Source organism: Pecten maximus, chromosome 19 (assembly GCF_902652985.1).
Source record: "Pecten maximus chromosome 19, xPecMax1.1, whole genome shotgun sequence".
Lineage (NCBI taxonomy): Eukaryota > Metazoa > Mollusca > Bivalvia > Pectinida > Pectinidae > Pecten > Pecten maximus.
In genome coordinates, this window is record NC_047033.1 from 8,460,230 (window position 1) to 8,567,610 (window position 107,381).

Consider the following 107,381-nt stretch of genomic DNA (forward strand, 5'->3'; position numbering starts at 1 on the left):
GACGTTAAACAAAAACAAACAAACAAATGTGTCATTAGATCGTGGCCTGTTTCAGTTTAATTTCTGTAAATCTGTCCTCAATTGTGTTTTGTTATTTTTTACTCTCTCGACTGGTTGTGTTTTTGTGATCTCGATTCCCTGTTGTAACCTAAGCTGGCTCTGTCGTGTTGTATGAGTGTAAAAGTTTCGCATTACTCAGCTCTGTGGGTCTCTCTCCTCGGGGTGTGTTCGATAAGGTAGTGTTTTCGCATTGAACAATGTATAATATCAACATTTTTCTGCAAAGAAAAGGCTACAACCTGAGATTACGCAGTGATATGTTTACAATAAAATACTGCACCTCTCAAGGAATTATGTTGCTATAGTTTATTTTAGATAAGAAAATGATGCTAATTGGGTGTTCTGGATAGGTTCAAGGGATACACTACACCTTGTAGTAGTTTATCACTCTTTTACTCAATGTAACTGAACTTAATGCCGGTAAGTTTATTGAAATTAACCTTATTTTTTTTCGTAAAACCTTTGTTTACCTGCATACTTTTCTTCCTCCCTTTGCCGACCTGCCATTTGCAACGGAACCTCCCCCCCCCCCCCCCCCCCCCCCCCCCTTAGTTGTGCCCTCAAATATCTTACCCGGATGCTGGGAGAGTGAGCAACTGAGAAAACACGATAGTTTTTATCTGAAATGTATTATTCCCGATTAACAATGGTATCCCAAGTTAAAAAATAAAGATTTTGACTAAATAAGAGGCCCATGGGGCCTGTATCGCTCACCTGGTTGGATTTTACCAAATGTCAAAATAATCAATTCGTAAAAACGTAGCTTTATTAATCAATCGCGAATTGTGTTTATCCCTTAACGTCTAGCGATGCTATACAAGGCTATGGGAGGGAGGGTCACAGCAACCCTTTGTGCAAAATCTGTTTTCCTTTCACCAATGATGCTTCTGACCAAATTTTGTTCAAATCCATCATAACTTTATGAGAAGTAGTGATTTAAAGGAATTACCTCTATTTTCCCTATAGGACCCGCCCCTTTAACCCCTTGGGGATCAGAGTCACCATTTATGCAAAATCTTATCCTGTTCCAGCAAGGATGTGTCTGGCCAAATTTGGTAAAAATCCAATAAGAACTTATTGACTAGTAGCGATTTGAAGCAAATGTTGACGGATGACGGACGGACGACGGACACCGCGTCATAACATAAGCTCACCGAAGCTTCGGTCTAGGTGAGCCAAAAAATAACTAGATTTAATCTACACCATATAAGATTGACTAATATTTCTTAACATTGTATATAGAGTGTTGATATATATATTCTGAAATAGGGCTTGTTTGTCAGGAAAATGTCAATGTTGATCCCAATTAATAAGTTGCTCATTTTAAACCTGTGTCCGCCGACTCTTGGCGACGACGGGTCATTTCTACAACAATATTAAGACATGTCATTGAGAAAAGAAAGCTGCATGTGTTTTACTTATATCTTTCCGCACTGACTCTTTAACGTATTCACCCATCGGACATGCTTGCAGAATTGTATATAGACATGGATTTTTTGGAACTAGTGACGATAAAAATACCTTAATCGAAATTATAACGAAAAGTTGATTTTGAAGAAAGAAGGTCCTATTTGCCCCAGTCTAAACCCAACAATAAGAGCACTGAGCACTTTAGCTTATTATTGGAAGTCAACTAGCATCCACGATATTCAAGCGGAAATACCTTTAATAACTACACTGTAGCTCTTTATAGTTTTCGAACTTGCTACGACTATATACCTAACAAATTATCGCGAATCCAAAACTAGAGGAAAATATGAATTTATGAAAGTATACGGGAAATTCCCAAAATTAAAAACTGGGTCCGACAGACCAAGTTTCTATGCGAAATAGTCCCATAATGCAACGGGAAGGTTATCAGTTAATACAAAATGGCGGAACGCCGAATGCGTGAGCCTGCAAAAACACAGACTGATTCTGCCAAAAAGAAACGTAAAAGGGACTGCTTGAAATCGGCAAAATCCGAGTAGTTCCTTACGAAAGGAAATGATTCACTAGAACTTGGCAAGGGAGTAGACTTGAATTCCGATTTTGCCGGTTAGCTTCTGCACATTGTCAACTTCATTGATCTAAAATTGTATCGATGTTTTGTTGTATGCATATTGCTACATTTTAAAATTAAGTATTTAGATGTATGTTTGTTTATTTTGTTCAGTTATTACGCGAATATTCTGTTAATATGTTTTAATGAAAATCTTATTAGGCAGAGTTCACGTATGTGTACAGTGCACGTTAACGTTATCTTGGCTCTGTGACAAATTTGGCCATAAAAAATGCTGCGAGTTATTTTTATACACTGATGTCTCAAGGATTCCTTCGGTCAAGCGTCCAGGCCAGTGGTCACTTCAATGCTAGGAGAGAGTGAATAAGCATCTTGGATTACTATTAATATCTGCCCTGCAGGTAGGGCGTACGAATTGTACCTGCTGCCCCCATTGCATGATCGTAAGAGGCGACCAAATTTGGGATCTTATCTTTTCTCTTCTTTCTTAACAACTTTAACAACTTTCTTCTTTCTAATGTCTCCCCTGACACTGCCTCACCTTTGGCCTTTAGTTGAGCGTTCGCCCCTGTGAGGAAGGCTTTGGGTTCTGTCCCCTGGCCGAGACATACCAGAGTTTTTAAAAATGGTAGTTGCTGCTCCTGCTTAGCGCTCAGCATATTACGAGTTGGACGACTGGTTCGTCCTTTGTCAGTATAATGTGACCGGGTGGGTGTCCTGATGGGTGTCTTCGGCAGTATGCTTCCGTGAGGTAGCACTATAAATCGGCAAACGTTCCGGCCTATCACAAGGAGACTTAACACAAACATACCGCAGCCTCCCAAAACACACGTACGTTCTTACCACACGCATGCATATCGCACGCACGGGAGGCCGTCCTTAAATGACCTTAGCTGTTGATAGGACGTTAAACTAATAAAACCAAACCAAAACAAACCAAATTACGATTAATACATTTTACATTTCTATTACTGCCCGGATCAATCTGGTATAAGGGAGACAACTCCAATCAGGTTTTCTACCTATTGCGCTGCAGTAAAGCAGCAAATATTTCAAGAACACTGAATTAATTTGATTTTTTGTTTTATGTTTTCTGTACCCACAGTTACAAAATTAAGACTTAATCGGTATGATGATTGGATATGTATTTACGAGTCTGGGCATTTTGACGTTTACTTTTAGGAAAAGCTTCATTTCGAAATGTGTGCAATATGATGTAAAAATATCGTCGTAGATAAGTAGATTAACATTCAAATGTATTGAAATAGCAATAGAAACACACGCTATCTTTCAGACCTTTTGGACACTATATAAGTTTAAAATTGTATTTTGTACTTTCAAGAAAGCATTGTTATCAAACAATGGTGTCCCCGAATCAGTTTCGTTCGTAAGTAACTATATATGATTATTTTCGGAAAAGGCTTATACATACACTCATTTGACATTAGACGGAGATAGAGTGAGGGGGTGTCTTTATATGAACATTTATGTTGATAGAGCGTTCACCAAACTTCAACCGACCTTAGCTGTTAATAGGACGTTAAAACATAAACCAAACCAAACTGAATGGAAATACAAAAACATCAAAGTATAGCCTCAACTTGTCGTCTGTTTCCTGTCCAGCGGACAATGGAGGACCCCGAATGTTTATCGTAGAAGACAAAGAAGAGAAGTGGGCCCCCTAGACGAATCCGGAATTTCCGTTCGTATCTTCTATTTAGGGGACATTTAAAAGACCACAATAAATAATCTGTCCCATTGTAATACTGTGTAACTTCAAACTTTCCTTTTGTCATTGCACTGTTATTCTGTACTTTGTTTTACAAGTATATTAAATAATATTTAGTCGTTTTCAAAAGCTGTAAATACTAACCTATAAATATAGTGTTTACTTGCCATATGAATATCAGCATGTAAAGAAACAGGGCGTATAGGAAAGAAAAATCTAGTAATTCAATGGGAACTGTATATAACAAAAGAAATGAAACTGTCAGTAAAATACGTAATGCAAAGAAAAAAACAGAAGTCACTAGCTAACAAATCTATGCCAGAAATGTGCTTAGTAAAAGTAACAAATCTACATCTTTCCCTCCACTGAAACACAACCCATTGATATTCAACATGAATTTGACAAACCTGAATGTCCAAATAAAACCTGTATATCAATATCTACTACTTATGAAAATACTGAACCTATACCTAGAATTACTAACGAGTATCTTTACTCTATTGATTGTATTATTATAACCCAACAGAATGTAAAAGATCAGATGTCTATCATGAATGCTGAACCAGATGGTATGATTAATAATCAAACAACTACACCCATCTACCATATTTCCTCTTACTCTTCTATTTAATAAAACACTCTGGTACAATTCTGACTAGCTTGAAGATAGCTAATATTAATGCTATTTATTACAATTTTACCAGTGAAATATAAAAAATGATTCATTCTTTAAAAGTGATATTTTTTATCATATTTTTCTTCACTAGTGAAAAATATCACTTTTGCTGATTTGACCAATCAAATTAATAATTAGAAAATACCAAAATAATTGACCAATCAGAAAGCCCGACATATATGTCAGCACCTGGACAGGGGGAACTACTTTTTTTTGTTTACAAATTATGCTGTAGGCCTAGTTAGCATACGGGGTAGGTTTTTCGTTGATAAAAAATGTAATAAACAGAATATCTAACAGTGTCTTCAGTAGTACCAAATATATTTCACGAGTGGGGCTAATATTTTGATATCTTTCACGAGTGCGCAGCACAAAATATTTTGATATTTTTCACGAGTGCGCAGCACTCGTGAAAAATATCAAAATATTAGCCCCACTCGTGAAATATATTTGGTATTACTGAAGACACTGTTAGATATCCTCTATTTATGAGGGTAAGGGATAAGTTAATAAGGTGTCGCATTGCAGACCTATCTCTGTCACTTCATGTTTAAGTAAATAGTTAGAAAAAAAACAAAACAATTTAGATAAGTTAATGATTACATAATTAAATATAAAATAATTACAAAACACAAACTTGACTTTACACCTTAAGATTAACTCTAAATCAAGCATTATCTATTTATAATACCATTGTTGATTGGCTAGATCAAAATAAAGACTTATATTATGTGACATAAGTAAGGCCTTTGATAAAGTTTGGCATAATGGACTACTTTACAAGCTGGAATCATGTGGTGTTGAAGGTAATATCTCAAAGTGGTTTCAAGTGTTTTTTATCAAATAGAACATAGAAAGTTTTAACTGAAGGTTTTACATCAACATTTGATTCTGTTAAAACAGGGTTCCTCAAGGTTCAGTCCTTGGCCCGTTATTGTCTTTAATACATACATATATATATGGTATCGTCGACTGTTACTATTAAAATTAAATTATTTGCAGACAACACCTCTCTCTGTGGTATATATGTTGATAATCCCATTGAATGGGCACACAATCTTTCAAAGAACTTGACTAATATTCAGCGTTGGTCCACTAAATGGGACATCAAATTTAAGTTATTTTCTCGAGGAAAGAATGTAAGAATCATCCTATCATTACTTTGTATGATGAACTAATACAGTAGCTGTAAGCAAAGCACATGCACATCCGGGTCTTACACTTAGTGACGATGCTAAATGGAACGGACACATATTAAGAATTCATGAAAAATAATTTAAAGGATTAAATATCTTAAGATTATCTAAAAAACAAAGTTGATAGAAAATACTTAGCTTCTAAATATACATCCTACATAAACACCTTTTTTGTTTCTATTTTATTACATGTTTCTCTACGAGTGTAAACATGTGACTGTGTAACAAATTTGCTCAAAGGTGTATACATTCAGCAATTCATAATGAAAATTTAATACATTTTTACAATTAAGTTGGTGTCGTAAAGATTTCTATTTCTGTTGAACACTCTACTTATACCGTATAGCCGATTATTTTCGCGACGATGATAGTTTTGCTATTTCGCAGTCAATTGATGTGGTCGTGAAAATTTGAGCCGTGAAATAATACGACATGGGTCAATACTATCCACTCCAATAATTCCAGGTTATTTTGACAATGGTTATTGTGTAGAATAGATTATATGCTATATAATTATCACATGTAAAATATAACATAGACGAGTATACTGCTAACATTTGGAACAAGTGTCTATTGATTCGCTATGCATAGATATCATCATGTAAACAGATCGCGAAATTCCTATTCGTTAATATTTAATTCTTTCGTTTTAGATGAAAATTACGATTTTTTCACTCGCGGAATTAATCGGCTATACGGTATATATGTAACATCTATGTGGCGGATTGTCAAATAAGCCTTGACTCATGTGAAGAGTGTTACGTCTTATATAACACCGCCGGTCATACGACTAGCCTGTGGTAGTTCATTCGGACATCATTAGGTATCAAGTGAGTGGCTTATTACCAGTATATGCATACGTTTGGTTTGATTTGTTTGTATTTAACGTCCTATTAACAGACAGGGTCATTTAAGGACGTGCCAGGTTTTGGAGGTGGAGGAAAGCCGGAGTACCCGGAGAAAAACCACCGGCCTACGGTCAGTACCTGGCAACCGCATACTCCATATCAGCTGTGTCGAAGTCATTAAATAACACGGGATAAATATAAATAGGTACAAAAACACATATAACGTGCCAAATGACATTTTGCAACAGAATTTGACATTTAACATTTTTAGGAATACTGAACGGGAATATACACAATCTGTTCAATTTTCCTTCAAATACATAGCATTACAACAAAGTATTGCTGTATTAAGTCAAGTATAGAATTAAGCTGCAGAGGTGTCTTCAATTTCCTATATGTAACTTAGATTTTACAAAAATGGAAAATGCCACCGCCTTTTCGTCTTGCATTGAATGGGATCAGGATAGTCAAGGAGGGGGAAAATTTGACTTTTGTGTGAACATCATGACCGACGTGTTTATTTTCTTTAGTCCAATATCAGTGGAATTCATGAAAGAAATGTTCAAATGGATATCAAAAGTTATCGAATTTTGTGAAAGAATGTCATCGAAAAATGTAACGACTGACTATACAAAATGTGCCCTTGAACACGGAAGAGCATTTGGATTATGTGAAAGTTTTTTTGAAAATACTACCTCTGCTGACTTTATGGATTGTTTTCAAATGGTAGAACGTTTGGAAGCCGCAAACCCAGGTAAAATTATGACTAAATGGAGAGTATTGGAGATGTTTTGTAGTAGGAGTGGTTTCTCTGACATTTGTGATGAATATCATTATATACGAGAATACGTTTTCAGTATAGAAACACAGTATATGGACACACAATGGAATGAGAACTATTATCGTTACATCGTACCAACTATGGGAATATTGACAATTATAACGAATGGATTCATATTGTTTATTCTGGCTGTGCACATGTCGACAAACTGTAATATCTTCTTATTGCGAATGAAGTCACTATTTGATGCATTAACAGTCATATTCCAACTGCCTGTGATATTTTATTTTATCACTTTTCAGGGGTATACCGATTTCATACCTTATGATATTTGTATCTTGATTATTTTTTCGTTAGAACTTTTACCTTTCATTTTCCATGGCCTTTCAGTTCTCATTATGTTAGGGATCTCTTTTCAGAAATATTTCATTATTTCTTTTCCGTTGAAGGCGCGCAGATACATGAACACTAAAAACGCTCGTAAGTACATCTTGCTTTGTGTATGTGTCGTTTTGACAACGTGTACGCCGGGTATTTTATTAGTTTGTAGTAGGGAATCCGTAAATGTCCAATCTAAGGAAACTTACAATAAAGACGTTAATGCCATGTTTACTGCTATGTATACGAGTAAAGATCAACCATGGATGATATTCTTCAATAAGTTCGGTTCTATTATAAGAACCATGCTTCTTCAGTGTTTACCATGCCTCACGGTGTTATTTTTAGAGATTTTTGGGATTTGTAGATATATGGGATACATCAAGATCAGGCAACGCCTACAGGAATCGAATCCATCGGCATCTGCATCTGCTAATTTAATCCAAGTGGTGCATATGTCACTAGCGAACGTTTGCATCTTTCTCTCGGCTGAATTGCCGAATACGATAATATTGCTTTACCGTTTACCATTTGAAATCGGACAATCGCAAAACATATCAGGAAAGAAAGATGCCGATTTGGTAGGTACGCTACTTGAGAGTCTCACCTGGATGTCGGCTTCAGGAACTTTATTTGCATGCCTTTTATATTGCACTGAATTTAAAAATGCATCTATTGATTTGTTTCGGAGCTGGAAGTGTAAAAGGTTATACACATGAAGCTGATGAGTTAATTATTTGATGTTCCCGGGCAACGTCAATATAAACTATTTTCCCGATGATATCCGAGGGACAATATTTTTGTTATATTTTGTATTTTCTCGATGCTCTGTGTGTAAAAGTCTACATACAAGATAAGTTGATAAGTTCATTATTTGAAGTTCCTTGGCTAGGCAATGATAATATGAAGTTTTTTTGACGATACTATCTGCAGGAATGGAGTGTGCAGGGAAATGTGTGATAGACGTTAAGAACACCCTGCTTTGTATTCTTCGGGAAGAGTAGTGAACTGTTCTTGATCATGAAGAAAAACATTAATGCTTGTGGTTGTAGTTGTCACGGAGGTATGACAGCTACTTAGCTAGGTACAATGCTCAAATGGTCGATATTTAGATTACTAAGAAGTTCAGCTATCCGAACGTGAAATGTTGGAATCAGTTTTTCGTTTAGAAGTGAAAATATTATCATATTTCGGATTGAAAGCTTGATCGCGTGTAGGATTGGTGGAATTAAATTTCAGTTGAGCTTCAAATTGTAATGAAAGAGTTGGTTTACGGTCCGCGATGGAGGGTCATTTGCTTACACATACACACTTTCAATTAGGGTTGTTTTGAAAGCTTCAAGCGCAAGATGTAGTCAATAATTGTGAATTAGGTTTAGCATTTTCAAATAAGACTTGAGTGTAGACGAATACACTGTATTACCTTATTCAAGTGACCGTCTATTCAGTGATTGATATATCCGCAAAAACATTTCCCATGATGCATCCGAATCCATGTGGGACAGACATCTTACAGTGTTAAGTGTCTTTGAATATTTATCTTTGGGCATTTTTATTCCGCTCTTGACAGATATGCGCGCAAACAAGTTTTAATTTCGAGAACCTGAAAACTTTTCATCGGGTAATGTCCGGAGTTTATTTAAGCACTGCTGTAACTGCCGCTCAATTATTTCGTGTTGTTTTATCCATCACAGTCTAACTTTAAAATCTGTCAAAATGTATGTTTTCTGAGTAATGTGCTAAAAGATAAAAATACGCCAAGTAGTATTTATGTATGTCACTAGTATAGTACGCCCTTGAGCGATTTTCATCTGCTGTCATTAAAATCGATTGTGACGTCATAATATGGACAATGACGTTTTAACTTAAAAGTCACGAATTAAGATGCTGCAGCAGAATGAGTGTCTCAGTTTGATTTGTTCCATCTTACTTCAACTTTAAAATCTGTCTAAATGTATGTGTTTTGTGTAATGTAATAAAAAGTATCTTAACTGAGTATTTATTGAATATGTGTTATGAATCTCGCTTTGAAGTTATATTGTTTCTGGCCAACGCTCACAAAAATACTAAACGTCTAACACACGTTGCATAAAATCTCATGAAATGAACACTCATTTAAGATTCTATATACATGTATATTTTGATAGAAGTACTGTATATATATTATATATTTGTATACTAAGTGTAGTTTAATTGGATATTTTAGTTTCCCGGCAAACATTTTTGTTCGTATTTTCTCCTGGTTTATTTCAGTTTTGAAATTAATTAATGAAATTGCAGTTTCTTTTTAATGGAGGTAATCCCCATTTTTTTATCAGGCATTAAAGACATGGTTCAAAAATAAAAAGTAATGAACCTATCGTTGAACCATAATAATATGATCATTTTGTTAGATTAACATACATCAGAAGAAATATTTTACCTACAAAAGAAAATGCCTCTTTGATCACTATTTTTTATTTATTTTTTTGTAAATATCACGATCTTTGAAAATTCAATTCCTATCTACTATGTTCTGTTAAGACAACAAATGTTGATAGCCATTTCCAGCTGAAAGAACACGGGGAAATTTAGATAAGGACACGATCATTGAATTACAAGAAAAATAAAGCAAGTGTCTTCAAAACTCAAGGAAGTTGTGGTGAAAGAAATATGGAACTATGAAATGGTCGGTAAAGAAACAGAAATAAAACATATGTTCTGGAAATATGTCTTCTGCTTCATTCACAACAAATACAAGAGAAAGTTCAATCATGTGGAACCATCAAAAACACACATAAATACAAAAAAATAAAAACGTACCGTCTCTTTCAGACGTTGTCGAATGAAAAACTACCATGGAGGCAACTAACTATATATCAGGATTAAATAAAACTACAAAGGTCTGTAAGGACATCTGAAATAGCTCCGGAAAAAAAAAGAAAAAGAAAAAAATACGACGGGGGGACGGACTTCCATCAAACATTGACGAATGTATCAAAAATGATATGATATATCATTATTACATGGAATTACATGTGTTATGATATGTATTCGCGATTAATATTACAACATCTGATGATATTTGAAAAAGGATATACAAATTTCGTGACAGTAATGTGATATAATTAATTTTTCTTTGTTTTCATGGTAAATACTTAAATGTGATTGGTCGAAAAATTCTTTTCATTTAAGCATTGAACGGCTTTCAGTTGGCATTCATAGTCAATATGAGTGCCAACTGGACAGAGGCAAATTCCATGAAGCGCGCGCTTCATGTTGAATTTGCCTCTGTCCAGTTGGCATTCATATTGGCTATGAATGCCAACTGAAAGCCGTTCAATGCTTATATTTACCATCTGCGATTTTTTATTTGTCGTGCGATTTTTGTTTTAAATTTTCAAATTCAAATTTCAGTTGGCAGTTCATAAGCTGGTGAACTCGCAACTGAATTCGTAGGGTTATATAGTGGCAGTGCCATACAATGGTAAATATTCTTCTATGAAAGAAATTCCGAGAATGGCGCGAAAAATGTGACGTCACAATACGACAATTGACGTGGCGTATTGATTTCAGAAAAAGAATCCCATTTAAAACCACTAAAATTGTACATAAAACATGTTTTAAATTAGAAAATCACAAATTTTGTTTGCAAACTTCTGTAAGAATCCGCTACGCGGATTCATACAGTTTGCAAACAAAAATTGTTTCATACCCCGATGAAACTAAAAAATAATTGACATCAACGCTTATAATTAATTTTTGAAAATGATTTTCTAATTTAAAACATCTTTTATGTACAACATAAAATTTAATTTTGCAAATTTTGTTTGCAAACTTCTGTAAGAATCCGCTACGCGGATTCATACAGTTTGCAAACAAAAATTGTTTCATACCCCGATGAAACTAAAAAAAATGACATCAATGCTTAAATTAAACCTCATGAGGCGAGCAGAGGGTCAGTTTTCTTAATAACAAGTTCAAGATGACCGAGTTATATGCTTGGCCAACGTGATTCTATTGTCCCTGACACAGGAAAAGTAGAGGACTCACCACGGCTAGATGTCAATTATATATTAGTTACGGTATGTTTAACGGTTGATATTAATTTGTGACACTGTTAAACTATCAACACACTTAAGCATTGATGTCATTTTTTTAGTTTCATCGGGGTATGAAACAAATTTTGTTTGCAAACTGTATGAATCCTGATCTCGCTCCATCAGACTTTCATCTATTTCCAAAAATGAAAACAGCTATTTCAGGCACCCACTTTCAGTTCGATTATGACGTCATACATGCAGTGGATATGACTTTCTGAAAAGCAAAGAAAAGGATTTCTATAAAAGTGGCATTGAGGCCCTTAAACACCGCTGGCAAAAGTGTATAGATACTGAAAGGGATTATGTTGAAAAATAATACATTATGTCCGGCAAAATTTAAAAAATTCAATATGAGGTTCACAAATAACATATCAATCAGCCCTCATAGGTAAAGCAGATATCCGTGAACAATATGTGCTAGTACAAAATGAGACAAAGAGCAACAATAGAAAAGATATGCATCTGTACATCTATATTTTCTGTTTAATTGGTAAATTTCACGGCGCTAATACTTCGTGCAACGCCTCCTTCTGAACATTCTGTAGTGAACATCTCTCGACCATAGTGTATAGATATCTAACAGTGTCTTCAGTAATACCAAATATATTTCACTCGTGTGGCTAATATTTTGATATTTTTCACGAGTGCGCAGTGAAAAATATCACTTTTATAGAATGAATAATTTTTGATATTTCACTGGTAAAAATGTAATAAATTATGTTCTATTAGTATTAATGTTCACGTTTTGCTCAATGACCGCAATTACATGTATAACAAATGTAAAGGTTACTTTTCTCTTAACTATAGTGTATTGTAAATTAGAATAAAAAAACTGTTTATGGTTTGCAGTCATTGAAACATATATTTGTCAAGCACGAAATGTCCACAGCATGTAAATACAATGTAGCTGAAAAACACGTGGGGACGCACGGAAATCTTTTTCTTAATGTAAGATATTGCGGATTGGTCGGTAGAATACACGCCCCATATGATTGGTCAATCGGGGCTGTAACAGCAATTAAGGGTCATGCTGACAGTTTCCCCGTGTTAGTCAATCAAAATGCGTACAGAGTTTATACCACGAGTAGTATAAACAGATTGTTAACCAACAGCTGTAATGATTAACTGATGGTCTGAGAGTTGAATAACACAGGGTATTGTGGTAGAAATATTTGTTACGGAATGTTTACTTAAGAAATAACTGTTATTTTTTGTTGTTCACTGGTGTATGAACGACATTTTTTGACAGATATTTTAAATGACGTCATGTTGAAACATCTGTCAAAAATGCCGTTCATACACCAGTGAACAACAAAAAATAACAATTATTTCTTATATTTACATTTCAAAACTATTTTTAAACGTAATCTTTGAAAAAAAAATGATAAAAAACAGTATTCTACGTTCGTTATACGTAGTGACGAAACAGCTGAATGATCGATGTAACAGCGTAACAGATAGTTCCAATTTGGCGGGAAAGGTAATCAAGTACACACGTACACAAAATATAGTTCCACACAAATTCATTATTTTAATCATCATGAAAGAAAAATATTGAAATGTTGTCTTCAATTTTACAATTATTAACAAGTTTTAAAGTTGATCAAACATTATTTCATGTGTAATCAAACGCGATTTTATATTCACACTTCTGAGGTCTACGTGGCACCGGCAACAATGTACTGTATGTATTCATACGCGGCAGGTTAATTGTTCACCTAGGAATGAACGCTAATTTTGTTAGTACCTTCATATAGAGAACACACAGTGGAAATGTAAATATTGGTTGATAATAATTTGTGACACTGTAAAACTATCAACACACAACAAGTTGAAAAAAACAACAACATAAAAATGAACAAAAACTAAAGATGTGTTTTCTGCTCCATTATTCCTAGTATATCATATTGATGAATCACTATTCCAGTCATTGTTTTAAAGGTAAATAAAAAAAAACCTGCCTATTCTTATGCAGCAGCATCGGATATGTTTGAGCCACTGTACTCTAAACCACCACAGAATTTATGAAAATGCATTCCAAACCTTATTGAATCTTGAAATTTACTTCCTTAGAATAATTCGTAAATAAAAGCACATTTCAATATAATTTGAGAGCTATGTTCTAAAAGATGTGATGATAATAAAACCTTTCCAGAATGAAGAATGAATAAAATAGCGAGAGCTGAACAAGTGGGAACTTTATCACAAGCACACAAAAACATACAGAAATAATAAAAAAGCATGAACTTTTCAAAATATTGACGGATGAAGACACTGCAATGAAATTTACAACCAACTGTCAGGATTATGAAACCTACAGAGATATAAGAGGACATCCGTAATAGCTCCAGAGAGACGTAAACGTGTTATTATGGAGGGACGGACTGACATGGAGACAGACGGACTGCCTTCAAATATTGACGAACGTAAGAAAACAGAGATGCATTGTATATCAGTATAGCAAAGGGCCAGTTTCTTTATTAACATGTTCAGGATGGACAACGTGATCCCACTGTCCCTGTAGTCGCCAGATACGTCTTTTCTAGACATTTAATCAGTAGGGGGCTACACAGAGATAGGGGCCAGATACACATAGCATTAGAAAGTCTTGAATGTTTACCCATTGATGTTTGTGACAAAGTAAAATTTTCAACACACACAACAAATAAATCAAAGAAAAATACCGACCTCGTTCGTTTCCCCCAGTTCATTAATAAACAATAAACAGTTCATTATATGCTTCTAAGCATAAATAAACCACCTGCTAGATTTATGAACCGCAATTTCCGTCGTTGTTTCATAGGTAAATGTAAGAATAAAATGTCCATGTTTCTTTCTATTTTAATAAAGCTGTGCTCTAAACAATCATATTTAAAACAAGATACATTTCAAACCTCACTGTATATTACTATTTACTTCTTTAGAAGGACTGTAGCAATGAAACTCGATATAGCACCTTTCATTATAGTTTGAGAGTTAGATACAATATAACAAAACTGTAATTGAATTTCAACATTAGAAATTTTTCGTTTGTAAACGAAGAATTCACTATTGCTATTAGCATTTGCAATGTGTATTCTTTATAAAGATAATGACAGGTTGAAATCAAGTTCATAAAAAGACCCTACGCTATAATTCGGTGTCTTATGCAACAACAACCAGGACGATATTTTTTAACATACAGTAACTGGTCTATTCTACGATGATATACGGCCCTATCATCAATAGCAAAAATAGGCATGTTAAGTCCTTGTAGCAAAGAAAACATTCCACTCGACCTGTATATTACTTTGCAAATTTCCACTTGTAGTCTCGTAAAATGATTTATATGATAATCGGAATCTTTTACTCGTAATTATGCAATATTGGATTATTAAACTGTTTGTGATTTTAGGGAACGAACAATCTTCTCTTTTTAAAGAATTGCAATCATTTAAATGTTTTAAATACGCCTGTATACATGTATAGCAACTGTTACAGTCACGCGTACGAAGGATGATTGATATATTGTGAGCCTCGTATTGAAGGAGGTACTCGAGGATGTTCTTTTTAAGTCCTACTATTCTCTGACTATATAGGGCCGTGTACCCAAGGACTGATTTCATTTGGTAAGTTTATATCGACGAGGTAGTACTCTAAAGTAAACAAGACAAGTGGCTTTTGGAAAATGGACAAAATCGGTGAAAGAGCAGTGATCCAATATTTGCATAAAAAAGGTAACACCTTAAGATATCCAAAATGATATGGTAGCAACACTAGGGAGAGATGCCCCTTCATATGCTACAGAAAAAAGGTGGGTGGCGGAATTTAAGCGCGGCCGACAGAACCAAACAACAACCGAAACAATAGAAGCACCCTGGTTCTCCCCCTGCCAAAGAGGGCAGACTGTTCCAGCAGATTGGGCAGTGTATGGCCTAGGTTTTATGGGATGCAGATTGCATTCTGCTGATAGATTATCTCCAAAAGGGACAAACAATCAGTGGCACATACTATGCTTCACTTCTGAGGCAGTTACGGGAAAGCTCACTGCATGAAGGTGTTTAATTCCAATGCTCCTGTTCACAAGTCTGCCATTGCCATTGCTGCCACTCATCCGCCTTATTCACCTGATCTCGCTCCTTCAGATTTTCATCTATTTCCAAAAATGAAAACAGCTATTTCAGGCATACATGCAGTGGATATGGCTTTCTGAAAAGCAAAGAAAAGGATTTCTATAAAAGTAGTATTGAGGCCCTTAAACACCGCTAGCAAAAGTGTATAGATACTGAAAGGAATTATGTTGAAAAATAATACATTATGTCCGGCAAAATTCAAATCCTTCAATATGAGGTTCACAATTAACATATCAATCAGCCCTCATAGGTAAAGCAGATATCCGTGAACAATTTTTGCTAGTACATAATGAGACAAAGAGCAACAATAAAAATGATATGCATCTGTACATATATATTTTCTTTTTAATTGGTAAATTTCACTGCGCTAACACTTCGTGCAACGCCTCCTTCTGAACATTCTGTAGTGAACATCTCTCGACCATAGTGTATAGATATCTAACAGTGTCTTCAGTAATACCAAATATATTTCACTCGTGAGGCTAATATTTTGATATTTTTCACGAGTGCCCAGTGAAAAATATCACTTTTATAGAATGAATAATTTTTGATATTTCACTGGTAAAAATGTAATAAATTATGTTCTATTAGTATTAATGTTCACGTTTTGCTCAATGACCGCAATTACATGTAAAACAAATTTAAAGGTTACTTTTCTCTTAATTATAGTGTATTGTAAATTAGAATAAAAAAAAATGTTTAGGGTTTGCAGTCATTGAAACATGTATTTGTCAAGCACGAAATGTCCACAGCATGTAAATACAGAATGTAGCTGAAAAACACGTGGGGACGCACGGAAATCTTTTTCTTAATGTAAGATATTGCGGTGCGTGGCAAGAATCCCAGCTGCATGGGCATCCATCGGATTGGTCGGTAGAATACACGCCCCATATGATTGGTCAATCGGGGCTGTAACAGCAATTAAGGGTCATGCTGACCCCAATGCACTGATCACGCGTGATGACTCCCTAAGGGATAAGGCATGCATGTCCAGAAACACGTACCAGGTCTCATAAAGTACAGCCAGTCTCTTATTAGTTAACCATACATCAACCTATTGTCATGAAAATTGATATGGATGATCTTTGATCTTTTAATTTTCTCGATATCTAGACTTTATTGGGGGTACAAACCATGCATTTAAAAAAAGAAAGAAAGAAAGAAAAAAGCATCCCACAATTTCAGGGGCTATTTCCCAAAACATGAAAATGACCACCATGATTTGTAGAAACGTTACTTTGTTATAAACCAAATCACAAAACCTTAATTTTCTTGCAGTGATAGATTATGACAAATCTTAGATGATTAATGAAACCTTACTATGGAAATGAAACAGGTCATCAATGTGTGATTTTCCTTTTTATTACATAAAAGTGAGTTATCTCATCTCTATACGATTATGGTTTATTTTCCTATATCTACATATAGTGAAAATAAAAAAAAAAAAATGAAGTGGGAGCCTGCGCCAATGTTAAATCTCCATAGACGTTGACCCCATCTTTGTCATTTACGTAATTAACCGATGGTCCACCTCGCCAGGTTTTCAATCATATTACTGTCACGACAATTACACATACCTGTCGTAATATGATTAGATGTAATTGTTATCCGCAGTTCTACTTCCCGTGTGAAACGCCTCGTTGATAATAATTAAGTGTGAGTTTTGTTGTAATATTTAATCTTTTTCTGTTATAGATCCAGTGATCATCGATCTTGACACCTTCTCTCGTCTCTAAATGATTAGCAATGACGTACGTGTATCCGTTAGGTAATGGTCTTTTCAACATGGCGGACCAAGACGATCAGAGAAAGTGGATGTGCACTTTATGCTACAAATTCAGTTATTTATATAAGTACACTCTGACAGATGCCCTGCAGGTAGGGCGTAAGAATTGTATTTGCTTGATCGTAAGAGGCGCCTAAATTTAGGATCTTTCTAAATTTTCTTCTTCCTAATGTATCCCTCGACAATGCTCCACTTTTGGCCTTAAGTTGAGCGTTCGCCCCAGTTGCTACTTCTGTTTAACTAGCGCTAAGCCTATTAGAGTGGGACGACTGGTTTGCCCGTTGTCAATACAGCATCGAGGCGTGATTTGACGTGAGTGTTTGCCCCAATTGAATATATGGTCTTAAAAATTAACAGCCTAGTGCTTATCTTAATTGCCCGAAAGGAAAGCGTTTTGGGTGAATTTACGGATCGGTCTTCCAACATTTATAAGTTCAACAGATAATGTTACGGATTGGTTCCAAAATATGGAACGCCGACAGGGTCAAAATTCGAACTGCTTATTTTCTTATACGTATAAATTTGCTTTTCTTCATTCCTAACCTATGTATTTCAATCTTATTTCTAATTTCTTACTTGCTATTCCTAATTCCTAATGCTTATATTTCATTCTAATTTATAGTTATTCAAACGTGATGTTTGTTGTTAGCGATATTACTTCATTGTATGTATCTACTTTGTATTCCCGTTTGCCCTAGTCCATACTTGCTTACGATATAACACTTCTTTCTTTGTTGCAATCTGAATATTCTAACTTCCAAATATCATTTGGTTGTTGTTCTTTTTCTGCATAATTAGCGTTTAACACAATGTTAACTATTTGATTACTGTTTCCGTTTTAACTGCAGTCGACAAGAAAATGTTGTTGTCGAGAAAACATGAATGAGAAATAGCACAAAGCCTAAGGAAAGTTACGGTATGAAGTTCCTTATTATGACAACAGGCGTCGCTGTATACATAGCAAAAAGATGGAGGTGAAAATGTGTATACCGAGCCGAGCCCGAGCTCGGGTCCCGAGTCTGCGCTTTAGTTACATGTATTTTCGTTTTTTTCTCCTCAACGGCTGAAATAATTAAAGTAATTTAATGACTATGTACAGAAAAAGAACAACAATCTAATGGCATTTGGAAGGAAGCGTTATGTCGTAAGCAAGTATGGACTAGGGCAAACTGAAATATAAAGTAGATACATACAATGAAGCAGTATCGCTAACAACAAACATCACGTTAGAATAACTATAAATTTGAATGAAATATAATCATTAGAAATAAAGAAAAGCAAATAATAATAAGAAAATAAGCAGTTCGAATTTTGACCCTGTCGGCGTTCCATACCCAAAAGTGATGCATTTTGGTTACGGTTTGGACTCCGATATCCATACCTACAGTTTGGAGTAAGCTAAAGTTGATATTTAGTACACTTTGTAGTGAACACATAGTGATCAATGTAGTACACTAGACTAAAGATTGTAGTGCACGGCACTACCGTGCACTACAATGTGAACTCCAGTGTACTACGATGTGAACTCCAGTGTACTACAATGTGAACTCCAGTGTACTACAATGTGAACTCCAGTGTACTACGATGTGAACTCCAGTGTACTACAATGTGAACTCCAGTGTACTACAATATGAACTCCAGTGTACTACAATGTGAACTCCAGTGTACTACAATATGAACTCCAGTGTACTACGATATGAACTCCAGTGTACTACAATATGAACTCCAGTGTACTACAATGTGAACTCCAATGTACTTCACTGTGAACTCCAGTGTACTACAATATGAACTCCAGTGCACTACAATATGAACTCCAGTGTACTACGATGTGAACTCCAGTGAATTACAATGTAAACTCCAGTGTACTACGATGTGAACTCCAGTGTACTACAATGTGAACACCAGTGTACTACAATGTGACCTCCGGTGTACTGCAATGTGAACTCCAGTGTACTACAATGTGAACTCCAGTGTACTACAATGTGAACTCCAGTGAACTTTGATATGAACTCCAGTGAACTTTAATGTGAACTCCAGTGTACTACGATGTGAACTCAAGTGAATTCACTGTGAACCCCAGTGTACTACAATGTAAACTCCGGTGAACTCCAGTGAACTGCAATGAGAACTCCAGTGCACTACAATGTGAACTCCAGTGCACTACAATGTGAACTCCAGTGTACTACAATGTGAACTCCAGTGTACTAAAATGTGAACTCCAGTGTACTACGATGTGAACTCAAGTGAATTCACTGTGAACCCCAGTGTACTACAATGTAAACTCCGGTGAACTCCAGTGAACTGCAATGAGAACTCCAGTGCACTACAATGTGAACTCCAGTGTACTACGATGTGAACTCCAGTGTACTACAATATGAACTCCAGTGTACTACAATATGAACTCCAGTGTACTACAATGTGAACCCCAGTGTACTACAATGTGAACTCCAGTGTACTACGATGTGAACCCCAGTGTACTACGATGTGAACTCAAGTGAATTCACTGTGAACCCCAGTGTACTACAATGTAAACTCCGGTGAACTCCAGTGAACTGCAATGAGAACTCCAGTGTACTACAATGTGAACTCCAGTGCACTACAATGTGAACTCCAGTGTACTACAATGTGAACTCCAGTGTACTACGATGTGAACTCCAGTGTACTACAATATGAACTCCAGTGTACTACAATATGAACTCCAGTGTACTACAATGTGAACCCCAGTGTACTACAATGTGAACTCCAGTGTACTACAATGTGAACTCCAGTGTACTACAATGTGAACTCCAGTGCACCACGTTCGGTGAACTACGATGTGAACTTGAGTTCACAAGCCTGATGGAAGATCTGTGTTGTACACGGTTAGTTTAATACAGATATAAATGGAATAATAATACCATACAATATGATTATTATATGAACGGTTTATGTATACGGTATATACATTGTATGTATCCATACTCCAGTATAAGACAACATTTTCAATAATCTCGATGTTTTGTACATATATAAATATATACATGAATCAGAGACATATAAAGATCCCCAAAAACCGGACATATATTTTTCACGTGAAGGATCCAAAGACTGAGTAAATTATCAAGAAATATATGTATCTGCATGAATGTTTGTATTCTGTTTAAAAACAAGCTAACTCCATGTCTGTATATTACAAAACACATATCAATTACTTGTATATCATCAAATGTTTTCTCTGGGACATTGACATGAGAATGCCACTATTCCTGATTGTTATGTGTACCGTGAGGATTTGAAAAAGAATAAAATGAAATTATCAAAGATATAGATGGTAATTTTGTTCTTTAATAGAGCTGTAGACATTGAAAACGTACGTTCATGTTTTTGTAAAAATATTCAACGAAAAGTACTTGTCATGATTTAGTGAACTACGATCATGATAGATCCCCCCCCCCCCCCCCCCCCATACCACAACTTCCGAGAAGAAACATACAGCGCATCCATACAATAAATATTACCAGATATATCGTTATTCTGACGTTGTATGTATCGTGTCAGACGCTCAATGAAAGCCATCAACTTCTTGCAAATAGCCTGATATACAACGAATATAAGTATAAAAAAATAAGCGTAAAAGGGTATGGTTTTTCAGTTTTATTCTTCAGGGTGAAATACGCTTTACCCCTTTCCGCAGCTTTTTCGAAACCCTGTGTTATATTCCCCCCTGTCAGCAGAAGTCGAATATCAATTAATGGCTACATGTTATACGTAGGCCAGTTATAATTAACAAGCATCTATTCGGAAATTATAGTCTGTTTTAAATAGCTTAATCATATATACATATATATATATATATATATATATAGTGAACTACGATCATGCATGATAGACCCCTCTCCCCCCCCCCCCCCCCCCCCCCAATACCACAACTTCTGAGAATATATATATATATAACTTGTCTAAATTGATTTTTCTTAAATTGTCATTTTATAGTCGTCCGAATACCCACCGCGTGGGGTTTTATATCACATTACTGTCACGATAATTACCTATACCTGTAGATATATGATTAGATGTAGTTGTAATAACAGATTTATTTAAAACAGTATACGCCGTTGATGTTGACTGTGAATTATGTTGTAATATTTAATCTTACTTTTATAGATCCAGTGATCATAATTCTTGACCCCCTAATTTCCACATCTCTAAAGACGAAAATTGTTAGCATGTCCCTGGCTATATTGTTGATATTTTAAGTTAAATTTTCCCCAATACAGTGTTATTATTATCAGTTAATTACATTAAATGGGCCCCAGTATTTGTTTCATTTTGTCAATTCACGTTTTCTCTCTCATTAAATCCGGATCTTTAAAGTGTATTTTTTTTCGATCCGGTAGTTAGTATTTCCATTTTGTAGCTCTTCATTGTCGGAGGTTGAAATATAACTAGAGGAGAAAACAACCGAACCAAGAAAATTAAATACGAGTATTTTAAGCCGTCGAAGAACTATCTGGTCACCAAGAATGGTAAATAACGGTTAAACAAGAAACGATATGCAAAACTTTGATATAATATACGCCTATCTGAAGCCTGAATGAATACATTACAGCACAGGCATTTTTTTCATACACCATACCATTCATTTATCAGCAACTCGCAGGTACTTGTGGACATGATTATGATGTTTTTAATTTAAATGTTACCTTATAGACGAGTAAATTATTGTATTACAATCACATGCTTAATTTGTAACTTGTCCACAAGTAGCTGTGCAGCAACTTGCAGAACTATTGCATCATTTTTAAAGAATCAAGATTTTTACGTCCAGTATCCTAGTATCCTCGACAGAAAAGGACCTGAATGGGTTTTGGAGGTATTTATCGCTTAAAACGTGTGTAAAAGTTCAAGGAGTAGTAGGGTGCAGCCAGCCGGGATCGAACCCTGCGACCCTCGGCTTACTGTTCCGCCGCTCTACTAAAGGGAAATCCCTCCTAGCCGGAAGCTAGAAGGCGACCATGCATACAACTATGTACAGTATTTACAATTAAAACCCGGCCTGCTACACGTGTAATATTTCTTCAGTGTTCTATGAAAGAAGGGGTTGCTATTAACACTGATTTTAAAACGTTACTGTACACATAATGCCATAAAAGTTACTTATAAAATTTTATTTATTACATTTTTACCAGTGAAATATCAAAAATTATTCATTCTATAAAAGTGATATTTTTCACTTTTGCTGATTTGACCAATCAGAAAGCCCGACATATATGTCGGCACCTGGACAGGGGGAACTACTTTTTTGTATGCAAACTTTCGCTGTAGTCCTAGTTAGCATACGGGGTAGGTTTTTCGTTCATAAAAAAAGTAATAAACAGAATATCTAGCAGTGTCTTCAGTAATACCAAATACATTTCACTCGTGTGGCTAATATTTTGATATTTTTCACTTGTGCTGCGCACTGCGCACTCGTGAAAAATATCAAAATATTAGCCCCACTTGTGAAATATATTTGGTTTTACTGAAGACACTGTTAGATATCCTCTATATATTCAATGAGATTATATTTAATAAACTGAAGTTCTAGATATGGAAATTCATACCTGCCAAGGGTCCAATATTGTCAAACTGGAGATCTCCAGTTTGAGGACTTTCAAATTGGTATATATACAAATGTGTGTATATAGCCTATACAACCCAATATACCAGACTTAAAACATATATACATTAAAAAACATATTCTGAATAACAGCATCATTTTGATCTTCACTAATATCCTGACTCATATAAACATAGTTTTTATCTTTAGTAATATGCTGACTTGCATAAAACAACGAAACATTACGTATGCATAAATTGGCGATAATTAAATACACCTATAAATACACTTTCACTCAATCATGCAGGTCCAACCAATTCGAATTTGTTTCAGGTCCACCTCGTTTGATGGTGCAATTATAATCGAGTTGTACCAAGCATGAAAATATGTTGTTTTTTTCTGTATAAAAACACCATTTTAAGTAATATATTTCCATGCGCTTCCATCAAACAGTAATATATATAAAACAGCAAACAACATATAGCTTAGTTCCTGTTCAGGTCCACTCAATCCACTTTATATCTGCCATGTTGTTTTTCAGTTCTATAATATAAGCAACCCGTATTATATATATTGAGCTTTAAATTATGTTATTGAAATTTATTTCTATGATTTGAAATGGTATATTAATGTGTTATACCGTGCATCCATTCATTCATAAAACACTGATATATTACACTAAAAGCGATAATATAACTACCCTTATAATTAAATCCCATTCAGGCCTTTATATTAAGAGGACCTGATTTTGATCGAGAGCCTCAAATTTTGTAATCTAATATAGGAGTTTGATTGGCAATCCCTTGCAGTTGGCCACTAGTCCTAAGCCAACAACAAAGGACTAGTGGGTAGTTTAAATGGTTTGGTGACGATCACATAAATTGTAGGAACATTGTATATACATGTATATGCAACTTCAATGTCTCAACAGATTATTATATAATATATATGTAATGAGGACTTATTATGAAATATAACTATAGTCTGAATTTATCTATTACATGTACTAGACTTCTAGTGCTATCTTTAATTCTAGTATTGTATATAAGGAGATTGAACTAAAGAGCATTAATTTATAATATGATACTTAGGAATTTAGAGATAATCTGTGTCCCCAGCTGCTGGGCTATACATACATGTATTGGTATTGTCCTCATGTCAGCAAATTTACAAAGTGATTTTGATTTTGAGACTCAAAGATGTGTTTTTTGAGGGGTACCTGCATGTAAAGTGCGAAACGAAAGCAAAACGAAATCAACGAAACGAAAAATTTAATTTAAAATTTTTTTTTTTAAAGTAAAGAAAATATTAGACTTTACGAAGGCCTAAGTGTCCATTCTCATCGGTGTAAAAAACATAGAAGCATGACGAATGCTAGCCCTCATGTATAGAGAACATATTTGTATCTGTATCTCCTTGAAAATAACAAAAAAAAAACAAAAAAAACTATTACAGCCTTGTGGCCTTTCAGCAAACGAGAATAGAAAGGAAATTGAGTAGAATGGGAACAGTATAGAATGAAAAAAGAAAGTTGGGTGGAAGAGAGTCGCCTGTCTAATTGATGGTGTGATAAATTTTTGAAAGCGATCCCAGGATTCGAATACCCTACCCAATGAATTTGGTTTATCAAGCTTTTTTTTAAGGTTTTTGATGTCAATCTAAACATCTAAAAATATTTCGAAATATTAAATATTGGCCTAAAAATACCCTGTCCTCTGGGCCGGCGTTATCACACCAAATGACCGCTGATGGATCTTTATCGTGCAAGTTAGATATTCTTAAACAGGACACCAATTTAAGACGTAAATGGTTAATTGAAGTACTAGTGCTTTATTTTTGTGTCCGCACTTGTAAGATTTCCTTCCATGTCTGATTCAGAATATATGATTAAATTCCATTATTCATACAAATTGCGTAGTATATTGTGTGTACAAAAATTGTGTATATTAAACATGCGATTCTACCAAATCACAAATACTGGTAAAAAATCTTCTTGTCAATTAATTTATAATCATAAATTAAACTATATTCACTATTTCTTACCCACCTGCTAATTAAAAATCACTGATAGCCAACTAGATTTACTTTCAAAATGACGGGAGGTTAACTCTTACAAGTTACAAGTTAACATAGTTCAATTTGCTAATTTTAAGCATTATTTCAAGCATCCAGATGAAAAGAACAAGTTGGTTTTACAAAAATCTCCGAGCAAAGCTGAAATAAAATAAAATATATTCCTTTTTCAACCATAGGAAATGCACTTAACTAATTACTAATTAATTAACAGAATTATTCACAGATCATCAAAGTTACAGAAATAGAGTCGTCCTCTGATGCTTCCATTCTTTCTACACTCCTGACACCAGCAATATGGGAACAGCGTGTTAATCCGGCGCTTTTATACGAATTGCGCCTTTCAAGTACAGCAATTTTCCCGGAACTCTGACTTTTCACGAAAAGATACACACCACGCTTTCCTACTATAAAAGGAGTTGCTTACAATCACCTGTGACATGATTTTAGATAGAGCTTGCACCAATACACTACACGATTTGCACGCCTATAAATCGTGGGCTAAGCATATAATCTAAATTAAGTTATTTTATATTTAAAAAACTGAGTGAATATTGTGATAAATTCATTCTTTCATGTGTGTTAAATTGTTTTAACACCGATGAGAATGGGACACTAAGGCATTTGTAAAGTCTAAATTTTTAATTCTTTCAATGTTTTCATTTTTCGTTTCATTTTGTTTGATTTTGTTTTGCTTTCGTTTTGTTTCGCTTTCGTTTCGCACTTTACAGGTACCCTTTTTTGAGTCCTGGACTCATATACTTTTCCTGTAGGACACTCAAATGTAGGGTACCCATTATAGATAACTCATAGTTATTTAGACTCAATAATGGGATACAGCGAGATCAACTGTTACCAGTAGTTCTCTTAATGTCAACATACTTGTCACATTTTGAAACTTTCAAGGGGGGGATGGCACTGGTTGAAAATTTCATTCCTTTGAAGAAAAAACACTTTTTTTTGCAAAACAATACCTTCAAACTAGATGATATTTTATGTTGTTCTATATTATTGTAGACTAATGTGATTTAGAAATATGCCCCCCCCCCCCCCCCATTCCTGGTACTGAAATTTAAGATTTTTCATTTGTTACTTAATTACCTATATGTCAAAATTTTGAGGCCGAACTAAGGATTTGAGTCTGCCACCTTAATAGGAAGGCCTGGGTTGGAAAGTAAATTCTACAGTGTATAGAAGTATAGAATAGTGATTGATGGAGCTTAATTTACTTTCCTTGTTCCTGTTTTAACCTAGAACAAATATTCACACCCTGCCTACACTGCTCTCCCGCAGGGATTCTGACAACGACCATCTGTAAGAAATTGTCCATCCTTCCTACATTATCACAGCTAGTTTTAACCCAGCATATATAGGACACCTTAGAATATCAGGTAAACAAGGGTTATAAATCTGTCCCCAGGGGTCAGCTGAATAGCTTCCTCATTGTATACATAGAACAGGGGCCTGACCTATACATTACAGGGTTACAGCATATTGCACATGTACTAACCTTGGACAGATTAAATAGTCATGCTGTTAAATGGAAATCAATAGGGTTTACCAGTATAGGCCAAACCACTTGCAAAACTGTTTCATGTCTTAGTCAATTAATTGCAAGGATAAATTATATTATGCAACCTATATATGTACATTCTTTGTCATGTCAGACATGTAATTATAAAATTATTTTGATTCTGTTATGTTCCTTATTTTTGAAGAAGAATATAACAACACAATATCTTAATATTTTATTACCTTGGTAATTGTTACGAGCTTAATTATATTTATACACATCAGATCTATACGTTTTGCATGAAATACATTGTAGGCAATATACTGTAAGATATTTTTTTCCCAAAAATAGATTTATATTCATGTTTTTAATTTATCACTTTCATTTAATAGAAAGAGCTGACTTAAGCAACATATTATTAATTAGACCTAAAAAAGTACATGTATATACCAAATCAAAGCTGAAGGTATATTAATCCTCGATCTGCATATATAGGGTATACCAGTTCTCATTCAGACATATCAAAAACAGACCGACAAAGAAACTATATACTGAAATAAAGATATAAGTATGAAATCAACATTGATTTTAAACAGATATAGTATTATAATCAACTTGGCAGGAAACATACTGCTGAAATTTCTGTTACTCAACAAATATATTTAATTTCCTCGGCCTGTGATTACACGATAATTACGTAACACAGTCCAGTGGTGGTAGTGTAGAATAATAATGGAACAGTACTAGTACATGTATAACCATTTATCAATATAATCAATCAAATACAAACCGGGGCAGACTTAAGATTTGGCAACTTCAGTCAGCTGCTGTGGAGTTTTATACGGAAATACAGAATATATATACATCTTAATTGGAAACATGAAGTACTCCAAGGTAATGTTATATATCGATCTTTTTAACATAAATATTTCTCAAATGATATACTGGAACTGCCATATACTTACATCCTTGCTGATATTAATTTTTTGCATCTGTCAGTAATTATAAACATGATAAATTATTGTTTACTTTATGGCAGATTGGTAATCTGTAAAGATCGAGACTGAAGCTCAATGTTTTGTTGCACATCATGAAAAAACAAGAGATTGAAACATGATGAATTATTATTAATTTGAAGAAAAGTCAAAACTCTTAATTGTTTTACATTATGACCTATCTAGAAATTGTAAGTGTGCACACATAATTAAAAAAAAATATAAGGGTACAGATGTTATTCGGGATCTATTTAATTATGGGATGCATGTTTAATGTATGTACTATTATTTTAACATGTACCAATGTGCTATGTACAATTTTGTTATATTTGTACATGTATTCACCATGAAACATAACCTGCAAAAGGAAAATGAAGTTGACAAGACTTATATACTTGTCTATGTGAAAATTACATTGAGATTCCAATGAAAATTGTGCTATTGATTTTGTTGTAAGTTTATATAAAATATTTCTGTGTGTCAAGTGATTTTCAAAAAACAGCTCATTGTTGATACCAGTAGATCATGATCACCTATAATGCTGATAACTTTTAGGTTTTAGTTTTACTTGTTAAACTGACAGGTAAGGCTGATTTTTGGAAACTTCTTATTCAGGTACCAGGTACATATATAACAATATGTTGATTAGTTTCGCTTTCACACAGTTTATGTTAAACTCTAGATCTGCTGTATTGCACTGATAAGATAAATATACGATACCAGCTAGTAAATAGTTGACTATAGCGAAGTTCAAGTATTATAAACATATATATATGTATGTCTAGACACATATTTATTATTTAGCTGTGTCACCTGTACATATGTACATGTTCATATCATCAGACTCGGATAATTAATTGGCGCCACCTATTGAGAAATGGATATTATTCCGACAATGGTATGCTTGCTGTACACTATATGTTTTCTTCTTGTTTTCAACTATCAAACTATATTTTATATAAAGGTGCTCAGCAACTGAGCAATATAATTAACATTAGACTATATTGTACTTTCTGTACTGCTACATTACACTTCAGTATTGAAGCCTATTGTAGAGAAGCAGAAAATACTAATATGAATTATATAGTTAATAAAAGGTAACAGGAAAATTAATTTGAGAGTTTCTCATGCCTAAACATACACTTAATTGTCAAATTGCCAATTAATATGGAATTAATTACTTACACCTGTTTAAAAAAATCCAATAATATACAATTGTACATTGTAACTATAATCACACTAATAGATAATCTATATATATGCATTGAATTTCACAAACTTGATATATACATGTACTACATGTATATAATATATCAAGTTTGTGCAATTCTATGCAGATATATATAAATGATCTATTACGTGTGATAGTTACAGTGTTTTATTGGTTCGAGTTCAAGTTCACATTTTAGAGTGCAAAATACTGATTTAGTTTAACTTGTTAAATATTTTCTATTGCAGATCGAGGAATTAAGGAATCAAAAGCATGTCCACATACGAGACTGGGATTTTGTTAAGAGTACCATAGAAAATATAGCAAAGGATGGACCTGAAAAACTTCAGGTAAGATAGGTGCATATTCAAAGAGATAATTCTCACATTTGATTTAGTCTATCAAGTCAGATGTACTTCAAAAAAAAAAAAAAAAAAAATGCACTCTGAATAAACTGTGAAGTAGCTTTTTATAGTTTGTGTAAGATTGCAGTGCACTTCTATTTTTGGTCTGTACATTGATAGACCAATTATTTTTTCTTGTTCAGTCCTTGAAATTTAATTTCAAAGCTAAAAATAGAAAAGCGTTAAATGAAAATATATTTACCAGTGTTATTTACGGCAGCAGGATGATTTAGTTATATAATGAGTCTGATGTATTAATTACACTGCTTTATCTGCTCAACCTCGCCCCATTTTCAATATACATTGTATTGTATATTTTACTCTAATGCATGGAAAAACTTGCTACATCAATTGACACAATGCAAAAATAACTACACAAAAAATTGTATGTCTAGAAAACTTCATGGGTGTGACAGAGGATGATTTTTTTCTTTCAGGTTGTGGCTGATTTTGACAGAACACTTACAAAACATATGAACAAAGGAACTGTCTGTGCAACATGCCATAGTAAGTGCTAATTACCATCACATCATTGTCTTATGCAAGTTATGGTTAATTATGTATATATAATTATGTATATGTGCTAGAGTGTTAATTAGTTTATAATATGATAGCCTGGTGTTAGGTGTATACAAAATACCATGTATACCATGTATGTACATGTATGTATGTATGTCACATATTTTGTTGTATAGGAAATTATTATGTTGTTATAGCTACATGTGACATATCGAAGGCATTTATTAAAGCATATTGCTGTTTATCGTAAATAATATAAAAACATCTGTATTTAATATAATCTTTAGTATGTAGTTTTTTATGTTAAAAAAAATAACTGGCATTTATTAGAGCTTATTGCTATATATTGTAAATAATAAAACATCTGTACTAATAATATAATCTTTAATTTATTATATATGTATTATGTAGTTTCTAATCAGGGGCTGACACTAACTTAATCACCTTGACAGACAGCCGGGCTGCCAGGTTTTGGAATGAGGCAGCCCGGGCTGCCAAAGGTGATGCCCCTCTTGGGGGATTAGGGGGCATTATCCCTCCAGCCCTTACTCCAACACTGAGGAAAAAATTGAATATTCTAGATGCAGTTTCCTGCATTCTAGTTCATTCTGAGCATAAGATATAAGACCTTACATCAAACGTTTTCATTAAAGAATTTCTGAAAATAAAATTATTGAAGTCAATGAAGAAAACTTTAGTTTATCATTATACATTTCACTGAAATGTTGGCAGCCCACAGGGCTGCTGGTCTGGACATTCTAGCAGCCCAACCAGATTCCAGGCAGCCCAGGGCTGCCGGGCTACTGTTAGTGTCGATCGCTGCTAATGGTAAAACAAAACTTTTACTGGCAATATTTGTTCATAAACACTACAAATGTCTTGCCTGACCCACAGGGATATGACAACTCTAAACCCAGTATCACAGTCTATTTACATGAACTCCTATAATAGACTTATAATTACAGGCTGTGAGGTTGGAAATGTTTTCCCAAGTCCCTGTGCTCTGGTCACTATATTGTTCCTCCTGCATACTCAGAAATTTAAAGATACTTATACAATATTACATTTCAAGCATATTTCCATTTCTAGGTGTACATATCAAACAATTTCATTCAAAGTCTGAGCACTTGCATATAACACCCAACCCAATTGAAAATATTGTTGGTATCACTCCCGTGAAACAATGGGTGAATTGCATGGTGTCTTATGTGTAAATCTGAAAAAAATATTCAGATAACTGAATCACATACATTTTTCTTAATGATTGGAATGTGACTATAAAACAATTAATGATCAAAGTGTAGATATCTTTTTGCGATGGATTAATGCTGGTATCTATTCAAATATGTTCACTGATTAGATCTAGGGTTTATTATGAAATAACATGAGGTCAACATGGTGTTATACTGACCTGGTAGAATCAAATATGGACCAAGGGCGAAGCCCGAAGTCTCTATTTTAGATTCTACCAGGTCAGTATAACACCATATTGACTTAATCACAGGTCCTTGATTTATATATTAGATATGAAACTTGTTTACAAGTGGATTTGCATTATATTTATCTTGATAACAGGAAATTTACACTAGGAAATCTGGGAGGTGAATTGTGATGTCATTATGGTAATGACATAAACTCAATATTGACTCGGTGTTTCTAAACATATAGAAACATCATATCAGGTTAATATCCCAAAACTGACCTCCATGTGACCCTGTCTTAATTAGCCAATCAGAATTGAGGAAAATAAATTGGATCTATGTTTAATTAATCAATGTTTTATACCATCAAATCAATCATCAAAAAGGTGAATTGTAATTATTACAAACCTATTTCATATCCATTTTTTTTTCTTTTCAGGAGTACTTGAAGAAGGTGATCATCTACCTGAATTCTTTAGAATAAAGGTAATAAAAAGAACATTAATGTTTTTGGCAGTTCAATAAGTCAATACATGTTTAGTGAAAACTATCACAAACCTGAAGATACATTTATAAATGATTAAATCTCAGTCTGGTATATAAAGCTACTCTAGGGAACATAGGCAATTAAGTAACCTTTGTATGTCAATATATGATGAGACAATATAGAATTAACGTAGTATTGCATTTGAATCCAAATACGGTAGGTGACAATTCAGTCTATAAACATTTTTGATTTATATATAAGTGGCTTTAACCTAAAGTTCACCTGTATTTGAATTAAAGATATCTTGGAAATTAACATGATGGACATATAAGTTGCACTTTTTTTTGTATGTACAGTATAATTATAACTGTCTGCATCCATGTTCCTATTTTTTGTTAATTCAACTTTGAACAAAATTTTGTTGTCATTATGTATATACATTATACTTTGTTCAGGCTACAGAGCTACGTGACATCTACTTCCCGTTAGAAATGAACCCCAACGTTCCTGTGAGTGAGAAGATTCCACTGATGATAGAGTGGTAAGTACTGGTATATTGAGAGTACCCCTGTTCATGTAAACGTCTTACCTCCACGGTACATTGATTGGCACAAAATCGTAAATTAATATGATTTCACCCGTCATCTGCAATATTGTCACCGTTGAAATCTTAATTGAATAAATGACGTATTGGATTGAATATTATAATCCAAGATGGCAGCCAAACTTTTGCCCATTTTCAGTGCACTGGCCGCGGTGGCTACAGTGGCCGAGTGGTTCAGGTGTCCCGACACTTTATCACTAGCCCTTCAGCCTCTGCGTTGCGAGTTCGAAACCTAGGTGGGGCAGTTGCCAGGTACTGACCGTAGGCCGGTGGTTTTTCTCTGGGTACTCCAGGCTTTCCTCCACCTCGAAACCTGACACGTCCTTAAATGACCCTGGCTGTTAATAGGACGTTAAACAAAATAATCCAAACAAGCACTGGCCATATGGGCTTATACCCCGTAAAATATAATACTCTTCCTCATGGTGACTTTGATAGACTTTACGTTAAACTCCATTTGTCCCCTCAGTCCATAGGTTTCATTTGTTTGTTGCTGGTTTTATCACCTATGCACAGCCAGGGTCATTTTGAGGAGGGGTCTCATTGTAGTAGTTGGTGACTACCTCACTGAAAGACATATGGGAGGCCCGTCTCATGCTATCCAGAGCATTTATGGTAAAGGACAGCCACAACAGCAGACTGGCCCGTTTCTCAATTTCTCGAGAAACATAAACAACACATGGCTGGTAGGAAGCATTGTACCACACCTCTGATCTGAGCTATTGCGCCCGCAGTCAACATGTCGTCCCGATTCATAATTCATAATGTTGATAAACATCATAGGAACGAACCCTGTCCCACTATAGGCGAGTTTGAGTTTTGAAGCAGTGTAAAAGCGTTGTATTAATTTACAGGTGGACTAAAGCCCATGACCTATTGGCTACTTGTGGTATCACTAAACAGTCCATCAGGAAAATGGTAGAAACATCAACAGTCATGCTCAGGTGAGTTGGTTACTTGGTATGTTGTGAGTCTGATATGTTTTTTTTTTGTGGTTTTGCTGAATTGTACTTTGATTCACTCTTTCGAATGAAAATGTCCTTAAAAGGTTTAAGCTTACCATCCTACCTTTTTCTCTTTTTCACATGAATCTTAATCTGTTAAAAGAGAATAAATGATAATACATTTTGTAATTATGTGTGTGTGTTCTTCATTTTCTGCATTCTATTCGAAAAAAAGCAGCTGAACATGTGTGTCTATGTGGAGAATGTTAACTTAATTGCAAACAGATTCCTTTATTCCTGGGAGATTGGCAGAAGTGGTACATGTACATGTACCTGTACATTTAAGTGGTGGTGGGGGACACAGGGACTTCACACAGCTTCCCAACACACGGTCCATATATTTGTATTATTAATAATAATACTTTAATACATATATTGGCCATGGGTTTGGAATTCTTGTCAAGTCCCTGTGTTGGGGGAGGGAGGGGGGGGGGGGGGGGGGGGGGGGGGTTGTTGTTGTTTGTGGAAAAAAATGGTTATAAGCTATAATACATCCCCCAATCCTTATTGACATCAAATTATTTGACAACCAGATAATTTGATCCTCTGTTAAGTTACTAAAATTTGAGCCTTGTTGTTTCAGAGATGGCTGTGTATGGCTGTTTGATCACTTACATGCTCTTGATATTCCCTTGCTGATTTTCTCTGCCGGTATTGGAGACGTTTTGGAGGAGGTGATTCGTATCCAAGCAACTCACCATAGCAACATGAAGGTGGTGTCAAATTACATGACTTTTGATGAATGTGTAAGTTTTCAGGTGATATGTATAAGTTGGATTCATTTTGGATTTTGAATATTTTAATCGTGACATGTAACAAGCATTTTCATTGGATAAAAATCTATGTTGTCAGCTCATAATGAAGAAAATGATGTTGCCAGATGTAGCATTGCTTTTGATTGGCTGATACAGTGGCATAATTATTTCAAAGAGAAACGAGTCCATCAATGAAATTGGATTTCCACTGGGATTGTGTATAGTAAATAAAATTGTAAGGATTCACTTGATTGTAAAATGTAAAATAAAAAAAAGGTATATTAGAAAATATGACAGTTACAGTAAGCTCTTATATGTAATATGGTAAGATGATAGAATTGTTAATTGTCCTCAAAGTGTATGTTAGTATTTTTCCTAGTTATAAATAGGTGACAATTTTGCAATAAAAGATCAATAATTCTTGCACAAAAATAGAGTTGTAAATCATTCTTCACCCTATATTGCTCTGGATGGCATGCAACAGGCCTCCCATTTGTTGTTCAGTGAAGTAGTCACCAACTACTACAAGGACACTCCTCCTCAAATGACACCGACTTCGCACAGGGTGATAAACCCAGAAAACCATTAGATAAACAAAATGAACCATGTTTCCGATTGTTAATATGTATCACATACTGTTATTTATCGTTGTAGGACCGTATGGTTGGATTTCAAGGGGAGATGATTCATGTGTACAACAAGAATGAGAATGCCATCCACAATTCCGATTACTTTTCCAACTTAGAGAAGCGATCTAACATTCTGCTCCTTGGAGATGGAATTGGTGACTTACGAATGGCTGATGGGGCCACAAACATGACAAACAAACTCACAATAGGGTTTTTAAATGTGAAGGTAGGTAGTTTTGGAATAAATGATCGTGGTATAAATTGTAATAGCTATAGGATATTGATGCCAGATACAACAAAAAAATTGGATTCTCTCAGTTTGTCTTTAGATTAGTGAAGGCAAAGGAATTTAACTTCTAGGTGTTGTTTAAAGGGACATTCCTTTGTGTGAATCAATTTTAAGTTGTCAAAATTTAACCTACTGGAAATTATATATTTTCCAAGTAGTAAAAGTTACAATCTTTACATTAGTAAGGCAGTTTTACTCTATAGTAAATGAAGGCAGTTTTACTCTCAAGAAAACAAGTTCTTCAAGTATTAAGTCCTGAAAATTCTTAATTCGCCCTGAAGTATCACTAATTACCACAAAGACATACAGTATTTGTATAGTTATGTTGTTAACCTGTACATTTCGTCGTTAATATCATTATTTGTAGGCACAAAAAAATTCATATAATCATCGGTCGGACATAGATTTCATCGATACAAATTGTGCATGTTTCCGATGTCCAAATGAAGGAATGCCCCTTTAAATACTTTCTAGTACCTGTTGAAAAGTTTTCGACAGGTATCCCATGGAACAGACAAATTGATATAGTCTTTGTTAGATTTTGATCAAATATTTTGCTGCGAAGGCACTATTAATCGATTATAATGGTAGAAAATTATGTCAAAGGATTTCGACACATTCAACATTTCTAAACACCATGTAAGATTATAAAGCTTTCATAAGGTACATGTGAACCAATCTGATAATTAAACATTTATTAATTATTAAAGCTGCACTTATATGTGCATTTTTTAGATATTTATGATAGGAATATTTTGAAAACTGCACTGGTTTTGCTTTCCATTGTAGATTTCAATTCATTACCAGGTATTAGGTCCAATTTTTATTTTATTTTTTAAAACAGAAAAAAATAACCAATTTCTTTGTATTTTCCTGATTGCTTTGACTAATTGCTGTTGTTTATCTTTACAGATAGAGGAGAGTTTGGAGTTATATATGAGTAAATACGACATTGTGATATGTGCTGATGAAAGTATGGATGTGGTGAACTCAATTATGAAGATAGTGACAGCCCAGTAGATTGTCAGCCCTATCAACAGATTTTTTTGCCATATGTGTTTTATATGCAGTTGACTTTCTCCTCTACACAGCAAAGGGTGAATTTTTACCACTTTGCAAACATAATTTTTTTACCCTTTAGAGAAATAAAGCTTAATATGTTATTTTTATCTTGAGTAATGCTGGTTATAATGTTTTGAATATGTTTTAAACCAATGAAAACACTAATAACAAATTTAAAGCAAATTGGAAAATTTAGATCTTATAGAACAATTTTCTATGATAATAAAAGTAACTATCAGTCTGGAATATAATTGGTATCATCTAGATCTATTTAAAGTTCATTATTTCATCTTACAAATTGTTGCATCATTAGCATGAAACATTTTCACTTTAAAAAAAAAAAAATTGTCTATTTTCTATTGATTTTTTTTTTCAATCGGTCAAAATCATATAATTTTTGAAACCTTGAATATTAGGTGGAAAATGCATTTTGTTTTGTGTATTTTGAATACCAGTAGGTAAAGATTATGAGTCGACTGAAAATGATCATCAATATCTGCTAAATCACTGTGAAAACAAAACATTGTAAGGTTATTTTTTAATTGCATTAATTCACCTTGATAGTCATTCTCTCTGAAAACTTACATTTACCTTTTGTGGATCCTTGACTTTAACTCAGATCTTTTACCTAAATCTAATAATTTTTTTGATATGGAATTTTTTTTCTTATGTTCAGAAAATTAATGAAACTGAGGCATGCATATTTTTTCTGGTAAAGTTGATATTTGAATTCTTTTAATGGCATAAGAAGAAAAACTGTTTTTGTTTAAAGTCTCATTTCTTTGTTATATATCAGGCTGAAGTGTTGTTGTTGCCGTATTTAACCCTTGGGTAATAAAGCTTATAGATTTGTATTGATAAATGTATGCTGTATGTTGCATATCTCGCCATGTCTGCAAGGTTATACTGCCATATATGCAATTTATGTTTAGATCTGACAGAATGAAAGTGTGAAAATGACTGTTTGATATCTTTTTTATATTTTGTTAAAATAAACATTACAAATACCACTTTTCATGAAATCATAAAAGAAATAGTCTATCAAAGTTTTGTTTTGTTTTTAAGGTTACCTGAACCAAAGGTGACCTATTGCATCACCTTATGTCCGTCGTCATGCATCTGAAGTTAGCTTTCTCTTGTGAACACAATAACTTCTATAAATATGAACAGATTTTGATTGAACTTGATATGCAGCCTTATATCAATTAGATCTCGTACGAGTTCAAAATTGGGTCAATTCAATTGTAACTTACAGAGTTATTTCCCTTCACAGTTTTACTACCATTTGCCATTGGGAATGTGATAACTCGAGTAAATCAGAACAGATTTCGATGAAGCTTGGTATACAGGGCTTATACTGATAAGACCTAAGACAATTTTACAATAACTCTAGATCTGATTCAAACAGTTTAGGCCAGTTGGTGATATGGGGCTGGTAGTTAAATCTTAGTTTGAAATCAAAATTCAACTATCAGACTGAGTAAACACATCAGAATTCAAGTTCATGGGCCTCTTCTTCTTTTTCATGTTTTTTTCTTCTTTTTCATGCTTTGTAAATGCCTTTTGAAGGTTTAGATTGTGTTTCTGTAATTTATTATTAAATGATTTATTAAACATACCATCAACATGTTGTCAACTTAAGATTAGGCTATCAGTGACTATTATAAATCAGTATTCTCCCCTGGGCTGGTAAGTACAATTTAAATCAGTGTGAAAAGCATAATATCAATATTACTCAATTTCTAGTTTTGAGTTACTTCCCTTCTCAAGGAATGTATCTCCAATTTTGATGTTATCCTCAATACCAGTTTATTTCTTCGATATGATCATTGGTTAAATGTAAGAAATTGATGGCGACAAGTTTGGTCCATTTAAGGGGCATCTAAACAGCAAATCCAGTCAAAACATTGACATTTTAAAGGCCTATAAATCCCTATTATGGTGCAATGTCATAGAAGTAACATGATGAACTTTTAGTATGTATCATGGCAAACCCTGAGTCTTGCTGTTGATATGTAATTTGTTAAGCTGTTTGTAAATTTCAACAAAACGTAAGAAAAATGCATGTTTCAGGGGGACATAATTAACTCATTTGTATCCCATATATTACACAAACTTGCCATGTCGTTTTGCTCACAAGTGTCTAAAGCACAAAATAGGAGCATTGGTTTGACCAGCTTTGACGTTATTATATGTATAAACGCTGTTTTTATTTTGAACTTGAATTGCAAATGGCGGTCGTGAACGATATCACACAAATATGGCATATAAGGAGGTATTTAAAACATCAAAAATGCTCTTATTAGACAATATAAAGTATTCTTGAAGTGGCAAGAAGACTGCTTTTATGAAAAAATGTTCAACCGTTGAGTTTGGGGTAAAATATGCCTATTTCTGAAAAAGGCTGCAAACTCACCATTTTAACAAATTGACATTCAAATGTTCATGTTACTATGATGAGATGTCTTAAAAGTACGATATAGGAGTTTTGTTATTAACTGAAATGCCTCATTTAAGCCATATTTGTGTAATATTATTCTCAGCTGCCATTTGCATTTCAAGGTCAAAACAAAATAAGTGTTTATACGTACATACAGTAAAATCCGGTCAAACAAATGCTCCTACCCTGTGCTATAGACACTTGTGAACATAACAGCATGGCTATTTTTCAGGTTTGATCATTTGCGTGACTTAGAATTATTCCATGCCAAATCTTACCACAAAGTTACTCTACAGAAGAAACTGGTAGCATCTATAGCATATCATTGGTGATTGTAAGAAGCTACATGTCCAAACAAACATTTTGGTATACATGTATTACATGACATTTTTTGTGCAAATCTTAAGGTATTTATTCGTGTTTGAAATTCAGCACTATTCTGCTATATAGATGACCCTTAAGCTTTTCTTTATTTTCATATTTTTTGCTTTTGAATTATTAAAGTTTTGAAGCATTGTTAGATAATCTATATGGGTATGCTTTAATAGAAAATACAAATATTTAATGTCTGTGAAAACATGTAATAACATATTTTTAGCTTTGAAATTTCCTTGTGCATAAAAATTTGTATTTGAAAAAGTTTAAGTAAGATTTTGCATCAGTTTAATCTGTAAACCAACTGTCCACCCAAAATCATTATAACAATCAGAACTGATCGCACATTACAAGTTAGTATAAACTTCATTTAAAATACAATTGCAAAACAAGTTTTATTGCATTTTTGCCAGTGAAATATAAAAATTTATCAAACTAATAAAACTTATATTTTCACTGCAGCGATGAGCAGTGAAAATATAAGATTTTGCAGTGAAAATATAAGTTTTCCGTTTTTGACCAATCAGAGCGGACCTTTGTATTCACCTTGTTGAAACTTGCCGATTTTCCCAATCGAAGCAAAGATAGATAAATTGGTTATTTTGCTGTATTTCTGAAATTTTCAGACTAGTTTTTGACAAAATACCCACTTGACGTTAGCTATTCATGCACAGATTCTCCTATAACAGCAGACAACACTTAAATATTGCCTTGATCAGTCCTTTCAAAATGGCGTCAAGTTGACGTGGAGTAACGTCACAAAGAGATGACGTCATTACTGATTCCCACACTTTTTGACGGTATTAATTTTTTGATGTTTTTAATTTTGTTTTTAAGTTTATGAAATGCAATAAAAAGAAAATTGAATGGTTTCCCGTTAAACATAACACATATTTCACTCGTATGACAGAATATTTCGATATTTTCCAATCGTGCTTCGCACTCGTGAAAATATCGATATTCTGTCATACTCGTGAAATATATGTTATATTAAACGGGAAACCATTCAATATCCTCTATATATCAACTTATACTCATCACTCTTGGTGGCCCAGATGCATGAGGATTGGGGGAAACTGAATACCTCTTACTCAGATGGTCATGCAGGTGACCTGAGGTCTTTCCCATCTGATCAGAGATGGTCATGCAGGTGACCTGAGGTCTTTCCCATCTGATCGGGGATTCCAATCCTGATTTTTTAGGTAAAAGTTGAGTGGTTACAGCTACATTGTATATGGCACAAGACCACCGAACTCGGTGACATGTTGATACATGTAGTAATGCAGTAGAGGTGTGTGTCACACTTATTATCATGGAAAATGTCCAGTATTTGGTAATATTTTCCCCCATAGCAAAACTAGCAGTTTCTGTATTTCAGGAATTACAATGTAGACACTTTCACTTATGTGTTATGCCATGTGTGAGATGTCTGGATTATATTCTTAAAAAAATGAAAACATATTACAGCAAAGCAAATTTTGGTATGCATGTATACATTTGTAATATAACTTAACATCAAATACAAAAGTTCCCTTAGGCTAGTACATTCAAAATTGCAACAAAATTTTAGATATTCCTTTGAGTGAAGATAATGATACAATAAACCTTCTGTCAGTTTGAACAAAATTAAATCAATATTGACGAACCTGTTCGATTTTTACGAAATTATGATATTAAAGTGTTTTCGATAGTTCAGAATTGTTTTACTATTATACCACTTTTCATTTTGTAATAACTATCATGACATTTACCTAATTATGCAAAATGTTGTACGTATAATGTAAACAGATTGTACTTGTGTGTGGCCGGGTGTTGTATGGAAGTATGTGACTGTTATGACATGAACATTGATATTATAATTTGCCTAGATTTTGTACCATAATCCTGTGATAAACTTTAATCTGTAAGTATGATTGAAAGATGTCTATATTTGTAGGAATCCCATGATAACTTACGTTAATCATACAATGTACTACACACTATTTTTATCCCATTACACCTAAAATGAAAAACTAGACCTTGATAAAAAAAATCTCAGAAATTTATAAAGACAAATTTCTCCAATGATTTATGCTTGATATTTTTCAAAATAATAGAAAGTGAAGAATTTGAAAAAGAATGCATATCCCTTCTCACTAACAGATAGGGTTGTTGAAGAATTGATAAAAATGAGGTTGCTTGAAGTAAATGACTGATAATTAATCTAATGTCACATTTTCAATAATCCATTTGTTTCATTTTCTGATAAAATTTGGTTGTTTTTGTGCTTCTCAAAACGTTACTGTCTGCTGAGTTTCTGTAGATTTGTTTACAGCTTAATTTCAACATTGGAAAATGTTATTATATCATCTAAAACTGGGATCATTTCATTCATTGTGGCATTGTTGGTCCATCAAAACCGACCGTGCCTGGAGTGTATATGGTGATGGAGTAGTATTAGTTCCAGAGACAAGTTGATCACATTTCTAGTCAAACTTGTATTCCGTAAATGTACATGTTTTAGCAATAATATATTTAGAGCTTTTTGCACTGATGGATTTGGGCTTTTCTAAGACACAATGAGGGACTGTTTTCAAAGTCAAGTATTGTCCATATGCTGGTTTATCCTTGTGCTAATCTGTTTAAACACGCAGATACGAACTGATTAGCTGATTAAAGCCTTTTTGACTCTCAGAAAATAGCTAATAATGTATATATTTGCCACAAGAAAAGTTAATTTCGGCCTTTCCCAAGATTTTCTGTTGTCATTTCTGATTCGGTTATGTGCTAGAATTTGAGGGTGGCAAACTTAAAGTATGTCTTCAGTGATTTGATTAAACTTCGCAACTATTTCCTGTATCATTTGTAACATTTGATGTTAACTAAAATGCACAAACTGATGTTTCCTATCGAAAACGTTACGTTGATGATTCTCCTTATATGAACCTTACCGCGAGTGTAGCTAGATTAATGCTTTGTTACATGCATGTGATATAGCTTGTTGGCTGAAGTGCAATCATTATGACTATGCCCCGATTAGCTATGCCTTGTTGAATGTTTTGAAAGGTCAATGCTTATTGTATATTTTAGAAAACTGTTGTTGTTATTGGGAATGTCTTTTTATACTTGGTATATTATTTTGAGTGTTTATTAAAGCATTTGAGGGTTGATGAAATGTTTGCCTTGTTGGAAATGCATTACTTTGACCTAAGACAAAATTTCAGGCCTTCTAGTGAGTCTTCGAGTAATTTTGAACTAAAAATGATACAGTGAATGACTTTGACTTCAGGCAAAACTTCTTGCTTTCTAGTTCGTCTTACTCCGAGTAATTTTGAACTAAATTAAGATACAACAAAAAGTTACAGCGACCTCTCTTCTGGATTTTCACATTTTTGCTCCCTAACACTTCTGAACGAGTTGCATTTTGGATTTTCACACTCTTCAGTCCCTAAAAACTCTGAATGACTTCCATCTGTATTTTTCACATTTTCACGTTATATAAATTTACAAGATTTACAAAATGTTTTATCCATGTCCGTCCCGTCTGCAGTATAACTACCTATTCTCAGGGGCTGCTGATGTGATCCTCATCAAACTGTGTTTCGGGATGTCAAGTTGGAGTGGGGGAATTTATGTTCATTACAGGCATTTTTAGCTCATCTGCCCGAAGGTGTGGCGTCTGTGTCCATCTGTCCGGCGTCAACTTTTTCATTTAAAGAACTTCTTCTCAATAACCAAGAGGCTCAAGGACTTGATATTAGGCCCGTAGCATCTTGGGGTGAATGGCTACCAAGTTTGTTCAAATGAATGACCTTGACCTTCACTCAAGGTCACATGGGTCAAATAGGCTATGGTCTTCAAACTACTTCTCAATAACCAAAAGGTCCAGGGACTTGATATTGGGCCTGTAGCATGCTAGAGTGAAGGGATACCATTTTTTTCAAATAAATGACCTTGAAATTCATTCAAGGTCACATTGGTCAAATAGCCTATAATCTTCAAACAACTTCTTTTCAATAACCAAGGGGCCCAGGGACTTGATATTGGGCCTGTGGCATGCTGGGTTTAATGGCTACCAAGTGTGTTCAAATGAATGACTTTGACCTTCATTCAAGGTCAAATAGGCTTAAATCTTCAAAAAAACTTCTCAATAACCAAGGGGTCCAGGGACTTGATATTGGGCCTGTAGCATGCTAGGGTGAACGGCTACGATGTATTTTTATATAAATGACATTGACCGTCATTCAAGATCACATGGGTCAAATAGGCTAAATCTTCAAACGACTTCTTCTCAATAACAAAGATGCCCAGGGACTTGATATTGGGCCTGTGGCATGCTTGGGTGAATGGCTACCAAGTTTGTTCAAATGAATGACCTTCACCTTCATTTAAGGTCACATGGGTAAAGTAGGCTAACATCTTCAAAACAACTTCTCAATAACCAAGGGGCCGAAGGACTTGATATTGGGCCTATGGCATGCTGGGGTGAAGGGCTACCAAGTTTGGTTAAATGAATGACCTTCACCTTCATTCAAGGTTACATGGGCTAAATAAGCTTAAATCTTCAAAAACAAATCTTCTCAATAACCAAGATGCACAGGGACTTGATATTGTGCCTGTATCATGCTAGGGTGAAGGGCTACAAAGTTTGTTTAAATGAATCACCTTGACCTTCACTAAAGGTCATATAGGCTATAATCTTCAACCGACTTCTTAATAACCAAGATGCCCAGGGACTTGATATTGGGCCTATAGCATATACTATGATGAAGTGCTTCCAAGTTTGTTCAAATGAATGACCTTTAACTTCATTCAAGGCCACATGGGTCAAATAGGCTTAGATATTTGAATAACTTCTCAATAACCAAGATGCCCAAGGACTTGATGTTGGGCATGTCTGTAGCATGCTGGGGTGAAGGGCTACCAAGTTTGTTCAAATGAATTACCTTGACCTACATTCACGGTCACGGGTGAAATGGGCTTACATTTTTAAACAATGATTTTGCGATAGCCAAGAGTCTACCGAGACCTGCTATTAAGCCAATAGTATGCTGGAATGACGGACTAGAACATTCATTGACATGGATAAACCTAGCCTACTCTGATATTTGAATACAGTGATAATCAGCATATTATCTGCAGAAATGACCTCAATCAGCAACAAAGTTGCTGTAGAGCCAGGTGAGCGATACAGGCCCATTGGGAATCTTGTATCGTTTAAATTATTTAACATGGTATGAAAAAGAAATTTAATTTTAACCTACACATCGATTTAGATTGAATAAAATATTTAAGAAGGGTCTACATTTCGCACTCTGCAATATCTATCACTCGTGAGGCTGACATATGGAACGAAGTTATTGTGCCAGTCATGTCAACATTTTTTTCGGAAACGATATTCTGAAAGTTTCAAAATTTCTAGCTGTTATGTCCTATAAATCTTTCTTATAGATTTTTAAAACCATTGTCAGCATCGAAGTAACTTCCCTGTGATAAGGTCGGACACTGAGTGGAATTGACGGAAATAACGTTAACCAGGCCAGTATGAAATTAGAATCTATAGTGAAAAAAGGAACTGAACGCTTACTCATTGGATCATAGATTCTATGCAACTTAACACTACTAATCATGAACCAGTAACACTGAGCAAATTTCAACCAGATTCGGTGTGGAACAATAACACTTTGCTTCTTATATTGTTTTGGTCGCACCGATCGTATTTACAATTGTATAAGCTCGTCTTCTCTACACTAAAATGTGCCTTTAACATAAAACAAAAAACGCAGATATCCATTTGCCGTCTAGCCCGCCGTTTAAATAGCGGTCGGCGTTTAATGTCAGACATGAAAAAACAGTGATTATACAAGTGATAAGGACAAAGAAGGCCACTACTATAATACGATTACATTTTTCAGGAGTAAAAAAATCCCCTTCACCGAGATCAACCTGCTCGCTCAGGAAAAACCGGATACATTTCCGGAAACCTGCGTCCAATGGCAAGGGAGAGTTCAGACTAACTACTTCCCACTGCAAGTTATCCTCAGGGGTAACATTGGAACCTATGTTAGATCCTCCTGTGCAATACAGACACACAGACACTGGCCGTTATGAACCTACAATTAGCCAAAACAAAAAACAAAAAATGGTATGACCGCTCAGTGCGGGACGACGGCTAGAAATGACCCCAACCCGCATTTACTGCGAAACGCAATAGCACACAGCACGTGCTACACTAGCCAGTACGTGTCGAACAAGACAAACTATTCCCGCTTTACTACGAAACGCGGGAATATTTTAATATGTACTTCATTCCCTGAGATTTGCAAACTTCATTGGTGTTCTTTTTCTTCAACTTTTAGGCCTGATGATATCTTACTAAATCATCTTATGAATTTCCATATGTTAAGGTCCCTAGCATTACTGCAGGTTCTTAGAAAGACAAAACCACTATACAATACCATGTTATTGATTAGTTGGCATATTTTGCATTTATGTTTCAATTAACATTTTGAAATACTACCCATCCATGTCTTTAAACAATCATCCAATTAATACTACTCTACTTAAAACGTTTGACCTTATAATAAGACAAAAATACTGATTCATTCAATTTCTGAATACATAATTTGGTTATTTACAAAGCGTAAACTATGTAGCTGTTGTTGTGAGGTAATGTTCACGATCCATTCTAATTATATCAATATCACGTCGAGCTTCAGACACATGTTTATGGAAAACCTTTCCCATGTCTACTACCGGTACCTATGTATTCCGGTTTATATCTCCGAACCCCTTCTCAGGAAAAACAGAAGCCGAAATAACAAATAATGGACGAAACTAGTGAATAGATTGCATAGGGTTACTGACATTTCGTTACGAATCTGATTATTAAGCCTAGGGTGGACCTATTTAATAAATGGGCCAGTGCTTTGTTCATACATAAATTGTACCTTTCGGGTAATCGTAAAATAAATAGCACACTTACCTACTAGTATTTAACTTGCAACAAGACGTCTCAAATTTCCACACTTATATCCCCCCGTTAAGACCTCAGTTGCTTTACCCTTGATAATATTTTGTACGAAAAATAACTACCATGTTTTATGAATATTTAGTACAGGATTTATATCAACAACAAATAGCATACATACAATTGTACATCTGAAAGTCATCAGGTAAATAAGACACCGAGAAATTGAAATAAGGAATAGCATTGAAAGGACTGCTCCCCAACAAAAGGATAATGGAACATAATTTACATAACAAATTTGAATAACTACCAACAATTCGTTCACATTCGCTAAAATGTACCAGTATAACATAATCCTTATCTATATTATACATTTTTTATATAAGTAACGACTTGATCACGCGATAACGGCCAGAGAGCAATCAAAAATTCATTCACATAACTGTTTAACATCTCGGTCACGTATACAGAGATAACATTGGAATGGGAACCAGTATGTCATTGTTTGGCGATAAGACAAGCATGGCACTCCCATATTGCAGGTAGGTGACATTTTAACAGTTGGTGTTTGGAATTTTCACATTGCTCCACCATAATGGGAATATAATATTGTATCTTTATAATAATATCTATTGATTCATATTTACTTCCGGTGTTGAATTCTAAAGAAATTAATTAATTTCAATAATTATTTGACAATGAGAAGGCATGTGGATGTTGACAACAGTACATAATATATATGTACAATTGTACAAGTCAAATTGTATACAAATGATTTTATTCTCCAATATAGAAGTTCATATTTTGATAAGTATCTTTGACAATCATTATATTATGTTGAAGGTACCAAACGAAATATGATTATGAAAAACAAAAATGTTAAATAAGTTTTTTTCTAAGCATTCTACATTATATAAAATGCAACAGCTGTGTTTTTATAGAAATCGCTACAACCAAATCACTTGTACACCAGAATTGGCAGAATTAAGAAATACTTTCAAACTCTCCTCTCCTCTCTTCATCACGGAAACCCGATGTGCAAATTGATGTCAAATTAATATAATGTCACGTTCTCAAAATGAGTGCATTATTGTTCCCATAGTTTTGATAATCATTTTCCAACAGTTACATTTCCATTGTTAGATAGTATCATCACTGCTTGCCCTCTCTCTTTTTGTCACCATCGCCCCTAGTTTTTGTATCTCTTGACAATTGTTTTCCAATTAAATATCTTCCATTTCTAGATAATATCTAGATAAATAGGTGTTTGCCCATTTACGTTTTCCTTCCCTCTCCCCAAAGTTTCCATATTTCTTGACAATCGTTTTCAAAGTGTTAATTTTCCATTTCTAGATAGTAACACAAATGCTTGCCCTGTTTACATATTTAACCCATATCTCCTAGTAATTCCCCTAACTTTTCACATTTTTTTTTATTTCTGGAGAGCAGCATCCCTGCTACTTGCCCTATCTACTTCTTTGTACGGCGTTTACATGTCCCATTTTATTCGATGATTTAGGACCTATTCCTATTATACTGATCTTGGTGAAAGATGTTGACTACTGACAGATATTAATTCAATGTTTTCAGAGATGCAGCTGTTTGAAGACCCTGATAATCGTTTATGGTCTACATAATGATCTCATTAGAAACTATTTTATTTCCTTTTGTGATTTGAACTACACATCGAGGTATAATCCAAGCCAAAACAGGTTCTCAAAATGAGTAGTATGGTGAAAAAGCAAAAATCCAATAGATGAAGAAGTTTATCTTTCCGGAACCCATTACATTATTCGGTTTTGATATTTTCAAATATCTATGCAAATGTACAGTGCCTCCTCGTTTTATAATATTTTGAGTTGCGGTTTCATGTGTCCCATGTTGTTTTCATATCTTATTAGAAAATGAATACGTCGTTAACAACATTGAAATTATATACATTTATAATCAAAACATTTTAAGTGTAATTCAATAATATTTTTAATACCAATAACAGTTTGATAATGAATCATAAAGTAATATTGAGATGTCAAGCATATCCTATATCAATTCACAGAATGTTGCTCCTAGTACACATTGGTTTCTCAGCGATCATGATTGGACAATTAAATGCCGATAGAAGGACGTCATGTACATTTGATGAACTGAAACCTGATATTTCAATTGGATATCGCCCTTTTGACAACACCCAATCGAATTCTTCGTCACTTCTTGATAAAATGATCAGGATCATTCTGTTGCGAATGAACTGTGAAAAACGCTACCAGCTAATCATCCATAGGAAATTACACGATCACCATGGAAACACTCGGGTAAACCACCTCCCGGCAGCATATGAAGAAGTGAGTCTTGAATTTTTTATCCGGAGTCTATCTAACTATTTCCCCTATTAAGTTGGAACATGACATTCTTAGATACAGTTAAATATCTTTACAGTATAAAATGTTATGATATTTATGTGTCCAGTTTTGTAAATGCCCGAAGATATTAAATTCGTCACAACCATCTCTGAATCAGCATGAAGTGAAATGGTTATTGTTTTTCATCTACTTAATGAATGATCGTCATTTCGATGAATGCTTAACTTATTATTATCATCTAATAAACAAATTGATTTAGAAATAAAAAGTAATACCTAAGACCACCATGTTATACATTATGTCAATTTAATGCATTAATCTCTTTTTCGACTTTTCCATTCAGTATTTAAGCCAATCACATGTTAAGAATTTCGTCACGAGAATCGGCAGATCAAATGAAGTTTCCAAAGAAAATTTCCATGTGATGGCGTCCACAATTTTGGTTGTTGCCATTAACTTTGAATGTTTTGTAAGCTATACATGTACTATGTCTGAACAACCTGGCGATGTCCAAGTTGACGTTCTGCTAGAACATAAGTTGGAACACAATCTGAAGATGATAAGGCAGCACTATGTTCATCATAATAGTGGTGACAAAATGGACAGACTGATTTATACAAATCGACTGCAGGTATGTCATCATTAATGCATGCCGTAAACAACACATGTATTATGGATAAAGGGGAAGAAAATACATATCTTAACGTTTAATGCGTAGTGGTAATGCACTCGCCTTTCATCTGGTCGACAGGGGATCAATTACCCTATCGGGCGTGATGAGGTACGGGGGTCACCTGCACCAATAAGTGAGTTTCCTGCGGAAAATGCGGTTTCCCGATATTAAGACGTTTCAATCTGGTCCAACAATAGAGATAATACTTCTTTCACAATGTTTAGGTCATCTGACCCAAAGGGTATGAAACATCATTGGGGAAGGGAAATCCCTAATTGATATAAATGAGGCTTGTCAGACCCATTGGGACAGAGGGACTTGCCCCAAAAATGGGAAATGGGAATGCTTTAAGATGCTGCTCCTCCTTTAAGCCAAAAAGGATAAAAACCAGATTTGATCTAAAACATAACTGCCTGCATATAAATAATTTATGGTAATGATGCTGGATTGAGGGGTGTGTCCCCACTATAAGTGTTTGTCAGATGGCCGTTAAGGCACATGGGCCTCTTGTTTAAAAATAACTGATTTCTAGATAGTTTATTCTTTCTATTGCTATCCCTTTAAGCTCTTATTGACAGATTGATTGAGTGACATGATTATACATACGTTTTCATGACTATATCGATATGATGTTTTTACAATATACAATATATTTATATTGATCAATGTTACAGTGTCTGAACATCAAAACAGTATTAATGGAAATACAAAACGAATTGAAGTCTCATGGTCATGGCAATGATATTCACCATGGTGGGAACCATTACCACGCTATCGGCCCGCCTCCGCCTCATGGAGATCCACCACCTTCACATCATGGCGACCCACTTCCCTCCCATCATGGCGACCCACTTCCCTCACATCATGGCGACACACAACCTTTACATCATGGCGACCAACCATCTTCACATCATGGCGACCCACCACCCTCACATCATGGCGACACACAACCTTTACATCATGGCGACCAACCATCTTCACATCATGGCGATCAACCACCTTCACATCATGGCCATCCGCCGTCTTCACAAAATCATGTTAACCCGCTAGAGAAAAGGACAAAGCCTGATCTGACTGTGGATCCGGTACCGATAGACTTATACCCAGATCACGAATTCAGATCACGAAACTTAAACGAAAAAGAAAATGTCTCTACAACCACAGACACACCGGTATATGAAACTACTATTTTGTCAAATAGTATTCCTCAAATTGGACATCTTACAAATAAAGCGAGTGACATGAACAGCAAAGAGGCAACATCTAGTATGAACCCTTCGAGAAATTTCATAAATATTGGAGGAGGTCAGAACGTGTATAGCGCCAACGGAAATAGCCATGAAATGAAAAATAAATATGAAAATGAGGTTCACAATATCAGTACGGCTGATAGAGACAATGGCATACCCACGCATCACAGACACCACAAGCCAACACTTTCCTCAAACCAGTTTGCTACACAGTCGCCTTCTGGACATCAAAAAAATCACCACGCGCACCATCACTCAATACGGCCACATAATCAAAGAAAACCATCAACTCGTCAATCATCTCTGCCAACAAGAAGATCGTCGACACCACTTCTAACATCAATGCCGACTCAGCATCCATCACGAACATCACAAATAGTAGACATCCATCGAATACCACCAGCCCATCAACAGACACCAGACGAACGAATACCACCTGATCACCATTCAAAATGTCTTATCACAGACGAGAAAAGGTCAAACGCAAGACGTCTCCACACGACACAGAGAGAACATATTCAAAGTTCCTTCACAGCAATAGCAGTTGCAGTGATCAAAGGTATCGATTCCGCTTTAATTAGTTGTTTTTGATAAATTCAAATCTATTCTTTGCGGGGATTTGTTTGTTTGTTGGGTTTACCGCTCCGTGAACAGTCAAGGTTATTTTAGACGGGTTATCCTTGTAGTAGATGGTGACTACCTTTATGAACAACATACGGGAGTCCGGTAATATACCATCCAGCACAATGGAGGTGTCTTGCCCAATGACACAGCCACGAGATCACAGGCCGGTTCGTTTCTCATTTTCCTGAGGAAACGCAAACCAAACTTAACATATGAAATCCCATTAACAGTTCAGATATAACTTTTTATATCAAGTTTGGTAAATAAAGTGTTGCCTTTCCGCCGATGGAAAGTGTCATTGCATTAAGTATTAATATATTAACAAGAATTTAATTTGTTTGATTACATTCTTATGCGTAATTCATATTACCAGGGTTTGTCCTTAATCATGATAACAATATTTTAGCGCTGAAGAGCTTCCGCAAAATCATTATTTCGTTTTTTATTACATTTTGTAATGCATATGAATATTAGCACGGGTATGATTTATGGATAAGATAATCTGACAAAAGGTTATATGATATGCATCATTATATAAACAGGCTATTGAATCATTGTTCCTGCGTTATCTAAATTACGTTTTATCTAACATGCATGTAAATAATGTATATTTCAGGCTATAAACTACAGGAACACGACATGCCCTGCCCTGTATCATTTTTGCATGATATATTCGATAAGTATGGAGAGAAGGGTGTGATGCACTCAGATGGTAAGGAATAGAATATATATCAATTGCATTGTACTTAAACCACCAAAGAAGGCTATTTTCAGTCAGTCCAAGAAAAAAATCAATTTGACTAAAAAAAAACCATTACGCTCACGGAATTCAATAAATGCTTTAATTTTGCATTATGATATATGTTATTGATACGTCATCCTAGATATTCGTAATACTGTAAAGACCAGTAATTATCAGTATCTATGATAATTTCTTTTCAGGGTTAAAGCGACTTATGGAGGGTAAAAAGCCAGTTTCAGGCCACGATCACGTTCATAGTAATCACAAACACGACCACCATAGCAAAGTTATGCATACTCATGGTAAAGATTCTCAAATGAACATGACATGCGAGGCGAAGAGAAGACGTACCCTAGAGGCATATCAACATTATGTTAACGTAGAATCATCAACGTGGAAAGCCATGGTAACTATTTTGCGTTATCAAGTTATCTTAACATACACGATTTTTATTTTTTTTCACTCTATCACTCCTTCTTGACCCATTTATATAAATAGGACGGACAATCCAAAATTAATTCCGATAGACATTTGAGTGTTCAAATAACAGTTTGCAGATAGCAAGGGGATTTCATATTACCACGTCGACGTCAGCTCCACTCTTTGTTTTAGAGATGTAAAACTCAGATTGATAAGTGGGTTTTCTTTATTGGTATGTAGCCTAATTATCTATAATACTTACTTTGCAGTACTCACATCATGAGATATATGTTTATTAAATGACAACTAACTGTAAAAAACCCTACAGTGAAGAATACTCACAGAGTAGCCGAATAGACTAGCGCACTATTTATCACTTTCGTGTATATATTTTTATAGTGTAAACGAAACGACCTGTCGATCCTAAATTTGATACTACAATATCGTGCAGTAACACCTCAATGTACATATACTTTACTGGTCATTTGTAATTTACAATCTTTTAAACTGTGTTAAATTTGTTTTTCAAATGTTTTATTTTAATAACTTTACCATACAGCCATGTTTACGTAAGGAGGATATGCGAAGTATGTTCCGTCTAAGAGAGGACATCACTATGACAGCATTTCTGGATATGTGTCCGGTCATACTTCAGCAGCTGGCAAGCGGCCCATGTGTGAACGAGTCTGGAGTACAGCAACACACGACACCAATTGAAAGTAGGTCATTTCATTCAAACAAACATAAAGACAGGTTACTTAAATGGTAAAATGAAAATGCATTATATAAACTTCGTTATATCGAATTGTTATAACTCGAACACCCATATTGATTTGAATATTTAGCTCTGACAGAAAAAATGGTCTACAAAATATATCAGGTTACCTAAAATACTCGTGATATCTTGAATTTCATTAATCCACTTTTTTCAAGGTAATTATTTGTAGAGTACAAATTTAGGAACAATACATTTTTCACATTGTTATAGAATTGACAGCGCCCCAAATACATGTACGTTGATTCTCTTGAACAAACAACAACTGATACAATATCAAAGTCATTAATCTCCCGTCAGACATATTCAAAATATTTTTAGATTAATAACGTTTAACTGCAATTAGAATATACAATTTGATACATTAACAATGTGGAAATACATATTATAGACAATCTACAGTATATAATAATAATATAAATATAAATATAATATTATATTCGTCGTTATAAATCTGAAGCACTGTAACATACGCTTTGTCCACATCCACATCCAGCTGTGATAAATAAAAACTACAAGAAAGATTTAATATCAAATAAATTCTGAACTTAGGCAGAAAGAATGACTTCTGACATTTGTAGATATTATGAAAGTGTACATTTTACTTGTCTTCACAGAATACGGATTAAGCACACTATGTGTTTTTATCATCAGCCTGTGCTCTTTGGCCGGGGCGTTATTCGTCAAGTGTGCTCACAGTATAAACCGGATGTACGTCATGTCAGGTCTGTTAGCTCTTTCGGTTGGCTGTCTCCTTGGCGACGCTATCATCCATCTTTTACCCCACGTAGGTGAAGCATAGCTTTCTATACAGTTCCTGCATTGTGTCGTCAACGTGGACACTTCTAGACACCAATTTATCATATACTGTTGAAACGTGTTTATTAAAATCGAAAAATGGATTTTTGTTCATTTGGTCGATTTTTATTTATTATATACCGCAGTAGGTATGTGGTAAGATATACAGAGTAACAAACAGCCTTCATTTGAATACCACTTATATCCGTATATCCTATTAGTACTAGTTGCTGACCTCTATAACAACAAACAACAGGCAATACGGACATGGTAATGAAACCTAACGAATTCTAACTCAAAATCGTCAAAACGAGGAGCAATATATGAACAAAATATAGAGGTTTGCATGGCGACTCTTAAACAGGTACAATCATAATAAGATAGAACAGGAGTTCCGAAAGGGCACGCGTCTTCACCTTTATCGACGACACCCACCGTAATTGCATATATTGTATGATGTTGTAATATAATTTGCATTCATGGAAACCGATAGCTTGACAGATTCTTTGATTATAATCGATCGAAAATGATGTTTTATTTGCAGCATTGGTAAAACTAATGACAGTTACTATAATTCTGCCTCTTCACTATAGGTCCTTGCACAGGGTCACCATTCGGGACACGATGGATCCCATGGTGACGGAGATAACTTGTACAAGGTATGCGGTGCCTTGGTTAGTGTGTACTGTTTCTTCCTACTGGAACTGTTCTTCAAGCATTCACATAATCACAAAAACGACGCTGAAATGGACATTGAGGTACGATGCCATGTTTTAATGTATGATTCAATTTTGTGAACGGTGAAACTATCGTTCCTTGATGTTTGTTGTTATATTTTACCTTATTGATAATCTGATATAAATACCATCTTCATGTTTTACTTCAGATATTTTTTCTCATATAAATCTTGACATTATTAAACTGCCCATTTCATTATACACAAAATGTTGTCCATACATCAATCAAATTAAGCCCATCAGGATATACCAAATGAACAAGAAATGAGTGTGACGAAAAAAATAATAAAGAAACAACAAAAATAAGAACAGAAAAATATGTTGAACATACCAGATTATTGTTTGATTATGTAGGGTTTTCTGAGAGTCATAAAATCTACGATATTCATATGAATATATATTTCAGGAAGCGACTCTTATGGTAATAAATAACTTTAAAATACTTCTCAATGTTTTGTTTCCACGGTCATAGTCGAAGGCAAGGATATAATGACAATTGCTTTCAGTCATCTCATTATTAATGGCGGATAATGATTCCCTACTGATTACCAACATACAAAAATCGCATTTCCCGCGTTATATTCAGGGAAAAGACATTTAGCTTTTCTGTTTTTTCTTTCTTCATTTATGGCAAATTATATTGTTATATTGTATCAATGAAAAGAGACCTATGTATTTTTGAGGAAATATTGTAGATCCTATGTAGATATACATTGATTAATGACTAATTATTATTTATGATATAAACATAATCATCTAAACTTATTTAGACAAATTGCATAAGAATTCAAATTAACATATAACACATATGAAATCAAGAGAACGCCTACTCTCATAAAATCTTCCGCAAATGGTACTAGTGAACACCGGACCAAGGACAAAGAAACACACGCCAAACTGATCAGACGTACAGATTATGTAATTGCCAATACAAAACACACTATAGAGTAACCACGCAACGACATACTGCTCGATGAACACAACGTGATATACAACATTACCACTGTTCACCTAAAATCACAATAAGGGATGCAATTCGCTGGCACGATATTTAGACGTGTACGGTGCAAACAAACAGTCGGCGGATTACGACAGAACTTATGAATACACAGAACTTCATCACTTCTACAAATCCGCGACAGAAAGTTGTCATTTCATATCTTAACAGATCATCTGCTTTTAAAATGATATTATTGTGTTTGTCCATACGGAATAAGCATTTAACTGAAGTGTTGCTGCTTCTATCGAAACTATAATGTAGGATGGCACATTTTTCTCTCCAAGGTCCCAGTAATTTGGCATTTATATAGATCAGTTTTATCAGGAATTGATAGATGAAAAAGACTCTATTGTATTCAATCAATTACCTGAGATGCATCTTTGGTGCAAGACAAATTATAACGTGTCTATATGATAATTTATAGATATCTAGAGACACCAGGGATACACAGTCTTGTACGTCGGCAACGTCAGCAGTAAGTGACATACAGCTAATAGACCTTACAAAGAACAACTTGAGGACGCCGAAGACAGAGGTGAGACGCTGTCTTATTACCTTACTAACTATTGTACAGAGTCTAGATTCTACTGGGGCCTTAATAGCTCAGTCGTTTACAGCACCGGCCACGTAATCTCAGGTGATTATCAGAGTTGCGTAGTTCGACGCTCCTATAATTACCCATGTCGGTTTTCTGTTTCTCGGGAAGATAAAAATCGGGCCGGTCTCTGCTGTTGTGATTTTGTCCTTGGGCAAAACACTTTACCCTATTTGCTCTGCATTACATGCATTATGCCTCCTATATGTTGTTCAGTGAGATGGTCACCAACTACTAATTAATATAAGTACAAACGGACATACATATTGCACCAATTGTACTGTAAGGTTGTGTTGTAAATCGTATCTATATTTAATCGGATGTAAGCAGTTAGTTGTTTAACCATTGAAAAAAAAGCGTATAACTTGATTGATGTCGATCAATTAATGGCATACATTACAATAAACATTTCATATTACACTGTAATGATCGGTTATACATGCTATCGTTGTCGCAAAACCTTACATTGCGGAAATGCATTAGATAAATTGTACATAATATTGTCAATATTGTGAGGCAGCTACAGTTGAGCAAGGCAATATTAATATATATGTATGTATTGAAATATCCTCACCTGTGTTTGCGCGATCTTACAGGGCGGCGATCTTACAAGGCGAAGAACACTTTAAAGGTTCCGTGGTCTCAGTGGAAGGTTCAGTATTAAATTAATTGAAATGAAATCTTTTGTTGAAGAACAAAAACCGTCTCTGGCAGAAGGTGTCAACAAACAGTGCAGAAGCCCAGCCAGAAGAGGAACCAAAACAGCGAAGTAAAGTCATTTTACTGATCATGTTGTACGATACGAACTGTTTCTTGATTATCAAATCCGTCGTTATGATAAGGATGTACATAATTATATACAAGGAATTAAGTTGATATTCTATATCAATATTTCTTTTGGTTCTAATGTGCTTGAAACTAACCCTGGAGATAACTGATTGCAAATTCCTTAATGTATGGCGTTTGTTGACAACGCAATGTGTGTATAGTAGGCACAACAAATGGTTACTAATTTCAAATCAATTACTTTGTCGACGAAACATCCGCATCCCCTACTAGATCGTTCATTGCAAACGCTAACGAGTTTTTAAATACGTTTTGTTATCCCTGTTTTCACGATATTTTAATTATCTATTGTTAGTTTTGTTGTTTTTATTTAACGTCCTATTAACAACCAGGGTCATTAAAGGACCCTGGCTGTTAATAGGACGTTAAACAAAAACAATGTTCAGTGTATGATACTGGTAGATTATGGACAATGTTGCTTGTACATAAACATAGATAATTTTTGGCTTTTAGATAAGATTTAATGATTGCAAAAACAATATTTATCTATTACAGTGTACGTTTTTTTAGTTTGGGGTATATCTTGATTGGAAAAAAAATGGTTGGAAAGATTTTTTTTCTCTTTTAAACATTGTGGCGATTCCGTTTTAATGTATATGTTGCTAAGTTGTGCTTATAATTTTACTCATGTCTTTTTATGCGATTCACATCCAGTATATGTTTTATTTTAGAATGAAATTAAATGTAGTAAGTTTCAAAGATAAAAGAAGATATTACATAAAATGATAACACGTTTGTCGTACTCTTCAAAAAGTTCGTTGCATTGCTTTCAAATTGAAATATAAATGATATCATCAAAGTGCTGTGTAAATGACATTAATGTCAATTTCAATTGCAGTAGTTGTCAATTAATATTGATTTAATTGTGCCCAGAATCTGGTTCCTTGAAGTGGATGGTCCTGATAGGTGAGATGGTACATAATTTCGCTGACGGCATGGCTATAGGTGCGTCGTTCGCAGAGAGTTTAACAGAAGGTCTGTCGACATCTCTCGCCGTATTTTGTCATGAACTTCCACATGAATTAGGTAATATGGAACTTCTGTTTTGTCAATAATTTATTTCATCACACAGCTCCCGTAATAACTCTTTTTCTCCGCTTGACACGTATTGCTTTAATAAAATAAACCTCTGTATGGAATATCGGTTTGTCATGATTGCTATTTCTCTGGCAAGGAATGCAGGAAATCGTCATGTCAACTTTCGGCAAATATGAATAATTGTTTAACAATGTCAAGAAAATAAGAGGATTGTTAGGCAACAGTTCCACGTGTGTTTCCTGAATGCTAAAAAAACATTTCATTCTCAAATTTCCGAAAGGGCTTTATTCTTTATACCCTGGTAAATTTTTGTGGTCGTGCAAAAGTCCCAGTGTTTTTAATTTTAGTTGAAATTTGATTTGGGAATGAGGAATAATGCACAGTCCTATAATAGTATTACCTCTTTATCTCCCAATTGTCTCGACGGGGTTCCACAAGGAAACATGACTTAAAATCAGAAAAGAAGTGTTTCAATTTTTATTTAATGATCGAAATTACAATCCTTTCTCTAACTCCATAGTTATGGCATGTATCTGTGACGAAAGTATGCTGACCTAGATTTGGTCTCACTCTCCATTTGATTTGTCTCAGTCTCCGTCTCGTGTTAGTCTGTCTCTCCGTCAAGAGAGCCTCCTATTCATCATACCAAATGTGTACGTGGCGACTGCACGTGCTACTATAACAATGTTTGACTTAAGAAAATCCAGCTCATCACAAATCTGTCAACACGTTCCAATTTTACCTCTAAAACCAGAGTTACTTTTCAGGCTTTGATATCTGCAATATCTTATTATTTTACCAATAACTTAACGCGACTATAATGTTAATACTCTCCAGGGAAAAAATATAAAACGTAAGAGTATTTTCACAAACCTAACACTTTCTATGTACTGCTAAAACTAAAAGTGACTGCAACAATTCTTGGTTGATATCTACAACATATAAACAAAGGTTGTCGAAATGATACATACGACTTTCAAAATAGTATGAAGCTGTTGTACATTCGGTCAAAACACACTGGCGAGACTATAAAAGAGTGCCGATGTCTTATTCTAATTTCACCTGACAACTGATGCAAACAATGATATTATGCTGACATTAAAATTGTGCAAACTTCATCATATATAGTATACATGATATATGTACCTATGTATACACAGTGGCATTTCAGGTGTTCAATAGATACACAGCCTAATGATAATAATTCGAACTCTTATAATTAATTTTAAGTTCTGTCGTCTAATTTCAGGGATAACTTGATTACGTGAAGTCGCAATGTACATTCATTCACAAAACAAGTTTATAAAGTTGCGCTTTTTTTACAATGGTCTTTTGAGACTAGGTTTTAATAATTTCATTAGCTGGTCCTCTTTTTCCTCCAATAAAAAAGTATCAGATGAATGTAGTTGATATAAAGTTACTACATTGAATTGGTCACCAGCACAGTCATGGATATGCTTATTGACATATAAATTCAAATTGTCCTTTCAAAAAAAAAAAAAATTCCTGACGAGCAACAAAAGCTGTGAAAGTGCTAGGAAGTTTGTCGTTAAATTTTGTTTGCTTTTTTTTTATATATCCAAATCTACATGGACACGAACTTTTTTCTCGATATTTATATAATGGGTAATACCCGCAACGTTTGTCTTTGTTACGCACTTTAGATATTAGATTGGACTTATATTAGAGAAAAAAAGTTTATCAATCAGGCTAATTGGTAAACAATTATTTCACCAGGAGACTTCGCAGTTCTATTGTCAACAGGAATGTCGGTAAAGAAGGCCCTCTTTCTAAACTTCGTCTCCAGCCTCACAGCTTTCATTGGACTATACATTGGTGTGTCCATAGGATCAAACGAGGAGGCACGCTTATGGATCCTATCGTTCGGGGCTGGCATGTTTATGTATGTCGCTCTCTCTACTTTGGTAGGTATCCATGACATATCGTTATATACTGTACGTTCAAAGTAAGATTTTTCCGTCAGCAACTGGTCTACATCTATGTGTCATCGGTTACCACATAAACTGCACCTTAAAAAAGCATACAGATCGTTGCATTGTGTAGAAATGCATATTATTCGAAATTCGTAGAATACATTGATCACTTAGATTTATAGTATCTGTAATATACACGTTACGACTCTAAATATCAAATGATATAAACATTACTGTCGAAAAAAAAAGAAAATATATTTTGTTTATCTTATAATACTATATCAGATCAGTGATCTCAGAAACCATTTGGATGTTATCCAATAATATGTATGAGGGAAATGTGCTTTTTCAGATGCCAGAGTTGGTCAGCTATTTCAATTGTTATACAAACATCAAAATGTTTTTCTCCCTAAACATTGGACTACTTCTGGGATTTATTCTGATGTTGCTCTTAGCAGTCTTTGAGGATGACATAAAACTGATCCTGTAAGATGTGCCCTAATTCATGGAGAAGTGACTGTTTTAAATGAAACATTAATGGTGGGTCGTTTGCACCTCCACATCCGGTCCTGGTATTTCTTTTGATTTTGATCGCCTCCTATTATCAACACTCTAGGCCTTCATTTACAAAACATCACTGACGGGCCCTAGAAGGACGAAGCAGCTGATTGATGTTGTTAAATTAATATCGCTTCTACAGTATCTAAATCTGAACTCGTTTTGAAAGGTGTTAATATCATGTGTCTTCTGTGCAAACCTTTACTTGCGTTATTGTATATTTCTCTACTACATAATATGTATATAGCATGTTTCTTTCACATTGAAATTGCAGCTTCAAATGCAATACTCGTTTCGCAAATAGATGAAACCATTAGTAATCATTTCATATGCATTTTCAAAACACATTTATGTATATCTGAAATCTATACTAGCAATTATATTCGAGTCATATTATTTTTGTCTCAACCGTTTTAGCTTAGATGTTTTTATGTCTGATATATGAATTAACACAAATAAATATAAGCACGTTATTTCGCATTATACAACAGATATTGGTCACGTCTGTAGGGTTTACGACCTTTTGCTCTTATCTCTTGTGACGTCAATAGACATCAATTCATCGATTACCTTGAATAAAAGCCGTGATGTTATCTAGCAGGATATTAAGTAATACGTTACGTACTGAATCAGTTTCATATGTAACGATGTAATTTATGAATATATTTATAAACATAGTCGTATTAATTAGCGGTATATTAACCTGCTTCTTAATAAAAATTATGTCCATATCAGTTTCTCAGGTAGGTAAATTAGCAGTAAATTAAAAATGTAGGGTGCCAATTTAGCACTTTTGTGACTATCATCGATATGTTTCATTTTTTTGTATACAAATATTCTGCAGTTAGATGGTCATGATATGACACGAGATTAAGGTCAATTCAGATACCATTTCGAGTAATGTTGAGGTAAAGTGGAGGATCCATTTCCAGATTGGCCCAATTTTGACGAAATTTAATAATTTTTCTTCAATGATGCATTGCTATGTTGAAAATAAAACCAATTGAAAAAAATAACCAATAGCCAAAAATAGGTCACATTATCTAATCATTCTGATTTTTACTTTATAAATTAGATGATATTGTATGATAATCTTATATATAACATATGTGCTTACATTCTTGTGTAATGCGTATAGGATTAATATTCGTTGTATGGTTACACAAATAAGATTGTGATTGTAAAGCGGAAGCAGGTTTACATTGGATATACAGTCTTACCTCGTAATCATGATGTCAAAAACCTGAGATAACTCGAGGTGACTAAGTATATCATATAAATGTGCATATTATTTTTATTGAAACTGTTGTTTTACATCCAGTTTACCGGTATTATGTTGATTATGCTGAGCTTTTAAACCATTGCCAGATATTGTTAAATTAAGCATATATTCAAAGGCGGTAAATATTGATAGATCGATTTAATAAAATTTGAACGGAAATATAAAGCAATTTAAATGTAAATAAAACCAGTTTGCTTGATTTGCTTGATTTCATTCTTTCCTTTTATTTGTTTCATACATGTAATTAGATTGATTTTATGATTCAGCTTTACGGTAGTTAACCAACTAAGTAAAGATGTGATTGACGCGTAACAGCAAAAAAAAGTACACGTGAATATATAAAAACAAAAGAAATCTAGATTATACGCACACCAAAATCGTTATTCTAATTCATGGTCAATAAATCATTGCAAAATTGAACATGTAGACTATGAAAACAAACTAGGTTGAATAAGAACGGGCTTGTCGTCTATTTCATTTGCGACCCTTTGCAAGTTAAGCTAGCTCAAATGCGGGTAATGTCCTCGATATAAGAACCGGTGCTGTGACAACGGGACACAAGAAGTGAAACCATCAAGTAATGAATAGTCCAACTTCATATCGTATGAGGAAATACATTATTTTCGAATGCGCTCCTGATATCTTAATCCATTGACAAATGCAGATGTAAGTGGTCACACATGTACATGTATCGGGAATACTTCACTAGCTAAACCAAGTCACTTTCTTCATAAATGAATATACTTGACAATGTGTATTCGCCTGCCCTTGCACGAAACCCAGAGGTGTCCTTCACCGTCAATACCCATCCCCAGAGGTTGTTCTAACCCATGAGACGCGTCTAGCAGACATCGTAGTCCCTTACCGTCTATTGGTAGAATATACACCTTGTTTGCATCACGTGATGAAACAATAAGCGAACCATGTGAGTCTGATATTAAACAAGACGGAAGAAAGTCTTCCTCGCTATCGAAGCTGTTTCCTGTCCACGTGTACAGGTGTGTACCTTTGATGTCTATGGCAACGACTTTTGTTGCACCATCTCGAATGAACATCTTACCATTGCTGGTACTTACTACACTGTAGGGGTCCATAAACAAAGGCGTATTATCCTGGTGCGTGTCGAAGTATTGTAAAACATCTCCATTTACATTTATAGTTACTAACCGCGCAGGGCCCTTAGTTCCCACCAAAGGCCGGATGCAAATAAGGATGTCGCCGTCCGGCATTACACAAATACCGTACGGCTGGTATCCAGGAAAGTTCCCAGCTAGACTAAGCTCCCCATTGGAAAATATTGCATGGATATGAGCACTATGATCGACTGTGAGCAGCATCCGCCCTTTACTGTTGATAACGAAGTCCCATATCCTATGGTTAAAGTCGGGCGTAGCATTTAGTCGTTCCCCTTTCTTGTTGATAAGAGTGAGATGCGTATCTCCATAGGAATTCACCCAAGCCCTGTCGCCTGATATTGGCCAAATTTTGGAAATTTCACCGAGTTTCCTGGAGGTTTTGAAAGACGCAATGATGTTTGCTTGTCCATAGTAAGGTACTTTGCCAAACGATTTCGGTTTTTCCTCTTTCTTGGTATGGCCCTGATCTTTAAACAAATAATCATAGTTGATTCTATTCAGGCGGACTTTCCCATTGTCTGTTATTACGACAGTTGGGTCAATTTCCTTAGGCTTACGAACCTTTCCTTTTCTTCCAAAAATAGTATCGTAATGTAAATCGTCTATTTTAGTCTTTCCATGGTCTGTAATGTTTGGCTGTTTCCATGCGACTTTTCAACAGGGGGATACTTAGTATTATAGGATTTTGACGGCTTTGGTGGCATTATGATTCTCAGTGCCGTACTATTACTAACAGTTTTAGCTCTGCTGAAGTCCCACATGGCTCGCTATTCAAACCTTACGAATATAAAAAGAAACAAAACTTATTAACAAACCAACATATTAAGGATATTAAATGTATGTTATATTAAACGGGAAACCATTCAATTTTCTTTTTATTGTATTTTATATACTTACAAACAAAATTAAAAACATCGCAAAATTCATGACGTCATCTCTTTGTGACGTTACTCCGCGTCAACTTGACGGCGCCATTTTAAATGGACTGATCAACGCGTTTTCTGCTGTTATCGGAGAATCTGCATGAATAGCTAACTTTAAATGAGTATTTTGTCAAAAACAAGTCTGAATATTTCAGGAATACATCAAAATAGCTGATTTATCTCTTCGCTTCGATTGTACAATCGGCAAGTTTTAATGAGGTGAAAACAAGGGTTCGTTCTGATTGGTCGAAAACGAAAAAAAATGCTAAACTGATACTTTCATGGCAAACTATTATATATCATATATGTTAACTGCTCATCGATGCAGTGAAAATATAAGTTTTATCAATTTGATAAATTTCTATATTTCACTGGCAAAATGCAATAAATCTGCTCTAAAGATATTATCAACGTATACGTGTGGTCATTCACTCCTGCATAAGTCCTATTATCTTTCAGCTCGAATGTTGTCTGTATTTTAACCTTAAAACAATGATGATGAAGTGTTTTCATTATTCGGATATTGTGGTGGTGTAAAATTACCCCCTTTACGAATTTTAATATTTTGTTAAGCTTACTCTTCTGACTTCCTTTATGGTTTTTCACATTATTGGCATTATCATCACTGGCAACCAAAAAGGACCAAACCCAAACATAACTGTGGAGTCTAAGAATTCAAACATTTGTATGATGTCCCTAAAATAACTGTAGAGTCTTAGAATACAAACATTTTTATGATGTCATTAAAATAAATGTAGAGTCTTAAAATACAAACATTTGTATGATGTCCCTAATATAACTAAAGAGTCCTAAAACACAAACAGCTGTATGATGTCCCTAAAATAACTGTAGAGTCTTAAAATACAAACATTTTTATGATGTCATTAAAATAAGTCTTAAAATATAAACATTTGTATGATGTCCCTAACATAAATGTAAAGTCTTGAAATACAAACATTTGTATGATGTCCCTAACAAAACTAAAGAGTCCTAAAACACAAACAGCTGTATGATGTCCCTAACATAACTTTATAGTCTTAAAATACAAACATTTGTATGATGTCCCTAACATAACTAAAGAGTTCTAAAACACAATTGTAAACAGCTGTATGATGTCCCTAACATATCTGAAGAGTCCTAAAACACAAAAAGCTGTATGCTGTCCCTAACATATAACTGTACTCTTAAAGTACAAACAGCTGTATATTGTCACTTACATCAGTGACGAGTCCTAAAAGAAATAAATAGCTGTATAATGTTCCTAACATCACCGGCGAGGCCTTAAAACCAAACTGCTGTAGGATGTTTCTGATATCACCGACAAGTCATAAAATAACCAAATAGCTGTATGATGTTCCTAACATCATCAACGAGTCCTAAAAGAACCACAGTTTTATGATGTTTCTAACATCACTGACTGTCCTTATAGAGCTATACGATATTCCTAACCTCACCGATGAAACCCAGAAGAACCAAACAGCAGTATGATGTATGTATATATTATATATTGATATTAAAATTTCAAAATTTCATCTCTAAATGTTAACAGAAAATCTTTAGGTATTTCCCAGCCGTCGCATTGTTATCCAAGTCATTTTCTTGCTATGACGTCAGGTTTAGCACCAGTATTATCAGAATTGGACAAACGATACACCAGATACTTTTATGAGCAACGTCTTAAACAAATACCAAGTTGGATACGACAGAGCTATTATGAATTTAGCGGCATCATACACTCCTTTGTCATTCAAGAACTTGTCTGTGATGCTATACGGGACTAAATTACCTAAGAGACGATGGAGGAACCTCAAAATAGTCAAAAAATGTTAAAATCTGGATTGAGAAGTGTTATAATGTCATACATTATCTTGCAGTACCAGCCCAGTAATCATATTACCAGCGGTGATATAGCAAATGTAAGGTATTAAGAACTTCTGCGGATTGATAAATGTTCAGATATCAATTAATTTATTTGAAAAAAATCACTATTCCACACTTTTTAACTTACCGTATACACTATTGGTTGTTACTCGTTTGTCCAAATTTATCTAGCTTTTTAAGCTTCCGGAAACACAAGTTTAAAACCGTCGTCATTCATGTGCAAATGTTGGTCAATTGAAGTGTGATTCGATTCTAAATTCACGGGAATACAAACTAGCAGTACAATAAGTTCACAAAGACAATGATTATCACTGTTCTACCATCGCGGAATGACTTCTAATAGATCGGGATGTATAGGTTGTCCAATAACAATTAAATCTGGTCAGTGCGTGTATTGTATTTTAAAGCTTAATACGTGTATATCTGTAGATATCAAGCATTGGCGAATATTACTGTGTATGATGTTATGCCTTTAAGGTGAACCCAACAGGTGTTCCCGAATTATAACACCATACGCTGTGTATTGTTAGTCTACACAAATGTACCACCTGAAAAATTGTTTTATCGCGTGCCTCAATCTTATCAATCAGGCATGATTGATATAAGATAATATAACTTGTTTCGCAATTGTTGTACACTAAATAAGGGCTATTTTTCAAGTTTTATCTTGGGCATTAATTCTGCAACAGGAATGTAATATCACAATAGATCGCATAATAAATATAATTTAAGGAAGTAAACTCTAACGGCTGAGTAATATTTCCTTTACTATATTACATATCTGTTTCGATTTATTTAATCATAATAAACTGATAGGCAGTAAAACATAAATTCTGCAACGGTAACTTACTGTCAATATAATCAATGTAATCTAATCATATATATATAAAATTAAAGATTTCTAATTAGACGGGATGAGTAATATTACCTTCACTATATTGTATACACTTGACCCATCTTACAGGCAGTGAAACATTTGTTCTACAATAGCAACTAACTGCCAACGTCACTTGCTATCTTTACATATACTGTGAATAAAGATTTCACCTCTGACAGATTGAGTAATATTTCCTTTTCTATATAACATACTTGTTTCGCCTTCACTCACAATGCACTAAACCATGGATTGCTTACATAGGCGTTTACGTACGCATACAACGGTTTCCCCTTTTTGTGCCCCAGCGTAATGAAACACAATACCCCGACAACGTCAAGGGTTTCACAGGTACCTAGAATCGTGACAAAGTACAATGGTACCGTCCTATAACATTGTCTGTTAAACAATTAATATTTAAAATCAGTCATGCGGCTTTTTATTGACTTGTAATCGTCGTCTGTCATTTAAATTGCTAGACACGGTGTGCAAATTAGGAATAGATAATGTTTTTATGGTAAACAGTAGACACTAGATTTACTTTAATGTGTATTTGATAAATTTACTACAGTGACGACAGCACGTCATTTCATGCTGGATTGCCAATGCATACACTATCTTTAATTCAATAACGAATGTTTCCATTGTTTCATTCACGTGTAATATGCAGGACCATATTGACACGATAGCATTCATCAAAAAACAAATCACTTGTTTTTGTGATGTGGAACTTTTTTAAGCTCCAGGTAGATATCAATACTATGTCTGTAAAATTACTGAAATGTTCATCATATTACTTACATAACTCACATTGAACACAAGTCTAGGTGTTAATTGAAGGAAAACAGCTTTAGGGATGTTCTAAAATGATAAACATGCTCATGAAATTGAATTATAGTGCAAAAAGCAATGACAAAAGACTGAAGTCAGTATATCTACATATTCTTTGTCCAGTAATCAATGCATCAAACAAGATTGATATGCAGTCTGAGGATTTGTTTGAATGAGTTTTATGACATTAGCATTTGTGCCAGAACCTCTGATAAAATATCGTTTTTTAACATAGTTTTTATAAAGGCAATAAAGAAAAAAAAATCGAGTTCTCTTAGTAGGATCGATTGAATGATCTGGCAACATACATCATTCATGAACAATTGTTATTTCTTTTGATGTCGCCTTTGGGATATTACCCTATGTAGATTTTTTTCAGAAAATATGATTCAACACTATTCCAAGGGAGGTCGGCGAATCAAAGAGGTAAATACATTTCAACAAAACAGTTTCCGGTAAACTTCCTGTGGAACTGTTTCTCACGGCCAATATCTGGAAAGCGTGTATACAGCAAATTGAAATTATAAAATTGATACCATGTTTATTTTATCGAAATTCATTCGTTAATGGATGCTTGCTGCTTTAGTCTCTCCTTAATAACAAGTAGAAGATTAGTAAGCACACAACCTGGGTAAGTCTGCCATTCTTCGACATTTTGTTCTATGCTGCTTAAGACACGTTTTGATTTTGTCATCACTTTGAAATTCTACGCCTAGACACGTGGCGCAACCACCGTCTACATGACGAGCCAGTCCTTGTAAAGAAAACACAGTACTGAATTCATACTCTGGGGCATTGAGGAAAACTCATTCCCTTCTTCATAGGAACGAACTTGCAACTAGTGAGACAGTGACAGGGAAGAAAACATTCAGCCAGAATTAGTGTATGTTGATTTAACAGTTTAAAATATAATTAACACTAAAATCTTTCCTTTCTTTCCTCACGACTTTGACTTTCAGTGTTTCATTCTCTGCAATAGGCGTCTCCTTGACACTCAAATGATCCTAGCTATTTCATGCACGTTAAACCCCTTAAAACAGAAAAAAAACTAGCATACACTGTTATTAATCTTTGCCTAATGTGTATATCGAAAGCACTAAGTTTTTCATGTTCGGCTTCAACATTAATGTATTGATCAAATGTCACTTTAGTTATTGTTATACGCAACCTCTTAGCGTCTATAAGGAAATCTTTTAGTAATTAAATCTCGCAGAATTAGCTCACGGTAGAGATAAGCGATCCACATTAATGGCTTTTTAAGATGATTCTGTGCTTGTACCTGGCTTGAAAAATCAATGTTCTGAACCTGGCATAAAGTAAGAAACAGTAGATTATGCAATGACATCGATCAATACACAAGTAATGGTGAACCACAAAAGCCGCAAAAAACAACAAGGAATACCAACTTAATAATGAAACCATAATTAACTCAAAACCGAGGGCTAACTATGAACAAAATTAAAGAGTTGACCGCAGACCATCGATACAGTACATGGGTAATAAGAAGACCAGGTGCTCCACACACGTTAGCGTCTTCTGCTTTATTTACGACACCAACCATACAAATCTAGGTTAAAAATCATATCATCAGCATGAGAAGTAGTATGGTTCCAAGGGAACGACTAGGTACATGTATATCAACAAACACCGCATAAGCGATTATTTCCAAAGAAGACCTTGATGTCGATCATAAAAGTTTTGCATGGTTTTATCATCGGCCTGCATCTCTTAAAACTTGTGTTGTTGATTTCTCAGCGGTCAGCATCTGTCACGGACGACTACAGGTTCCGTTGTGGAAACTACTTATAATACCCGTATAAAATCCTTATTTGATAATGTATTGTCCGTCCAATGTGAGACATTCAGTTAATCCTATATCAGTCAATTTAAGGATGCAGTAGTTGCAGCTTAAATTAGATTGATATATGGTCTCGATTTTTCAGGAATCTGAAATCGAGACCTGAATAACATGCTTGTCTGATGCTTAATTATTTGCATTACCTTCGAGGCAAAATCTTCAATAGTACTCGTTTATTGAATAATAATTAAATAAGATTTATATTCCTGGAAACTCCATACAGCATTATTACTTGAAATGTTTTTATTGTTAATGCTAATATCAGCCGATGTTGCTGAGCAGACTATTCATTTAATTAAGAACACTTTGTTATAATAATTCAAGTTAATGTCTTAACAACTGCTGTTTAAAACCCCCGGTGATGTTGTATCCTATGCAACTCTTGTGTAACCGACCACGGCCAATGTGAACAAAAACAAGTGATGGATCTCGGGTTTCCATGCATCAAGAGCCGTGCCAAAACTTTAAGGTTGGCCATAAAGGATGTGGTATTTGATGCGAGTTTCCATAAACGGCGATAAAAGAAAGCTATAGACTTATTCAGGGGCTGAGTATGAATATCTTAGCATGATTTATGTGATTTGGCAGCAGAAAATGCGATACAATGAATGGATATATCCATTGGATATTTGTACTTTGTATGTGTTCCTGGCAAAGGTAGAAACCTAATATTCTTGGTATTACAAGGCAAAGGTTAAATGAGACATTCTAATGCAGTAATATACATGTAAATGTGACCCTGGTCAAAGACTGCACCTTGTTTGCTGCTGTTATAGAATGATAGAATGGTCCTTTAGTAATAGTTTTGTTTTGCTAAGTATTGTTTAATGTCGTATTAACAGCTTAAGTCATTTGTGAAGGACCTCACCTGCGTGTAAGATGCATGCTTGATGTGTATGCGTCTGAATTTTTGGAGGCTGTGGTATGATTATGTTCGCCTCCTTATGATAGCTCGAAACTGACGCCGACGTTATAGTGCTAACTCACTGAAGCATGCTGCTGGAGGCACCCTGCAAGACAACCGACCTGGTCACATTAAACTGACAACGGGCGAACCGGTCGTTTCACTTACAATGTGCTTAGCACTAAGCAGGAGTAGAAATTACCTTTTTTATCAGAAAGTTTTACTCCAGGGAGAGAACGCTCAACTAAAGGCCAAATGTGAGGAATCGTCTCAGTAGACATAAGGAAGAAAAGTTAAGATAAAATCCAAAATTAAGTCGTATCTAACAATCATGCAATGGGGGCAGCATGTACAATTCTTACGCCCTACCTGCAGGGCAGTTATTTACTGATGTCGTAATGATTAAAACGAATTGCATATTCAATTGAAATTAAAAATATTAATAACCTTAATACCATATTAGTCATTCGATTGAGAAGTAGCAAAGATTGGGTAAAATGCACAGATGGAATGAGTTTTAGCTCTTGTCATCACCCATTCAAATTTATCATTTGTTTCTTAGTTATAAACAATTCAGCAAGCAGTCTGACGTAAATTTTTTCCCTTTAATTTTTTTTTTCTTGAAAGTAAGGGATTTCTGTTTCTCACTGCTGACATTTTTATCTTACTAAGTATAAAATTCAAATTAAAAAAACCCAAATGACAGTGTAAATGAAATCCAGGTAAAATCCAACACGAACAGTTAAATTATACAGTACGTATGCTCCCGTGAGTGCCAATACATTGACTACTCAAAGTTGAAGTATTCATGTACGCTTGAGAGTGGGCTCTTTGGTATATTGGGGGATGTATACTGTTGTGTCTTACATTGTAGGGGATATTGAAGAGGCCGTATTTAATATGGTGCCCTAATTTTTCAATTTGATAATTAGATATCGTATTTTCTTTCCTCTCTCTTTCGTTCGTGTCTTGCTTTTGTTTTTGTTCCCTTTGGCACCCGTTAATTATGTCCCTGATTTGTGGTGTCCTCGTTTCCATTGACACCTGTTAATTTTGACCTGATTACTGTTGTTGCCTTTGATACCTGGTAATTATGATCCTTGCTGTTGGTCTCTTCGTTGCCATCCATTTGATATGACCATGGTTGTCGGTGTTCCCTTCGATACATTTTGGTTATGAACCTTACTGGTTGTATCCTATTTGATACCTGTTGATTAAAACTCCGGCTGACGTCCCCTTCGACACTATTTAACTATGACCCTCGCTGATGGTGTCTCCATCGACACCCGTTAAATGTGACCCCGGCTGACGGTGTACCCTTTGGTACTGTTTTGCAGGAAATATGACCCTTGCTAATGATGTCCCCTCTGACAACTGTTAATTATGACCTTGCTTGGTGGCGTTTCCATTGACATTGGTTAACTATGACCCTTGCTAGTGATGTCCCCTTTGACACCTTTAATTATGACCCTGGCTGGTAGTGTCACCTTTTACATCAGCTGACTACGATCCTTGCTAATGATGCCCCCTTCTTCATTTCTTGCTATGCTTCACTTCTGGGACAATTACGGGGAAATATCAACCTTAAGCGCCGCAGAAAGCTCACTGATGGTGTGTTATTTCATCAGGACAATGCTCCTGTTCACAAGTCTGGCATTGCCATTTCTGCAATTCACAATTGTGGCTTTTAATTGATTGATTATTCGCCTTAATCACCTGATCTCGATCCATCAGACTTTCATTTTTTTCAGCTATTTCAGACACCCTACTTTCAGTCCGATAATGACGTCATTCATGCAGTGGATGACTTTCTGAACAGCCAAGAACATGAATGCTATAAAAGTGGCATTGAGGCCAATAAACACCGCTGGCAAAAGTGTATATATACTGAAGGGGATTATGTTGAAAAATGATACAATGTGGCTGGCAAAATTCAAATCCTTCAATATAAGGCTCACAACATATCAGTCAGCCCTCGTATCAAATACGAAAGATTACATGTCAGTTCAATGTTGTTAAAATATCAGATCCCTGCTACAATCCGAAAAAAACTTACACTTACATTCAAAAACAAAAACATTCCCTGCCGTGATGAAGGCTTTAAAACCTAGATATGATTTTGAGAATATCCTTTCATCGAAATTATTTTTGAAGAGGTAGAGATCATTGTAATAAAATGTAAAAAAATGGTTAAAAGCACATAGTTAAGTAATTTAAAAAAAAGTTCATTCCCTTTAACTTCAAAGAGTATGGGTTTTAAAGTACTTGTAAAATCACTAATATAATGAATATTGAATAACTTCAAGGAATCATTTTTTTGATGAGGTATTAGTGCGTCAAATGTTAATGAAGGAGAGTATATCTGGCCAACTTTGATGAACATATATATGTCTGTATTCTCTAACAGACGACTAGCAAGCGTCAACCTGACATCTATCTGTGTCGTCCTACGGACAGCTGGCAAGCTTCAGATCGAGTGTGAGACTTTGATACTCCTAAATTTGTTAATTCTATGAACCAATTGATAACATGTTCCGTGTTACTTTGAGACCAAGAAAGATTCGAATGTCCATTCATCACATGTCAGCCTAATCTACTCATAAATATAACATTAACAAAAAAATAGGTGTGTTTTCAGGGAACCATATGATTTCATGTATGTTTTAGATACGTTTATTGTTAAATAACAAATGATATGGTATTCCTATCTTAGGAATTGAAAACTGCAAAGTTCGATTAAACAAGCAATCAAATGGAAAATAATTTACAGTTGCTCCAATGAGGTATTTATCTGAATCAAATGTTCGAAAAGAGACGAATTCATATAGAATTGACGTTTTATTGAAATTGCGGAGAGCAGACGGAGACTGATCGATTTCCTTGAAGCATTAGAGGAACAGAGGCCATTCACGGATAGCAAAGCCGCACACTGTGATTGTGAAAGTCTGACAGACGCTGTCAACTGCAGACAGAGTGGGGACGCATATTAAATCGCTGAACACTGCTCAGATTGGTAAGTGGATATTTAAACAATAATATTATCAGTGTTATTGACAAATTACGTTTTTAGATCTTTAGTAATTCTAATTTCTTTTGAATTTAATTAAACTCCATGCGTTGAAATGTTCCACTTTTCTGTCAAAAATGAATATTAATTAAAATAACTTTCGGTTGTGGTTGTTGTTATACATAGTATCTACAATACTTCTGATAAACCATTGTATTGATCTACTGGTCAATGAGAAACCTAAACACAGATTTAAGTCTTTGATAACTTATACAATGGCGGGTAAATACATTTCATTTCTATATACATAGGTTATCAAAGTAAAGGAGCTAGCATAAACTTGTTGTTCTACTAACTACTATTTCTGATTTGACCAAAATGTGACCACCCACCAAATCCAATAAAAAATATGCTTCTTCATTAGTTTAAATTTAATAAAGCATGTACCATCGACAATAATTGATAATTTGACCTAATGTGAGCTTTATATATATATTATTGTTATATTTTTGTTTAAGCTTTCATTTAAATTGAATTTCTTGTATGTTTGATAGTAACATTATTAGGAAAATTAATTTTGTTGGAACTGTTACGAAATAGCGACAACGATGATTTGAATTGAATACTGCTTTTACGCTTTCTTTGTATTTTGCTGGTGACTACCCCCGTCTCTTGCGCTTTTTAGTATAATCTTGATTGATATCACCCGGTGAAAAGCTCTTTTGGTTGACTTTCAGTCATTGCGTTTTGCCTTTACCCTTTATATTGCGTGTATTTTTTTATAGAAAAATGACCAGTTCAGAATATGTATACGTATTTGTTTTAAAATTATCAAAAAAATACATAATTCTATTAAGCTATATGGATAATGCGATTCTAATTCTATATTTTTTAACATTTCGTTGAGACTCATTTTGATTTTCCTTAGGTGTAGTTTTGAATTTCCACAGTTCTGGCTATTAGTTATCACTTACTAATCCAGTTGGATGGATCGGTCTCCTCATTATTCGGTGGGTACTATATCTTAAAGTCACATTCTAAGTTGCCACCCACAGGTGTGTTTTTGCAGTATCTTTTAGTATAAATAACTTTATCCCGATGCAAATGAAAACCTCTGTATGAACAGGTGTTTTTTTTTCCATATGATAATCGAGGTAAGTTTAACGATTTTATGAATCGCAACATGGTCGCCCTATAGTCATGTACTGATGTCAGTGTTATCCAAAGTGATACAGATTCCATTCATTAGTGTACTAGTGTACCATGATGTGGTACGAGGCGTGAGATGATCTACTATATCAGTGTATGTTGTGATATTTAATCAGTGTTATACTATCATCACACTTATCACTGTGTAATAGCTGTAATAGCATATCACTATCCTGGTATGCTGTACTATGATGACTCCATTCAAATTCACACACAATTATCATCCTTTTTCATGTAAATACGAGGATTTATCAACCTGAGAAAGCGATGTTTTTCTCGGCCTTCGGCCTCGGAAAATATTTCTCTCGAAGGTACATGTAGATAAATTCATTTATTCACATGAAAAAGGTTGATAACTGTTTTATCATAAGATATTTCTACTTGTTTAAAACAAAATTTGACATGACGCAGGAGATGTGATGCGTTAATTTTTTGTAAGAATCATATAGTTATACTTAGCTTACTTTTGAAAGTTTTACGTACAAATGTTGGTGAGAGCGCGAGACAGTAATTGCCTCCGTGGCTCTCCTTGCATTTTTGCAGCCATTTCGTTCAAGATTTTCGCTACTTCCTCACCGGAAATATTTCCAAAACGCGTTTTGTCCGTTTTTTATTATGTCTCTCATGACTGAAGCGACTGAGTCGTCTGCCCTATTTATTTTACGGAGAAAATTTTTACTGACGTATGATTGGTCAATATTTTATAGCGGGTGGTTTGGATTCAGTTATTAATCTTTGAGGCTCATGGCAGGTTTTGGATTCCAATATTAATCTCTCGTGCAAACTCGTCATTGGTTAATACCGCATCTAATTTGGACCTGTCCGGACTGTTTAGACCAATCAGCGATGAGTGAGTAGTGTAGTCATATAATGATATTCTGTATTACTCTCTAGAGTATATATATATATGTGTGTGCTACAAGAGGTCAATTGAGAAAACAACATAGATGTAGAGGGAAATAATTGATAACAATAATTTTGAGTTTCATATACCGCTATATCACAGAAACAAACCGTCTCAAGGCAGTTCACAAATTATTATCCGTGGTTATTGGGCCTTTACCACCCAGCTGATAACATAATCAACTCCCTCCTGAGAGCATCCATCTGGAGCTGCCATTTCGGTGCGAACAGTTTACACACATTATTTTTGTGCATTACCTTGCCACATACTCATTGAACTCTTAGTCGACTTCAGCACAAGGAGCTAAGTGTCTTGTTCAGGGATACAACAGAATGCCCGTGACGGGACTCGAACTAGGGACCAATCGGTGTTGTAACATGAAAAGAACTATCTACCTAACCCGCCTTAATTCGGGTAAAGAAAATAAGCATAATGGTAACTGGACCATCATTGAAATGTAATATCTAATTATTGGATAATACTGGATATGTAGTCAATGATTATATTGCAAGACTAGTCTATCTATAATACAGATTAGGCAACATATTTTTTTTCGTGAATGAAGCGTTGCACAAATTGGCATTTATTGCATTTTAGACCAAAAAAAACAAAAAACAAAACAACAACAACAACATAATGCTACTTGATATGAATACTACAATAGAATAAATGTATTGAAACATGGCATACATGTATGCATTTGAGTTTCTTAAATAAAAATTCTTGAATCCATGCAATGAAATTTATTAAACTTGCAAATTGGCCTGTTGGGTTGATTTGGAACTGTTTCAAAGTCCATATTCGATGATTTTCCTGTTTATGCAACTTTAACGCTACTCTTGTAAATGATTTCAAACCGTTGAAAACGTCTAAGTTAAATATTCTGCACACAAAAATGGGTATATGTATATATTGTTTTTTTATCTGATTGGTACGATTCACCAAAATAGCATGGTCCTTATGATTGGGAATCCTGGCTGAAATAATGTATGGAGGATATCTAATACCAAATATATTTACACGAGTGTGTAGCACGAATGAAAAATATTAAAATATTAGCCACACGAGTGAAATATGTTTGGTATTACTAATGATACATAGTATTATTCTGTTTGTTACATTTTATATCAAAATATAATACCGAGGCAGTTCATTCTCTCCCAGAATTCAGTGCAGTCCCCTGTCAACGGCTTACAAAGGTACGTCAAATCGTGACGTTATGCATTCCATCTTGCATTATGACATCATACGACATGACGGAGCGCCATATGCAAGTTTCGATTTTCCCTATTGTCGTTTGTAAGCATTGATCTGATTGGTCAAATCGAAAAAAGTGATATTGTTCACATGTGAGAAATATCACTTTTATAGAATGAATAATGTTCGATATTTCACTGGTAAAAATGTTATAAATCTTGGTTTTATAAAACAGATGCTGTTTCTTAAACCATTACGGTAACTAGTACAGAGTGGGGGATACATATTTTTGAATAAAAAGTTGAAATTGTGTGAATCTTGAATTTCAAATTTATTGCGTGGAAATATTCATTGTATACTTATTTTATGGCTATGTCCTCAGGTTTTCAGATAAAACTTGTTCCAGTAACAAAGAATTTTTGTTGTTGAGAATCGTGGCAATATTTTACTGTTCAGACAATATTGCATATATTGATAAGTTCACTGATAAATCTCGAGACATGTTTACTGATCTTAAGAACGTTAATACTTTAGGTAAGCGGTGCACATACATAAATGGTTAAAAAAGCCTTTGGGTGTTTGCTTACTTTTTTTTAATCATAGGTTGCAGAAATATATCATTCAATATTGACAAAAATGACACCACTTAAGCACAATTTGCTAAATTTTATGCTCAATATTATTGTTGTATGTCCAAGTACCATACCATATCATATTTCTAGAAGTAAAGTGTTAACACGTTTTGCCTATGTGATAAGTTAATGCTATTTGATACATTCAAACAGCCGAAAAAAAAACACATTTAATCAAACATCCTAGCTGAAATGATTTAACAAATATGTGCTATATTTCAGTTGGAACATATCAGTCATTACTCAAAAGGTAAACATAACACTTCAAAGACTGTTAAAACGTGACTTTCTCTTATTTTCTTGATTTCTTGGAAGCCCTTCAAGACATTTCCCTAAAGGTCGACTTAAGTAGATTTTTCGCTGTTATAATGTACTAATGTAGGTACCCATCATTCCACAAAACCTAGAAGTAAATTCCGTTACAATTATGCCCCGCCTTTGGCTATATTTTGAGTAAATAGAATGAACTAAGAGCTTAATGAACTAGACATACAATATTGTTTTTACTTTAAAGCACGTGAATGATTATGTACAATACCACGTAAGTGTGTGAATTTTCTATTTTGATCACACGAGTATTGCAATGGCCATAACAAAACACTCTCACCTAAATTATATTGATTGATATTATCCTATTCTATGATGTCTCTTAGTACTATGGATTGGAGGCAGAACTTTCCGTTCGCTAATATCTTAGCTTTATGGTTTTAACATTGATCAAAAGGAAATTCAGTTGAAAGACCTTCCTTTAAGCCTCCCGACATTTATGTTACTCAATATCTAAGTCTCTCCGGACAATGATGCTGTGCGCCGATTTGGATCGAAGCTCCTATATCCGTACAGGGGAAAGGCAAAACAGTCATCTACATTTTTTATTTCCTCTATTTTCCCACCCACCACCCGCCCACTGCAGAGCTATTTAGACGTTCCGTTTTAAAAACAAAAGATCTCCTTGACCTAGTTTAGTTCGCGAACCTAATTTAATCAAATCTAATTAACCCATAAAGATGGAGAAGGTAAAATTGTTTATATTTGTTTCCCCTACTGTACCTGGTCCTTGCGCTCCAAAAGCCAGACGTATTAGGAAGAACTTCTAAAAATGTCTCCTATTCCCGTGTTCGGCGTTTCTCTCCATCCCTACACACGACATTAATCATTAATACAGGAGAAATCGAACACCCCGTAAGGATAGTAGAGAAACTTCATTTTCAAACCCACACTTCTACTACAAGGCTCACTGTGTATACAGAAGAATCAATTTCCCATCACTTTTCATAAGAATCTTTTGTTAAATTAATGTTTTTCCAAACAGAAGAAAATGAATATTTAACATCTTGGGATGTTTTCCTATTGGGCCTCGCACCTCCAGGCCCAGGGGTTTATACAAAATGTATCCCCTTTTCCCTCAGGTAAATGAGTAGCTTATTCGTTTGTTTGTTTTCTTTCTCCTTTTTTTCTTCTAAGGTAAAACGTGTGATACGCAGACAAGATAATGATACTAGTTCGCTACCACGGAATTGTAATGATTTTGACCTTTGAACCCGGAAGAGGTGTAACAGGAAAAAGTACATAGAAACTGCGATATAACAGAATGGACCTACCCAGATCAGAATCGAGTTAAACATGCCAATCGGTCGACAAACGAAATACACATGTGTGAGTGGTCTTACTGTAGGAGGAATCGGAGTAGTCGGGGGAACCCAAGTGGTCGGGCGGATGACCCCTAACCTTTTCACGACCGATTTGGGAATCGAACACCGGCCGTCTAGGTGAAAGGCAAGTGTTACTACTGTACCGACCGACCGACCGACCGACCAAGTACTTTTGGTCCCCAACATTTTGTAAGGCACTTAAAGACATATGTCATGTAATCTGACGTCAGATTGCTGTGAAGGGTCCATTGATCTTTTCAGTTTAGATAAAAGCATGTTTATTGAATTAAGATAAAAGAACAAATCTTGTCCTAAATAGATATATCTGGAACACTTAACATCTTCTCTCTTAAAACAGGTTATTTAATGTAAAAAAAAAGATGACACAAGTAAAAAGATCATCTCGGAATGTTACTGCCGAGAGTTGGATGAAAGGAAAATGAGAAACAGTTGTCATGAGTGTCGAGATTTGCAGTTCCTTGCCCTCGTTATTCACTGTTTTGGCGCCCATCTTAAGGATACGTCGGAGTTCTCCTTTAGTCCCTTGGTTCTAACAAATTGCACGCCTCGAAATACACGAACACGTTTATACTGCTGTGCGTCTATATAATGAATACATGTATTTTCACTGAGTATCTAGATATTCACTTGGTATTTGTATTCGCGCTATATGTAATAATCGTGACAAAAGCAAAGTTAAATTCCTCACGAGTATTACGTAACATACAGAATAAAAGAGGGAATGGAATTTTCTGATCGATTTACACTCTCTATATTGTTGATGGTGAAGTATTTTTTTATTTCACATTAAGTATCTATTGTGTTATCAGCATGCGCAACATGTGTGAAGAACGTACCTGCTCTGGCATATAACGGCATTCTATATAATCGCGTTCAAAGTATATGCTTAAATGAATTAGACATGGATTTCTATAGTTTTATGGTTTAATTGGACGTCTAATGCAATAAGATGGAATGTCATACTTGATGTATAATCATAATTCAGATGACTGTTACCTTATTTCTGAAGTGAAGTATCTATTTTGAGGACCGAATTTGCTTCCGTCACAGACATATCTGATAATTTCCTCACAACAAAGACCAGTTTCACAATACCTTCGGGATAATAATAACCTTGAAAGCCGAGAACATTATTTTCTATGGTACAATAACATAACATGCTTCCGTCAAATCGTGTAAGTTATTTGATTACAGCTGGCTTTAGGATAATATTGTAACAGAGCGCATGGTTTATTAAATTTAAATCACTGTCTCCTTTAGGGATCGAACCCGGGACCTCTGGCTTATTTACGCTCAACCGATCAGGCTAAAGAGAAAATTTCTCTAGCCGAGCGGTATATTGCGGCTAGTATTTACCAGGGTTACATACTCTGCCTCCAGGAAAGAACTCGTCAGCAGTATTTATCTTTCAAGGTTTGGTTCGGTTCAGTATTGTTTAACGTCATATCAACAGCTACAGTCATCTAATGATAGCCTCCCACTGTTAAGGGGCCGCGATGTCCGAGTGGTTAAGGTGTCCCGACACTGTATCACTAGTGCTCCACCTCTGGGTTGCGAGTTCGAAACCTACGTGGGCAGTTGCCAGGTACTGACCGTAGGCCGGTGGTTTTTCTCCGGGTACTCCGGCTTTCCCCCACCTCCAAAACTTGGCACGTCCTTAAATTATCCTGGCTGTTAATAGGACGTTAAACAAAATAAACCAAACCAAACCTCCCCCTGTATGCACCAATGGCGATTTTATAGTGCTATCCCACTGAAGTTTACTGCAAACGACACATTAAGATGTTTATTGCGGACTAATTTTATGCAGGTATGCTATTGTTAACAATATCTCACAATAGACAAAAGTTTGTGCAATGCGAACAAAATGTATTTATATTGACATGATGGAGTTTCTACAAACTCAAAAATAAGCAGATGTTTTGTTAAAATAACCGTCTTCTTCAACGAGAATACCAGCTATCTTGTCTCTGAAAATGACAAAAATTACGTGTACAAACGACAATGCATTTTGTGACGTGAAAACATTTTGTATTATTCGAACCGTTTCTTGACCTGGTGTTAATGTTGGTGGTTGTGGTGGGGGTTAGTAATACATCTTCTATATATCGCTACCTGTCGTGCGATTCGACTCATACGACAAGAATATGAATTGTTGTCAGACGACATGGAGGTCTCAGAAGTCGACTTAGAGTAGGATCACATCATTTTTCCTTTTCGTTCTACACAGGGGACAGCAATTAATCTGCAGTTAGGCTCAGTTCTTAACATTTCTCTTCGTCTATATATCCGTGGTCCTCATGTGACACTGACTGTTGTAATCCTAGTGGTCCTCATGTGACACTGACTGTTGTAATCCTAGTGGTCCTCATGTGACACTGGCCGTTGTCATCCTAGTGGTCCTCACGTGACACTGACTGTTGTCATCCTTGTGGTCCTCATCTGACACTGGTTATTGTCATCCTAGTGGTCCTCATGTGACACTGGCTGTTATCATCCTAGTGGTCCCCATCTGACACTGGTTATTGTCATCCTAGTGGTCCTCATGTGACACTGGCTGTTGTCATCCTAGTGGTCCCCATCTGACACTGGTTATTGTCATCCTAGTAGTCCTTATGTGATACTGGCTGTTGTCATCCTAGTGGTCCTCATGTGACACTGGTTATTGTCATTCTAGTGGTCCTCGTCTGACACTGGCTATTGTCATCCTAGTGGTCCTCACGTGACACTGTCTGTTGTCATCCTAGTGGTCCTCACATGACACTGCCTGTTGTCATCCTTGTGTTCCTCATGTGACACTGGCTGTTATCATCCTAGTGATCCTTATGTGACACTGGTTATTGTCATCCTAATGGTCCTCATCTGACACTGGCTGTTGTCATCCTAGTGGTCCTCATCTGACACTGGCTGTTGTCATCCTTGTGGTCCCCATGTGACACTATACAATTATTGCCCTTGTTCCGGGTTGACATGAATATTTGACCACCCGAGAGGTGTCATGTCACCCGAGGGCGTAGCCCGAGGGTGACATGACACCTCAAGGGTGGGCAAATATTCATGTCAACTCGGAACAAGGGCAGTAATTGTTTTATTATACCGAAAAAAACATAAGTGAATTAATTTTGGTATCAATAAGTTTATTTATTACTATCAACAGTTTTTAAGAAAAGTTTTTAAGAGGTACCCCATCGTCTTTCTGGACCCGGCATAAAATTCTCCCAGTTGAACTTTCAATGTATGGACGTCGAAGTTTTCACAATCCTTTGGTCTAGGCCTACCTGTTGCAGATAGGAAATGTCTAAAGGAATCCACGGCCACATTGATGACCCTTTTGGTGTTTTTAGAATCCTTTTCTTGCAATAATTTCGCCAATTCCTCCTCTGTTGGCAGACGATAGCGTCCGCCGGCAGCCATTGTTGTTGTCAAGCAGAATACTCGGAACTTCTCTGATTCGACTACTTTTGAAGACGTTACGGAAGAGAGTTCCGAGTTGGGGCTCACGAGAGGGTGACATAACGATTTTGGAGGGCTCACGAGAGGGTGACATAACGAATGTTTTTAATCACGTGACATGGTTTTCACTAATCAGAAGCTGTGATACAAGTCTGAGGTATAATAATGACTGTTGTCATCCTAGTGGTCCTCATGTGACACTGGCTGTTGTCATCCTAGTGGTCCTCGTCTGACACTGGCTGTTGTCATCCTTGTGGTCCTCATCTGACACTGGCTGTTGTCATCCTAGTGGTCCTCATCTGACATTGGCTATTGTCATCCTAGTGGTCCCCATGTGACACTGGCTGTTGTCATCCTTGTGGTCCTCATCTGACACTGGCCGTTGTCATCCTAGTGGTCCTCATCTGACACTGGTTATTGTCATCCTAGTGGTCCTCATGTGACACTGGCTATTATCATCCTTGTGGTCCTTATGTGACGCTGGCTTTTGTCATTCTAGTGGTCCTCATCTGACACTGGCTATTGTCATCCTTGTGGTCCTTATGTGATACTGGCTGTTGTCATCCTTGTGGTCCTCATGTGACACTGTCTGTTGTCATCCTAATGGTCCTCATGTGACACTGTCTGATGTCATCCTGGTGTTCCTCATGTGACACTGACTATTGTCATCCTGTTGGTCCTCATCTGACACTGACTGTTGTAATCCTAATGGTCCTCATGTGACACTGTCTGTTGTCATCCTAATGGTCCTCATGTGACACTGTCTGTTGTAATCCTAATGGTCCTCATGTGACACTGTCTGTTGTAATCCTAATGGTCCTCATGTGACACTGACTGTTTTTATCCTTGTGGTCCCCATCTGACACTGGCTATTGTCATCCTAGTGGTCCTCTTGTGACACTGACTGTTGTCATCCTAATGATCCTCATGTGATACTGGCTGTTGTCATCCTAATGGTCCTCATGTGACACTGGCCGTTGTCATCCTAATAGTCCTCATGTGACACTGTCTGTTGTAATCCTAGTGGTCCTCATGTGATACTGGCTGTTGTCATCCTAATGGTCCTGATGTGATACTGACTGTTGTCATCCTAGTGGTCCTCATGTGTCACTGACTGTTGTCATCCTTGTGGTCCACATCTGACACTGGCTGTTGTCATTATAGTGGTCCCCATCTGTCACTGGCTGTTGTCATCCTAATGGTCCTGATGTGATACTGACTGTTGTCATCCTAGTGGTCCTCATGTGTCACTGACTGTTGTCATCCTTGTGGTCCTCATCTGACACTGACTGTTGTCATCCTTGTGGTCCTCATGTGACACTGACTGTTGTCATCCTTGTGGTCCTCATGTGACACTGGCTGTTGTCATTATAGTGGTCCCCATCTGACACTGGCTGTTGTCATCCTAGTGGTCCTCATGTGTCACTGACTGTTGTCATCCTTGTGGTCCTTATGTGACACTGGTTATTGTCATCCTAGTGGTTCTCATGTGGCAGTGTCTATTGGCTTTCTAATAGTCCTCATGTGGCATTGTCTGTTGTTATCCTAGTGGTCCTTATGTGATACTGGCTGTTGTCATCCTAATGGTCCTCATGTGACACTGGTTATTGTCATCCTAGTGGTCCTCATGTGACACTGACTGTTGTAATCCTAGTGGTCCTCATGTGACACTGACTGTTGTAATCCTAGTGGTCCTCATGTGACACTGGTTATTGTCATTCTAGTGGTCCTCATGTGACACTGACTGTTGTCATCCTAGTGGTCCTCATGTGACACTGACTGTTGTCATCCTAATGGTCCTCATGTGACACTGTCTGTTGTAATCCTAATGGTCCTCATGTGACACTGTCTGTTGTAATCCTAATGGTCCTCATGTGACACTGACTGTTTTTATCCTTGTGGTCCCCATCTGACACTGGCTATTGTCATCCTAGTGGTCCTCTTGTGACACTGACTGTTGTCATCCTAATGATCCTCATGTGATACTGGCTGTTGTCATCCTAATGGTCCTCATGTGACACTGGCCGTTGTCATCCTAATAGTCCTCATGTGACACTGTCTGTTGTAATCCTAGTGGTCCTCATGTGATACTGGCGGTTGTCATCCTAATGGTCCTGATGTGATACTGACTGTTGTCATCCTAGTGGTCCTCATGTGTCACTGACTGTTGTCATCCTTGTGGTCCACATCTGACACTGGCTGTTGTCATTATAGTGGTCCCCATCTGTCACTGGCTGTTGTCATCCTAATGGTCCTGATGTGATACTGACTGTTGTCATCCTAGTGGTCCTCATGTGTCACTGACTGTTGTCATCCTTGTGGTCCTCATCTGACACTGACTGTTGTCATCCTTGTGGTCCTCATGTGACACTGACTGTTGTCATCCTAATGGTCCTCATGTGACACAGACTGTTGTCATTATAGTGGTCCCCATCTGACACTGGCTGTTGTCATCCTAGTGGTCCTCATGTGTCACTGACTGTTGTCATCCTTGTGGTCCTTATGTGACACTGGTTATTGTCATCCTAGTGGTTCTCATGTGGCAGTGTCTATTGGCTTTCTAATAGTCCTCATGTGACACTGTCTGTTGTTATCCTAGTGGTCCTTATGTGATACTGGCTGTTGTCATCCTAATGGTCCTCATGTGACACTGGCTGTTGTCATCCTAGTGGTCCTCATGTGACACTGACTGTTGTAATCCTAGTGGTCCTCATGTGACACTGACTGTTGTAATCCTAGTGGTCCTCATGTGACACTGGCTGTTGTCATTCTAGTGGTCCTCATGTGACACTGACTGTTGTCATCCTAGTGGTCCTCATGTGACACTGACTGTTGTCATCCTAGTGGTCCTCATGTGACACTGGCTGTTATCATCCTAGTGGTCCTCATGTGACACTGACTGTTGTCATCCTAGTGGTCCTCACGTGACACTGGCTGTTGTCATCCTAGTGGTCCTCATGTGACACTGACTGTTGTCATTCTAGTGGTCCTCGTGTGAAACTGGCTGTTGTCATCCTAGTGGTCCTCATGTGACACTGGTTGTTGTCATCCTAATGGTCCTCATGTGACACTGACTGTTGTCATCCTTGTGGTCCTCATGTGACACTGGTTGTTGTCATCCTAGTGGTCCTCATGTGACACTGGTTGTTGTCATCCTAGTGGTCCCTATCTGACACTGGCTGTTGTCATCCTAATGGTCCTCATCTGACACTGGTTGTTGTCATCCTAGTGGTCCTCATCTGACACTGGTTATTGTCATCCTAGTGGTCCTCATGTGACACTGGCTGTTGTCATCCTAGTGGTCCTCGTCTGACACTGGCTGTTGTCATCCTAGTGGTCCTCATGTGACACTGGCTGTCGGCATTCTAATGGTCCTCATGTGACACTGGCTGTTGTCATCCTTGTGGTCCTCATGTGACACTGACTGTTGTAATCCTAGTGGTCCTCATGTGACACTGGTTGTTGTCATCCTAATGGTCCTCATGTGACACTGGCTATTATCATCCTTGTGGTCATCATATGACACTGGCTGTTGTCATCCTAGTGGTCCTCGTGTGACACTGGCTGTTGTCATCCTAATGGTCCCAATGTGACACCGGCTATTGTCATCCTTGTGGTCCTCGTGTGAAACTGGCCGTTGTAATCCTGGTGGTCATCATATGACACTGACTGTTGTCATCCTAATGGTCCTCATGTGGCACTGGCTGTTGTCATCCTAATGGTCCTCATGTGACACTGGCTGTCGGCATTCTAATAGTCCTCATCTGACCCCCAGACTATTATTTTCTGCAGAAAATACTTTAAGATCAGCTGCATATAATACACTGTATATTAACATTTGACCACTGAAATTTCTAACACTACAAACATATGGTGTTTTAATAGCATCTGACCTTCAGCTATTTCTTCATAATATGCCTATCACTGAGGGGCCGCAGGAAGGCCCAAAATGGCAAACCTCCTTTCCTGTACTAATCGAACCCTTGTGTCTTCGATGAAAAAGCATTGCTCTATTCACTGCGCAGTATCTTACATAATGTAATTATAGAGAGGTATGACTTGTCATTCAATCTGTATGGCGCCGTATTGCCGATATTTGTTGATATATAGAATCATTGATCAAGCTGTACTCTGTAGTTTCATATTTACTCTGTCTGACAGCCACGTCAACAAAAGGTGAAATGGGCGAAATATGTCAACTGGTTGAACACATTAGACTGAATGATACATAGTGGTAAACACATGCAATAGTAGACATATTGTCAGATCTATTTGTGAATCTAGAAACTATAATTTCAGATGTACAAATATTCCACAAGTTTTAAAGCGACTATAACTGTAGAAATCATTGTTGGGAAATATCACCATGAGTTATATTTTAAGATTTCTTTATTATATAATTCTGCTCAAAAATCGCATTTCACCTTGTCTTCCTTTGCTGCGTGTGTGTATTCCTTAAAATGGCGGATGGCACGAAACCGACAAGTATCCTATTTTCATAAAATTTTGTCGAGTTACTTTAAACAGAAATGATTTTATCACGAAATTAGAATTAATTTTAAGCTGTGTAGCCTAATTGTGTTTTGCACAACTGGGCCCTGGTGTTATGCTTATTAAATCGCTCGTGGTTTCCTTAAATTTCTTTACACATACAATTCTTACATATTCAAATAGTGTTAATTCTCTCTTTTTTTATCCTGAGAACTAAGTATTGCGACAACATCACAGTTTAATTTTATAACAACAAAGCAAAAAAACATACAGATACATGATTTTGTTTCATATTAGTGTTTGAAATACTACTGCAGTTACAATCTTAAAATTCATCTGTCATAGTTATGCGAACATTTTTCGTTCTTGTCACATTCCATAATATTTTTGAAGCACGTATTATTCTTTCAAATGCAGTCTGTTCACGATTAGGTAAGATAACAATTTCTGTGTTTTAGAATATAGAACACAATTTCACTTCTTTTTCTTGTCTCAAAATACACGTACATGCTAAGGTTCACAGCGAAACTTTTGACATTGAACAGACGTGTATTTCTTATATCAACAATAATACATATGTTGTACACTGCTGTCATTCGATAATGACATATCCGTGTGCTTAGTAAAACGTAATTATCGACCTGGAGGAGGGGCAGATAAATACTACATTATTTGGTCATGTTCGAGAGTTGCAGCTCGTGGAAATTCGTGATTAATTGATAAGAAAAACGTACGAGTAATTTATTGTTCGGCCATACTCTAATATAATCAACTTTAGCGTAGTGACAAACATATAGCAATTCCATGATTTGTCCTCAGGCGTATTTAATACGACATTTACGATCTTTTCAATACTTCAATAATACCAGGACGTGATATGAACCCACGTATATAGCCGTTATCATCGTTTTAATTATTGTCTTCCGGGAATGTAACTTTTGAAATGGAGAGAGATTTGATTAAATAGTATTGTTGTTTATCTCATAAATGGTGAAAGAGATCTATAATGCGGGGGTACCTGGTACATCTCCATCGTCAATACCAGATTAATTACCACGACACAATATACATTTTTGTATAGTGGTTCACGCAATGCTCTTGTTTATGTTGTTTAGAGAGGCGTTCAGGACGTCTCTGTTTTTCGTATTTGTTATCTTACTCTTCCGGTTTCGTTTCCCCCTTCGTCATTGTAGTCTTTTGTTTCCATTTCGAGAAGCTTTCTGAGTTCTTGCTCTGTAAAGTGTATTTCTCTTTTATAGAATTAATAGTAGATTGAAAATAATAAAAATAAAAATAAGGCCTGTTCTGTTCACCTATTTCATTCTTATCAACATCACTAAGGTTTTATTCAGATTTGTCCGCTATACGGTCTTTTTGAACACAGCGGGGATTTTTAGCAAAAACTCAAATTGATCGATATGTTCATTAAAGCAATATGAAATCCTCAGTGGATTTCAATACAAAAACAAAATTAAAGATTTCATTAATAATAATAATGCAACAAAAATATATACGAGTGAAAGACAAAGTGAAAGTTGAAGTCTTTTGCGCAACATGCCGTTTTTACTTAAACTACATTCACACCTCATATTGATTGTGGTTGTTTTACCATACCTGATCAATTGAAATAAAAGAAAACTAACAAAAACACTAAAAAAAAACCACAGAATGAAGCTTTCGTGTCAGGCAGTGCAGACACAACGCGGGATCTGTAAACAATGTGACGTCATCGGAATGTACAAGTTGCAACAATGTACACCAATGTATATTTTACATGAATACACTAATGAGCAACGAAATTGGACGCAACATTAACCCACATGCGTATTGAAATCAAATCAAGGTTTTTCCAAACATTGTTCCACCGACAGAAAAATATATGGCTCGCTGAACTCATATAAGTTGATTTATGATTGTGAAACCTGAGAAGCTATAAACTTTTCAAACAGATAAGATTTGTAAATTAGATTTGTTTGTCTGTTTGATTAAATCACTCTTTCGATATTGTTGAAATCTTACACACATTATTAGACTCGCAAACGAAGTAGTGAGTAGAGCCCTTGGCGTCAGCAACTACTTCACTACACAATAGAGAGTGCATTAATCTCCTAATTATTAGATTACATTTCATTATTGTGAACTGATATTTTTTTAACACTCGCGGTAACCTCTGTGGATCAATTTATTGACAACATAATCTTAACATGACATGTGAGGACAAAAAGTTATCTCAATGTTAATAATGTCATAAATTCCGAATTAAGCGAAACACTGCTAAAGGAAATATAAAACATTCTACAAAACACACTAGTGATTTCAGTCTTCGAGGACATGAACAAGTATTCACAATGTAGGAGAAGTTGATAAGATATATAACCGTCAATAAATTGAGAATACAAGATGATGGGGCATGGAAATCATCCTGGAGATGACTCAGATATTCATTACTGGCGCTGGCGTTTCTAATAAGCTGTATCAAACTAATACAATACAGTTATATATTATATGTATACTAACAATATGCATGGGTTAGATTGTTTCCATTTATTTTGTTTAAGAAGTCATCTTCGCAGAATAGTAAATGTCCATTGATCTGTGCATACCATTTAGCCACTAGTTGAAATATGATTATAAATGCTATCACGTCTTCTTACCTTTTATCTTAGTGTGTATGTTAGTCATAAAAATAATGCTTAATATTCAATATATTTGTTGTTTAATTGATCAGTAAGTTTGTAATGTGCATGCTTATGACTATAACGAGAGGGCTTCCATACGCTTTGTCTGTGGCTCAAGACCTTTTGTATCAAAGCTCTGACCAATATCATCATCTAAAATAGAATCAACGTGTAGACATGATGTGATTTGTCAAAAATTGTATATCAATTGTTTCTAACATGTTGTTTTACCACCCGGCTCTACTACCATCATATGTTTTAATGATTCACATAGCATCATGGATAACAGACTCGCGTGCCCGTGAATTCAAATGCTATGTATCATCGAAAACTATTCATATATATTTTTTCTGAGTGTCATAGCCTACATCATCACAATTTTCTAACAGAGAACTGATAAACTTGGGCCACCTAGTTTTATTATTACCTGTATGTGTCTTGTACTATTTTTGAGTAAGATGAATATTTGTCTTTATTGATTAATATCCTTGCGTTGTAATACGATTTGTGAAATATAAACAGATATATTTCATATTTTGATAGCATCAACCAAATTTATCAGGATATTGTAAAACAACATGACATATGTCGTAAGATAATTCAAAACCATCGTAACTCAAAACAAATTTAAGTCAGTGTTCTTGTGTGGTCAGGGAGGAAGCTGGATTTTATTCTAGTGGATGGAACCGTATCTTGAAAAAGGAATAGTGATAAGTTGCCCCAGAGGGTTATTGGAATGATCAGTGAATGGAAAGACAAGGGGTTACATTTGTCGGATCTTTGCCCAGGGATTTTGCGGGAAGGGATTTATGGAGTTAAAAGCACAAGCTTTTCTTGGTTCTATGGTTTCGTTTGTCTTAAATAGAATATAATCCAATTGACTTGGGTATTGATTATTACCACAAAGATAAATATTGATGTAAACCTCATAAGTTACTGTGATATGAAAATAATGGATATATCAGACGCTGTGTAATAAATAATGTTTCAGTGTGTTCGGTTGATTCAGCTCTTCAACCATAAACCTCATAATCCTCGTCGACATCATGGCAACTCTTTGGCTTCATTTGAAAATAGAGGCTGGTCATAAGCTATGTAGAGGCGTTTATTTTATTTTTTTTTCTACAAAGCAATAAATACATAGGTTCCATGTCTTGAGTTCATCTTTCGTAATGTCTCACTTAACACCTCCTTACTTTTAATTGAGCGCTCACCCCTTTGAGGAAGGCTAACCGTTCTGAACCCTGACTAGACAGTGTCGCTGAAACTGAACCTTGTTCTGCTCACCATGCCTTTCAGCTGTTAAATTTTCGGTAAGAACTTCTTAAGACGTTATCAATATATAAATAATTTTAAATGAAGTTTCATTTCATATGAGATTTAAAGATGTGAAGGGCAAAATAATACGAAGGTTGTCATTATGTTGTGCAATATAGTAGGATTCATGAAGTATGATATCACTATCCACATATGACGTCATAATTGATATATTACTGATCGATGAAAAACGTTCAAGGTGTATTGTATTACAACATAATATTATGTTACAAGACTGAATTCACTGAATAACAGGCCTAATATTTATCAAAATATATGTTGTCCTATGATATAACTGTCATGTTAATCAAATAACACGCTTGTGTTTATATTTCATTTGTAAAATCTTAACTTTACATATGCGATATTATTCAATGTTAATGACCTCTTAGATCCCTCGTCTTTAAGAATGACCCACTTGCACGCTTCCATTTGGGCAAACAATACTGTCTAATAGAAGATGATAACACTTTTGTATCAATTGTTGTTAAGTTAAGTTGTTTAATCTATGTAATGAGGCCACATCGACAATACGGAGTTAGCTATGATTCATATGTTTTCCAGCAACCCATTACAGCCTATTGTTCCTTTATAGAAGCTAGAAGATTTCATTTAAACGTCGTTTCAATAAGTATTTTCCGAACCTCCGTGGAACATCAGCTTGTTACGAAATCTATGTCGGTGTCGGTTTCACACTATTAAGGCTCGTTAAACTGATATTGTAATGCTCTTAACGACATTCATGTTGCACTTAGCAGGTAACAATTCTTAATAAGACGGATGCAGGAACAGGCGTGTGCAGTTTGAACATATTTTACAATAGGTTGATAAAGATTAACCATTATATATTTCATTACTTCGGGGATGAGTGGGAATATTATATAATGTTTGTGTACGCTACGTACACTGACGTTGGTTCAAGTCAGAATAGGACGTTCCGAACAATCTTCCGGCTAAATGACCCTAATTATCGTGCAAAGGTTAAGATGAATACAACACAATAAGCGCAAGGTACTACCTCCAGAATCCTATAGATTTCAATGACGTTAGAATTCCGCAAGCTATTTGTCAACCTCGACAAGGCAGTATTCAAAAGCCATGCATTTGTTCCCTTTTCCAAAGGAACCTAAATAAAATCATATCTAGATGTCAAATATTCAAAACAGATTTTATTACATTTTTACCAGTGAAATATCAAAAATTATTCATTCTATAAAAGTGATATTTTTCACTAGTGAAAAATATCACTTTTGCTGATATGACCAATCAATTTAATGATTAGAAAATACCAAAATAATTGACCAATCAGAAAGCCCGACATATATGTCAGCACCTGGACAGGGGGAACTACTTTTTTTGTTTATATTAGGCCTAGTTAGCATACGGGGTAGGTTTTTCGTTGATAAAAAATGTAATAAACAGAATATCTAACAGTGTCTTCAGTAATACCAAATAAATTTCACTCGTGTGGCTAATATTTTGATATTTTTCACTCGTGCTGCGCACTCGTGAAAAATATCAAAATATTAGCCCCACTCGTGAAATATATTTGGTATTACAGAAGACACTGTTAGATATCCTCTATGTATTACATTTTCTATCGAGATCCTGTTGAAAAACGCTGAAAAAAGAGTTATCAAACTGTTTTCTTAGACACTATGTATTCTTCCAAAACCTGCGTTGTTGAACGTTTAGGGAAATACATTTGTTTAAAGTGATCAGGGGACACGTCCTTACTAACTAACGAACGGTACACGTAGTTATGCATTTATAAAGAAAACATTGTTGTTTTGTCTTAAAATACGAGCCGTATTTTGGCAAAGGTAAGGACAGATAAAAGTAGCGACCCTTGGCAAGCCACGTTCGTCTTTCGGTTCCGAGGTAAAAATACTGCATATATTTTAAGACACTGACTATGTATTCTATTTATCCTGCAACAGTCATCAAAACAGGCATTCCGAAATGAAATGGTACACCAATATTCTAAATATGCCTTTCAAAGCAGTTTCACTGAGAAGTAGGTCAGTTGACGCACGTGCTAAGATTCCAACATACAGCTGTTTTTCGTCATTTCCTTAGTTTTAGTTTTTATGATGTGATTTGATTTAACACGACAACTGCACTTGCATGTCTAGAATGCTGACGTAAACAGTTTAAGATTTAATTACAACCATGCGTGCTTCTATTAAATGGACGATGATCATAATACGGCTCTGACATTATAGAAGATTAATTTATTCCATACAAGTACATTAGTAACCATTGCAAAACATATCTCTGTCGACTCTGTCGCGTTATTGTCTGAACCAGGTCATATACTTTTTATCGATGAGTATTTTTGTGATGGCGATTCACAGAGAATCGTCTTGCTCACGACTCCCTGGCCATACTTCTGATTTGATATTCCTTTCACAGTTCAGTTGGGTTTGGTAGCCATGTCAAACATCAGTGTATTATATGAATGCTAGCGAACGATAAACATGTTTTTTTTTCGAATAGATGCTAAATGTTTTGAGTAGTCTGCCATCGACCACTGATTTCTCAATTGCTAACCGACGGAGTAGTAGATCGCATATTCCTAGTATGTCAATCGAGCATTACGGGATACACCATATAGCGGATCACAGGTCACCTTATATGAGAAATCTAGACATTAGTACAGCTTGGGTATAGAAATCAAATGCGACGGCAAAATCCAGCATAACACTTTACCCCCACTTAATATTCAGGACCATAGCGATGTTATTATGGACTGACGAAGGGGTCAGAAGGATGAGTCGTGCGATAGAGAGAATGTTGGAAATTATGATGACTATATTGAAACACGCCGATACATAGCAATGATTAAAGATTGAAAGGTAGATGAAGTACTAGATGATAGTCATTTAATATTGCCATACAGATTGGAAACTTTTAACACATTGAATTTAACAATAGTATTATTGGGAACAGAACATAAATTCTGATACATAGAGCCTAAATTGTTGAACTGAACAGCTGATGCTTCAGAGCCTGTGTTGTGAATCATAAAGAAGGCGAAAACACTCAAAATATGTCAAAAGAAATATCAATATCTTAACGGTATTACTAAATCATGATTCAATAAATTTAGAAATTTTCAATTTTTTATTTTAGAAATTCGTATTGCGACAATTTAAGGAAAAGCCTTTTTTCCGCTTATCGATGACATGCATGCCCTTCAAAATTAATGCTAGAACCGATACTGTCAATCCTGACTGGCATCGCCGCCCAATCCTTTAGGCTACCTTTCAGTCGATCTTAACTGTCAACACACGTCTTTGTCCTAAAAGCTAGAAGAACTGATAATAACGTACATATTAGATTATAAATCTGGCCGTTTATAGATAATACAGCGTAAATGCAGTCAGAAGTAATGAGCATATTTCGAGTCTACATTACAGATAAATTTGATGCATTGTAGATTAGTAATCGTCAACATGAGTGAATTTCTGATTTATTTGATAAATAATATTCACCATTGGATTACACTACAGGCACTCGACCTAAATGTCACAAAGAATTCTGGTCTAAGCTTTCATTTCCCTCCATGCGGGGTTTTCATGACCGTTTCAATTAGGCTGTTTTATTTCTCTAGTAACGCTGTCGCCTTCTAGGATCCCAAGCTGACAAACATGAAGTCCGTTAGAGTATGATTCGGACAGATATTGGTTAAATGCGGAAAATTTCTTGTCGTCTAGGCCTATAGCAATAATTTTAATTCTCTGCCCTTGCAGGTTTCGTAAAGAGTAAGCCCGACTCGTATCTCAAATGTTTTGCCTGGATTGTTCTTACCTATGCAGTGCAAAGGCAGATCAACACTAGGTCATTTTCATAATGTAAAGTTCATTATAAACCTGCTCTCTTCCTTATGACAGGCTGATATTCGAGGTCAGCAAATGTAATCACTTACATACAATCACTTTTTAGATTAGCACGGACATGTTGGTAGAGGGGCGGACACAGTAGTAACATACTAGTCTTTCACCGATCAAACGTGAAGTGAATGGAGGTCACGTTGGTTTTGCTCAGATGCTCTGGTTTCTTTTTAATATATGATCCCTCGCGCGTTTCCAGCCTGGTCAAAAAGAGTGTTGAGCATACGTTGATAAAACTATAGGTGTTTAGTTTATTTTGACACGGACAGATAGAGCAGGCGAAACAGTTTTGTAAACCATGTTTAATGGGCTTGACCAGAACATGAAATATTATATGAGAGTTTGTAGGATTATGCAGTCGTGACCTAACAAAAATACATTGTTACTTTCCCCAAAATGTGAAATATTGTTTAGGATATCAACGAGACTGAAAATTGATCAATCGGCACCGAAACGTCACATCTAGTGATGTATTATATTCTTCATTAAATAAATTCGTACGTCATTAATATCATAGCTAAAATCACGCCAAAGCATGACGCACTTGGCAAACGTTAGCAGCTTACGTCAATAATGTTTTAGTTGAATCACATCAAAGCATGACACACTTGGCAAACGTTAGCAGCTTACGTTAATAATGTTTTAGTTCAATCACATCACAGCATGACGCACTTGGCAAACGTTAGCAGCTTACGTCAATAATGTTTTAGTTCAATCACATCAAAGCATGACGCACTTGGCAAACGTTAGCAGCTTAGTCAATAATGTTTTAGTTCAATCACATCAAAGCATGCTACACTATGCAATCGTTAGCAGCTAACGTCAATATGTTTTGGCTTAACTCACACCATAGCATGACACACTTTGCAAACGTTAGCGGTTTACGTTACTTGTCTTATAGCTAATCTCACAATAACATGACACACTTGGCAAGCGTTAGCGGTTTACGTCATTACTAATATGGCTAAAGTCACACCACAGTTTGACACATTCTGCAATCCTTAGCGGCTAACGTCAATAGTGTTATAGCTAATCTCACACCAAAGCATGGTACACTTGGCAAGCGCTAAAGGATTACGTCATTTATATCATGGCTAAAATTTCATCAAAGCATGACACACTCGGCAAACGTTAGCAGGTTACGTTAAAAGTCTTATAGCTAATCACACACCATAGCATTGCACACCCGGCAAGCAAGGGCAGCTTACGTAATTAATATAACGACTAATCTCACAACATAGAACGACACACTCGACAAACATAAGCGACTTACTTCAAAAATATGACACACTTGACAAACATAAGTGGCCTACGTCAAAAATGTTATAGCTTATCTCACAATAGTATTAGACAATCGAAAAAAAAATCGGAGCTGGTGTTAATAATTGAACGGCTAAACTCACACCATAACACGACACACTCGACAAGCGTTAGCGTCATACATCAATAGTGCTATCGCTGGCCTCACTCCAAATCATGACACACTACTACATTACATTATCTCAGACCACAGAATGACACCCTCGTCAAACGTTTGTGGCAGGTAAACGTCAATATTGTTATGGCTTTTTTAAGGTAGATTGAATATTGCACAATGATTATCAACATTTTTTACATGAAATAAAATATACAAATCCATATAAATACATTGCCCAACATGCTTTACTTATAAAACAATTACATTAACAATTAATATTACAATATATATGTTATGCATATTCATCACCTTTACCTACACGCATATATAGACAGATATACAAAATGTATCCAGAAACATATATATGTAATACACTAGTATCAGCTATGCCTACACCCATATATAGACAATTTATACAAACATTTTTATAAGCAAGTACTCTATACATATCTTGCCAGAGACATGAGACAGACTCACATCTATTAAGGTATGCTTATTCAGACAAATCGATACCAAATAGATCTTTTTTATGATCACATTGATGCAAATATAATTATCTTCCTGACAGTGAAACGACTCTTTTATCTAACCCCATATACGGTACTAGAAATTGCATTTCATCCAAGAGGAACATTGCTGCATATTAAATCAGTGTTTTCCTTAATTTAGCATACTTTTTTCTGTTTCTACACCATAACAAGTGTCTGGAAAGGTAATGATTCCCTCCGGCTATCTTATCTGGAATGTCTGACCGTAGGATTAAAAAGTGCAAATTACGAATCATTACTCTGTGCGACTCTGTTCGTAATATCATATTCCGTAAATTGAGTCATGATATCAAAGGCGGCTCGGAATATGACACGCGCTGACAGTTATGATGGATAAACTATTTTCCTAAGCTGAATTACTGAGTTCCTCGTATACCTGTTTAAACTATCGGTTACATATATAGTGTGGAGGGTGGACGGTCTACACTCTGGAGAACTTCTATGGGGACTGTAGACCAATTTAGTACTTTAAAATCTCATAAATAGAATATCCTCAATTCTGCTGAGATTCCACAATCAATATATTGGTATGAGTTATGTGTGCAATATGACGTCATGATGATTTTTTGAAAAAGTAAATAAACGTTTAAAAGATCATGTAAACAGCAAACTGAACATGTTGTCGTATATAAATATCAGTTTATGGTGGACGCTTGCCTACGTTGTGTTCTCACAAAAGCAACATTTTGCGTCCTGGAACCTTTTCTTATTATGATTTATAGTCCTCCTTGCCAGATTGAAAGTATGAATCACGTGCATCGGTCACGGCCTTTGTCACATTTTACGATGATGAACTTATTATGTCCATGATGGTCGTAATTGTGTACTTTTCTCTATGGACTATATGCATGTCTGACCACATCACAACTCATAATGAGAAGTTCAATGGTAACCAAGGCAAATTCACCGTGTTTTTACAATGGGTGAAGAAACATTGACATATCTCTAGAAATTGACATATCGTAAAAAAAAAAGTCTGAACACTGAAGATTGTTTCGAAGCAAATGTCCACACATGTATTCTGTATTGGTTATATGTCTCTGAAGATAAGGTCACCTTTAGTACAAAATGTAAGTATGGGACATCATACAAGTCGTGCGTATCTTCTCAATGCATAACTCCACGGTGTTTCAATGACCTTTTCTTGACCTGAAATTGACATTGACATGCTTGCTGCTTCAAATGCTACAATGCCATAAGAACAAATGGTATACAATCGCTTTATAATTTGAAATTTTATGAACATTTGCGGGACTAACAGATGACAAATAATCCCATCAACATATACCGGAATTAATGTCACCAGTTTGCCTGTCCCTTTTGTTATGTGCATCCGTACTCGCTACTAGTTCAAAGAAATGTATATGTCTTACGATTACGGATATGATTACCTAGGGGTGTATCGCAGAGAGCAGACTGGACAACACAACCAGCGGGTTACTATTATTGACAACGCGATTTATGCCTGCATGGTTTCCGCTCCCTTTAGTAGGTAAGGAACGTCCACATACAGATATAGATGTGAGGATGGTGTGCTATTGTTAAGGAAACAACGACTTTATATAGATAGAGGAAAGTATTCATTATCAAATTTAGAAGATAAGGAAGCAGAATCATTAACCTCATAGGCACCATGGTCCGCAATTTTACGAGAATACTTATTGAATTGACAAACCATCATGAAACCTTAGATTTAAAAATTCAATAAACCTACCTCTCCTGCTGAATATCAGAAATCAAACCCTCAAGAGGAGAACAGATTATAAGCCTTTAGGGGAAATGTCTCAATGTAATGTGCTGCTATCTTTGAACTGTCATTCTTTGTTGTGCGAGTTTGTGTCTTGTCTCCTGTGTGAATACTTTGGAGAAATAACCATTCTTCATATAATTGAAACATCCTGACAAGGTTGTATTGAACTGTCAAGCCGATATTATGTATGGTAGATTAAACGAGATAAACCCAAATATTACTGATTACCTGCGGGAACATTTTCTCGGGGACATTCAAATTCAATACCTCCTCCATCCAAATATTCATCGATTTGTGTCATTGTAACGGTAACCATATACATTCCCTGAGGTATGACTGATTGCACGTGCTGCCCTTTTAGAAATTGTGATAACAATTGCGGAATTAAAACAAGGTTTTTCCTCTTTCTTTTCACACATTGAAAAAAACTAATAATGGTAGCCGTACATACATACATGCATACATACATACATACATACATACATACATACATACATACATACATCCATACATACATACATACATATACATACATACATACATACATAGGAAGAAAAAATGAATTGCATCAACGTCCTTGTGACAATCAGGGTCATGTGCAAACTAATTGACATGAGAAAAAAAATGTAGCTTGCCTTGGCAGATTATATCAATGTGCCGTCATCCCTGTAATGAATAATATAATCACAATTCGTCTATTTGACATCCAAAAGGTTGGAGATGGAATTTGTCGTTGTAGAACATCAACCAAAAACTATCTTTTGTTTGATCTATATGTCTGTATCGTCCATCTATGTTGAACTGATCACTTTCAGAAATAGCATCAAGTCGAAAGAAGATTTAGAACTTATTCAAACATATGTTTCATTACAACATTGTATGTTCTTTTAAATGACATTATTTCTATTGTTGTTTTTAGTCTTTGGTCATGCAATGATCAATCCTGGAGACAATTAAGAAAAAATGCATGCATCAAAAAGAAAAATTTAATGTTCAAATCTAGAAGGGCAATCTTAAGGCTGAAACATAAAATATACAAGTGATTATGTTGCATGCATTTCATGAATCTTTGATGCAAGGAGTTAAATTTCCGATACCGATTATTCTACCATGTTTGCTATGCAACGCCAGTTTTGATTGGTTTAAAACCATGTATTATTTTCCAATAACCCACGCTCGTGCCAATAATACACGGTCGTGAGTCACGGCTGTTACAATTTTATATATCTAATATTTACCAGTTTACAAAAGGTTAATTTAGCCGAGTGGGCTAATGGGTTAGTCTTTCAGTAAATTTTTATCACGATGCGAGTTCGAATCCTACGGAGGGCCCTTTTTTTTTTTTTTAATTTTTTTTTTTAATTTTCAAAATCAATGCCATATGATAGATGCTCTTGATCGTAGTACTGTATTGCCTGTATATTTCATTAACAAATAATGCAATACTCAAGAAATAAATTGCAAGGTTTTCTCGGGGTTTCTTTGCTGCTTTTCTATTAGAAAGAGGTCGATCTCAGAACTAAACAGTACATGGTAGAATAGAAATAATCAACTTTGACTCGTGTATTGTTGCAGGATATACAACTCGGACTCGGATATTTTGCAATTTTAATTAATAACTCAGGCCTGCGGCCTTCGTTATTAATTTAATTGCAAAATATCCTCGTCCTCGTTGTATATCCCACAACAATACACGAATCATCGTTGATTATTTCTTAAGTAACCTCTACTCCCTGTGTATGGATGGAGGAATCCAAAGTTATCCTAAATCAAAGAGCTGACCGGGAAGCTATTCTTTTTCGCGTTAAATTTTAAAAGTAGATATTTTTGCCAATGTCTAATTACTTCCTAACCCATAAGTTATCAATTGCTATGTTCAGCTTTTTACCTAAAACATACCCACATCAAATATTCAGAGCTATAGATTACCGTAAACAGATAAATGGTTAGGAACTAACGTTAACCAACTTTGAAAATGATTGATGAAGATAGTGGAGTCTCCTAATTATATCCGGGCAGGCGAATGTTTAACAAGAACCTACTACTACGCCATATTCAAAACAAATATTGAAGACACAGATAGGTAATATCAAGATTGCTTTGCTATAAATCTTAATAAGTATATGTAGTGAGTTCTACATTTATGGTCATCATTGTTGTCGTCTCTGATGATAACGCACAGAGTTCTTAATTGGGAGGAAATCGGAATAGGCACAGTGTAACTATAGGGGTTGCAAATTACACTGGTTTCTAAATATGGAAACATAGAACATGCTTACACCACGTAGAATCGGTCGTCATAGTAACTCCGTGACTAAGCTTCACAATTGTTGTGTTGGTGTTGAGGAGGAGGAGGGGGAGGAAGAGGATAATTCACTATCCTAAACCCACTGGATTTTTTAATCTTTATAAAAAAAAATACACCAGCATACTATGCATGGTGTCTGGTGAAATACATTGCTTGTCAGGATTGCCTTCCGAGCATGTACTAAATCTCCATATTTCCAGAAAAATAATTCCGCATGCCATTGATAATTGTAGGAATCAATATGGATTCGGCAAAACCGAAAATTAGATAAACATAGAAATCTAGATGACAAGTAATAATTATTCGATGTCAAGCAACAGTTGTAGAATAACATCCATTGTAAACAAACTTGGACGGGCAAATAAAGATGTATGGTTATCCCGGAAACAAGTTCTTGGCATATGTCATTGTATGAATTGAGTATTCTCAGATAGACGTTTTGACAGCGGGATGTGACAATTTCCAATAGGCTATCTGTCAGCTGTGTCATTCTACCAACCAGCATGTCCGGATCGATACTTCTATATTGGAATTCCTGCCCGTTTATGTAAAATTTAGTATGGAATGTTTTCATAACAAATTACTTGCCATAATATTAATACTTCGCTCTTAGCTATTTCTAGCGCTCTAACGTTCTGTTTATACTCAGATATAGATATATTATAATTTCCTGGAGAATATCCTCAATAGGAATGAAACAAAAATGCAAAAGGATCAGCGAATAAGTGAATCCATTTGCGACCGCGAATGTCTTTTTCTCACCCTTGCTTTGTTCATTGTCAGTTTATACGTATAAATAGTTTATTAATCAGGAATGGTATACTGGTATGAAAATGGCTTTTAATTAATCCAAAGGTTTACCTGATGTTGATCCAATCCTGATCTGTAGCAGAGTCTTAATGGATGAGACAATACAAAGTATATCAATTAGTATTTTGTTGCTCTCTGCTAATTGTTTAGCTTTCAAATTTGCAACAAGGATTGATCCTCCCGTCGTGAGTATAATACAACCGAATGAGATGTCACACTACCGTCTCTATGTGTGCCATTTCAGTATGGCAACACTGTAAAAGATAAAAAAAAATCCATGATGGTTTACGGTATTATTTAACATCTTATTAACAGTGTATTCCATGTACTTACTACGCTAATTTAAGTACATATCGTTATATTCGGTAAGGATAAGAACACTTACATTCAGTAATTTAGCTTAATCAATAAATATCGTTATACTACACCGGTTGCTAATTAGGTCAGACTATATTGTCTTTGAAAGTAAATTAAAACTCTCAAGTAATATATGACCATTAATATTACAAGGACACTATGTTTTATATAGCCGCTCTAGTGTAGCTAAATGACTTTCTATATAAGGTGTATGAGTTTGACCTTTAGTAATTGCTTGAGCAGCTGGGTAGCGCTGTTGTTAATAGGGAATTAATATACACACGAGCTTTTCTGTTTAGTAATTTATTTACAAATGTCCCGGTATGATTTGCTATTTTGTATGTGAAATGTAACGTACTCTAAAAATCCGCGTTATAGAGAAGGAGATGGAGCACATATCTTGAGATTGATTCGGCACAATGGGGCGGCAACAGTACGGATATCTCCCGCCAAATCCACGATTTGATCTAGGTCATCTATGATCGATATCACCCTCAAAATGTCTTCAATCATGTTAGACGTATCATGGTGACCGAGCACTCAGACAGACATCCGGGCTGTTTCATTAATCAACTGGCTCTGTCTGTCCAGAACTTCCTGTAGCGGATGAACCATGACAATGAGTAGAAGAGGTGTTTATTAATCATATATAGACGATTTAATGCGTCAACAATCTTATATAGCTTTGGTAGACGACACAAAAAAACGTCATAAACTATCTGTAATGTTTTTTTTCTGTAAAATACTGCTTAAGACACTATCTAAAAAAACTTGTACTGTCAAAGTACGTGTATTGCGTGAAAAATGTTGTTTTTTTTCAGAGAAAACGGTGGGTTTTTTTAACATATGTACCTTACAATTGTTTTTTTGTCAAAGTCATATTCCTAATCAAAGAGATATTGACGACAATCTAATCAAATTACACTTTATATTTCCCTCCTCTATGACGCACTGCAATACAAGATCTAACAATATCCCGTAGGAGGTCATCTCAGCATGACCTTTGAGTTTAAAATATCAGCCAATATAAACGGTATTCTCTTTCAAACTAAATTTTCTTTTAACGTCGCTGTTTCCTCCACTGTCTATCTCTCGTGCTATAAAGAAAACCACATAAGCACCACACGTTTGTTAAACTATACAATCAGTGAGGTGGTCTCAGTGATGCCAGATTGGGCGAAGCCATATTGTATACCGTTGCTATCGGCCATCGGAATACCTCGGAAGCGTTAGGTTAATAGATCAATCGGAACCCCTCGTCGATTTCTAAAACTAGACACCTACTTTGGCAGACGGAGGCGTGATGTTCCGAATGAGTAAATGGGTATTTTTTCGAAAAGTTAACTCGCATCGGGGGTGCACTGATTGGCTGAGATCAAGGGTCATGCTGAAAATACATGTAGCATTTTTTTTCGGGGCGAAAAGACGAAAATAAAGGCTCGTTAAATTTAGTGTTTTCGTGGAGAAAAGTGGAAAAGACAAAATGGCACAAATCAGCCACCGTACTAAATACCAATGTATATGAATCGTTAGATAAACGATGTGTTTGTTACTGCAGCCTAATGGATTTAATTTCTCTCATTATAAGATAATAATTTTTACATTCTGAATATTTGTCGAAGGCGTTTCATTACCTGCCATGCAATGATTTGATTACGGAGAAAGTGCTATTAACCGCCTACGGGCAACGATCTATTGACCTGTAATGTGTTTTGAATAGGAGGCGATCGAAATGAAATTTAGTTTACACAAGCGCACGAGAGGAGCGGATTATTGTTAATAGACGGCAACAACTCAACAATAAGAGAATGCACCGAAGGAGCGTTATATTTCAAACAGTCTGTGTATTTCGACTTATCCTAGTGTGAATGACACATTTTTAGACGTTTAAGAGGGCTACAAATAGATGGGAATTTAGTAACACTGACCATTATTGAATCTTCGTTCAGCCTTCAAATCGTCTTAAAATATGTTTTGCATACTAGGATAGGCCAGGATATATATGGACTGTATCAAGTTCCCTCTGATTCTTTTGAAATACACAGCCTATGAGAATGCTTCCTGTCGTCAAAAATAATGATACAGATATTACATTTAAAACTCTATCAAAATGTCTTTAATCACTCATATCTCTTATTAGTTCGTGCAAAAACCTTCGTTTCAGAAAATTAATTTCCATGTGCTCATGTCAATTGTTTTTATGCATTTGTATGGATCAAGAGGGGAAACATTACTAAAACAATCATGTTCTACCTCGATGAAAAAATTGCTGCCCAAAACACTGGTGATATGATGTTGTGTAATGTACAAATTGCAGATCCATCATTTCCATTATTACAGTTCAACAGCAACACGTTTTTAAGCCATTATTGTTAGGTAGTATACTGGTTATTTAATGTAATCGGGCAGCAAACCAGAAGATTATTCCGAGTACCATGGGGAAATATTCTAGCCTATCGCATGGCTACATATAATAAAAAACTTTATACTATGTAAATATAATCTGAGAATCGGAAACGTGTTCGTGAACTGCCAGGAACTTCATCAGTCTGACGATGTCTCAATCTGTGTTTAATGTCAAGCACGTGTTTGAATGTAAAATGTTCCACATCACAACCACCATAGAGGGACCAACCAACCAATTGTTTTCTCATAGACTTTAGTGTTAACGTTTTGGAGTATTTCATTCAAATTCTTGAATTCTCAATATGACAATTATGGTTTATAACAAAATTTTAGGGTCTGATATAACACCTAATCAAAACAAAAAGTTGGGTCCTTCAGCTAAGATTTTCTCCAGGGTAGCCATTTTAAAAATGGGTGAGTTTCGCAGTAAAAATTCTCAAAAATCTTAAATGTTTACCTGTTAATTATAATTACCTGAAATTTTGGAAAAAAAAATCAATCGGACTTACGAAATGTATATCAACATTTCTTATTGATAGTTACATATCAGGCTACATATCTATTTTCTCCCTTCATAACATACTGGCCAATCAGTGGCTGCCAGACATTTTATCCTTGGCTCAACTTTCTATACACAGGGGCTGTTTCAAAAATACCCTTTTCAATTGGTTGGTTGTTCCATATAGAGAAACATGTTAGTTATTTAAAATTGTGAAAAGTTATCTTCTGTGATTTCTACCATTCCTGATATTAAAAACTATTCATATGATTAGCGTATATAAATCAGCAGTAATATCATTTTAGGGCTTGCCATACTGAAAAAAGCGTAACTGTGATCGCTTAATTTCAAGTTTCTATTCTGCGTTTACTACTGCAAGTATTGTTCATGTACCAATTCAACATCTAATGGGTTTGTGTATGTTCTATTTCAATACCCGATCAGAATTTTAGACGAACTTGTATCAATAAGAAAGTGAGTGTCCCGTTAAGATACACTGTCCGTCTAAAATATAAATATACAAAGCAATATTTTAGGGAAATGGAGATTTAACGGAATATTGGGAGTATGGTTGATTAAGGATTCTACAAAGATAACTGTTTACGATGCAATTTCCGTATCATTTGAGGAATTAAGCGAACCAAACAGTTCAATATGATACAGGTTGCCAGTGTTTGTGATAAGGTCAATCGAATATGTTACCACAATTTATGTAGTAATACGAACCATTCAATACGATACAAAGCTCCAATTGGTGTGATAACGCGAGTCAGTACTTACATACACTAGCTAGGAGTGCTAATGATATCATGATTTTTAAGCGTAAAAATATTTATAAATACACACCAACGGAAATGTAAGGACATCCTCCTAGTTTATATAAGCGTTATCTAAAGCATTAATACCATAGCAAACATTTTAAAGCTCTCCCACACTTCATCTATTACATGATATATTGTATATGTGGTAGCTATAGTGCAATCATTTATTTATTCTTTTTTAATGTTTGATATTTAGTTATCAATGGTTTAGTGTTATTTTTCTCGGAAAACTCATTTTTCATAAACGAAAATGTTTTAAACAAGATTTTGTTTTATATCTCAGCTTTACAATGTCGTATATAATACATATAAACTGCACTTATCACTGCTGTGACGTCATCAATTTTCTTGATGTCATGATGATTAATGTTTTCTTTGTTTTCATGGTAAATACTCAAATGTGATTGGTCGAAAAATTCTTTTCATTCTTCTATGAAAGAAATTCCGAGAATGGCGTGAAAAATGTGACGTCACAATACGACAATTGACGTTGCGTATTGATTTGAGAAAAAGAATCCCATTTAAAACCAGTAAAATTGTACATAAAACATGTTTTAAATAAGAAAATCATTTTCAAAAAATAATCATAAGCGTTGATGTCATTTTTTTTTTAGTTTCATCGGGGTATGAAACAAATATTGTTTGCAAACTTCTGTAAGAATCCGCTACGCAGACTCATACAGTTTGCAAACAAAATTTGTTTTGTTTGCAAACTGTATGAGAACTATATTGAAAAAAATGACATCAATGCTGAAATAAATACTTACGGCAGGAAACAACTGTGTACGTGACAACATCAACACTGACTCATTTAGACAGCCTATATAAGCACTGGCATTCATGTCTACATTGTTATCTATGCTTGTTCCTTTGGTTGCATATTTATATTTAATACAGTGTTGTTTTGTGTATGATAAAGTCGGTCGACCTTGGTGATACATTCTGGGTGGTGGTTTATTTCAATCAGTGCTATGACGTTCACGTCTCTACCATAAGTTCAGAGAAAAGTACATAACACTCACAATAGCTCAACATAATTTCTACACAATAGAAAGTGACTTAGTATGGTATTACGTACAATGATTCCCAATGTTTTTTTTGTATTTTATTAATGTGCTCTTTCTAAGCGTTATATCAATTTTAATGTCAAATAGAAAAAAAAATGAAGTCATTGAAAGTGTATTAACGATGATAAATTATAATTCATAATACCCTGTAGTAAATGGTATATTTATTTTATTGATCCCTAATGGTAAACGATGGCAGTTCTAGAATTAAAATATTAATTGATAATATGTAAAAATGTAAAATTATAACAGCTTTTTTCCTTGAACTTATTCTTATATAAATAATTATCATAATCAGATCAAAATCATAGTCAAGTCTCAACCCAACGATATCGTTTAAGACGATAAGATCGGAAAGTCCATCATGTGCTGCTACCAACGTCAATACTATATTTAGATCAAGCCATGGGGTTTCTCTACCATTAAATACCATTTATATGTGTGTATGTGTGTGGGCGTGTGAGATCAGGTGGTGCGAGAAAGATCCTGTCATATCCAGAGACATACTATACGCAAGATCAAATAATTAAGGTAATGACGTATAACCATGACAGTTTTCTTTAGGTGGCTAATAGAGTAATAAGGTAATTAAACACTAAAAGCTTGGATGATTTATAATTCTTTCTTTGCCTTGTAGAATCATCTTACAATTCGTTGTATTTGGCATTGATTGTTTTATTTATTTCAGATCAAATAAACACCACTGTATCGGCCATTCTTGGCCATCTTTATAATTTAAACATTATAATCTTGAATTATTGTTTATTTCATTTTTTTTATATTTGATTTTTATCAATTCAAAAATAAAATAATACTTCAAAACCTTTAATGCATCACGTAAAAATACAATACAACGATTCTGTAAGGAAAATAAAAAGGCTGCATATATACGCAAAACATATAATTCACATTATGTACTGCTTTGTTTGAAATATTAATCTCGGG

The 107,381-nt window shown here is 35.3% G+C and overlaps 3 protein-coding genes across 4 annotated transcripts; 2 read left to right on the forward strand and 1 right to left on the reverse strand.

Moving 5' to 3' along the window:
- The first annotated feature begins 22,053 nt into the window (after positions 1 to 22,053).
- On the forward strand, positions 22,054 to 37,232 carry LOC117317580 (7-methylguanosine phosphate-specific 5'-nucleotidase A-like). 2 transcript variants are annotated; one of them, XM_033872418.1, is made up of 9 exons: positions 22,054 to 22,155; positions 29,268 to 29,369; positions 29,861 to 29,930; positions 31,803 to 31,849; positions 32,306 to 32,391; positions 33,309 to 33,398; positions 34,042 to 34,204; positions 34,868 to 35,068; positions 36,044 to 37,232. In XM_033872418.1, the coding sequence occupies exons 1-9, from the start codon at positions 22,153 to 22,155 to the stop codon at positions 36,149 to 36,151; spliced, it is 870 nt and encodes a 289-aa protein (XP_033728309.1). In that variant the 5' UTR covers positions 22,054 to 22,152; the 3' UTR covers positions 36,152 to 37,232. The 2 variants fall into 2 exon arrangements, with proteins under 2 accessions (XP_033728309.1, XP_033728308.1); XM_033872417.1 differs by lacking the exon at positions 22,054 to 22,155 and adding an exon at positions 27,578 to 27,708.
- Positions 37,233 to 49,656: 12,424 nt separating this feature from the next.
- LOC117317957 (zinc transporter ZIP4-like) lies at positions 49,657 to 61,788 on the forward strand. The gene is made up of 11 exons (XM_033872925.1): positions 49,657 to 50,799; positions 51,481 to 51,576; positions 51,807 to 52,012; positions 52,586 to 52,745; positions 53,419 to 53,588; positions 54,193 to 54,357; positions 55,761 to 55,871; positions 56,625 to 56,700; positions 57,651 to 57,803; positions 59,553 to 59,740; positions 60,102 to 61,788. Exons 1-11 carry the CDS (start codon positions 49,689 to 49,691, stop codon positions 60,237 to 60,239), a joined length of 2,574 nt encoding a protein of 857 aa, XP_033728816.1. The 5' UTR covers positions 49,657 to 49,688; the 3' UTR covers positions 60,240 to 61,788.
- Positions 61,789 to 62,317: 529 nt separating this feature from the next.
- Positions 62,318 to 98,469, reverse strand: LOC117318102. Its single transcript, XM_033873103.1, has 2 exons — positions 98,397 to 98,469; positions 62,318 to 63,375 (listed from the first exon to the last, which is right to left on the reverse strand). Exons 1-2 carry the CDS (start codon positions 98,467 to 98,469, stop codon positions 62,318 to 62,320), a joined length of 1,131 nt encoding a protein of 376 aa, XP_033728994.1.
- Positions 98,470 to 107,381: the final 8,912 nt, after the last annotated feature.

Excerpts from the sequence above, each read along its gene's own strand:
- LOC117318102 (XM_033873103.1), bottom strand. The coding sequence starts at position 98,469 with ATGACACAAATCGATGAATATTTGGATGGAGGAGGTATTGAATTTGAA. Across the intron at positions 63,376-98,396 it reads CCGAGAAAATGTTCCCGCAG|TCGCATGGAAACAGCCAAAC; the intron begins GTAATCAGTAAT and ends CCTGTTGAAAAG.
- LOC117317580 (XM_033872417.1), top strand. Across the intron at positions 34,205-34,867 it reads ACATGACTTTTGATGAATGT|GACCGTATGGTTGGATTTCA; the intron begins GTAAGTTTTCAG and ends TTATCGTTGTAG. Across the intron at positions 35,069-36,043 it reads TAGGGTTTTTAAATGTGAAG|ATAGAGGAGAGTTTGGAGTT; the intron begins GTAGGTAGTTTT and ends TTATCTTTACAG.
- LOC117317957 (XM_033872925.1), top strand. The coding sequence starts at position 49,689 with ATGGAAATACAAAACGAATTGAAGTCTCATGGTCATGGCAATGATATT. Across the intron at positions 52,013-52,585 it reads CATCAACGTGGAAAGCCATG|CCATGTTTACGTAAGGAGGA; the intron begins GTAACTATTTTG and ends TTTACCATACAG. Across the intron at positions 55,872-56,624 it reads TGAGGACGCCGAAGACAGAG|AACAAAAACCGTCTCTGGCA; the intron begins GTGAGACGCTGT and ends CTTTTGTTGAAG.